The sequence below is a fragment of the Salvelinus fontinalis genome, chromosome 22 (assembly GCF_029448725.1).
Source record: "Salvelinus fontinalis isolate EN_2023a chromosome 22, ASM2944872v1, whole genome shotgun sequence".
NCBI classification, from domain to species: Eukaryota; Metazoa; Chordata; class Actinopteri; order Salmoniformes; family Salmonidae; genus Salvelinus; species Salvelinus fontinalis.
The window spans coordinates 9606194-9722638 of record NC_074686.1 but is presented as its reverse complement, the minus strand read 5'-3'; the positions used below and the strand labels follow the sequence as shown (position 1 = coordinate 9722638).

The 116445-nt window shown below is 44.0% G+C and overlaps 9 protein-coding genes across 16 annotated transcripts; 6 read left to right on the top strand and 3 right to left on the bottom strand.

The window, feature by feature from the left end:
* Positions 1 to 6577: 6577 nt before the first annotated feature.
* On the top strand, positions 6578 to 11368 carry LOC129819740 (tapasin-like). Its single transcript, XM_055876283.1, has 8 exons — positions 6578 to 7000; positions 7512 to 7697; positions 7870 to 8118; positions 8595 to 8954; positions 9220 to 9543; positions 10109 to 10207; positions 10345 to 10373; positions 10682 to 11368. The coding sequence occupies exons 1-8, from the start codon at positions 6940 to 6942 to the stop codon at positions 10691 to 10693; spliced, it is 1320 nt and encodes a 439-aa protein (XP_055732258.1). The 5' UTR covers positions 6578 to 6939; the 3' UTR covers positions 10694 to 11368.
* A 1348-nt stretch (positions 11369 to 12716) lies between these two features.
* LOC129819738 (death domain-associated protein 6-like) lies at positions 12717 to 27205 on the top strand. Of its 2 annotated transcripts, XR_008754114.1 has the most exons (12): positions 12717 to 12819; positions 13565 to 13812; positions 14224 to 14592; positions 14802 to 14933; positions 15100 to 15216; positions 15525 to 15756; positions 21270 to 21439; positions 21648 to 21822; positions 21927 to 22500; positions 22610 to 22742; positions 26039 to 26153; positions 26527 to 27205. XR_008754114.1 is itself a non-coding variant. In XM_055876282.1 (11 exons), the coding sequence occupies exons 1-11, from the start codon at positions 12732 to 12734 to the stop codon at positions 26096 to 26098; spliced, it is 2298 nt and encodes a 765-aa protein (XP_055732257.1). In that variant the 5' UTR covers positions 12717 to 12731; the 3' UTR covers positions 26099 to 27205. The 2 variants fall into 2 exon arrangements, 1 of the variants encoding a protein (XP_055732257.1); XM_055876282.1 differs by having other exon boundaries at positions 26039 to 27205.
* Positions 27206 to 27484: 279 nt separating this feature from the next.
* Positions 27485 to 34786, bottom strand: LOC129819737 (zinc finger and BTB domain-containing protein 22-like). The gene is made up of 4 exons (XM_055876281.1): positions 34339 to 34786; positions 33346 to 33567; positions 32260 to 33141; positions 27485 to 32129 (listed from the first exon to the last, which is right to left on the bottom strand). The coding sequence occupies exons 2-4, from the start codon at positions 33565 to 33567 to the stop codon at positions 31173 to 31175; spliced, it is 2061 nt and encodes a 686-aa protein (XP_055732256.1). The 5' UTR covers positions 34339 to 34786; the 3' UTR covers positions 27485 to 31172.
* A 3156-nt stretch (positions 34787 to 37942) lies between these two features.
* Positions 37943 to 43507, bottom strand: kifc1 (kinesin family member C1). Its single transcript, XM_055876280.1, has 17 exons — positions 43429 to 43507; positions 42977 to 43005; positions 42655 to 42747; positions 42404 to 42497; positions 42210 to 42266; positions 42040 to 42078; positions 41712 to 41919; positions 41229 to 41394; positions 40781 to 40948; positions 40434 to 40547; positions 39996 to 40280; positions 39557 to 39721; positions 38942 to 39080; positions 38667 to 38806; positions 38475 to 38548; positions 38268 to 38343; positions 37943 to 38133 (listed from the first exon to the last, which is right to left on the bottom strand). Exons 2-17 carry the CDS (start codon positions 42986 to 42988, stop codon positions 38089 to 38091), a joined length of 1875 nt encoding a protein of 624 aa, XP_055732255.1. The 5' UTR covers positions 42989 to 43005; positions 43429 to 43507; the 3' UTR covers positions 37943 to 38088.
* Positions 43508 to 45933: 2426 nt separating this feature from the next.
* Positions 45934 to 58273, top strand: LOC129819734 (zinc finger protein 384-like). 6 transcript variants are annotated; one of them, XM_055876272.1, is made up of 12 exons: positions 45934 to 46101; positions 47400 to 47467; positions 47794 to 48049; positions 48280 to 48402; positions 48872 to 48910; positions 50592 to 50743; positions 51451 to 51527; positions 51701 to 51925; positions 53720 to 53887; positions 55206 to 55284; positions 55507 to 55665; positions 56534 to 58273. In XM_055876272.1, the coding sequence occupies exons 2-12, from the start codon at positions 47405 to 47407 to the stop codon at positions 56882 to 56884; spliced, it is 1692 nt and encodes a 563-aa protein (XP_055732247.1). In that variant the 5' UTR covers positions 45934 to 46101; positions 47400 to 47404; the 3' UTR covers positions 56885 to 58273. The 6 variants fall into 6 exon arrangements, with proteins under 6 accessions (XP_055732247.1, XP_055732250.1, XP_055732251.1 ...); XM_055876275.1 differs by lacking the exon at positions 47400 to 47467; XM_055876276.1 differs by lacking the exon at positions 48280 to 48402.
* A 709-nt stretch (positions 58274 to 58982) lies between these two features.
* Positions 58983 to 74972, bottom strand: LOC129819735 (flotillin-1-like). Its single transcript, XM_055876279.1, has 13 exons — positions 74774 to 74972; positions 74064 to 74157; positions 73305 to 73359; positions 73074 to 73164; positions 72473 to 72616; positions 66547 to 66666; positions 66329 to 66424; positions 65939 to 66091; positions 65553 to 65734; positions 63338 to 63383; positions 62882 to 63019; positions 62457 to 62621; positions 58983 to 61769 (listed from the first exon to the last, which is right to left on the bottom strand). Exons 2-13 carry the CDS (start codon positions 74137 to 74139, stop codon positions 61749 to 61751), a joined length of 1287 nt encoding a protein of 428 aa, XP_055732254.1. The 5' UTR covers positions 74140 to 74157; positions 74774 to 74972; the 3' UTR covers positions 58983 to 61748.
* A 1735-nt stretch (positions 74973 to 76707) lies between these two features.
* Positions 76708 to 84012, top strand: LOC129819733 (tubulin beta chain). Its single transcript, XM_055876271.1, has 4 exons — positions 76708 to 76875; positions 79221 to 79329; positions 81241 to 81351; positions 81561 to 84012. Exons 1-4 carry the CDS (start codon positions 76819 to 76821, stop codon positions 82616 to 82618), a joined length of 1335 nt encoding a protein of 444 aa, XP_055732246.1. The 5' UTR covers positions 76708 to 76818; the 3' UTR covers positions 82619 to 84012.
* Positions 84013 to 91505: 7493 nt separating this feature from the next.
* LOC129819732 (uncharacterized) lies at positions 91506 to 104536 on the top strand. Its single transcript, XM_055876270.1, has 9 exons — positions 91506 to 91737; positions 93456 to 93514; positions 93868 to 93888; positions 94050 to 94322; positions 94643 to 94942; positions 95151 to 95438; positions 95686 to 95864; positions 98926 to 99024; positions 99312 to 104536. The coding sequence occupies exons 2-9, from the start codon at positions 93469 to 93471 to the stop codon at positions 99753 to 99755; spliced, it is 1650 nt and encodes a 549-aa protein (XP_055732245.1). The 5' UTR covers positions 91506 to 91737; positions 93456 to 93468; the 3' UTR covers positions 99756 to 104536.
* Positions 104537 to 105640: 1104 nt separating this feature from the next.
* On the top strand, positions 105641 to 110166 carry LOC129819730 (transcription factor 19-like). Of its 2 annotated transcripts, XM_055876268.1 has the most exons (5): positions 105641 to 105861; positions 106319 to 106486; positions 107110 to 107724; positions 107980 to 108955; positions 109157 to 110166. In XM_055876268.1, exons 3-5 carry the CDS (start codon positions 107466 to 107468, stop codon positions 109467 to 109469), a joined length of 1548 nt encoding a protein of 515 aa, XP_055732243.1. In that variant the 5' UTR covers positions 105641 to 105861; positions 106319 to 106486; positions 107110 to 107465; the 3' UTR covers positions 109470 to 110166. The 2 variants fall into 2 exon arrangements, with proteins under 2 accessions (XP_055732243.1, XP_055732244.1); XM_055876269.1 differs by lacking the exon at positions 106319 to 106486.
* Positions 110167 to 116445: the final 6279 nt, after the last annotated feature.

The window sequence follows — 116445 nt, the reverse complement described above, 5'->3', positions numbered from 1 at the left end:
GGCTGGTTATCCGCTTGAGTAGTGAGCAGACAACTTCAGTCTGAGGCTGGTGGGGTGTGCAAGGCCAAAGCATGCACCTGACCAATGACACTGCTTCTGGCTCACACTTGCAGAGCTCTACCCGCACATCATGCACTCAGCCTGAAAAATAGTTAGTCATTAAAAGTTCCATTAGAAAGACACAAATAAACTGTTAACAGAATGGAGCAAAAACTACACATTTTCCATTGCAATTATCAATTGTTTTCTTTGACTTATCTGTGATGCGTAACGGCACAATCCGCAGTCGGGATTTCAGTTTCACAATAAGTCGGGGTCAACAACATAGAAAGCTTTGCGTTTCACATACAGTAGTAAACATAATCTCCTGTTTCAGTAGCAAGAGGCAACTTGATATACAAGTATAACACCTGGACAGGACACTAGTCTATCGCAATGTGTTACCCCAAATCTATCTGTTTAATGCAGAGTGCCAAGTAGAGACGCATTGAGTCCTGCTTTTTATAGTCTCTGGCGGTGCTTCATTTGAGCCGGATACTGCCGGAACCTCTCTCGGCATTATTTATTAATTGTTTCACTGCTCGCTCTTAGACATTCTAATAAAAGCGATCAACATTAAATAAAGTTGCCTCGTTATCTCTCCGGCCTGTGTGGTAATCCTTCTGTGTAATCATCCTATCATGCCACACTGATTTCAGAGCACCCCTTGATTGACCTGGGCAGTCTACAGTATGTCATGGTAAGAGCATGTTTTGTATACTCAGTGAATATCATTCGAAAATGAAAACAAAATTGCCTTGAACTTGTCACGTAAGAACAACATTTTGAAAAACACCAAAAATGTTATGTAGAGAAAGGTTTTTGTTTACTGTTAGATATTATTAAACAAATGTCATCAAATACACTCAGAAGTCTACTGTGGTAGAGTGATCACTTATGGCCAACTCTCCGCCCTCAGTGCCATTAGAAAGCAAACGGAAGGGTCCTTTTAAATTGACCATCCTTAAGCGGAAGAGTATTGGTTAAGAGGTTTCAATGATTTAGCCATGGCTAAAAAGCATGACCTGGGGAAAATAAGTAAGTTGTGGGTGAAAATATGTATCAGATAGACAGAGACAGATAGAGACAGAGATAGAGAGCAAATACAATTAGTTGATCAGTTTAAGTGTAACTGCAAATAGTACAAATGCTTGGTTTTAAGGTGATGACAGTGATCCTTTGTGGGAGAAACCTCTGCGAAGGCCTCTGACAATGACCATTTAACTAAACTTATGTTTGAGAAATTAGTTTATTTGTTAATTGAGCACATGATCAAACATTGCAAATGATAATTACACGCCAGATCTCCATGTAGTGGACAATGTTTTTGTTTTTATGGGTAGCCACCACACATTCAAGAGCAAAATATTGTCTCAGCCCCACAGTCAGTGAACCGCCATATTATCTCTGTCTTGATCCCACACACAGAGCAGATGGATTTTACTGGGGGGGCCATGTTCTCCACAAGGATTTTGTGCAGCTTTTCCCTCATCTCTCTCCATGCAGCCACTGTTTCCCCTTTTCTCCTCGGAGCACTGGTAGTCTGGGTATCACTCGTAGCCGGACGTAGTCCTCTCTTTGGGCCTGAGGAGGTTCAAAGCTGGAGGTACAGCATTGAGGGACAATGGGCCTCTTTTGCCTCAGAGTCTTGCCTCTCAATGGAATTTCCTTTCCCACAATACATTTGGGCGTTGTTGCATAATTCTGAAACAAAGACAGTTATGAAGAATCAGATAAAATACGTATAGTTGGTCACAAACTCAAGGAAAGCAAGAAGCCAGCAAATGTCCACTTTAAAATAATACTTTCAAAAGGTATTCACCATATGTCTCTGATGTTTCACAAATCATTTGATAAGGATTATGCAACATTTAGGGCAGGGATCATCAACTAGATTCAGCCACGGGCTAATTTTTTCTGAAGCGAATGTTCATGGGGCTGGAACAAAATAAAACGTTAAAACGGGTGGCCTGACTCTCTGTGGTCATTCATAATAAAACGTTAAAACGGGTGGCCTGACTCTCTGTGATCATTCATAATGAAACGTTAAAACGGGTGGCCTGACTCTCTGTGGTCATTCAATATAAAACGTTAAAACGGGTGGCCTGACTCTCTGTGGTCATTCATAATAAAATGTTAAAATGGGTGGCCTCACTCTCTGTGGTCATTCATAATAAAACGTTAAAATTGGTGGCCTCAGTGCTAGCTGTGCCACCAGAGACTCTGGGTTCGAGCCCAGGCTCTGTCGCAGCCGGCCGCGACCGGGAGGTCCATGGGGCGACGCACAATTGGCCCAGCGTCGTCCGGGTTAGGGAGGGTTTGGCCGGCAGGGATATCCTTGTCTCATCGCACACTAGCGACTCCTGTGGCGGGCCGGGCGCAGTGCATGCTGACATGATCGCCAGGTGTACAGTGTTTCCTCCGACACATTGGTGCGGCTGGCTTCCGGGTTGGATGTGCATTGTGTCAAGAAGCAGTGGTTGGGTTGTGTTTCGGAGGACGCATGGCTCTCGACCTTCGCCTCTCCTGAGTCCGTACGGGAGTTGCAGTGATGAGACAAGACTGTAACTACTACCAATTGGATACCACGAAATTGGGGTGAACAAAATGGGTGGCCTGACTCTCTGTGTTCATTCAAAATCCCTAAATTCCCAACCTGACCACATTCCATCATGGGCACCTAATCATCCCCCTCATTCCTAATTGGCAGATATCACTCCTCACCTCTCCACCTGATAGTGTGGTAAGCGTTCTGGTCAGGTGATACACATTGATGGTGGATGAGGTGAGTTTCCCCCGACTATGTAAAGCGCTTTGAGGACCTCAGTTGGTAGAAAAGCGCTACTTAAATCCAATCAATTATTATTTATTATTATTATTTGTATATGATCACATACAGTATGTCTCTGTATTATGAATGGGAATATTTGTGAACAGATTTCCAAAATTAACATCACTTGGAGCTGATTTCCTGGTGTTTTAACACTCTTTTATGTCCGAAAATGAAAATTCAACTGGTGTTTTAACACTCGTTCGTATATGTCCGACAATGAAAATTCAACAACAACAAACAACGTCTTGGTCCCATGTTTCATGAGCTGAAATAAAATATCCCATACGCACAAAAAGCATATTTCTCAACAACAAAAAATGGCACCATTTTTTTTACATACCTGTTAGTGAGCATTTCTCATTTGCCAAGATAATCCATCCACATGACAGTTTTGAGGGAGCTTGCAATTGGAATGCTGACCGCAGGAATGTTCACCAGAGCTATTGCCAGAGAATTTACGTTGTTTTAGAGAATTTGGCAGTACGTCCAACAAGCCTCATAACAGCAGACCACGTGTAACCACGCCAACTCAGGACCTCCACATCCGGCTTCTTCATTTTTGTTCAGAATATACAGTTTTGTATTTTTTATTTATTTTTGCTCAGAAAACTTGGGGGGCCAAATAAAACCACCTTGGATTCAGCGCATCCAGTAGGTGGCAGTAACACATCTGTTTGGGTTGTAGTCCGCTATAAAACCTCACTGGAAGAAGAAGAAAAACCAAGCGAAAGCAAAAAGGGACTTACTAGTAAGTGAATCTGTGCAATAGAAACTCTTGTTTTCGTTGCAAAACCCCCCAATAATAAACACATCCCAACCCCCCTTACCCCATGTAGCCAAGACAGCAAATGGAAGCCTAGTAATGCCAGTTGTTGGGGGGGAGCTAACACAAGCTTGCTCTATGCTGCTAATAGTGAGAAAGGACAACTTCCCGAAAAACCCACAAATTTGAACTTTGGCCTTCTATGACGAACATACGCACTCAGTCTCAGTTGAAATGGTAAAAAATCATAATTGAAAGGGTCGCGTATAACACAGTACACAGTGTGGTTCTGAATCACCATTCAAAGGTAACACATACCTTTTTTAATTTTACCCCCTTTTTTTCTCCCCAATTTCGTGGTATTCAATTGGTAGTTACAGTCTTGTCTCATCGCTGCAACTCCCCTATGGGTTCGAGAGCCGTGTGTCCTCCGAAACACAACCCAACCAAGCCGCACTGCCTCTTGACACAATAGCCACTTAACCCGGAAGCCAGCCGCACCAATGTGTCGGAGGAAACACCGTACACCTGGCAACCGTGTCAGCGTGCACTGCACCCGGCCCGCCACAGGAGTCGCTAGTGTGTGATGGGACAAGGATATCCCTGACAATTCCTGACATTTAATCCAAGTAAAAATTCCCTATCTTACGTTTTTCACCCGTTTACGTTTTTCACATTTTGTTACATTAATCCCTTATCATAAAATGTATTTTTTTTAAAATCCCCTCATCAATCTACCCATAATACCCCATAATGACAAAGCAAAAACAGGTTTTTAGATTTTTTTTGGCAAAAAAACAAACATTTCCATTAGTATTTAGACCCTTTACTCAGTACTTTGTTGAAGCACCATTGGCAGCGATTACAGACTCGACTCTTCTTGGGTATGACGCTACAAGCGTGGCACTCCTGTATTTGGGGAGTTTCTCTCATTCTTCTCTGCAAATCCTCTCAAACTCTGTCAGGTTGGATGGGGAGCGTCGCTGCACAGCTATTTTCAGGTCTCTCCAGAGATGTTCGTTCGGGTTCAAGTCTGGGCTCTGGCTGTGCCACACAAAGACATTCAGAGACTTGTCCCGAAGCCACTCCTGCGTTATCTTGGCTGTGTGCTAAGGGGTCTTTGTCCTGTTAGAAGGTGAACCTTCGCCCCAGTCTGAGGTCCTGAGCGCTCTGGAGCAGGTTTTCATCAAGGATCTGTCTGTACTCCGTTCATCTTTCCCTCGATCCTGACTAGTGTCCCAGTCCCTGCCGCTGAAAAACATCCCCACGGCATGATGCTGCTACTACCATGCTTCCCTGTAGGGATGGTGCCAGGTTTCCTCCAGACGTGACGCTTGGCATTCAGGCCAAAGAGTTCAATATTTAATCAGACCAGAGATGTGTGTCATGTGCCTTTTACTGAGGAGTGGCCATAAAAGCTTGATTGGTGGAGTGCTGTAGAGATGGTTGTCCTTCTGGAAGGTTCTCTAATCTCCACAGATGAACTCTGGAGCTCTGTCAGAGTGACCATCGGGTTCTTGGTCACCTCCTTGACCAAAGTCCTTCTCCCCATATTGCTCAGTTTGGCAGGGCGCCCAGCTCTAGGAAGAGTCTTGGTGGTTCCAAACTTCTTCCATTTAAGAATGATGGAGGCCAAGGTGTTCTTGGGAACCTTCAATGCTGCAGAAATGTTGTGGTACCTTTCACCAGACCTGTGCCTCGACACAATCCTGTCTCAGAGCTCTACGGACAATTCCTTTGACCTCATGGCTTGGTTTTTGCTCTGACATACACTGTCAACTGTGGGACCTTATATAGACAGGAGTGTGACTTTCCAAATCATGTCCAATCAATTGAATTTGGACTCCAATCAAGTTGTAGAAACATCTCAAGGATGATCAATGGAAACAGGATGCACCTGAGCTCAATTTCGAGTCTCATAGCAAATGACCCTAATACTTATGTAAATAAGGTATTTCTGTTTATTTAGTTTGAATAGATTTGCTAAAATGTAAAAAAATCAGTTTTTCCTTTGTCATTATGGGGTATTGTGTGTAGATTGATGAGGATTTTTTATTTTATTTAATCCATTTTAAAATAAGGCTGTAACGTAACAACATTTGGAAAAAGTCAAGGGTAATCTTTGATCATATTTTCACATTTTCTCTCCCCAATGAAAATGTGTTCTGGAATTCTTGCCCACTCTCAGTGTGTTCTGGTATGTGCGTGACGGGAATAACCAAAGCGAGTTCAGTTTGTGAATGGAAAGTCCCTGAAAAGAGTCAAAAACCAGCCGCCGCATAGGCTACAGTGAAGGATAAACGATGCCACAGTGCCATCTATATGTAGACTGTAACTCTCCTCACTACTGTTTCAAAGAAATCACATGATCACTTTTGGGTATCTGTCGGTCTGGGGTAAAGATTCCTCTAGGAACAGATATGGGATCAGCTTCCCCTCGTCCATTCCAATACTTAACCATTAGTAGGAAAAATGCAAATCTGACCCAAGATCAGCGTTTTAGGGCAACTTCACCCTACTCCGTCTCGACATCAAAGTAAAAGTTGCCTCACCACAAATCTTGGATCAGATTACCTTATTCCTTCTTGCCATCTTGTTTCTCTGCATTCTGCAAACAATCATGCAACTCTGTGACATTCTAATTCAGGAAGAATGAAAAACAAGCTATTTAATTTTATATTTAAAAGGTAGCAGATTTCACCTGTTGACTGGAATAGAAGACAGGTAGGGGCTAACTCTTTCATAAAATAATGACCCATCATGTATTAATTCATGCCACTGTACCGAAATCCATGTGACGTTCGTAATTTCGAACAGAAGCAGCCAGCCAGGTATAAACTCTAATGGTGTGCATGTCCCCTGATTCCAGTTTCAAAGAAATCGAGTGATCTTGACAACTCTGGGGCACGTTTGAAATTAACGTCAGTGTTGGTGCACCATCTAGTGTTGAGTGTGCATTTTGCAATGCGTTGACGTCGTCGTATTTCTTTGCGCGGCAAATCATGTTGTGCACGAAGCTCTCTGAGTTTGTAAAACAGTATATTTTTCACAACATGTTTATGCAATTTGTGCCTCATAAAATCAGTGTATTGACTTAACCTAATATTGGACACCGTGATGGTATATCATTATCTATGCCTCGTCTAGCTATGCAAATGTCGGTCTGAAAAATGAAAGTGAAAGCAGTTTCTGCAGGCCACAGGGGAAGGCCGAAGAAAACATAATATTTCTCCATGCGTTAACAACTCCAAACTACACCAAAACAGTCGATAACAAACAGTCGATAACACTGTCGAAGACAACCATGGACAATATTTCAACAATTTACAAGCTATCGTTTCTCGCCTTTACTTGCTTCATACACGGTAAAATGGTCGACTTTTTCTTACTGTATTTCCTTTCAACTCTCCGGCATTTGTGCTGTAGTTTAAAAAATATATATATATTGAAGAATATTGAACATGACTTAATATATGATACAATTTGAAACAACTGCTGCTACCGTATCTACTTAATCTGTATTGATCTGTGATACTTTGTTACTTTGTAGCTTGTATATGCATTGCACTTGGTTGATTAATTTAGATCATTGTGTGAAATGACAAGCACACATAAACAGCCTTACAGCAAATATGTATTCATACGAATGCAATTGTTTTTTTAAATTGATTACAGTTCAATAATAGAGATTTACAGTAATAGGGACTTACAATATTTTGGTTTTCACTGTCTGAATACTAAGCATCTCCATTTGCTCTTTTGATTGCCTTTTCATATCTATTCTTACCAAGCTAATCTACAGTAGTTTATCTTCTCACCTATCCACATTGATGGTCTCACATATTCACACAACTTTCTCATCCTTCTCTCTTCCAGTCTATGGGACAAGCTGTCCAGTTCTGGAGTGCTGGTTTGTCCAGGAGAAACCAGGTCGAGGTGGTGGATTCCCTGCTGCAATGATTCAGGAGAAGTCACTACTGTATATCAATACAGACTCAGAAACCAAGTCACAGCAGGGACCATCTGCAGACATCAACCATGATAGAGTCTACTACATCACTGGTCAGTACTTATTATTATACATTATATAGGACAATCTCTTTAGAAATGATGTAGGATTTGAATGACAAACCAGTCGCTGTTAAAGGTGCACTCAGTCAGTTTGGTAAAAAAAAAAAAAGTTATTTCATTGAAAGGATAACTTCTATAGACAAATCTCCCTCTCTCTCATCAGACCCAGCAGCCATCCTCTGCAGTTCCTCTCTGCACCCACCAGAGGGCTCAGTCCATAAACCACAGTGTGAGATAAACCCCTTCATGCCCCAGCCCTCCACCGTTCAATGGGCAGTCCCGCTCACTGACTCTGCCCACAGTCCTATCTACCTGCAAGCTGACTGGTACTCTGCAGCCTTGCAGGGCCTTGACGGACAGCTGGGCCTGTCCAGTGTCATGCGTGCTCCCACGGCAACCAAGGAACCCACTGGTAAAGAGCCCTATGATTGAAAAACAATTACATTCTTCTTGAGCAAGGGTTGTTAAAGTCAGATTGTTGTATTTAACCATTACAAGTGTTAAAGATGGACTTCTAATCAAAATTGTATACAGTTACCAACACAACAGTGATAATGACTTATTATTAACCGGGGCTCCCGAGTGGCGCAGCGGTCTAAGTCACTGCATCACTAGTGCTAGAGGTGTCACTACAGACACCCTGGTTCGAATCCAGGCCGTGATTGGGAGTCCCATAGGGCGGCGCTCAATTGGCCCTGTTGTAGGCCGTCATTGTACATAAGAATTTTAGGCCGTCATTGTACATAAGAATTTGTTCTTAACTAATTGAAATGAATTTGTCATATGCCATGAAGAAGTATATAATCCGGTGATGTTTATTACTACGCAATGTCACAGATAAAGTAGTGTGAAAGTTTAATGTCTCTCTCCTACCCCTCTCTCTCCCAGTGGTGCTCAGTGTGTCCAGTCGAACCCCCTTGGTCCGTTCCAGACTCGGGGAACCGGTGGTTCTAGACTGTGGGTTCTGGATGGAGGCCACTTCTCCTCTCTCTGGCTCTGGCTTCGCCGTGGAGTGGCGCTACCAGTTCAGGGGCGATGGACGTCTGGTCCTGGCCTACGACGGAAAGACTGACCGATTTGCCGAGACCAAGGAAAAGGGAGCGGGGCTAGACTTCACGGCTCTGCACGAGACAGGAAATGCATCACTGATCCTGCAGGAAGCTGAAGTGCGCCACACAGGAACCTACATCTGCACGGTGTACTTGCCATATCTCCTGGCTCAGGTGGCAGTGGAGCTGGAGATTGTAGGTGAGGAGAGATGAATACGCTTGATTAGTCTGCCAATACTAAAGCGTTGCAATGTGTAGAATCTCAACCACTATGTATTTACATGTATAGTATAGTCACTGTAATAACTACTGTAACTTTATATACAGTACATTCTTATAATGGTATGTCATGGTCAACTAAATAGCATTAGAAAACATGCCATATATGTGTATCTTACCTCATTCTCTCACTCCTATTTCTTACCTCATTCTCTCACTCCTATTTCTCCCTCTATCTCTCCCAGAGCCTCCGTCCCTCTCCATCTTCCCCTCCCCGCTCCCTCTCTCCGTGCCCGGCCAGGTGGTGAAGGTGCAATGCGAGGCGTCAGGATTCTTCCCCCTCTCCCTGGAGTTCCACTGGGAGTTAACAGGGCCTGACGGTAAGGTCAGGCCCCTGGGTCAAGGCAGCGTGACAGGCCACAGGCAGGGCCCAGACAACACCTACAGCCAGACCACCCGTCTGGAGTTAGACTCAGCCAAGCTGGACCTTGGCCGTGGAGGGGAGGTCACCTGTGTGGCCGTCCATCCTGGAGGCACCCGGCGGGCCAGCGTCACCCTCAATGTCATCGGTGAGAGATAATTTAATAGAGCTGCATTGAGTTGATGGATGTTGCCCCTGGGTTCACTGATTCAGAGCCTGATATTTGTATCCCTGTAAAGGTAAAGGTTAGAATTGGGGTAAGGGAATCTGTGGTTAGGGGCAATTTCTACCTCAAACAATGTTCTTTACATTCCATACATGGGTCCATAAAGCAATAAGGCCCTATGGGGTGTGGTATATGGCCAATATACCACGGCTAAGGGCTGTTCTTAAGCACGACACAATGCAGAGTGCCTGGACACTGCCCTTAGCCGTGGTACATTGGCCATATACCATAAACCCCAGAGGTGCCATATTGCTAATATAAACTGGTTACCAACGCAATAAAAATAAATGTTTTGTCATACCCGTGGTATACGGTACTGATATACCACGGCTGTCAGCCAATCAGCATTCAGGGCTTGAACAGCCCAGGTTATAATTTCTGATATGCAGTTACTTTGATCTGAAAAGTCAAATACATTTGACTTGACACAACACAACTTATCCTGAGTATGTCTTAAATTTACTCTCTATCTCTTCATCCCAATCAGGTGTTAATGGTCCCTCCATTGAAGACTCCATGGCGATGGTTGCCGTGGCCCTGGGGCTCTATGGTTTGATCAAGATCGTCTCCTGGACATTTAGCTCTGGTAACTACAATCAGTTTGAACTAAGATACACAAAAAACAATGTTGAAGCCGTGAAGCTACAGTGTGAATTTGGATCTTGCGAATTCATTTGGATCTTGTGTGTCAATCTAATGCTTGACCTTTTCTTGCCTTTATAGGGTCCGATGATACTAACTCACAAGAGAAGGTAATTTCGCTTTCGTAAATGTCATCAGACATATTTTGTAGTTAAGTGTAACTACTATGTGTCTATGTATATTTCCCAGCTAACACTGTCTTGCCCAAATTTGTTTTATCTCAAGCTGTATCCCTCTAGTTAAAACTCCAGCCCCTGGATTATCAATCAATCAAATGTATTTACTATGGATTACTATGTAATATGATGACATTATCTGTTATGTATTAGTGAGTTTTGAATTAGGCCCTTGGATTTCTCCCATTGTCTGTTTTGTTAGTTTACACACGTTGGGCTCATCCTTATCCTCTCAATTACAGAAAGTGAAGTAAATGTGGAAACACCTGGGATTCCCAGGTGAGTGTGTAATGGAACCAACAAAGCTGGAATTTCAGGAATAAAAGTGCACCGTTTGTGGAAGGTTGTGGAAGGTGGTACATGGAAAGAAGATATTGAGTTTCTGACAGCAGTTGACAATGAATGATCTAACAAGTGGTCGGGGAATAAAAATATTTGAATAGGTAACCGATTTAAATATTGACATATTTAAATACGGTTACACAACTGTGAATTCCTCTCTAGAAGAACTCAAGAGACTTGTGCACATGAGCGTATGTACATATGGATATAGATAATTGTGTGTTGTGTTATTAGTGGTTCTATTGGGTTAATTGACCCAGGAATTAAAGATTGAACCCTGTCATTATTTGCTTTTCTATTGATTCTGAAGGTGAATATAAGACAAAATCCTTTCAATTGGAATTAGTAATTCCCTGGAAGTGTGTTTATATATTGTTTTCATTTTGTTTGTTTTGGGTTATATTTAATTTTATCTTGCCTTCTATAGACGGTATATAGGCTATAGTGATTTTTTGTTTTTTGCTATTGATGTTCCTACCACCACATCAGAATTGTTAGATTAGTGTATTTGCCACCAATGAGCAACAGCTTTGAGCAAATGAGGACTATTTGTGATGGGATGTAATAAATTCTTAATCTTCAAAGCAGTTTCCCCGTTGTTGAATGTGTGTTATTTGTCATGTGATAAGTAGATAAGAAGTATTTATCATAAGAAAATCCTAGGATCTTTTGATTAGGGGTGCTTCTACTTCCACACAACTTGACTCAAGGATGTGAATACTTGATGTTTTCCTTGGTCATAACCTAGCTGACTAAACTCAACTCCACGATTTAGAATGGAGTTGAGCGGCGACGAGTGTGTGCATCAAGTTTCAGTCAGTGGATTCTTGTAAAAATGTACATTCTTTAATGCCTACCCTGTACATGTTTGTCCTGTGTCACTGTGTTCTTTTTTGTGTGTGCTGTAATCCATCGTTTTTAATAAAAGTACCGTTTTATGTGATGTCTGTCAAACTGCACCCGTATCCACTGTTTTTCAATGGAGTAGGAAGTTACTTTATGCACTACCACTCCATACTCTTATATATATATATTATTTACTGCTTACTGTGTTTCTGTGCTTTTCATGATTGTAATAGATTGTAAAAATGCATTATAGCCTATGCCTCCCCAGCCAAAACAAAATAATCTAGTTCAATGACTGGTTGCTCCTTCTCTGTTAAAACAATGGCACCCTTGGCAGAGGTCGCGTAAAACACTAATTTTTTTCATCACCAAAAAAAAAAAAAAGCTGATACACAGAACGAACACAGTCACAAGGTAGGCATTAAAGAATGGACATTTTTTACAAGTATAGACTGACAAGTGTAGTCAGCCCAAACTCGTCGCTGCTGGAGTTGAGTTATTGGCCTAGTTTTAACCATATGGTTGTACTCTCAGTTGCAAGGAGCGCAACTGTATTCGCCTAATCACTTACTCCAAATGAAAGACACATATTTTTTATGTTAATGCTATCAATATTTATCGTATGAGCCTCAGAAACACAAAATAACGAATTGGTTTAGGTAAATGCACTATGCAGAAATCGCTCCGCCATTTCATGGTTGCTAAAAATTCTAATAGTTTCAGTTTATGTGATTAAACAAGCAAGTATAATGTAGAAAATCATTTTACCATCTATTCTTAAACCGTTGTGAAATATATTTACCATAACAAAAAATATTGTATTTTCAGCTGTTTGAAGCTGGTGTACAAAACCGAAAGTAAAACACAAAAAAACTTAAGAACGAGAAGCATAGAAATAGCGCACATAGAACAGATCTAGCACTTCTTAAACTTGCTTTCAATGAAGAATGACAGATCCATAACACACATTTATATGTGAATTTGGTCGGGTCGACCAAAAAGTGACATATACAGCTTTAAACAAGCTGACGGGCAAATGTAGACAATTTGGACAAAACACCTGACATGTGAAACTAGAGTAAAGTGAATAGCCAATGATCGACGATGTTACTGAGCGACAACCAACCAACAACCAATGGTAGGCTTGAATGTTCCCGAGCTCTTCGGGGCGAGACATTTCGGTATCAAGCGGGTAAGTTGACTATCATTGTTTTGTCCATAGCTAACTGTCTAACCACGGTCTTAAAATAGTAGCTATATTATATACATCTGCATTTCATACATAAAGCTAGTAAAAGTATTTGTTTACAAGTTGTCTTTGTCATACCCCTACCATTTTACCCGGAGAGATTGGCGCTTTCCTGAGCAGCCAGCTAACATTAGCTTGTTGCTAACTGAGGTTAGCTAGCTAGCCAGCCAACAAGGAAACAACAAACACAACAGTGGTGTTTGGAGTGTTTTTGCAGTAAACAATCTAGTAAATGTGTTGTTTTTTACCTGACAGAAGTTTCGACCAGCTCAAATCTTGTTTAATCAAAAAAATACTTAGTAAATGAACTAGTTAGCAAGAGTCCCAGACGTTAGCCTAGCATGCTAGCTCACGTTACTGTCTGAACTGGCGGGCAGTGTCTGTTTTCGTTGTAGATAAGCCTACAAAATATAAACAATGTTTGTTGTTATAACATTTGTTTTAAATCGTGCTGGTGAAAAGGGACAGGGTGGAGTTTACAATGGATAATAGGTAGCAGTGGTGTTTGTACCTGATACTGTGTAATTTTCGTATTGTAAAAATGGTTGACCATAAATATGATAAAACTTTGAAAGGCATAATCATTGTATTGGATAGACTCACTAAACCAGATGGCATGACAGTGGTATGTTACTTTTGAATCTGCCCAAGGCATCATTTTGACACTGTTGTTTTTGCCTTCCCTCAGCAAAGAATAGTCCCTATCTGATGGCGGTTGCCTCAGCAGCAGTGATGGACAGCATTGTAATCCTTGATGATGATGAAGAGGAGAGGCCTCAACCCTCTTCCTCCACCTCCTCTAAACCCTCAGCCAATCATCGTACTCCCCCCAAAATCCAACAGCCCGCTCCTACTCACATCACCCAATCTCCTTTTGCCACAGTGAAGAAAGAAAGCCATGTTCTTAAAGCAGAGAACCAGAAGCTATTTACTGAGGTAAGAGGGTACATGGATGGATGGTGGAGATGTTTGGTGCAGTCACATTACAAATATGTCAGTGGAGCTGCAACACTGGAAAGCACAACTACGGCTGTGGCTTTGAGTCTTTGCAGGCTATTAGTCCATCGCGATGATGTCAGATCATGGAAATCATAACGAATTTGTGCGTGACCCTTTCGAATTTGGGCCATCCCACATCACTCTTAATCAGTGTTTTTCAAATCCCATAGTTTTGCAGGCTTTGCTCCATCCCAGCACTAACACACCTGATTATAACTAACCTTTAAGCCCATGTATTGAGCAGGTACAAAAGTCTGCACCAACCCTCTGTCCCCCCCAGTGGAAAGATTGAAGAACATTCTTCTAAACCCTTCTCCCTCGTTCACTCCCCTCCTTCGCTTTGTTCAGTTTGTAGAGTACTGCTCGGCCCACACACAGGACTGCCCCGAAGTCATGACCTTCCTGCACGCCAAGCACTCCAAGGCCTCGCCGAGCTTCCTGGCCTCGGTGGAGTTCCGCAACACGCTGGGCCGCTGCCTGACGCGCGCCCAGGCCCGCCGCACCAAGACCTTTGTCTACATCAACGAGCTGTGCACCGTCCTCAAACAGCACTCGGACAAGAGGAGGCAGACTGTCGTGAAGGTGGAGCCTACCGCCGGGGAGAAGAAGGAGATGAAAGAGGAGAGGGAAGAGGAGGCACAGACAGAGGAGCTACCGTCTACCTCGGGGCAGCAGGAAGAGGAGGAGAAGAAGACGAAGAAGGCTTCCCGGAGACAGGTCAGCAGCACCAAGAATGGACAGAGTCCATGACTTCTCTATAGCTTTATTCCTCTTCTGCCCAAAGTGTGCACTTGGTCAACCCTCAAGGGTTTAAAAGCATTGATTTGGTGTAGATTACCGTAATGTTTTGCATCTGATAGTTCATCATAAGGAGCAATGTGCCAGGCATATCTTCATATCTCGCTCTCTCTCTCTCGCTCTCTCAGATTGCGTACCTGGAGAACCTGCTGAAGATGTACAATGATGAGATCCGGCGGCTGCAGGAGAGGGAGCTGAGTGTCAACGAGCTAGAAGAGGAGGACTCCAGCTACATCCAGGAGCACAAGCTCAAACGCAAGGTCAGATCACCGAGGCCTATTGGTTCCAATGGCTCAGTTGGTTTGAGTGTGACGCTTGTAACGCCAGAGCTGTGGGTTTGATTCCTGCTTGAGCCACATACTAAATGTGTTAACTGTACATGACTTTGATAGATAGAAGCCACTGAAGTCCTCTCTCTCCTCTCAGATGATGAAGATCTATGATAAGCTCTGTGAGCTGAAGGGCTGCAGCAGTCTGACAGGCAGAGTGATCGAGCAGAGGATCCAATACAAAGGGACACGCTACCCTGAGGTCAACAGAAAGGTAACCAACACATTGTTTATTGACAACCCAATGCTTTTTGACCACTGCTTATTTATGTTATATAGACTATGGATGAAAATGAGATTTAAAACTAACCCCAGTATGAGATAAAATCGAGGAATAAGAATAAATGGGTAATAAATGCATGAAAACAATAACCATTCAAATGTTATTGGTCGCATGCAGATGTTATTGCGGGTGTAGCGAAATGCTTGTGTTCCTAGCAATTGATTTGGCTGTCCTTAGTGTTTGCTCATGGCGATACAGTACACTCTGACCCCTCCTCCTCCTGCTCTCCCCACCCGCAGATTGAGCGTTTCATCAACAGTCCCGAGGCCCAGCTGAATCCCCCCGACTACACAGACATCCTGCAACATATCCGCCGGGCCAACGAGCGCCACGGCCTCAACCTCAGCAAGAAGCAGCTGACCCAGATCGCCCAGGACGCCTTCCGCGAGACCGGCAACCGCCTGCAGGAGAGGCGCCACCTCGACATGGTCTACAACTTCGGCTCGCACCTCACAGACCTCTACAAGCCCGGTAAGAGAGCGTAATACACACACCTGTACAAGCCTGGTAAGAGAGCGTAATACACACACCTCTACAAGCCCGGTAAGAGAGCGTAATACACACACCTCTATAAGCCTGGTAAGAGAGCGTAATACACACACCTCTACAAGCCCGGTAAGAGAGCGTAATACACACACCTCTACAAGCCTGGTAAGAGAGCGTAATACACACACCTCTACAAGCCCGGTAAGAGAGCGTAATACACACACCTCTACAAGCCTGGTAAGAGAGCGTAATACACAGACCTCTACAAGCCCGGTAAGAGAGCGTAATACACACACCTCTACAAGCCTGGTAAGAGAGCGTAATACACAGACCTCTACAAGCCCGGTAAGAGAGCGTAATACACACACCTCTACAAGCCTGGTAAGAGAGCGTAATACACAGACCTCTACAAGCCCGGTAAGAGAGCGTAATACACACACCTCTACAAGCCTGGTAAGAGAGCGTAATACACAGACCTCTACAAGCCCGGTAAGAGAGCGTTATACACACACCTCTACAAGCCTGGTAAGAGAGCGTAATACACACACCTCTACAAGCCTGGTAAGAGAGCGTAATACACACACCTCTACAAGCCTGGTAAGAGAGCGTAATACACAGACCTCTACAAGCCCGGTAAGAGAGCGTAATACACACACCTCTACAAGCCCGGTAAGAGAGCGTAATACACAGACCTCTACAAGCCCGGTAAGAGAGCGTAATACACACACCTCTACAAGCCTGGTAAGAGAGCGTAATACACAGACCTCTACAAGCCTGGTAAGAGAGCGTAATACACACACCTCTACAAGCCTGGTAAGAGAGCGTAATACACACACCTCTACATTCCTGGTAAGAGAGCGTAATACACACACCTCTACAAGCCTGGTAAGAGAGCGTAATACACACACCTCTACAAGCCCGGTAAGAGAGCGTAATACACACACCTCTACAAGCCCGGTAAGAGAGCGTAATACACACACCTCTACATTCCTGGTAAGAGAGCGTAATACACACACCTCTACATTCCTGGTAAGAGAGCGTAATACACAGACCTCTACAAGCCTGGTAAGAGAGCGTAATACACACACCTCTACATTCCTGGTAAGAGAGCGTAATACACAGACCTCTACAAGCCTGGTAAGAGAGCGTAATACACAGACCTCTACAAGCCTGGTAAGAGAGCGTAATACACACACCTCTACATTCCTGGTAAGAGAGCATAATACACAGACCTCTACAAGCCTGGTAAGAGAGCGTAATACACACACCTCTACATTCCTGGTAAGAGAGCGTAATATACAGACCTCTACAAGCCTGGTAAGAGAGCGTAATACACACACCTCTACAAGCCCGGTAAGAGAGCGTAATACACACACCTCTACAAGCCCGGTAAGAGAGCGTAATACACAGACCTCTACATTCCTGGTAAGAGAGCGTAATACACACACCTCTACATTCCTGGTAAGAGAGCGTAATACACAGACCTCTACAAGCCTGGTAAGAGAGCGTAATACACACACCTCTACATTCCTGGTAAGAGAGCGTAATACACAGACCTCTACAAGCCTGGTAAGAGAGCGTAATACACACACCTCTACAAGCCTGGTAAGAGAGCGTAATACACAGACCTCTACAAGCCCGGTAAGAGAGCGTAATACACACACCTCTACAAGCCTGGTAAGAGAGCGTAATACACAGACCTCTACAAGCCCGGTAAGAGAGCGTAATACACACACCTCTACAAGCCTGGTAAGAGAGCGTAATACACAGACCTCTACAAGCCCGGTAAGAGAGCGTAATACACACACCTCTACAAGCCTGGTAAGAGAGCGTAATACACACACCTCTACAAGCCCGGTAAGAGAGCGTAATACACACACCTCTACAAGCCCGGTAAGAGAGCGTAATACACACACCTCTACAAGCCTGGTAAGAGAGCGTAATACACACACCTCTACATTCCTGGTAAGAGAGCGTAATACACACACCTCTACATTCCTGGTAAGAGAGCGTAATACACACACCTCTACATTCCTGGTAAGAGAGCGTAATACACAGACCTCTACAAGCCCGGTAAGAGAGCGTAATACACACACCTCTACAAGCCTGGTAAGAGAGCGTAATACACACACCTCTACAAGCCCGGTAAGAGAGCGTAATACACACACCTCTACAAGCCTGGTAAGAGAGCGTAATACACACACCTCTACAAGCCTGGTAAGAGAGCGTAATACACAGACCTCTACAAGCCCGGTAAGAGAGCGTAATACACACACCTCTACAAGCCTGGTAAGAGAGCGTAATACACAGACCTCTACAAGCCCGGTAAGAGAGCGTAATACACACACCTCTACAAGCCTGGTAAGAGAGCGTAATACACACACCTCTACAAGCCCGGTAAGAGAGCGTAATACACACACCTCTACAAGCCCGGTAAGAGAGCGTAATACACACACCTCTACAAGCCTGGTAAGAGAGCGTAATACACAGACCTCTACAAGCCTGGTAAGAGAGCGTAATACACACACCTCTACATTCCTGGTAAGAGAGCGTAATACACACACCTCTACATTCCTGGTAAGAGAGCGTAATACACACACCTCTACAAGCCCGGTAAGAGAGCGTAATACACACACCTCTACATTCCTGGTAAGAGAGCGTAATACACACACCTCTACATTCCTGGTAAGAGAGCGTAATACACAGACCTATACAAGCCTGGTAAGAGAGCGTAATACACACACCTCTACATTCCTGGTAAGAGAGCGTAATACACAGACCTCTACAAGCCTGGTAAGAGAGCGTAATACACACACCTCTACAAGCCCGGTAAGAGAGCGTAATACACACACCTCTACAAGCCCGGTAAGAGAGCGTAATACACACACCTCTACATTCCTGGTAAGAGAGCGTAATACACACACCTCTACATTCCTGGTAAGAGAGCGTAATACACAGACCTCTACAAGCCTGGTAAGAGAGCGTAATACACACACCTCTACATTCCTGGTAAGAGAGCGTAATACACAGACCTCTACAAGCCTGGTAAGAGAGCGTAATACACACACCTCTACAAGCCTGGTAAGAGAGCGTAATACACAGACCTCTACAAGCCTGGTAAGAGAGCGTAATACACACACCTCTACAAGCCTGGTAAGAGAGCGTAATACACAGACCTCTACAAGCCCGGTAAGAGAGCGTAATACACACACCTCTACAAGCCTGGTAAGAGAGCGTAATACACACACCTCTACAAGCCTGGTAAGAGAGCGTAATACACACACCTCTACAAGCCCGGTAAGAGAGCGTAATACACACACCTCTACAAGCCCGGTAAGAGAGCGTAATACACACACATCTACATTCCTGGTAAGAGAGCGTAATACACACACCTCTACAAGCCCGGTAAGAGAGCGTAATACACACACCTCTACAAGCCCGGTAAGAGAGCGTAATACACACACCTCTACAAGCCTGGTAAGAGAGCGTAATACACACACCTCTACAAGCCTGGTAAGAGAGCGTAATACACACACCTCTACAAGCCTGGTAAGAGAGCGTAATACACACACCTCTACAAGCCCGGTAAGAGAGCGTAATACACACACCTCTACAAGCCTGGTAAGAGAGCGTAATACACAGACCTCTACAAGCCTGGTAAGAGAGCGTAATACACACACCTCTACAAGCCTGGTAAGAGAGCGTAATACACACACCTCTACATTCCTGGTAAGAGAGCGTAATACACACACCTCTACAAGCCCGGTAAGAGAGCGTAATACACACACCTCTACATTCCTGGTAAGAGAGCGTAATACACACACCTCTACATTCCTGGTAAGAGAGCGTAATACACAGACCTCTACAAGCCTGGTAAGAGAGCGTAATACACACACCTCTACATTCCTGGTAAGAGAGCGTAATACACAGACCTCTACAAGCCTGGTAAGAGAGCGTAATACACACACCTCTACAAGCCTGGTAAGAGAGCGTAATACACACACCTCTACATTCCTGGTAAGAGAGCGTAATACACACACCTCTACAAGCCTGGTAAGAGAGCGTAATACACACACCTCTACATTCCTGGTAAGAGAGCGTAATACACAGACCTCTACAAGCCTGGTAAGAGAGCGTAATACACACACCTCTACATTCCTGGTAAGAGAGCGTAATACACACACCTCTACAAGCCTGGTAAGAGAGCGTAATACACACACCTCTACAAGCCTGGTAAGAGAGCGTAATACACACACCTCTACATTCCTGGTAAGAGAGCGTAATACACACACCTCTACAAGCCTGGTAAGAGAGCGTAATACACACACCTCTACATTCCTGGTAAGAGAGCGTAATACACAGACCTCTACATTCCTGGTAAGAGAGCGTAATACACACACCTCTACATTCCTGGTTGGAGCTGTGTGTATACTTAGGTGCCGATTTAAAATATGTATTGGGATTCTCATGATTCTAAATGTATAGCAATTTGATACTGTGATTTATTGCGATTCGATGTTTCCAAACATATTGCTCACCATGGGTGTGTTTGTAAATTCGCTCTGGCTATCTACTCAGATTTCTGAGCACTCTCATCTGAGAGTGCCAGAGCGCAGAATAACTGATGAATTCACGAACGTGGGCAAAAACGCGTAATTATATTGTTGCCAGCAGCACAGTTACAGTCACCAACACTCTGGATAACATGAAAACAGCCTGACCAGCTCTGCTAGGGGGATTAAAATGGTCAGTGAGCTGTTCCCACATTTGTGTCTGGAAGTAGCTAGCCAACGTTAGCCAGTTAACGTGGGTTCTTGACTGTCGTTGTGAGGTCAGAACGCTCAGATCAACCCTACTCCTCGGCCAGAGTGTCCAGTGTGCGCTCTGAACGCTCCGAGAGCGAAACGCTCTGAATTTACGAACGCCCTGAGGGCACTCTGGCACTCAAGATTGAATTGACGAACACACCCCCATACACACTAGGGCGGCAGGTAGCCTAGTGGTTAGAGCATTGGGCCAGTAACCGAAAGGTTGCTAGATCGAATCCCAGAGCTGACAAGGTAAAAATCTGTTCTGCCCCTGAACTAGGCAGTTAACCCACTGTTCCTAGGCCGTCATTGTAAATAAGAATTTGTTCTTAACTGACTTGCCTAGTTAATTAAAGGTTAAAAAAAAATATATATATATATAATGTGTGTATGTGTACTCTCGTATCAACCCTACTCCTATCTATATATGTATGTGTGTGTGTGTACACACCCCATATATATGTCTGCTGCAGAGAGACAAGAGCCATAAATTAGAAAAATTGTGTGTGAAGCTGTGAGAACCTGGTAGTTGACACACAATTACAGAAAGAGTGACACCAGTATGCTGCTTTGTGGATATCAGGTTGGATGTGTGGGAATTATTTAGGAAGATGGACTAAAAAGTCACTAACTCTCTCCCCCCCCCCCCCCCCCCCTTTTTTTCTTTTTCATTTTGTCCACCCATACCAGCCACTGACCCTGCCCTGTTGGACCCCACGTTGGCCCGTAAGCTGCGCTCTAACCGGGAGGTGGCTCTCTCCAGCCTGGAGCAGGTCATCTCCAAATACGCCCTGCAGCAGGACGACACCGAGGAGGAGGAGAGGGCTAAACGGATAGAGAGAGAGAGGCAGAAGAAAGAGGTAGGAGGAGGAGAAAGGTGTTGGAGACCAATTTACATTTTAGAAATGACTGGAGATGACATTTAAAAAATAAATGTTCTGTAATTCTGACCTGTTATAGTCAGCCAATGCTTTTCCACGTCTGCTTTTAAAATACATGGTATTTATTTACATAAATGACTATCTGTCACCACTCACTGACTGTTTTTTCTGTGTGTGTCAACGGAAGGGTCAGTCATCGGCGCTGGAGGCCACCACAGCCGATGACAATCCCCTGAAGAAGGGAGAGGATGGTGAGGGTGTGGAGCAAGCTGAGGAGGAGGAGGAGGATGATGAAGACGACGAGTCGTCTGATCCAGACATCGAGGAGGAGATCCAGGCCAGCAAATCACAAGCAGGGCCAGGTGATGAGGATGATAATTTGCATTTACACAGCAGCGTTCTCAAATTCAGTGTTTTAACCCGGTTTATCCTGGTTTCAACTGATTTGGGTTTTCTTTTTTTTCAGAGGATGATGAGGAGGAGGAGGAGGACAACGAGGTAGAGGCAGCAAACGAGAGTGAGAACGAGGTGGATGGTGGGAGTGACGGAAACCAGGATGGAGGAGAGGAAGAAGAGAACGCTGAGGTGGACAAAGACTCCGTGATAAGCGGAATCAGCCTCATTTCCCGGGGTGACATCCCACGGATCTCCTCCTTAGTCGACGAGTCCCCCACAGACAGCCCCAGCCAATCAGAGGCGATGGAGGTAGACAAGGGGAACGACTCACCCAATACCAACCTGACAAATGAGGACATTGTTTCCTCCAATCACATTTCAGCTGTGTCCATAAGCACTAGTGTGGAAACGAAGGACTCCTCAGCCTCCCCCATGGCGGCGAATCAGGTCTCTTTGCCACCGTCACCGGTGCTGATTTCGACCAATGAGGACTCCTGCACGGTCATCACTGAGACGAGGTCAGCGAATTGCAGCCCCAGGCCACCCAGTCCCAGAGACACCTCCAGAGGCAGGAAGAGAAAGAGGAAAGAAGAGATGAAATCCAGGAAGTCTTACAACGGGGTTCTAAGGCACCACAATGGGAGGTAAGGCTGTAGCACCTAAATTAATGACGGGGGAAAAAATCTGTGGAGATGCCTATCCATTTTCAAATGTTGAGACTTGAATGAATGAATTCTCTCTCTCCGTATGCAGTGACCGTGACCTCCCTCTGGACATGGACGTGGTGACCAGTAGCCCCCTGCAGGCGGACTCCACCAGGGCAGACACTCCCACCCAGGAGATGGTCACCAGCTCCCAGTCCACCCCGCCTCCCAAGAAAAACAAGGTGAGGGTAATTGTGGTCCCGTGTGGCTCAGTTGGTAGAGCATGGCGCTTGCAACGCCAGGGTTGTGGGTTCAATTCCCACGGGGGGACCAGGATGAATATGTATGAACTTTCCAATTTTTGTAAGTCGCTCTGGATAAGAGCGTCTGCTAAATGACTTAAATGTAAATGTAATGTAAAAAATGTAAATGACGATTGCTGATGTTTAAGTATCATGACACTATACCTTTTTTCCCACGTATACGCAGCATATCAAACATACAGTGCATTCGGAAAGTATTCAGACCCCTTGACTATTTCCACATTTTGTTACGTTACAGCCTTATTCTAAAACAGATTCATGTATTTTTTTTACCCCATCAATCTACACACAATATACTCCATAATGACCAAGCGAAAACAGGTTAATTTAAATAGAAATACCTTATTTACATAAGTATTCAGACACTTTGCTATGAGACTCGAAATTGAGCTCAGGTGCATCCTGTTTCCATTGATCATCCATGAGATGTTTCTACAACTTGATTGGAGTCCACCTGTGGTAAATTAAATTGATTGGACATGATTTGGAAAGGCAGACACCTGTCTATATAAGGTCCCACAGTGGACAGTGCATGTCCAGTGTTTCCGCTGCACTCATTTTAAATCATTGCAGCAACAACAACATGGAACATGAACAAATATTTCTGCTGGGGTGCATTTTGAGGATGCTAGAACATTCCACATGTCCTTTTCCTCTGCAAATAAAACAACCCCATAGTAGAACAGCTTATATATAATATGTTCTACTATATATAACTGTTCCTGGATGGTTGATTTAGATTGCACCTAAATCAACCATTTATCGGATAATCAAGAACTTCAAGGAGAGCGGTTCAATTGTTGTGAAGAAGGCTTCAGGGCGCCCAAGAAAGTCCAGCAAGCGCCAGACCGTCTCCTAAAGTTGATTCAGCTGTGGGATCGGGGCACCACCAGTACAGAGCTTGCTCAGGAATGGCAGCAGGCAGGTGTGAGTGCATCTGCACGCACAGTGAGGCGAAGACTTTTGGAGGATGGCCTGGTGTCAAGAAGGGCAGCAAAGAAGCCACTTCTCTCCAGGAAAAACATCAGGGACAGACTGATATTCTGCAAAAGGTACAGGGATTGGACTGCTGAGGACTGGGGTAAAGTCATTTTCTCTGAATCCCCTTTCCGATTGTTTGGGGCATCTGGAAAAAAGCTTGTCTGGAGAAGACAAGGTGAGCGCTACCATCTGTCCTGTGTCATGCCAACAGTAAACAATCCTGAGACCATTCATGTGTGGGGTTGCTTCTCAGCCAAGGGAGTGGGCTCACTCACAATTTTGCCTAAGAACACAGCCATGAATAAAGAATGGTACCAACACATCCTCCGAGAACAACTTCTCCCAACCATCCAGGAACAGTTTGGTGACGAACAATGCCCTTTACAGCATGATGGAGAACCTTGCCATAAGGCAAAAGTGATAACGAAGTGGCTCGGGGAACAAAACATCAATATTTTGGGTCCATGGCCAGGAAACTCCCCAGACCTTAATCCCATTGAGAACTTGTGGTCAACCCTCAAGAGGCGGGTGGACAAACAAAAACCCACAAATTCTGACAAACTCCAAGCATTGATTATGCAAGAATGGGCTGCCATCAGTCAGGATGTGGCCCAGAAGTTAATTGACAGCATGCCAGGGCGGATTGCAGAGGTCTTGAAACAGAAGGGTTAACACTGCAAATATTGACTCTTTGCATCAACTTCATGTAATTGTCAATAAAAGACTTTGACACTTATGAAATGCTTGTAATTATACTTCAGTATTCCATAGTAACATCTGACAGAATTATCTAAAGACACTGAAGCAGCAAACTTTGTGAAAATTAATATTTGTCATTCTCAAAACTTTTGGCCACGACTGTACAACTCTCTGCAGCACTCCAACAATCAGTCCTTTATGGCAGAGTGGCCAGACAGAAGCCACTCCTCAGTAAAAGAAGCCACTCCTCCTCAGCCCGCTTGGAGTTAGCCAAAATGCACCTAAAGGACTCTCAGAAACAAGATTTTCTGGATGGCACTAAAAATTGTCAAAGACTCCAGCCACCCTAGTCATAGACTGTTTTCTCTGCTACCGCACGGTAAGCGGTACTGGAGTGCCAAGTCTATGTCCAAGAGGCTTCTAAACAGCTTCTACCCCCAAGCCATAAGACTCCTAAACAGCTAATCAGATGGCAACCCAGACTATTTGCATTGCCCCCCCCCCCCGTCCTCTATGCTGCTGCTACTCTGTTATTATCTATACATAGTCACTTTAACTCTACATGTACATATTACCTCGACACCGGTGCCCCTGGACATTGACTCTGTACCGGTACCCCTTGTATATAGCCCCGCTATTATTTACTGCTGCTGTTTAATTATTTGTTGTTCTAATCTTACTTTTTTTAAAGGTATTTTCTTAACTCCATTGTTGGTTAAGGGCTTGTAAGCATTTCACTGTTGAATTCGGCGCTTGTGACATACAATTTGATGAAACCAAGATTGAACTCTTTGGCATGAATGCCAAGCCTCACGTCTGGAGGAAACCTGGCACCATCCCTACGGTGAAGCATGGTGGTGGTAGCATCATACTGTGGGGATGTTTTTCAGCTGCAGGGACTGGGAGACTAGTCAGGATTGAGGGAAAGATGAACGGAGCAAAGTACATAGAGATCCTTGATGAAAACCTGCTCCAGACCTCTCAGAACCTCAGACTGGGGTGAAGGTTCACCTTCCAACAGGACAATGACCCTAAGCACACAGCCAAGACAAAGCAGGAGTGGTTTCGGGACAAGTCTCTGAATGTCCTTGAGTGGCCCAGCCAGAGCCCGGACTTGAACCCTATCTAACATCTCTGGAGAGACCTGAAAATAGCTGTGCACCAACCTAACAGAGCTTGAAAGGCTCTGCAGAGAAGAATGGGAGAAACTCCCCAAATACAGGTGTGCCAAGGTTGTAGCATCATGCCCAAGAAGACTCGAGGCTGTAATCGCTGCCAAAGGTTTTTCAACAAAATCCTGAGGAAAGTTTAGAAATTTTGTTTTTCTTTGTCATTATGGGGTATTGAGGGGGGGGGGGGATTTAATCAATTTTAGAACAAGGCTGTAATGTAACAAAATGTGGAAAAAGTCAATGGATCATGTGTGTCATGCTCTTGCTCCACTGCCGTGACATATCACAAAACATTTTTGTGGCGAAGTCACTTGTGTACACTATACAAACCTCTTACCAATCTCCACTTTGTGTCATTTTCAGGTCAACGTGGCAACTCAATGTGACCCGGACGAAGTGATCGTCCTATCGGACTCGGAATGACCTTTGCCCCAACCCTACTGGGTGTTCAGGCTTCTCATTGCTAGCCTGGAACCAGGTCTGTTTATGCTGCACAAACAGATCTGGGACCAGGCCATCCCATTACTGCCTCTTGACTTCCAAACCAGTGCCTGCTAATGTGAACTCTTGAAAATGCACACATTTTCAGACGGGAGAGAGCAAACTTTTCATTACAAATTGAAACTGGCAATGGACGTGGTAGTTTACCACCAGTGTTTACATTTTGTATTTATATGCCAATTTTTGCCCAGCGTCTGGATTGTGTGAGGGAGCAGTATCACGTCAGGTTATTTTTGTATTTTAGCTGTAAAAATGAGTTCAATTAGATATTATTTTAGCTGTTTTTATATATTTTTTTTGTCAATCCTTTTAGGTGGGTGAATGAATGGGTGTCTGTGTTTGTATTCTAGAATGCCGGCAATAGAAGATGAACCAGCGGAACACCGGAGTACTGTATCTTAGATTTTATACAGAGCCGAACCACAACCTACACGTCCAACTGTCAGTGTAATCATGGATCATTTGCTGTGTGGTTGCTGTGTCCACATAGTGCAACTTACTGGCCTGAACAACGCTATTTCTCCCAAGTAGTTACAAGAGCAACTAAGTGGCAGATTGGCCGATTGTGTTCAAGATGCCAAATGAACACAATTGAGCAGATGCATTGACGTAAACGGCCAGGTACAGCTTGGCGTTAATGTGAAATGTAGTGCAGTGTCCTACTTTATGCAGGCATAACCCCCCTGAAAAAATGTTCACATTGACTTTGCAGAAATAGCTGGGTTCATGCTGATGGGTGTTGTTGTAGGGGAAGTCCATCTCGGCATGTAGTAAGCAGGTAGGTGTTTAGGTTGATTTGCATCAAAGGAACGTACATAACGCCTCTTGCTTGAGACTGCAAACGGTGGTAATGATTTAATCAGACTCATTCTTTTTCAAACCTCCCTAAGATACTTTGATTGGATTCTGTTGTTTTGACCAATTCAAGGTTACGGGGAAGGTCACTTAATTGTTATCTAATTTTCCTTTTAGTACACTGAGAAGCAAAGATCACATTTCCTTTTAAATAAACTTTGATAATAAATGAAAGTGCTTTGTGGTAAGTCATTTAAAGCAATTAGGTAAGTTGTCCTTGCAAGCAGCACCACATTCAGTTGCCCAACGTTGAACATGGCAGATAGATATGCCATGAATAAAGCCGACGTGATTACTAATTCTACATGTCAGAGATGCATGTTTGTTCTACATACCATATTTCTATCTGAACGTTCCAAAACGTCCCACTGAACACTCCACAGGTGTTTTGTGGGTAAAGGCATAGAAAAACACGAATTGTATATTTGGAAATGCAAAAACAGATTACAGAAATGAACTTTACTTTTTATTTAATTTAACTTGGCAAGTCAATTAAGAACAAATTCTTATTTACAATGATGGCCGACCAAGAGGCAGAAGGCCTCCTGTGGGGATGGTGAATAAAAAAAAATGTAGGATGAAACACCACAACGCTACATAGAGACCTAAGATGACAACACAACGCGGTAGCAAAATGACAACACTTGGTACAAACACATCACGCAAAGCAGCCACAAGAGTCAGTAAGTGTCCATGACTGAGTCTGAATGTAGAGATTGAGATAAAACTGTCCAGTTTGGGGTTTTTGCATCTCGTTGCAGTCACTAGCTGCAGCGAACTGAAAAGAGGAGCGACCCTGGGATGTGTGCTTTGGGGACCTAGATCCAACCCTTTTTTCCCCTTCCATTTTTGCCAAAAATGACATACCCAAATTTAACAGAATGTGACTGGCAGAACGGGTGCTGTATGTGGAGGATGAGGGTTGCAGTAGGTATCTGAGGGGAGTGAGACTTAAGAGGGTTTTATAAATAAGCATCAGTGATGTGTCCTATAAGGAGCCTTAGTGGCAAATCGGATGGCCAAATGGTAAACAACATCTAGCCTCGGGAGCACCTTTACCTGACGATTTATAAATTACGTCTTCCTAATCTAGCATGGGTAGGATGGTCATCTGAATCAGGGTTAGTTTGGCAGCTGGGGTGAAAGAGGAGCAATTACGATAGAGATTGCACCTTAGCCTGCAGCTTGGACATGTGCTGGGAGAAGGATAGTGTACTGTCTAGCCATACTCCAAAGTACTTGTATGAGGTGACTACCTCAAGCTCTAAACCCTCAGAGGTAGTAATCACACCTGTGGGGAGAGTGGCATTCTTCTTACCGAACCACATGACCTTTGTTTTGGAGGTGTTCAGAACAAAGTTAAGGGCAGAGTAAGCTTGCTGGACACAAAGCTTTGTTGTAGAGCGTTCAACATAAAATCTGTGGCGGGGCCAGTTTAGTACAAGACTGTATAAAGACAAATGAAGGCCTTTAAGAAAAGTTGTGATGTTTTTTTTGTAACATAGATCACACATTGGAACCAGGTATTTTATTTAGCCTTTTGATAAAGATCACATTGATGTACTTGGCCTATAGTAACAATGTCTAAGAAAGACTTGCGCCTCGCTCACACCGACTGCGTCATTGTGTTTTGGTACACCAGAAGTACATTAATTTCCAATGGAACACTGCGTTTGCCTTGCAACATGGCAGTTGCAGTGCGTTCTGTGGTGGATACGTTGGATTTATCAAACGTACGCATAAAATGGTATGCGTAGAAGGCTTGACAGACATAGAAGGTGAATGTGAACTTTTGTTGCACACATCCAGAAGATCCTGCGCAATGACGCTGTAGGTGTGATCGAAGCATTAGGCACAACTCCGGTTCCACACGCATGTGCAACAACAATCGTGTTTAATATAAAATAATATGTAACCCAAAATATGGACTATTCAGAAGTTAAACAGTATATTTCAGACCTAGTGTACAGTAGCAACAAGCTTTCTACATTTTTCTTCACAATTTTCCCTTTATGAAAAAAAGGTATTTATCCTGCCATAAAGATGACAAATGGATACTGTCAAGTGTCATACAATAATACAGACTTTAAGATCAACTGATGAAAAGATGTTACATGAAGTTGAATCCTTTGATTATGTGATGTAAATGCTATGAAATGCAGCCAGGCAAGTTATTGAACAGTCCTCTATTGAAACCAAAGTGTAAAGTCTTGAAACAGTCCATGGAATTCCTTTTCAATCTCACAAACAGCAGCCAACTTGAGTATTAAGAGGGAGTCAATACGAAACTCACTATTGACCAAAAGCACTTTATCTCTATAAACAGTGGGGTTTGAAATTGACACCCTTGATAATGATGAGCAAAAATGACTGTATAAAATATTTCAAATACTGAGCTATATTATATGCTAAAACAATGCTAAGAGAAATACATTTTGTTTAGTAATATTTTTTTCCCCTCAAAAGGTAGGGGTAAAAATGGACACCCCTGTTTTTGATACCTCACCTTGTGAGGATAATAACATTGAGCCATTTTAAACATGTTTTATGAGATTGGAGAACACATTGGGAGGGATCTTAGACCATTCCTTCATACAGAATCTTTCCAGATCCTTAGTCTGCGCTTATGGACTTCCCTTTTCTGTCTGGAGACAGATGTCCATTGCAAAATGTTGAATGGCCTATTAACCATTTCTTTGTGGATTTTGATGTGTGCTTGGGGTTATTGTCTCACTCGAAGATCCAGTCGCGGCAAAGTTTCCTCCTCCTGGCCAAAATGTCCTGGTACTGGGTCAAGCTCAATTCTCAGTCTCCGGACTTGAAACCCAATTGAAGGGAGCAGTCCATTAGCGCAGACAAAGGATATCAAGGATGTGGAATAGTTTTGTATGGAGGAATGTTCTAAAAATCCCTCCCAAAGTGTTCAACAACTAATAAAACATTTTAGAAAAAGTCTCCGTGCTGTTATCCTCACAAGGTGAGGTATTGAAAAAAGGGCTGTCAATCATTTTACCTCTGTTTCTGAGAAGAAAAACTTCTAAGACAAAATCTTTCTCTGAGAAATTGTATTTGTATAAAATAATATTTCCAATTTTCTTTTGCATACAATATAGCTCAGTATTTACATTTATACAGTCATTTTTTTAATCAAGGGTGTCTAGTTTCAGATCCTACACCCACTATGTTCTAGTAAGGCAGTCAAATGAAGTATATAAATGAGTGTTAAATAGTTCAATATTCCCTATTTGATAAATCTAAACATAAATATCTTTCATTATATACACTTAGTTTAAGCTCACTTCAAATGCAATTTCATCAACTGCTGCAATCATGACATTCTACCACATGATTTAACAGATAAGCACACAGATAAGCACACAAAGACTAAGTCTTTCTCCTGAATAAAAACATCATAGCCACAACCTTCATAGAAGGTAAAACCCTGGTAAAAACATACAGAATCCTGGTGGATACAGCTTTGTTGAGCCAGTCTACTGTTAATAGTACTCAATGTCTCTCAAGGCATGCATTGGAATTTGGCAGTTTGAGTAAGGAATGATCCGTAAGTAACCCAAGTGTCAGACTGATGCTTTGTTGTCTACGATCAATATTAATGAGGATGACTTGTAAACACACTATACACTGTATAGTTTTGCACCTATCATAATGGTAGCAATTAGTAAGTGATATAATAGGATAAATTTACAGTAATACTGTACTATAGCACTGGAATTGGACAGTGAACACATCACCCGTGTGGAAGGGCATCCTGTGAAACAAGACCACAGTACTGCAAGGCTCTTCTTCACAGACACTTACTTGAAATGCACTCATTCCCTGGCAGAACAAAGCTTAGAATATTGTAGAACACATCACTTACAACAGCAACTTTCCTCTATTTCTAGTTTAGATTTTGCCAAAAGTGTTGTTGCGGAGTCATTGTCTCTTGATTTTTGGTTTTCTTAGACACAGCATGTGCCACAAAACAGTCATACAGAGAATAACCTTGACATGTAAGAGAACACTGAACTGTACAATGGTCCCTAGCCATTTTCCAAGAGGGTCACTTTCCAGAGGTCATTGGAATACCTCTCCAAAGCCCCCTTGTCTTAAAACACTCACATGGTGTTCACCCGTTTGGTCAAGTGACACTAGTATCATTATCACCAACCTCACACACTTCCTCCTCACACCCACCTTGGCTGACCCCCAGACCAAACACAGAACCTTGACCCTGCAACACGCTTGGAGAGTTGACCCCTAAGCGCGCTCCTGCACCGACCATGGTCAGGCACGAGACGGCATTGCTGCTGCTACCTGTACTGGAATGATGTGGCGACAAGACAGAGATCCCAGTCCTGCCACCAACGGCATCTTGACCGGCCTCGCTGGCCGAGAGGGGGAGATGCTGAGGGGAGACGCCATCAGTGCGGTCGGACACTCCCCCATCCTCGCTCCTGCCAGCCGCCCCGCTCCGTCCCTCGCAGTGGGAGCGGTGCCGCATGTAGCTGTCGCGCCACATGAACTTCTTGCCGCAGCCGTGGCAGTCGTAGGGCTTGAGCCCCGTGTGGGTCTTCATGTGCTCCGTCAGGTGGTGCTTCATCTTGAACTTCTTGGCGCAGACGGGGCAGTTGAAAGGCCGCAGGTCCAGGTGCATGTTGATGTGGCGGTCACGCATGCTCTTGTGGGTGAAGGTCTTTCCACAGTGACACATGAACACCTTCCCTGAACCCCCGCCACCACCACCCCCGTCCAGTCCATCTATGCCACCGCCCAAACCTCCCTGTGCTGACAAATGGACCGCTCCATGCTCTAAGTTTGTCCCTTTAAATGGTGCCCCAGCCATACCACCTCCTATTCCTATGGGTTGAGAGGAGTCTAAAGAGGATTGGCTGTACATGAGGATCTGGTTGCCTTGCATGTCTATGGGAAAGAGCTGAGCTCTAGCAGCAGCAGCAGACTGGACTTGGCCGAGTAGGGCAGAAACGGCTCTGCCACCACTCTGACCAGCGCTGTCATGAAGGTGCTGTGGGGGAGTCTGGTCCATCAAACCACTGTCAAACTTGAGGTAGTCTTCAGAAGACTGGCAGTAATCCATCTATGAGAAAAAGGGATTCAGTTTGGTAACGATCCAAAAATACAGAAACTGACAGTTGTCCTCCTGATAAGTTAGAATGGTAAGTAGCCACATACACAGACAAACATTTCGCATCAAGGGTTTGACTAACCTGTGTCTCCATCTCATGGTCCGCTCTGCTCCTCAACTCTCCAGACAGAGTCCTGACGTTGGATATGTTGAACGTCCTCTCCCTCTCCCTCAACATTTCCAACTCTCTCTCCTCTTCCTCATCTGGCCCTTCCTCCCCTGACACCACAATCAGGTCATCGTCCTGGGGTCCCTCCGTCTTCACCACCACCCACTGCTTCCGGGGCATGATGCTGGGCTGGCTGTAGGTGGGTCGCTTCTGGAGAGGGGAGGCGTCCCCGTCTTGGTAGGACGACACTCCGAAGCGGTCGCTGACTCCAACCTCTTGGTCCGAGACAGAGGTTGTCCGTTTCCTCCTGCTGCTCCCTTGCTTCCTATGGTACATGAGCTCTTCTTCCTCTTCTTCATCCTCCTCTTCGATCAGGAAGGCCTCCTCGGCCCCAGAAGGGGTGCAGTAGCTGGGAGTGGCATTCACGCCTTCCTGCCCTGCAGCTCCAGCTGCCGCTGCTCCCCCTCCGGAGTTGACATCTCTGGGGCTGAAGTAGTTGGTGCTGCTGGGAGACTGGCTCTCACTCAGGGACGGACGGCTGGGAGGGTGAGGGGCTGCCTGGGTGTTGCTTCCACCTGCTAGGGAGCTTTCACTGCTACTGCATCTAGGGTTCCCCTGCACTCCTCCAATGACCCCCTGGGATGCGCTACCCACCACCCGCCCCTCTTTGAGGAGCTCTGTGCACTTGTCCACGATGTGCCACATCTGCAGCACGCTGCCCACGGTGAGGTAGTTGACGATGTCTTCGCGGAGCATGCGCAGCTGGCCCGTGTAGGCGCAGCTCAGGACACTCTCGAACGCCAGCAGGTCCATGACGGCAGGGATGGAGACAGTGGACATGTTCTTCAAGAGCACCTGGGGGGGGGAACGACGACAGTTAATGATGGCTGGCGACATTCCAATGCACAGAATCAAGGTTATCGATGTAAGCTCTCACTTCAGTGCAGCAAGTTGCATAGTGCCATAGGCCTTGGATGAAAACTATCAGAGACCGTTACAGAGTTAAACTAAGTTCAGTCTGGCTCTGCAACGCGCCAGCAAGCAGAACAAGTCACACACCTGGTCGTGAAAGTAGGGTGAGGATGCAGCTAGCACGCAGCGGTGGGCTTTGAACACCTTCCCCTGGACCTGGATGGAGAGGTCACAGAGCTGGCCCTCCTCGCGCTGGCGATTCAGGCTGTCCAGTACAGACGCCTGGGAGCTGGGGAAGCACACCTGAACCACCGAGCCAGAGGGGACACCTGAGCTGCTACAGCCCTGCCCCATTGACAGAGAATGCATCTAGGCATTTGAAGAGATGGAAAGTTAAGTTTGTGACAGAATAATTCAAAGGACACGTTATATCAAGTGGTGGATGAATGTTGTATGTCCTTTCATTTACCTACAAGTAGGCAACAGTTTTCCTGAGATTGACCCTTTATTAGTGCTTATTAATGCCTACCACAAAACATTGTTCAACCACATTCCCAAAACAGTAATATGAAATTGCCCTAGGTGGTCAATCAACCAATCAAAACACATTTTTAATGTAAGTTAAGCTTTACAAATCACAACCATTCTTTCTTATAATGCATTGACTCAAATTTCTCTGAATGACAGACAGACACTACCTTGAGATTCAAAAACATTTATTAACATTTTGTCGGGGAAATGTTACAGCCTACAGATTGGTTCAATAAATCAAAGAAAGAAACTGTCAGTTGCCAATTAATAAACGTGATGAGTAGTAGTCTTTATTTTGTCACATGTATAGCAAAATAACAGATAGCAATGCAATTAGTTAGCACGGGCTTGCAGTCAGTCAATTATTCTAACCAGCTAGCATTTGTTGCCAATCTAGTTAGCTAGTAGCAAAGCAAGCTGGTGTGTAAACAGTCTGCGCCGGTGGACATGCGTTGAAAATGCAGTGTTGGGAGTTTCTCTCATTACAAAGCATAGTACTTTTCAAGCTCTTAATCATGAGAGCATCATTTAGCTACAACTAAAAACTGCCTTCAATGTCTATCTACGGGTAGCTAGCTAACATTAGCTTGCAAGCTAAACACAACTTACCGTTTTAGAATGTGCACCTTTGAAACAATTATGTCAAGCCAGACTCTATACCGACAAGCTACCCTCTCTCCGTTGTTTACATATACATTTCCAATTGTATGATTTGTTTTCCATCATGTTTTGCATACAACCCATCATGCGCCGCCTTTGAAGAAATGCCAGACGACTAAAAAAGTAGTAGGGTTGTTTCGACTACCGACTAGACACTGGAGGTAGCATAGCAACCAAGCTAATTCGACCTCTTGTGGCGTTTAGTGAAAGTGGTAAAACAAAGAGGTTAGTTAATTAAACCAGATGCATACTGGACAAAAATATAAACGCAACAATTTCAAAGACTTTACTGAGTTACAGTTCAAGGAAATCAGTCAAATAAATTCGTTAGGCCCTAATCTATAAAATTTCACATGACTGGGAATACAGATACGCATCTGTTGGTCACAGATACTTTAAAAAAAACTGTAGAGGCGTGGATCAGAAAACCAGTCAGTATCTGGTGTGACCATTTGCCTCACATCTCCTTGATTTGACCAGGCTGTTGCTTGTGGAACGTTATCCCATTCCTCTTGAATGGCTATGCGAAATTGCTGGATATTGGCGGGAATTGGAACACACTGTCGTACATGTCAATCCAGAGAATCCCAAACATGCTCTATGGGTGACATGTCTGGTGACTATGCAGGACATGGAAGAACTGGGACATTTTTAGCGTCCAGGAATTGTGTACAGATCCTTGCGACATGGGGCCGTGCATTATCATGCTGAAACATGAGGTGATGGCGGCAGATGAATGGCACGAAAATGGGCCTCCGGATCTCTTCACGGTATCTCTGTGCATTAAAATTGCCATCAATAAAATGCAATTATGTTTGTTGTCCATAGTTTATGCCTGCCCATACCATAACCCCACCACCATGGGGCACTCTGTTCACAACGTTGACATCAGCAAACCAACAGCTCTGGTGGACATTCCTACAGTCAACATGCCAATTGCACGCTCCCTCAACTTGAGACATCTGTAGCATTGTGTTGTTTCAAAACTGCACATTTTAGATTGATCTTTTATTGTACCCAGTACAAGGTGCACCTGTGTAATGACAATGCTGTTTAGTCAGTTTATTGAGATGCCAAACCCGTCAAGTGGATGGATTATCTTGGCAAAGAAGAAATGTTCATTAACAGGGATGTAAACAAATTTGTGCCCAACATTTGAGAGAAATCAGCTTTTTGTGCAAATGGAACATTTCTATGATCTTTATTTCAGCTCCTGAAACATGGGACCAACACTTTACATGTTGCGTTTATATTTTTGTTGTGTATATAATGAGATGCTCATATCTCTGCCCTAGGCGGGAAGGCATGCGGCAAATTTAGGTCTGCATATTAAGCCCATAGAAACGCATTGGGCTTGTTCTGAACATACTTAGCGGAGAGTGAGCGCTCTCACTTCGCCTCTTCCTCTCTGATTAAATTGTATTTCAGTTTAACCTCTGCAACAGATCTGAAGGTAACATTATCAGACCAAATAACCATTCTCCTTAACAGGGGAGAATTTAGCATGTAAATCTTGGTGGGGCAAACAATAAATGTTATGCATGCCAGCAAAGCCACAACACAACACTAAACAATACATTAATTGCCGTGACAAACAGTGCCCACAAACTGTTAGGGCCTACATAAAGCTGTCCCAACAGCAGAGCTTTCTTTTCAGCACCATGGAGTGAATCCTTACACCTGGCTATCAGCGGAGCCTTGTCTGGCAGCGAAACCGTTCATTCAGCCTCATTTACTGCCTTTTTGAAAAACATAGCTGATATGGCTGATTGATTAAACAAATGTGGTTTCTACTAACAATTGAGATGTACAAACTTTGGCATAAGGGAACGACGAGCTGATAAGAGGCAATCCGTAATTCCGATTAAGACATTAATGAGCGCGCTAGGACTGACGTAGTCAATATAACTATTTGTTCAGCTTTTGAAATCTACAGCGACAGAATTCAGAACATGGCCCATCCTTACAGTATTCTCCCTGTACACCAAGTCAGAACCGTAGGATAAATAAATGGGGGCATATAAGCAGACTATGAAAGCTCTTACAATATTCAATGATTACATTTCTCTTAAACTGGCTATAGGCTACATGTGCAACATCAAGTCAGAACAGTAGGCTAAATTATTAAGGTGATGCACATGGACTACTAACAGCTTACTACACAACATACACTAAGTATTACTTTCTTGGCTACAGTATACATATCGCCCTGACATATTACATAATTTATGCAGCAGTATACACAACATTTTTGGAATCACCTTGTGCTGTGCTCACTTGAACAGGTGGTGCTGCAGTCCTTCTTGTGGGCTCTAGAAAGAGGCCCGAAATCCCGAGTTGGAATTTCGACTTGGATGACCATTAAATTATTTCCCGTATTTTCCCAGTCAGAGCTAGTTTTATCCGAGGTCCCAGTAGTCTTGAACTCACTGAAGTCTGTGATTTCCCAGTTCTGGAGGTTCCAGTTGTTTTGAACAAGGCAGAAATCATGCTGGATTGACAGCTTGGCCAATGTATTCAAACTTTTATGGCCCATGTCGTTACCCCCTTTTTCGTGATATCGAATTGGTAGTTCCGATCTTGTCTCATCGCTGCTACTCCCTATGGAGGAGCTGATAAGAGGCAATCCGTAATTCCGATTAAGACATTAATGATTAAGACAGTCCATATAACGTAGTCCTGTGGACTGGGCAATGGTCGAGAGCCAAGCCGCACTGCTTGCTTAACCCGGAAGCATGTCAGAGGAAACACTGTCAAACTGACAATTAAAGTCAGCCTGCAGGTGCCCGACCCGCCACAAGGAGTCGCTAGAGCACAATGAGACAAGGAAATTCCTGCCAGACAAATCCTCCCCTAACCCAATTGTGCGCTTCACAGCATGGGATCAAACCTCGGGCTGCAGTGGTGCCTTAGCACTCATTGTTGAATTTGCGATTTCCAACTTGTTGTAATGTTCACGTCCAATGGCCGATACGTTTTATCTATAATTTATCTTATGACAAGGTTTTGGCAGTAGATTGCTGACTCGATACATGACTGCTTATCTAGCTTACTAAGATTTTGAAAGTATGATGTTGACATCAGTCCAATCAAAGCTACTGTAGATATAAAACTTGTTTTGACCTGTGGCGAATGACTGAGACTTTTTGGATGGTCAACTCTAATGTAAGTCTACAGCAGCACCCAAGAGCTCTACATGTAGATGTTTTACACCAACGTAGTGGTGTTCCCATGAGTGACAGAACACTGAGCCAATCACGGCGCAACTAACATTACCAACCCCTACATCGAGTATTTTCCAATGGCTGCCCCACCACCACAGAAAGCACTCAAATAGGCTAAAACACCTGCATTTTGAAGCTGCCTTACCCAAGAAAGCAAAAGAGATACCATGTTTGTATGCAGATTTATTAAAAATGTTTTTATTTTATTTTTTATACTTAGAACAGAATTTTTCAGCAAACTGTGGGCAAACAAAAAAAAGGTGGGTAAACTGTTTATCCCTACACTACTGACAACATCCATCTATGATTAAGTACAAGACAAACAAGACTTAAAAAATGAGCTTTTATTGATCATTGTATATCTGATCCAATTGATTAAAAATGAATAATATAAAATGAAACCACCAATACAAGGGCATATGTCTAAAAACCACAATGTACAGACACCACATTAATTTCTCTCCACAGGATGCATTTACTTCCGGTTAGCTGATGCTGTGCCAATAACACAATCATTCACCTGCAACAGAATTTAAAAAAAATGGCATTGTTATTCAGATATTTAAACAAAATATGCACAGCACTAATATGAACAAGTACCAGAGTGAACTGTATGTTGTTTAAAAAAATGTAATAATGTGTGAGGTCACTGACCTTGCTGGCAAACCGCAGAGAGTTCAGCGTCTCCGGGAAGCTGTCTGCCTCTGGGGAAATGTTGACAAACATCAAGCTAGAAGAGCAGAGACAGAAGGTTACATACTTTGATCTGCTCATAATCACAACCATACAACTAAAAGTCAAATAAAAAAAGACTAATCTGCGCACAAATCCCATTCAAACTTCGCTCATAACCCAATTTACGTCTTGCTGTTTCCTCCGAGGCAGCTTTGGAGAAGGTACGTCAGCTTTGAGTTTCTGTACGGGATAAAGCTCTCCTGGAATAGAGACAAAGAGTGGGAGGGTAAGCGAACGCAATCAAGCTATAACTTACAAAGCACCCGTGGCTCCATAAGCAAGCCACCAGTCTAGAGGCATTGGACTGCAAACATATACCTTATTAGCCAAGGCAGCAATAACAATCCCAAGGTTGGTCAAGGAGCCGTTGATGGCTGTCATCTCCTTGAAGCGGTCCCCTTGGGATTGGCTCTTCTGCACCCGCTCACTGCCAGCCAGGTCCACCAAACACAGAGAGGCTGCAGACAGACACAGAAACACAGGTCAGAATTCTCATACCAGAACGGAATCAGACAACAGGATTATCATTTGATCTAATTTAACATCTCAGCCTGTGTGGTTGCAGATGTACAAAACGCAGACAACACAATTACATTTGCACTTGACATCTCTCCCGGAGTTCTCGCCCTCAATGTCAAGCTGGAACACCGAGTGCGAGCGGGAGGAGTGGTCGTTCATGTTGGTCCGGGCTGTGGATCGGTTCTGGTTGGCCAGTGCGATCAGGTTGCAGACCTGGATGGACATTTGGTCAAAATGGACACATTATATTATTTTATAGGATAGGGGATACTTTATTGCAGAGGGATTTGAACCACCCATACAGGTTTATCAGACAACTGCTCTCCTCCCTGTGTTTGACATGTAGGACAATTCAGGTCCTAAATGGGCAATTTTTTAAACAAGAGGCTACTTCGCATCATTCCTTTACTGTAGCACTATTGAGGTAATTATTATGCACTAACTGGTATGCATTTGTACACACCTATACTTTAATTCTACACAATTCGCTGTCTCTATGGATGAGTGCCATCTAAATGACTTAAAGGTCAACATAGCGAAATGATGTTGCCTCAAGCAGCAAGATGCACAACTTTACTTTCTACATCTAGGTCATAATGCTGAGTCTACCTTTAAATCTAAAACATACAAATAAAATGAAAATCGAACATTAGTTAAATTTAGGATAATATGAATGTTGAAATGCCCACCTCATCCTCAGAGTTGACCTTCTGGTAGGTCAGATTGGTGACAGTGACCTCGTTGTTGGCGCTTTTGCGAATCTCATGCTCCGGTCTCTTGTTGGCCTTGCCAGTGTAGAGGAGATCACGCAGAGTTTCATTGTAGATCTCAACGAAACTGGCAGTAAATGTAAACTGGGAGGGGGGGGGGTGTACCGGAATCCGGTCAAAAAAATGTTTTTTTTTTTTTTTTTTTTGCAAGTATCATGCATTTACACAAGCTTTAACTAATTCCACTTAAATACCAAATGGGAAATATACAGTATCATCTGATCTGAAAACCAGAAACACATCAATACAGCAAATGTCAAATCAACATGTTCAAATTCCCTGTTCACTATACTAGAAATGTCCAGCTGTAGGGACAGTTACCACTCATTCAGATGAAAACCAATGGCGTCATCGGTACCTTCCATCCCTGCTCCCGCAGTTTCTTGGAGGCCTGGAAGATCTGCTGCACGGCCCGGGGGATGACCCCACGCATGTCCTCCATCTCACCACCCTCCATGGTGTAGGTTTTGCCACTGCCCGTCTGGCCGTAAGCGAAGCAGCAGACGTTGTAGCCATCCAGGGCTGACTGCACCAGGAGGGAAATCTCCTCAAACACATCCTTCTGAGGGATGGAGGGCCCAAACACCCGGTCAAAGCTGAAGTTGTAGCTCTTTTGGGTGTCTCCGGAGCGCCCTATGTGAGACTACGTGGGAATGGGGAAGTGATGATTTGTTTGCAATCTTTGACATTTAAGAATAGAGTAAGATTAGAGGTTCACACTGAAAAACATACAATTACCTAAACAATGATTATAGTGACCCATTTCATGACTGTGCTTCAGGTGTGTGATTGTTACCTCTTCAGTCTTGGCCAGTGTGAGAGCCTTGTTGTCGTGGGCAGGGAGCTGAATATGGTCACTCTGCCCGCCGGCCTGCAGGGGGCGCACTCTGCAGAAAACTCTGATGTTTCCCTATAGAAATAAGACAGCGGTCAGTCTTGTTAGTGTGAGATGATCAATGCAACTTTATGCTCCTCCGCCATGAGCTACAAATGGACAGGGGCCTAGCTAACGAGAGCATACAGTTTGTTTGAAGCAGAAAAATAAAAATAAAACTAATTCAATAGGCTCCAGAGAATAAAATTATGCAATACAATCATATCTTCAGGGAATTGAGCATTCCCCCTACTGAAAGACCCCCTTGCCTTGAGCTCTTGGATTGTGTTGTGGAGCCCCCTGCGCTCCATCTCTCCACAGTGAATCTCGTCTGTCTGGCGGGCCACAGTCTCCTCCAAGTTGCGGACAGTGTCCTGGGTCTCCCTCAGGGTGGTCTGGCAACGGGAGAGAGTGGAGGCCTGCACAGAGAGCTGGGTCTGGTAGAAAGAGAGAAGTCAGACACCGATGCACTAAAAACAAAAAAATCTTGGACTGCAACAGGGGCTGGTGACAAGCTGTAATGGCAGTGGGTTTGAGTGAGGCTGGGCCAAAGGGCTATGCCAGACCTCCTTAGATATTACTGACCAAGGAGCAGAGGCACGTTAGAAAACCAGCTATACTCCATTCATCTCATGTCACAGCAGTCAAGGTGATCCGTTGTCACAATGAGTAGGCCTGCATGCCATTTCACTTCTTGTGTGGGAGAACATGTCCTACCTGCACACTGTGAAGCTCAGCCTCCAGACTCTCCCTCAAGCCCAGAAGGACTTTGTGCTCCTCAGTGAGGTTGCATAAGATCTTCTCCTGGGAGGCCTTCTCACTGGACACAATGGTCAGCTGCTCTTTGACACCAGACAAGGCAGCCAGCTCCAGTTCATACTGGCTGCAACACAGTAAAAATGGGTACAAATGACAAACACCAGAAGGACAAAAAGAGTAACATGTAGTGATACCATCAAGTTACTATTACACCACTACTGGCTAAATGTATGCATAAAGTTGACTAGTATTGGACTCAAGGCAGGCAAGAAATCATGTCAGCTTTAGGCCCACTTGTTTTGCTAACGCAACACTCTCCTTTGATGTTCCTTATGCAAAATAAATCACTCTTTCCTATGTGGTTACAATGCCCTTTCCCATGCCACTACACCCATTTTCACATAGTAGTCGACCCTATGCATGTTCCTTGGTACTCTGTACCTGAGCTGTGTGTGGAGCTCTTGTAGGTCTGAAGTCATCTGTGCTTCCTTCTGCCTGCTTTTAGCTACAGACTCCTTCAGGCTCTCGTTCTCCTGGGCCACCGTTTTGACTTTGCTCTGGTAATTGGAAATCTTGCCCTCCATGTCCGTAACTTTTCCCTTCAGGTCCCATGCAGGCCGCCGTGAACCCCCAACAGCTGCTATTGGTGCTAGGGAAACACATTCAACACTCATGTTTTAAGATATGGAAGAGAATGTTTGTGGATACAACATACAGAAAATGTGATTAAGGAAGGACCATGTGATTGAAAAGGGACTTGGGTACCTACCTGCTTTAGCAACAGAGGCAATGGGCGGCTTCTGAAACCCTATTCGGGGTTAAATATATATATATTTAAAAAAAGACAACAATGTGAAGAACTATTACCAAACAACAAACTTACAAGGCTAGCTATTAATATCACATGTATACATATTTCTCAGCATCACAGCATCTCACCTCTAGAGGGACCAGCAGCTATAGTGGCTGCTCCTGTATGCCGAATCAATTTGGCTGCTAAGAAAGAGGGAAGGAGAGAGAGGGTTATAAAATACAAATAAATACTGGTAATACAGAAAGACAGAGCTAAAACTATTAAAAACAAGAGGATGACATTGGCCAATCCAGTCGTCGAAGTGTTTGAGGACACTCACCAACAGCTCGCTTTGGTGGAAGGGGCCTCTTTGTTCCCATTGCACTTGCGGTCTGTCTCATCTTTGGGTCTGAATCAATTCTTCTCATCTTTTTCTAAAGGAAAAAAAAAAAAAAACATTTACTCCTGGCAATTAAGGATAGATTGGAAACAAAAGGACACGTCTAACGTGTGTTTGTGGTGCATTTCTAAAGGAATTGAACATGTCCGTCATCACTGTCTGTATTAGTTTTGCAAAAGGTTTTTACACACCTGAGCAGGTTGTTGGTCTGAGCAGTTTATACTCTCACTGCTGCTAGCGGAGAGAACCCTTTTACCAGACATGACTGGTAGTCGGGAGGTGTTCTGCAGAGGTTAGTGAAAGAAAAATCATCTAACTTTACAAAGTGACAACAGATTGTGGCAGGCAGTCCATTTAGTTGCATGTTATTTTTCTGCACCTGTCAATAGAGAAAGAGACTAAACTAACTAGTTCCTGGTTTACGCTTGTTAATATCCAAAACCACCCTATTCAGATTGGTAGCTTACGTTAGGTTGATAGTTAGCTAGCTAGTTATATCAGAGTCCCACTCACCTCTTTATTCATATGGCTTGAATGTGTACCTGAAACAGAGGGAGCAACATGTAAGGCTAACCATAAATACATCAATGGCATGACATAGGCTAGCTAAAAAGAAAATAACATTGGCCAGTTTGCAAGTGGAATGGTGGGTAGAATTAAACTTAACTTAGTAAAGGTTGTAGCTAGAAAGCCATGCTTTAGTTGTGTGAATAAACCAATAGCAAGTTAGTAGGAGTGTAGCTAAAATTAACTGGCTTAGCTAACTACTGTACTGTTAACTATCCAACCAACCTAACGTTAGCTAGGTAACGTTAAAACGTTAACACACCCAGCAAGTTGGGGTAACAGCAAAGCCATAGCAGGAAAAACAAAATTCAAACAGCCGTTCATTTGAACCACTCTTCGTAATTACAAACATATAAACAAAACATTTCACACATTTTAGTTTATTATTATTTACTTACCAATACGCGCATTCACACTTGTTTCGCTGCAGACACAACAGCCGTTTGAATTTCAAATTGAAATGTTTTGGTGGCGCTTTACACCGTCCAACGTAATTGGCTGACCATAGACCAATCACGTTATAGGAAACAACATCCCGCCTTCTTTTTTGCCTTACTACCCAATCAAATTTAAATTAGTAATTTGGGGGATGTACAATTTTCCGTAATTCCATCCTTGGAACCCTGATACAGAAAATCCATTGATCAGTCGTGGTGGGATCATCGAAATTAAATATCGAATGAGCAGATTTAATATGAATCTTGAGTCAGATACAGTCACGATGGAATATCTGGAATTGAGAGATAAGAAAAACAAACACATTTAATTGTTATGTAAACCAGTTTTTTTATTCTTTGTTTGAATTCATTAAAATCTAGCTTTTCCCCCGAGAAATATTTCCACAACACATTGGCAAATTATATATTTTTTATGAATTATGATGATTATCAAATAAATGTTGTATTTGTCAAATGCGCTGAATACAACAGTGAAATGCTTACTTACAAGGCCTTAACCAACAATGCTTTAAGAAGTTAAGAAAAAAAACGTGTTAAGTAAAAAATAGATGAGTAAAAAAAATAAAAGTAACAAATAATTAAACAGCAGCAGTAAAATAACAATAGCAATAGCGAGGCTATATACAGGGGTTACCAGTACAGAGTCAATGTGCAGGGGCACCCGGTTAGTCGAGGGATTATGATGATGATGATTACTATTATTATTATGTTATAGATTAAATACATAAATTCTAAACATTTTCACATTCATCAAAACCTACTGTTCCTAAAATACACTGTTCTCTCATCATATACTGTTCCCTGTCAAATACTGTTCACCCGTGATGTTACCCCATCCAATACTATGGGTTGAGGTCTTTTGGCGAAGGTGGTTTTGCATTTAGATGGGTTTAGTGATATTTTGCTGGCTTGGACCCATGTATCCCAGGCTATTTCAAGCAAATGTATTTATATAGCCCTTCGTACATCAGCTAATATCTTGAAGTGCTGTACAGAAACCCAGCCTAAAACCCCAAACAGCAAGCAATGCAGGCGTAGAAGCACGGTGGCTAGGAAAAACTACCTAGAAAGGCCAAAACCTAGGAAGAAACCTAGAGAGGAACTAGGCTATGAGGGGTGGCCAGTCCTCTTCTGGCTGTGCCGGGTGGAGATTATAACAGAACATGGCCAAGATGTTCAAATGTTCATAAATGACCAGCATGGTCAAATAATAATAATCACAGAAGTTATCGAGGGTGTAGCAAGTCAGCACCTCAGGAGTAAATTTCAGTTGGCTTTTCATAGCCGATCATTAAGAGTATCTCTACCGCTCCTGCTATTCAGGGTTGTCTGGTGCGTGGTAATGTCTGAGCAGGAATGAAGTAGGTTTAAGGCCATCATGTCCAGCTGTTGTTCACGTCACATGTAGCAATGTCAATGATGGCCATGATGGGGGAAAAACAGTAGGCCTATGTGATGGGAAAGCAATATCTGATAGGGAACAGTATATTGTTGCGATGGTGGTTTAAAGTTGTTTAACCCAATAGCACGATGAGTAGGGTGTTTTCCTTTCACACCAGAGACCAGGGTTTGCTTCCTGATGTTTCCGTTCACTACACTGGTGTCAGAAGGAACACACAGCTCGGGATGTAAGGGGGCTGAGGTTAGGGAAAGCAAGGGGATGTAGCTTCCCGTTTAGAGAGGGCAGTGTAGCGTTCTGTGCTACATTACAATTCCTACCAAATGGAAGACCAGGGTATTCATGCCAGAGACCAGGGTGCACCTCCTGCTCCCTCCGTTCGCTACAATATGAGGGAACAATATATCAATCAAATTCAATCAAATGTATTTATAAAGCCCTTTTTACATCAGCCGATGTCACAAAGTGCTGTACCCAGCCTAAGACCCCAAACAGCAAGCAATGCAGATGTAGAAGCACAGTGGCTAGGAAAAACTCTCTAGAAAGGCCAGAACCTAGGAAGAAACCTAGAGAGGAACCAGGCTCTGAGGGGTTGCCTGTCCTCTTCTGGCTGTGCCGGGCGGAGATTATAACAGAACATGGCCAAACGTTCCTAGATGACCAGCAGGGTCAGATAATAATAATCACAGTGGTTGTAGAGGGTGCAACAGGTCAGGACCTCAGGAGTAAATGTCAGTTGGCTTTTCATAGACGATCATTCACAGATAGAGACAGCAGGTGCGGTAGAGAGAGAGTCCAAAACGTATATGATGGGGGAGCATCATTTATAAATAAAAAAATATTGCACTTTTCTGTAAATAAGACCAGGGAAACCAGTTTGGAAACCCCTTTCTTTGCCTGTACTGTGGTATACCTTTATCAGCCATCATCGATAGTGGAAGGCTACCAGCAATAACAAGTATATTCCATATTATCATCAATTCATCTAAATATATGATCACATTAATTTAAATAGTTCTATACGTTCCCAAAGACCGGAAATCAATTTCTCGGCACCGGAAGTGTAGAGCGGAGCAGACCCACAAGAGGGAAAAAGAAAAAAAATCGAGGGGAAAAAAATCGGAGAATCTGAGGGTTTGGGCGGATTTGGACTGAGTTTCCGAACTGTCCCAACCCGAGGGAGCCCCGGGGTTGAGAGGGAATCGCCAACACCGGTAATTAACATCGAGTTATTACTCAATCGTTAATTATTTCTGTTTGACAGAGCAACTCATATGAGCTGCTACTCCCCTCTGTCTGGATAGCCGGAAGTCTACATGAAATTGCGTCTCGCACAGGGGCATTGGCGTCGACGTTTTTTTCTCGTTTTTTTTTTATTCGCACAGTGTGACGAACAGGGAGAGGGATGGAGGCGTAGGGGTTGTGACATTGTTGTTTTCAAGCGGAAGTTTATTTGTTTATTGTCGACTTAAAAATAGGCCGCATAGTAGCCAGCTAGCTAACAATACTGAAATTAATGGAGGCAAGTTAGCTACTGTAGCTAGCTAACCTCAATGAGCTAGGTAGCTTCTACGTTAGCTAACTAGCTCAGATTTCACTCATCTGTTGTTGCTAACTAACATCAATAGTAGTCTATCACGCTTGCCACCATCCAGTTAGCTAAAATAAAGGGTAGACGAGTGTTTATTGTAGGTAGTGGTGGCTATCCCGTTGGCTGGCAAGCTGTCTTATGTGTGCCCTGGCCTGGGATAGGAAATACTAGAACTTAACATAACTCTATTCCCCATCAGAATTGTTAGCAGACACGTCTATGTTTCTGGTGTATTAAGTTACAAAGCTCCAATAAATAACTTCCCCGTTATACACCTAACGTTAGCGGGATGGTTTTCAATGACAGACTTGCCATTGTTCCTTGCTATTTATAGTGCCCACTCCTGCCATGTAACTCAGTGAGAGAAGCTAGCCAATAGGTTTCAGGGAGTTGCATTGCATTTTAAAATATTTCAGCTAAATATTCTATTATGCATTCAATACAATGTATCCATATTTTTTTGTTATGATCTCATCTGTAGACTGCTAGAGGTTATAAGTAGCCATTGATGAAACATTCTTTCTGTACACCCCCGCTACTGCGCTCTGCATGCATTTATTTGTATGTAAACACTAATGTGCCATTTACAATCCTGACCAACAACGACACTCTGTCCGGGGGCAATGGAGACTTGCAATCAATATGGCTCACACTTTTCTATCTTTAGTTAAATCTATTGGCAGTGGACAAAATGCATGCCCGTGAAGAAAACAGTGTTAGCTCAGCATTTGTATCGTTCAATGTCCCCCATTCCCTTGAGCAAAACTCTTAATTTCTTTTTCTCAACTTCTTGGATATGCTTAGCAGTTGCGAGAGATCAAGAACTTTGGCCAGACATCAGTTGAGATGGGCATGGTCTCGTTTCGACTGACGACGCAGAGCGAGCAGGTGTTTATAAGCTATGTTGCTTTTCAATTACAGAAATAATGGAAGATTCCCATTTCAACTCATCATACTTTTGGTCTCCCGTTCCCACAGTACAAGGACAGGTAGAAACCTTATTACTGGACCTTATCTTGAAATGTACATGGTGGTGTCGCAAATAAAGAAATAATACATGTTAGTTAACGCTAACAAATAATGAGTTTGCACTTTAGGTGAGGATGGCAAAACATCAAATTCACTGTAATACATATGTAAGTAACAAAACAACGGGCCTCCCCAAATGATCACTTCTGCCCCTCCTCTCTTCCACTTCCCTTATCAACCTCTACCACCGCTACTCATTTCCTTTTGGCATCTCACCCCATTCTCTCTATTGCCTGTCTTTCTCTTTTCCACCCCTCCTTTACGATCCACTACCCCTCCACTATAGATTGAAAACGCCATGTTCCTGAACAAGATGAAGGAGCAGTTGGGTCCGGACAATAAGGGTTCTCCGTCTTTCTCTCACTCCTCGCACTATCCCGCCGCCGTGCTCACCATGGACACGGGAGGCCGGGTGGTGCCCAAACAGGAAGGTGGAGTCGGTGGCGTCCAACTGAACGCCTTAGGCGGTCACCTGCACCAGCCGCACACCTCACAGAATATCACGGTGGTGCCCGTCCAGTCCACGGGCATCATGACGGCAGGTGAGTAAACAAGACACGCTGCCAGTGTCAGTTTGTCTGGCTGTCCGCTGTGGTTGTTCTATGCGTGCCTCCTCCCTGTTTCTGTCTGGTCTAATCATGTTATATATTCAAAGATACAGAAAGAACCAACGTAAACGTCCTCAGTATTTCGTTGTGTGTGTAATGTGTGCCTCGGCTCTCCCAGGGAGGGGTGTGGTGCAGTCAGGTCACCGTCTCTCTCTCCCTCTCAGCGGGGCTAGTGATAACCACTCCCCAAGGCACCCTGGTCTCTCAACCCACCTCCACACAATCTTTCGTGCCCGGACCCCCTGCCAACACCATGATAGTGTCCGCACTACACCCCACAAACACAGGTAAAACCTCCACCGCATTCCCCCGTTCCCCAAAACCCGTTCCCCAAAACCCGCACTGTGATAGGTTGTGTGCCTGAGTGGCTTGCAAACCTTTCCTGGCTTATCAACAAGCAAAGCAGACTCACTGGCACACACTCACATACAGACATACATTCATTTGAGCATTTGTTTGTATTTTATTTCATCCCGTTGTTGATATGGGCTGACCACCTTCTAGTCTTTTTTTTTTTTATATCACAAACTTCAACCCTCAACACTCACAGACATGCATTACACGCACACACACAAACACACAGTAACACACACATTGCTGCGTGAGCTAACCCCGGCAACGCGCTGCCAGCAGCCAGCCACTAACCCTTGACCTGATCCAGCCACCCCAACCTCTGCGGTGAGAGAGAGAGGGAGCGAGCCGGGTAGTGAGCTCCGTGTGTTGAGTGTGTTCTCCTCTTCTCTCGGTTTCTGTCAGAGAGCAGCCAGCACTCCTCTCTCTACTTCTACAGCCACAGTGAGTACCCAGCTCCATCTCCCCTCCACCCTGCCTCACCTAGCCTACTACTTCCTCCCCATATGCCATCATCCATCCCTACTGCTTAGCAGTAAAGCATCTGCAGCCTTAGCCTATGGCCAGTCCTGTGGTTGTGTTTACCTGCACTCTGGACTGTTTGACGCCTGGTTTGGATGTGCAGTTGAGTTGCTTTTTAAATGGCTTTTCTGTGCTGAGATAATGTAAGGCAGAGGTTCCCAAACCGTTTTGGCCCCCCATTTTGATCTCTTTTTTTGTTGTTGTATAATATTTTAATTGGGGCTATGACAAATCAGTCAGACAGTAAGGAAGTATGGTTTGAAGTGACTGACATGTATCAGAAAGGTATTGGGAAGTTCAGAGGACCATCAGGCAATAATTGTATGTATATATATATATATATTTTTTTTTGTACCTTTATTTAACTAGGCAAGTCAGTTAAGAACAAATTCTTATTTTCAATGACGTGGGTTGTTCAGGGGCAGAACGACCGATTTGTACCTTGTCAGCTCGGGGATTCGATCTTGCAACCTTTCGGTTACTAGTCCAACGCTCTAACCACTAGACTACGCTGCCGCCCCACTATGATCCTCTGTGTAGAAAGGATTTAGTGTCTGGTCCCGTCCTCTCTATTCTAATGACTCCTGCGCGGCATGTGGGCATTATAGAGGGAAACGTCAGACACATCCACACGTGGAGTCTTATCTTTCAGTGACGGGGTCATAATATGTTGCAGCTAAAACCGTTCAAAAGATAAAGCCATATGTGTAGGAAGAAAACAGAAACCTCTCCTGTTTATTACAACCACATCTAGCGGCTACCAGAGGTCACTGACGTAACCCCGGGTTCTATGAACCAAGCGCACCTCTGAACCAAGCGCGACCCCATTTTCAAATCAGGCAACCCCTAGTTTGGGAAACGCTGCAGTAAGCCCTGTCATAAGCTACAAAGAAAATGTATAAAATCTCTTCAAATGTGTAGGATGCATGGATGTAGTGTTTTACTGAAGACTGTATTTAAGCTCACACTATAAATTGCACAACATATGAAGATGATCAAATCTGGGACCTGTGGATGGTCCAATAGTTATATGAGTTATATTGACTCCAAAAACCCAATCTGAATGTCGAAGGATATGATCTGATGCCCTCCCACTAATGGTCCAAGGAAGTTATCTGGAGGACCAAAGGAATGTTCTGGAGTACGCTGCTATGTTCTCTGGTGGTGCAGTTCTATCCATGAATGTGATTATCCAAAAGTTGATGAAAATCTTTGTCTTGGAATAACATCCAAAACATACAAACTACAGTATCTGGCCCATTCAAAAAAGCGAAATCAATTTTGTTTAGTTATGTAGCTGTGCAACACTGTCCAAATAGGCAGTTGAGTTTAACCAATTCTTTTTTTGCAGCGATGAAGTCTGTCAGGTGTTCCAGTATATGAAGAGATTAAAATGCCTCTGTGTTGTGGGGTGATTTACCACTGACGTGTTGTTGCTTTCACCATTGCATACCAGGAGAGACCGCTTTGGATGTTACTCACCAAGCAGAGAGGCCCATGGGATATGTTGTGTGCTTTTTGGTCTCTTTTAATCAGAGCTCTATTCCTCTCCCCTTCCCTCCATCCTTCCTTTCCCCATCCCGTTTTTATGTCCCTGTTTCAGACAAGAAAGAGGATTTGGTCATCCCTCCTGTTGTCATGCCAACGCCCGGGAAGCGGGGTAGGAAGAAGAAGTCGATGATGCAGAGGGCTGGCGCCAACCTCCCCCCAGGAAGTGATGCGCTGATTCTGGCACACCTGGCTGCTGGGGGGCAGGTGATTTGAGATTTTAAGTGATGTCACATAAGAACTAACATGCTGACTACCCGGGCACGCGCCATCGCGTACATGTTGATTTTGTCCATCCACACCAGACACGGTCAGGACACGCAGGTTGAAATATCAAAACGAACAAAACTCATTTGAGGACAGGTCGAAACACATTAACATTCATGGACATTTAGCTAGCTAGCTTGCTGTTGCTGCTATTTTGTCCTGGGATATAAACACTGGGTTGTTATTCTACATTAAATGTACATGGTCCTTTTTTTTTGCTGGATCTTTGTAGAATTTTGACTCATTTTGATTCACACAAAATCGTTTGTTCTCTACTCCAACAAATCATCCACAGATTAAAGGGGAAACCTAGTTAGTTTCTAGTCATTTCTGTGGATTTTATATGGCGGTTGGCAACCAACTTTAAGGTGCCTTACTGCAACCAACTGGACTGGAGTGTGGACCTCGTTCATCTTTCAATCACCTATATGCTCCTAAGAACCAATGACGAGATGGGGGAGGCAGGACTTACAGCCTCTATAGAAGTTATCTTCAGTATTACGTGGGGGTTAGATCACTGCATCTCCCCAGTCAATCCATAGTGATCAAGTGTGTTAAGGCTACATTTTGCAGTGTCATTACTTCAGGATTAGTGAAGCAAAGCGTTGTTTATTAAACAAACAACATTGTTTTGTGTTTGTTTATAGCACCACACTGCCGACCATTATGACTTATCAAATGATGAGGATGAGCATGGGAACAAAGATGGGACCAAATCATACAGGTAGATTACAGCCTTTGTGTTTACATACTTTTTAGTCCTTAACACTCATCATTTGTTATCCAAGTTGACCCTAGATTTTTCTTCCCCATTCAACATTATCCTCATCTCTGAACAGTATATCTCTGTTTCGCTCGTTTTCCATCACTTACCATTCTCTCTTACCCATCCTCCAGGTGCCGGATGTGTGCGGTGACGTTCTTCAGCAAGTCGGACATGCAGATCCACGCCAAGTCTCACACGGAGGCCAAGCCGCACAAGTGCCCCCACTGCTCCAAGTCGTTTGCCAACTCCAGCTACCTGTCCCAGCACATCCGCATCCACAGCGGGGCCAAGCCCTACACCTGCTCCTTCTGCCAGAAAACATTCAGGCAGCTCAGTCACTTACAGCAGCACACACGGTACTGCTGCCTCCCTGGCGTGTATGTGTGTGAGTGTGTGTGTGTGGTGGTTGATTTCAGGGAATAGGTGACTGCAGAATATAGACTATCACTCAAGATTGAAGGATTGTTAGTAAAGACAATCACTATCGCTACAAATTCAGTGCTAGTGATACCAATGTACTTATCTATATTTGGCTTTGAATTTGACCATTACAATATGAATAACCACTCTGCATTAGATACATAGGGTTTTATTGCGACAAATCAAATGAGACAGTATTGCTCCCAATAATACTGATTACAAAACCTCTTATTGTACTACATCTATGACCGCAGTTTTAGAGTAAACAAGCCCAATAACTACATCTATGACCGCAGGTTTAGAATAAACAAGCCCAATAACTACATCTATGACCGCAGGTTTAGAATAAACAAGCCCAATAACTACATCTATGACCGCAGGTTTAGAATAAACAAGCCCAATAACTACATCTATGACCGCAGGTTTAGAACAAACAAGCCCAATAACTACATCTATGACCGCAGGTTTAGAATAAACAAGCCCAATAACTACATCTATGACCGCAGGTTTAGAATAAACAAGCCCAATAACTACATCTATGACCGCAGGTTTAGAATAAACAAGCCCAATAACTACATCTATGACCGCAGGTTTAGAATAAACAAGCCCAATAACTACATCTATGACCGCAGGTTTAGAAAAAACAAACCCAATATTTATATTTCTGGTGATGTTTGACAAAGCAGCACCACCTTTTTTCTCTGTCGAAATGTCACAGTTAGTGACCCTTTTATAAGGAGAGTGTGCTGTTTTTCTGTTGCCAAGTGTTGTATCTGCGCTGTTTGCTGTCTTGGAGGCTATGTTTTTTATGTGTGGTTTGCAGAATCCTTTGGGAATTCAAGTCGCTTATGTTATTGGCAAACAGAATCTGAGAAAGTTGTTTTGATGCGTTTGGTAAACTAGACATAGTACAGGTCCAAGAATCGATCCCTGTGGAACACCACATTTGATCTGAAGGGGGTGAGTTAACTCTTTTTAAAGTGACAGATTGCATTCTAACCTTTTAGATACCCGGACAACCACAGCAAAGACTAATAAGTTACGTTCATCCTTGGGGAAAGGATGCAATTTTGGGTAAACTATACCAGAAACAGCTTCATAATGTAAAACAATTCTGTCAGACAAGTGATCTGTACATTTAGCTATCCTACGACCACAACTTTCCATACTGATTTCTTCATTTTCTTTCCCTGACACTTTCAGTTCTATCTGTTCTGCCATCTCTTCAATCAGTCTTTGGTTTCTTGAACATTTATGAGGAATTAAATTAATGGCTTTTCCCTTACTCCCACCCTCACCATGCTGTTAGAGTGAAGTGCACCCTTTGCTTTCTCTATTAGGCTACATATCCTCCCTCACACGCCCCTCTCGATGTTTCGCCTTAGGTTTCAAGATAAAGACACAAGAGCTTGCCTTCACTCAAATTCCTTAGCACTAGGCCTCTGTAGAATGACCCCAGAACATCAGTAGCACACCAAAGGTGGAGAGACAGAGAGAGAAAGAGAGAGAAAGGAAAGGGGGGCTGTGCCTGCTGTCTGTATTCCTACTGTGTGTCGCAACTCAGACACAGCAACAACCAAAAAGTGCACACTGTCAATCAAACTGCGCTAAAACTTGATTTGGGGGGATTTGATTATGATTTGATCTCTGGATCATTCGTCGCTGATTTGATACATTATCAATCTCTCTCTCTCTTTTTCTCTCTCTCCATCTCCCCATCCCCTTGTTAGAAACCACACTGAGGGCAAACCGCACAAGTGTCCCCACTGCTCCAAATCGTTCGCCAACTCCAGCTACCTGGCCCAGCACATCCGCATCCACAGCGGGGCCAAGCCCTACACCTGCTCCTTCTGCCAGAAAACATTCAGGCAGCTCAGTCACTTACAGCAGCACCACAGGTAAACACTACTAAACAGGGACAGTGGGCAGTCACGTCAGCGCACACCCTCTCTAGTTCCATCTACTCCTCTTTTCTTCTAATTGGTTCCCTCTCACTCATTGTGTCTCACATCCTCTTATTTTCTCATTCAAGTTCAAAACTCCCCTAATCCCCACAGACTTCTTTAATAAAAGCGTTCACCCTATATTTGTGTAATTAAAAGTCTCAATACATGTTCTGGGGCCTCCCTCATGTCAGCATGGGTTTGGACATGAGGCTGTAGACAATGTGCATATCACCTACACTTTGACCTGTAGGCTTTTTATTTATGTAGCCTACATGAAAAATAGATATGAATATTATTCCAATGTTGACCTCTCCCATCCAATTCTGATCAGAGTAATTGTTTGATATTGGGATTTCAAATATATATATATATTTTTAATACTTTGTTTTTATTGAGGAACACAAATAAATTACAAAATAAAGTAAAATATAAGAACAAAAAAAAAAATCTGTCAGTTACAGTGCACATCACACCATCATATTAGTATCTTTGAATATCTTTGAATTAGACCATTTTCAAGTACGAAACACGTTTTTCCCAGTGTTCCTGACCTCTCTCCTCTTGTGTTCTTAAAGCAAAGGTCATACGCTCCATGTGGTGTATTTCTTCTACAATGTCTATCCATTTTGTCACTGTGGGAGAGTCTTTTTGTAGCCATTTCCTGGTGAAAGCCTTTTACTGGATCTTTTATTTTATTTTTTTACCTTTAATTAACAAGGCAAGTCAGTTAAGAACAAATTCTTATTTTCAATGAAGGCCTAGGAACAGTGGGTTAACTGCCTTGTTCAGGGGCAGAACGACAGATTTGTACCTTGTCAGCTCGGGGATTCGATCTTGCAACCTTTTGGTTACTAGTCCAACACTCTAACCACTAGGCTACGCTGACGCCCCCTTCAAGAGATATTGGGATTTTTGTATTAATTATTTTATTTATTTGTCCATTCGGGCAGTTTAAATATATATTCTTCGTGTCCGACAACTTGTCCCGGACAAGAGGACAAGCATTAATGTCGAACCCTGTTTTTGCTCATTCAATCATAGATCTGAAAGGACTGGTTGGATGTACCAGGAAGCAATATGGTGGAAATTCTTATCTATGAAGGGCCATCAAGAAATCTCTATGGATAGTTTGTTTGATTTGGGATTGGATGTCTCTCTTTCCATCGTTCCTGTCAGTTCCTTGGAGTGAGTGACGCTGTAACGGAAGTAGTCAGGCTACTGGGGTTTGTGGGAGCTGTAGTTCATTACAGACTGTGTTTCACTTCCATAGGATCCACACTGGGGACCGACCTTACAAGTGCATCCATCCTGGCTGCGAGAAAGCGTTCACTCAGCTGTCCAACTTGCAGGTAGGCCTACTACATCTCAACATCCAATTCACAAGTCCAACGGATCTTACATCTGGACACTAATCATCTCAATTTCCATTTATTTGGTTGTACGTTTCTCATCGCAAAACGTCGCTTAGCTCTAAAATCGTTACGTACAGTTAATAACAGAAGCGTAATGATGTGATGACATCGTAGTCAAAAATAATCCTAATGTATTAACTCTTTCATGGCTTCCCCCAGTCTCACCGCCGGCAGCACAACAAAGACAAGCCGTACAAGTGCCACAACTGCAACCGCGGTTACACAGACGCGGCCAGTCTGGAGGTGCACCTGTCCACTCACACGGTCAAACACGCCAAGCTCTACTCCTGTGGCCTGTGCAACCGCGCCTACACCTCGGTACGCCTGCCAATCACCCTAGAACTCCTCCCTCTACCCTCCTCCTCAAACGACATATAGTCCCCACCCCTTAAAGTGTCACACCCACTTTTGCTTTCTAGGTGCAAGGCCTCCACTTGTGAGAGGGGCCTGTTGCATGGAAGGGATGCTCAGCAATGTTATCATTTAGGGGAGGGGCTAGGGAACTGTGAGGGTGGAGACTAATTCATTGTATGTACTTCTTTCAGTAACTGCAGTATTAGATTACTTGAATGACTACTTCAGGTAACTAACTGTAAGTTGGTTGGTAGTGAAAACAGTTGAACAACAAGTACAAGCAGTAGTCTGGCTTGATGGTAACCTATAGGGTTGTATAGGAATGTACAGGTAGGCTTTGGCTGTGTAGTTAAAAACAGTTCCCCCCCCTCCACTAGTTTATATACACTCCGCCTATATTTCCTCCCAGTCATTTGCATAGACTACATATTACTGAGTTTGTATATACACTACCGTTCAAAAGTTTGGGGTCACTTAGAAATGTCCTTGTTTTTGAAAGAAAAGCACATTTTTTTGTCCATTAAAATAGCATCAAATTGATCAGAAATACAGTGTAGACATTGCTAATGTTGTAAATGACTATTGTAGCTGGAAACGGCTGATATTTAATGGAATAGCTACATAGGCGTACAGAGGCCCATTATCAGCAACCATCACTCCGGGATGCTGGCCCTTTTCTTTCAAAAACAAGGACATTTCTAAGTGACCCCAAACGTTTGAACGGTAGTGTATGTGCTGCCGAGCCCTTGCATTTTGTTCCCAAGACCCACTGCATGGTAAATGTTCACTGCACTGTCCACCTCGCTCACCCTCTTTCTCTCCTCTCCTCCAGGAGACCTACCTGATGAAACACATGCGGAAGCACAACCCGGACCCCCTCACAGTGGCGGCTGCCGTCGCCGCCCAGCAGGCCCAGGGTCACACTCCTGGAGGAGCGGGTAGGGGGAGGGGCCGTGGCAGAGGAGGCGGTGGTCCCGGAGGGGCGGGTCAGAATCCAGGGCAGAACCAGCCCCAGAACCCCAACAACCCTCAGCAAGGCAGCTACCCGCAGACGGAGGGCGTGCCGTGCCCCTTCGACCTGCACCAGTACAAGACGGTCAGTGTCACCGACCTGTCGGCCCATAAGGACCTCTGCCTGACCGTGTCCACCTCAGCCATTCAGGTGGAGCACATGAACTCATAGAGCGAGAGGATGGACAGAGAGGGAGGATGGAGAGGGAGGGAAGGAGCGGAGGCTGGTGTCACTTTTTAAATGGGAGGATGGGCTCATTGTAATGGCTGGAATGGGACGTGTGTCAAGCACATTAAATGTGTTTGAAACCAGCTATTTCAATGAGGCAGTCCACTGATTTCTTCTCCCACCAGCCTCCACTGGGAGGGAGAAAGTACTAAGTAAAAACTACACTGCCTTGGGGTTGGCGAAGGAATGAATGGAAGAATGAGGTTTGGCGATGCAAGATCCAATCAGAGAATAAGGAAAGGAGGGCGTGAAGGGACTACCTGAGATGAAGAGGAAGCATGGGATATGTAGTCCAGTATTGAATGAAGAGATGATATATGAATGGTTCAAAGAATGCACTTAGAGGAGAAGACATCGAAAAGGGAGAGAGAGAACAAAAAATGGGGGGGGGGGTCTGATATAAAGAAGGCACTTGGTCAATCTCGTATTTTTTTGGTTTCTCATCGTTTCATTTATTTGTTGTATGTATATTATCATATGTATGTATTTTTCTACCAACAGTGGAATGTGTTAACGAACGGCGTGGGAAAGCAAAAAGATTGTGCAAGGAATGTGAGTGAAAAGAAACATCTAGAAACAGCAGATTTTGTATTTAAGAAGGATAATTTTCTATATTCCCCAACTCATTTTTGCAAAGCAAGGGGTGATGGGGAGAAAGGCGCATCGTGTTGAAACATTAAAATGGCTGTCAGGTACTGTTAACAAGTTTTTTTTAAGTTTAGTTTTTTAAACCTTTCATACTGAATATTACATTATTCTTATTGTATCAATGTTATCCTCATTATTATCAATTGGAAGATACTGTAATCTATGTAGATATATATAGAAATGATTTTTTTCATTCAAAAAAAGGGAATGATGTACTTCTACTCTCTGCCTCTGTAAAGTAAACCAGAAAACAAAATAACTCCAAAAGTAATGAATCGTTGACATGTATTTCTAACCCGTCCAATCACAGAGCTCTATTCTGCTCCCTCTATTTATTGAGCAGGCTCGTGATTGGCCGGTTATCTTATGTATACTCCTTGTACTTCGTTATGTGTCTTTTGAAATAACACAGTTCTCAATATTCTTATTAGTGTCGTTATTATTGCTCCTAATACTGTTATTAACTACCCTTATGCTACACTCGCTGTATCTGCATAGTACACATTCATCTGAAGAGACTGTTTCTCTTTGTAAGGACAATAAAGTGAGACAGTCGGAGATGACAAGCTTGCTGTCAAATTCTCCTTTTACTGCATGCAGACATGCTGTGGGAAGTCAGTTTGGAGGTATTGTATCAATGTACAGTACATAGGTCAATTATACATTAAAATAATTTAAATATTATGTTGTATGTTGGAATGGTTCGCTAGGTGATTGTGTTTGGGACATTAATTTGCCATAACCTATGCCATGCCCATTTCACGACCTTCACACACACACACCAAAGAAGACGAGGGTAGTGGTTTTGGAATCAAAGGAATGATGTATTTGATATCATTTAAGGGTATACGTTTCCTACAAACTACAAGGTTCTTCATGACACCAGTGCACAGCAATTTGAAAACAATAGAGACACATTTACATTTTGGCAAGTCCTCAAAAACAAAGTAAACAACACACTATTCTAATATAACTAGTAAAATGAAATCAGTCCTGGATACAATCTACTCGCCATGGAATTCATCCCATTCTGTTCATTAAATGTACATTAAGTAACTTTTTCCCAAGCTTTATTTGGTTTTCACTGAAATAAGCTCAATATAGACTATTATAAGCATATATAAGCAACTATTGGTATATATAAGCAACTATTGGTATTATTTCTTGGTAAAAAAAAGGGACAACCATGAAAATAGATGATATCCTGGTTAAAGTAAGATACATCACAGGTTTCTGTTAGTAAGGATAAGGATGTTTGATTACTCTGGTCTTCTGATACAACTGAATGGAACCCCAGGCCAACACGCTGAGCTCAGAAGGCCCTTCATAAATGAAGATAAATGTCACAACTTGACATAACAAAATCATATGTTTTAAATCATTAAAAAAAAAAATCTTTGTGTGCAGTATAAAATGTTTCAAGCTAAATTGAACAAAACATTGTATAATACTTCACTAAAATGGGTACAGTAGTAGTATTTCAACAATAATTACATCTAAAATATTCCCATACTTTGCCCCTTTGGCCATATTTGGAACCTCTGGTTCAGTTCCTGGTTTGTTTACTGAGCTATAACAGTAGTACCTGTTCAGTATCATCATACTGAAAAACACACTTAAATATAACAAATGTCTCGTGTTTCACATAAATAAATAAAATGAAGGGAGAAAATGATAAAAATCGGACATCATCAGTTGATAAGAGGGAGCTTGTGTGGCGACGGTGAGGTAGAGGGTGACAGTGTGTGGAGATAAGGCAAGTTAGTTGTCAACCTCACTTCCTATACTGAGTCAGTCGTTTCATTAGACCCTACAATACCATGAGACACACAGGGCTTGCAAGCTATGCTATCTGACTTATTTCCCTTGAACATTCTGATCTGAGGCATTGATTGAACGATAAGATAAGATAGTACTTTATAATCCCCCAGAGGGGAAATTTGATTGCACCAGTCAATACATACAGTGATGAGGAATGACCGCTTGCCTTTCCTCTGGTGAAATGCAATGTCATGACATATGTGCCATGTACTCATTACTTGTATATCATACTATTATGTACTAGCAGTTACGTCTATTAGTAGTACAATACAACACAGCTAGCTTTAGTTAAGGCTACGGAAGGTTCTCAAATAGATAACCTGCTTTCAGAAGTCCTTTTTACATATGACACCTCCTCTCTTTTTACTTCTGATGACAATCACTTTTTTCTAACTTAAAATTCCTCCCTTTATCATTCATTACCACAGCTACTATTTCTGTTGATCTGAGGACCACCTTAATAACAACGTAGCTTCACTGCTAACAATACATCTCAATGAGCATCAATAGTACAACTTCACATTATGTAGTGTCAGGCAGAAGTGCAATAGTTCCATGATTATAACGTCAAATTACCGTTTTGACAGCTATAACAGAGCAGTAAACCAGTCCCCTAGCACTCTGGACAAAATGAATACAAGTCACATCTGTGAGAGCTGCTACATAATCTGCTTGACCTTTCAAAAGACTAGCGATTAAATAGGATCCTTCAGTATGCGAGACACAGGCAATACATTTAAAACATCAAAAGCACGTAAGTTACGCATTGTAACAGTGAATGTAGACACACATCAATGGGAAAACACACATTTCGCAGATAGAAATACATAGAAAATAATAATACATAGAAAAACAGCTAAATTGACTGTCTTATTTCACACTACTTCTCCCAAGAGCCTTTGCAGGTATAGATTAGAATAATGGATACTTTGAATGGTTCATATTTTGCACATTCATTGTTACTCAAACTTAGTACAAACAGAGCCATGACATTTCTCTCTTAACCAATTACATTTCGTCAGACTAAAACGACAACCAGTAACATTAAAAACAATGAAAGACAAACATAGATTTGGTCAGGTCACCTTTGCTTCTGATAAGTAAGACTGAGCGCTGAGAATAAGAATAATGGGTGGAGGATTTGACTGCGTTTACATTGAACTCGCCAGTTAAGATGCACTTAGGGTTTGGCAGCAAGGCAGTGGACACAGCCAGTTATGAAGGAGGGAATCAAGGGACAAATATACACGCAAAGAGGTGAAAGGTGAGCTAGGCAGAGACAGGGGTATTAAGGCACATGGAAAGAAGAGGGGCTTGATAGAAGGGTAGATACTAGATACAGCACAGTGCCCTCTGTAACTATTGGGGCAGTGAATAATTGTTTCTTATTTTGACTATACTTCAAAAGTAGTAAAACGTTTAGTATTGGTTTCCATATTCATAGCATGCAATGACTACATCAAGCTTGTGACCCTACGAATTTGTTGGATGAATTTGTTGTTTGTTTTGGTTTCAGATTATTTTGTGCCCAATAGAAAGGAACGGTAAATAATGTATTGTGTCATTTTGGAGTCACTTTTATTGTAAATAAGAATAGAATATGTTTCTAAACACTTGTACAATAATGTGGATGCTACCATGATTAGGGATAATCCTGAATGAATCGTGAATAATGATGAGTGAGAAAGTTACAGAAACACAAATATAATAACCCCCCAAAATGCTAACCTCCCTTGTTATTGTAAAGGTGAGAGGTTGTCATGTCTTGGGGATATGACATTTGTGCGTCTGTAACTCTCTCAGGATTATCCCTAATCATGGTAGCATCCACATCAATGTAGAAGTGTTTAGAAACATATTCTATTCTAATTTACAATAAAAGTGACTCCAAAATGACACAACACATAATTTACCATTCATTTCTATTGGGAACAAAATAATCTGAAACACAACCAAAACAAAATAACAAATACATCCAACAAATGTGTATAGTCAGCTTGATCTAGTCATATGGGACCAAATACTAAACCTTATAGTACTTTAATACATATATAAGTGAATTTGTCCCATGAGGGGACTATGTACAAAGGTTCTGCAGTTTCTAAACGGTTCACCCGATATGGACGAAAATCTGACAGTTTGCACATTAACCTCAGTCACTGTTTGATTTCAAATCCAAACTTTTGGAGAATAGAGCCAAAAGAAGATAAAATGCTTCACTGTCCCAATAATTACGTAGGGCACCATATGTTTTTTGGCATAACATACTTGAGGAGAGAGTTAAAGGCTGTGGTAGTAGGCAGGGTTGTGAAATAGGTCTGCCTGATCACCGGAGTCCTCAGCCCATATGAGTTGTCACCTAGAGAATGGAAGGACAGGTTGAGAGAGAGGGAGATGGAGAGAGAGACAGTGAGCGAGAGGGTGTGGGGGGGGGGGGGGGGGATGGAGAAAGAGAGAAAATTAAGTCTTAGCATAGAACACCAACAGGAGCAGCGATTCACAAAGGTGGATCAGTGAATTAGCCAACTAGGTTTACTAACATTACGAACAATACTAACAGGAAATTTGCATGATATACTATCTTGTATTTGATGCTTATGGTGACCATATTAACCTTTAGCATTCTTTATCAACCGTAGAATGAAGAGTTATACATGTAGATCTGTATTTGTCACAGATATCTGGCAAGTTATTTATATATCCTATTCTGTAAAATATAACTCTGGATCAGGGGCAGCAGGTTCCCTAGTGGTTAGAGCGCTGGGCCAGTAACCGAAAGGTCGCTGGTTGGAATACCTGAGCTGACAAAGGGAAAAATCTGCCCATGTGCCGGTGAGTAAGGCATTTAGCCCCAATTTACCCCACGGGCACCGTACTACTATGGCTGACTCTGTAAAACAACCCATTTCACTGCACCTATAACTATATTATGTGAGGGTAACCACTGGTTCATTAATTGGAGACCTACTGAGAAAACTGTTGTTCGGACAGATAACAGTCCTCTTGTTATATAATACGTCACACATCGTTGGTTAGGCTGTCTCACCTGTGAGATGTTGACTCCCGTCAGTTTCTCCACCGTCGCTGGAAGGCGGGTCATGATGTCTAGCACCTCTCCTGTGAGCTTGGCCGCACCCACCTCCGCACCCCCGCTGGAAATCAGGGTGATCTTCTGAGCCTGCGCCAGAGGCCTGCTGATCTCTTCCGCCATCTAGGGGAGGGCAGAGAACATTCAGTTATTCGCCCAGTTTCTCTGCCCAAAAGCTCACCCCAGTGGTGAGTGATCAGATGTTGGACTCCATAACGATGTGTAATTTTGTATTCAAACTAACTTTATACGAGTTTTATGACTTTTTCATGCAAATTTTCAATTCAATGCATGATTTACACAATATTTAAATGCGCACATCTCAAATGATGATTCCACCCTAAGTGTGTATTTGAGCTCTATGTCTTGAAAGGTTTCCTCACTAGTGGTAGTTGCTCCAGCAGCATGTCCACCATGGCTCCCTCCTTGTACTGCTGGAAGGCTTCGGCCTTCTTGGCCATCTGCTCCGCCTCGGCTCTCCCCTTCGCCTCCACGGCAAAGGCCTCCGCATCTCCCTTAATCTGAGAGAGAGAACATTTTTGAAGGTTATATTTTATTATTATGACACACTATGTTGTTACGGCTTCTTTAGGTGTGACTTATCATAAGTTAACTGCAGGATTTAGTAGTATTGATTGAACAAGCTCAAAGACTTGAGTGTGGTAAACATGGCCTTCTCTTACTGTTAAAGTGCTCTCTGCTTATACGAGTCCCAGACACAAGAATGAACTGCTTTTAGGGTTATAACAAGCTTGGAACAGTAACAGTCTGATAGTAACAATGTACTTTTGCTTTTCAGAATCTGTCTGGAACAATGTGATACTTATAGACACACTCACCCTAATGGACTCTGCCTCAGCCTCAGCCTCCATAATGAGCTGTGCACTGTGGGGGGGAAAAACAAACATTTATTTACACCTTGTTTGGCCTGTTAGGTGTACAGTATAAAGTACATAGTACATATTGAGTATAGTTTGTATATTTGTTTGTCTGTTTCGTACTCCATGGAACGCATTAATATCTAGTATATTTTCATTGTCTATGCAGTAAATTGTTCACAAAATGCTATATATAATTTGTGAAAGGTCATTTTGAGACCTGTGGCTGGTACGAGGGTTGGGGCGATATTTGGGGAGAGCTCTTCTACGATATGCTACTTCAAATATCGCAATATCCGATATAACTGTTTTGCGCCATTAATGACTAGATATTTCCAGACGAGGCAATTAAAAAAAACGTATTTACGATATTATAGTCACATTCTAATGAAATAACCTTAGTAAGGCGAAACAATAAGGCTTTGTTAATTCATTTAGACTTCATTTTTAACATATTGATACAGCCTAACTGATAAAACTGCACCATTTTGATTAGAAAAGTTCAAATAGAGTATAGGAGGGGCGGGGTGCGTCACTTGTCACTGAGAATGTTGCATCACTTGGAATGGTGCATCACTTGGAGGGGTGCGTCACTTGGAAGGATATGTCACTTGGAGAGGTGCGTCACTTGGAGAGGTGCGTCACTTGGAGGGGTGCGTCACTTGGAGGGGTACGTCACTTGGAGGGGTGCGTCACTTGGAGGGGTGCGTCACTTGGAATGTTGCATCACTTGGAAGGGTGTGTCACTTGGAGGGGTGCGTCACTTGGAGGGGTGCGTCACTTGGAGGGGTACGTCACTTGGAGGGGTGCGTCACTTGGAGTGGTGCGTCACTGGGAATGTTGCATCACTTGGAATGGTGCATCACTTGGAAGGGTGTGTCACTTGTAGGGGTGCGTCACTTGGAGGGGTGCGTCACTTGGAAGGGTGTGTCACTTGGAGGGGTGCGTCACTTGGAGGGGTGCGTCACTTGGAAGGATATGTCACTTGGAGGGGTGCGTCACTTGGAGGGGTGCGTCACTTGGAGGGGTGCTTCACTTGGAGAGGTGCGTCACTTGGAGGGGTGCGTCACTTGGAAGGATGCATCACTTGGAGGGGTGCGTCACTTGAGTGGGTTGAGTCACAGACGTGATCTTCCTGTCCGGTTTTGCGTCCCCCTCGGGCTTGTGCGGTGGAGGAGATCTCTGTGGTCTATACTCAGCCTTGTCTCAGGGTAGTAAGTTAGTGGCCTGTTGATATCCCTCTAGTGGTGTGGGGGCTATGCTTTGGAAAAGTGGGTGGGGTTATATCCTGCCTGGTTGGTCCTGTCCGGGGGTATCATCTGACGGGGCCACAGTGTCCCCAGACCCCCCCTGTTTCAGCATCCAGTGTCTATGATGCAATAGTCTATGTTGCGGGGGCTAGGGTCAGTCTTATTTGTTATATCTGGTGTAATTCTCCTGTCTTATCTGGTGTCCTGCGTGAATTTAAGTATGCTCCCTTTAATTCTCTCTCTCCCTCCCCTCCCGAGGACCTGAGCCCTAGGATCATGCCTCAGGACTACCTGGTCTGATGACTCCTGGCTGTCCCCAGTCCACCCGGTCATGCTGCTGCTCCAGTTTCAACTGTTCTGCCTGCGGCTATGGAATCCTGACCTGTTCACCGGACGTGCTACCTTGTCCCAGACCTGCTGTTTCCCTCTCTCTCTCTCTCTCTCGAACCTGCTGTCTCGACCTCTGAATGCTCGACTATGAAAAGCCAAATGACATTTACTCCTGAGATACAGACCTGTTGCACCCTCTACAACCACTGTTTGACCCTGCTGGTCATTTATGAACGTTCAAACATCTTGACAAACAATCTGGCCTTAATGGCCATATATTGTTATAATGTCCCCCGGCATAGCCAGAAGAGGACTGGCCAGACCCTCAGAGCCTTGTTTCCTCTCTAGGTTTCTTCCTAAGCTCCTGACTTTCCAGGGAGTTTTTCCTAGCCACCGTGCTTCTACATCTGCATTGCTTGCCATTTGGGGTTTTAGGCTGGGTTTCTATATAAGCACTTTGTGACATCTGCGGATGTAAAAAGGGCTTTATAAATACATTTGATTTGATATAGTCTTGCACATCACGATATATATCGTCTTGCATACCACGACGTTCGATTTAATCATATATCGGCCCAACCCTATCTGGTACTCACCGCCGGGCCTCGGCCAGCTTCTCCATTTGGTATCTCGTTGCCTCAGCAGGCTTCTTCACCTTGGCCTCCAGCTCCTTCTCCTTGCGGGTGATCTCCTGCTGCTGGAGCATGATCTGCTGAGAGCGCTCCACCACCTGGACCTGCATCTTCTCCTCCTCGATGCGCTGCTTGGTCTTGGCCACCTGACGGGGAGGGTTCAAATGGTAAGCCCAAGATCTCAGTAGTACTCTCTATGACTATTTCTTTGTGTTTTACTTTTTCGTTGCTTTGTTTCAATTGGTTTAGTGAGCTGCTTTCTGTACGTTGTGATTTTGACAACAATCAAACAACAAGATTGGGCGTGCTATACAATACATCCAAGTATTAGTGCAATATTATGGACATACCTGTAGCTGGTAGGCCATCTCAGACTCTGCCTTCTTGGTGTTGACCTCGATGTCGTAGGAGGCTTTCTTCAGCTCATAGTCCCTCTGAGCCATGGCCATCTGGATCTCATTGACGTGCTGGGCTGAGATCTTCTCCTGCTTGGCATGGGCCTCCTACAGAGAGAGAGAGAGAACCCCAGGGAGTATAAAAAAGGAACAAGGAGAGATTGGAGAAGGAAAGGTTCAGGTGGAGTACGAGAAAAGAGAAAAGCAAGAACGGATAGGGAAAACCAAGCGAAGGAACGTGATGGAGAACTCAGAAATAAACAAGCGAAAGGGACAGGATAAAGGGCGCAAGAAGAGAAGAAGGTAGAAAGAAGAGAGAGCAGAGAGAAGGGACAGGTGGCTCACCCTGATCACAGCATCCCTCTTGAACTGGGCCTCTCCGATGCGGGCGTCTTTCTGCACCTGGGCGGTCCTGGACTTCCCCAGGGAGTGGAGGTAGTCCTGAACCACAGAGAAGAAGAGAACAACATTGGTTACTATTTATTTTATGGTCCATTATTTATCCAGCGTTGGAGTAGTTGCAAGAATGTAGTCTCCATTGAAAGAAGAGCGAGAAAGCACACCTGGTCGTCGTGAACGTCTTTGAGCGTGTAGCTGACCACGCTGATGCCCATGTTGAACAGGTCGGACGAGGCCACCTTGAACACCTCCTCTGAGAACTTCTTACGTTCCCTATAGATCTCCTGGAGGGGGTGAAATAACTGAGTTCGTACCGATGTTGATATGCTTGTGTTTAGTGTAATTGTCATGACAGTAAAAAGTTGCCGTGTTCCCGCTCCATCGTGTTACTATGTACAAGTTGTTGAACACATAGCCAGACAGAGATATCCATATGACTATGGTTCTGATGTATATACAACTGTTGCATGTGTTGTTTGTTATCGTCTGTTTGTTGTGGTTATGTAACAAGACAGTTCTACTGTGTGATGTGCTGACTATGGTACATACAAAAATACCCTCAAATAAAAGGTGACATTCTGTACTGTCGCCTCATATGAATTATTTGATCTCAAATCCAAAATGCTGGAGTATAGAGCCAAATCAAAAGTTTTAGCTTCACTGTCCAAATAAATACGTGTGGGAGTGTGTCTCTGGCCATAGCTCTTGGCTTTGGTCATGGCTTTACTGCATTGAAATGAGTGAGCAGCTATAATGTGCTTGTAATGCCCAGGGTGTCGTGGATGAAAGGAGTCAAACGCAGGAGACAGAGAGTTCAGAGTAGCGTTCCAAATTTAATTCCCCACACGGGTGAAAACACGACGCTACTCTAAAACAAATGCTTCACCACAAACAAAGTGAGAAACACGAATAAACACAAACCAACGAACACGTACCCTGACACACAAGAATGTACAGACTGTACACACAAGAATCCCGCACACCCAGCAGGACGGGCTGCTGGGTAATAAAGCTCCACAAATCACCCTAACCACAAACAGGTGTCAATAATCAACAAAAAGGGAGGGGGAGGAAAAGTCAGTAGCAGCTAGTAGGCCGGTGACGACGACCGCAGAGCGCCACCCGAACAGGAAGGGGAGCCACCTTCGGTGGGAGTCGTTACAGTACCCCCCCCCCTGACGCGCGGCTCCCGCAGCGCGCCGACACCGGCCTCGAGGACAACCCGGAGGGCGAGGCGCAGGGCGATCCGGATGGAGGCGATGGAAATCCCTCAACATCGATGGATCCAGAATGTCCCCCACCGGTACCCAGCACCTCTCCTCCGGAACGTACCCCTCCCAGTCCACGAGGTACTGCAGGCCCCTCACCCGGCGTCTTGAGTCCAGAATGGCTCGTATCCTATACGCCGGGGACCCCTCGATGTCGAGAGGGGGAGGGACCTCCGGTACCTCACCGTCCTGCAGGGGACCAGCTACCACCGGCCTGAGGAGAGACACATGAAACGAGGGGTTAATACGATAATAGGAAGGGAGTTGTAATCGATAACACACCTCGTTTATTCTCCTCAGGACTTTGAAGGGCCCTACACACTGCGGACCCAGCTTCCGGCAGGGCAAGCGGAGGGGCAGGTTTCGGGTCGAGAAACCGCCTCACTGCGGTGGCGGTCAGCACTCCTCTTCTGCCGTCCACTAGCTTGTTGAAGTGATTCCTGGATGGCCCTCCATGTCTCCTTGGAGCGCTGCACCCATTCCTCCACTGCAGGAGCCTCGGTCTGGCTCGGATGCCATGGTGCCAGGACCGGCTGGTACCCCAATACACACCGAAAGGGGGACATGTTAGTAGAGGAGTGGCGTAGAGAGTTCTGGGCCATTTCGGCCCAAGGGATGTATCTCGCCCACTCCCCTGGCCGGTCCTGGCAATACGACCGCAGAAACCTACCCACCTCCTGGTTCACTCTCTCCACCTGCCCATTACTCTCAGGGTGATAACCGGAGGTAAGGCTGACCGAGACCCCCAAACGCTCCATAAACGCCCTCCATACTCTGGACGTGAACTGGGGGCCTCGATCAGAAACGACGCACCCCGTAGTGCCGGAAGACGTGGGTGAATAATGCCTCCGCAGTCTGCAGGGCTGTAGGGATACCGGGCAACGGGAGGAGACGGCAGGACTTAGAAAACCGATCCACAATCACCAGCACCGTAGTATTCCCTTGAGACGGGGGAAGGTCGGTCAGGAAATCTACGGATAGATGTGACCAAGGCGGTTGTGGAACGGGGAGGGGTTGTAACTTCCCTCTAGGAAGGTGCCTAGGAGCCTTACTCTGAGCGCATACCGAACAGGAGGAGACATAAAACCCAACGTCCTTAGCCAAAGTAGGCCACCAATACCTCCCCCGAAGGCTCCCCACTGTCCTCTTCACCCCAGGGTGACCCGAGGAGGGTAGGACGTGAGCCCACCGAATCAATTTGTCCCGAACACCAAGCGGCACGTACTTCCGCCCCGCCGGACACTGAGGAGGAGCGGGTTCCGCCCTTAATGCCCGCTCGATGTCCGAGTCCACCTCCCACACCACTGGTGCTATAAGCCTTGAGGCGGGAAGGATGTGGGTAGGTTCGGTGGGCCGATCCTCCGTGTCAAAACAACGGGACAGTGCATCCGCCTTTATGTTTTGGGAGCCCGGTCTGTACGATAGAGTAAACTGGAATCGGGTGAAGAACATGGCCCACCTTGCCTGACGTGGGTTCAGTCTCCTAGCTGCCCGAATATACTTCAGATTCTGGTGGTCGGTCCAGATAAGAAAAGGGTGCTTAGCCTCCTCAAGCCAGTGTCTCCACACCTTCAGAGCACTGACCACCGCTAACAACTCCCGGTCCCCCACATCATAGTTACGCTCCGCTGGGCTGAGCTTCTTAGAGAAAAAAGCGCAGGGGTGGAGTTTTGGTGGCGTACCCGAGCGCTGTGATAGCACGGCACCTACCCCAGCCTCGGACGCGTCCACCTCCACTATGAATGCTAGCGAGGGATCCGGATGCGCCAACACGGGCGCATCCGCGAACAGCGCCTTCAACCTGTTGAAAGCTCCGTCCGCTTTTGCTGACCACTGCAAACGCACCGGACCCCCTTCAGCAGTGAGGTAATGGGAGCTGCTACCTGGCCAAAACCCTGGATAAACCTCCGGTAGTAGTTGGCAAAACCCAAAAACCGCTGCACCTCTTTTACCGTGGTCGGAGTCGGCCAATTACGCACGGCCTTAATGCGTTCATCCTCCATCACCACCCCCAAGGTGGAAATGCGATAACCCAGAAAGGAGACGGCTCGTTTGGAGAACACACACTTCTCAGCCTTGACATATAGGTCATGCTCCAGCAGTCTACCAAGCACTTTGCGTACTAGAGACACATGCGCGGCGTGAGTGGCTGAGTAGATCAGAATGTCATCGATATAAACAACCACTCCCTGCCCGTGCAGGTCCCTGAGAATATCGTCTACAAAGGATTGGAAAACGGCGGGAGCATTCTTTAACCCATATGGCATGACGCAGTACTCATAATGGCCCGATGTGGTACTAAATGCGGTTTTCCACTCGTCTCCCTTCCGAATACGCACCAGACTGTACGCGCTCCTGAGATCCAGTTTTGTGAAGAACTGCGCTCCGTGAAATGATTCCATTGCCGTAGCAATTAGAGGTAGTGGGTAACTAAACCCCACTGTGACGGCATTTAGACCTCTATAATCAATACACGGACGCAAACCTCCCTCCTTTTTCTTCACAAAAAAGAAACTTGAGGAGACGGGTGAGATGGAGGACCAAATGTACCCCTGTCCCAGAGACTCAGTGACATATGTCTCCATAGCCACCGTTTCCTCTTGGGACAAAGGGTACACGTGACTCTTGGGAAGCGCAGCGTCTACCTGGAGATCTATCGCACAATCCCTACCCGGTCGATAAGGTGGTAATTTAGTCGCTTTCTTTTTACTAAAAGCGATTGCCAAATCGGCATACTCGGGGGGAATGCAAACCGTGGACACCTGGTCTGGACTCTCCACCGACGTGGCACCGATGGAAACTCCCAGACACCTTCCAGAACACTCCTCTGACCACCCCTGGAGAACCCCCTGTTTCCACGAAATAGTAGGATTGTGACTAGCCAGCCAGGGAATCCCCAGTACCACTGGAAACGCAGGCGAATCGATAATGTAAAAACGTATACGTTCCTTATGATCTCCTTGCGTCACCATGTCCAGTGGAACCATGGCCTCCCGGACCAAACCTGACCCTAATGGCCGGCTATCTAGGGAGTGCACGGGAAAAGGAGAATCTATCGGCACAAGCGGAACACCTAGCTTGATGGCGAGTCCACGATCCATAAAGTTCCCAGCTGCACCTGAATCGACTAGTGCCTTATGCTGGGAAGAGGGAAAAAAATTAAGAAAAAAAATTAAGACAAACATATGACAAACAGGGGGTTCTGGGTGAGTCTGGTGCTTACTCACCTGAGGTGACCGAGAAATGTTCCGCCTGCCAGCTCGACCCCCAGATGGACCCCCCCAGCACCGATCGGCCGTGTGTCCTCTCCGACCACAGCTGGTGCAGGGGGAGCCTCCTCCTCCGGTACCCCTCGGCACGGCTCCTCCCAACTCCATGGGAATGGGTGCAGGGGTGCTGGGTGGTGGAACGCACAGGACCCTCTCCGAACGGCCGCGGGAAGCCAGCAGATTGTCCAGCCGGATGGGCATATCAATAAGCTCATCCAGGGAGAGAGCTTCGTCCCGGCACGCTAGCTCCCTGCGGACATCCTCCCGGAGACTACATCTGTAGTGATCTATAAGGGCCCTGTCGTTCCACCCAGACCCCGCGGCCAAGGTCCGAAACTCCAACGCGTAATCCTGGGCGCTCCTCTTCTCCTGCCTGAAATGAACCAGTCGCTCTCCCGGGGTTCGGGGTAGTGCTCCTTCGCTGAATCTGGGCCATTCCAGACAGCGTTAGATCACTCCAGAGCACGATCCGTTAGGCAGGAGATGAGGACACTCACCCTCTCCGCTCCCGAGGGAGTGGGTCTCACGGTTGCCAGGTACAGTTCTAGTTGTAACAAGAACCCCTGACATCCTACTGCCGCTCCATCATACTCCCTCGGGAGCGCAAGACGGAGAGCGCTGGAGCCGGAGGATGGTGTGAGAGGAGAGGAGGAATCCTGAGCTGGAGAGACTGCAGGTGGAGAGAGGAGACCACTCCTCTCCCATCGGTCCATTCTCTCCATCATTTGATCCATGGCGGAACCGATGCGATGGAGTACGGTAGTGTGATGTAGCACCCGTTCCTCCATAGATGGGAGTGGGTTTGCCGCTGCTCCTGCTGACTCCATTCCGATAACAGGTGCGGGATTCTGTAATGCCCGGGGTGTCGTGGATGAAAGGAGTCAAACGCAGGAGACAGAGAGTTCAGAGTAGCGTTCCAAATTTAATTCCCCACACGGGTGAAAACACGACGCTACTCTAAAACAAATGCTTCACCACAAACAAAGTGAGAAACACGTACCCTGACACACAAGAATGTACAGACTGTACACACAACAATCCCGCACACCCAGCAGGCCGGGCTGCTGGGTAATAAAGCCCCACAAATCACCCTAACCACAAACAGGTGTCAATAATCAACAAAAAGGGAGGGGGAGGAAAAGTCAGTAGCAGCTAGTAGGCCGGTGACGACGACCACCGAGCGCCACCCGAACAGGAAGGGGAGCCACCTTCGGTGGGAGTCGTTACAGTGCTGTTTATTTATCTACAACTCTGTCTGTAACTGTGGATGTGGCCAGTAAGGGTGCTGTCCAGTTTACCTCATGTAACCATGAAGAAGGCAAATAGTGCCGAAATGTTTCTATGTTGCACTAAAACGAGTGAACTGCTATAATGTAGCCTGGTCCCTGATCTGTTTGTGACATCTTGCAAAACTGTTGTTTTACAACGGGTTGGTCAAAACAAGCGTTGTGATTGGGTAGTCGGCCGTACTCGGCTTCATCTTGTACCTACGACCGCAGCACAGCTGTGCTAAAAAGGTCAAAACCCACGGCCCCTCGTGTTGTCAAGTTTACCTCCACAGTCAGGTGGGCGATGATGGCCCTCTGGTGGCCCTCCAGCGTCTCCAGGGCGATTTGGGCGATCTCGCCCTCCGACTTCCCCATGAACATCTGACAGGCTGCGGCCAGCATCTCCTTGTTCTGCCCCTGGATCTTCATCTGGAAAAAGGAGGGAACACATAATAGCATATTAACATTTAAAAATGTTTTTAAACAGAAAACGAAAATGGGCATTTCTGAGCAAGTCCAGGTAGTTTTAGTCTGTTTTGGGGTGATTCATGAACACAACTCAGGTGTGCACAGTGCTAAACAAACAGAAGCATCTGCTGTACACTACCCAGCTATACAGCCGTAGTAGCTGTATTAACACTCCAACAGGCAAGGTTACTCTGTCCTGTCCATAGCACAAGAGAATTTAATGCCAGTGCATAAATTAATGATATAAGCAAGTTTTAATGATCTACTTAATACCTACTTAATCAAAGCGAGCCCTTACACTTGTGTTCAAAACTAGGGTGTCTAAACATGTTTAAATGACTTTGATTTGATTTGACAGAATAGTGTACTTACATTGGATCAGGAAGAAATGCAGACGGAGAAAGACGGAGAGACTAACCTGGGCAATACCAGTGACCGAGATGGGAACCCCATGGTGGGTGTAAACTTTCTCACTCTTCACGTTCAGCGTCAGAGTGTTCAGGGAGATCCTGGGCGAGAGGAAAGGAGGGAGAGATATAGTCATTCCACAATGTCGTAGTATGATATCCCAAAACAATGGCAGATGGCTATACATGGCCAGATTATTACCGTGTGTGTTTGCAGACATGACCAGGAGGAGAGACATTACCTCTGGATCTTCTGAAAACAGGGAAGCACAAACACTCTGCCTCCAGCAATCATTACTGGAGGAGAATAGAGAGAGAGAGAGAGAGAGAGAGAGAGAGAGAGCGAGGAGAGAGAGAGAGAGAGAGGAGAGAGAGAGAGAGAGAGAGAGAGAGAGAGAGGGAGAGAGAGAGAGAGAGAGAGAGAGAGAGAGGAGAGAGAGAGAGAGAGAGAGAGGAGGAGAGAGAGAGAGAGAGAGAGAGAGAGAGAGAGAGAGAGAGAGAGAGAGAGAGAGAGAGAGAGAGAGAGAGAGAGAGAGAGAGAGAGAGAGAGAGAGAGAGAGGGAGGGAGGAGGGAGGGGGGAGGGAGGGAGGGAGGGAGGGAGGGAGGGAGGGAGGGAGGAGGGAGGGAGGGAGGGAGGGAGGGAGGAGGAGGGAGAGAGAGAGAGAGAGAGAGAGAGAGAGAGAGAGAGAGAGAGAGAGAGAGAGAGAGAGAGAGAGAGAGAGAGAGAGAGAGAGAGAGAGAGAGAGAGAGAGAGAGAGAGAGAGAGAGAGAGAGAGAGAGAGTGAGTGGGGGATGGTGAGATACACATGAGAGTATTATTACATTCCTACTGCTCTTTAATTTGACATGTTTACACTGTTTCCCAACAATGGACCTCGAGTAACCCCGGACAAGCACACTTGATTCAACTTGTCAACTAATCACCAAGCCCTCAATGAGTTGAACAAGGTGTGTTTGTCAAGGGCTACAACTGAACTGTGCACTAGGGGTACTGGAGGACCAGGGTTGGGAAACAATGGGTTAGAGAATGGACCTGACACCACCATAGCCTCATTTGGACCACACGTGTAGAACATGTTTTTCTTCCTCAGATGCTGTAAAGACAAACAAAAACAACACACACACACAATTTAATTCAACAATTTCATATACCAAGCTCTAATCCTAGGCAGTGGGCCTGACAGTAGGTTACTTGAGAGCCTTACATTGGCCTATTGCTTAAGCATTTGTAATTCATCAGTCATGCATGACAGCATGAAATCTATACAGTTGGCCTAATAATAACAATTTGATACAGCTGCTGTAAGTAACTAAATGTTACTACATGTTTAATATATTCTATTAAGATTTCATCTGAATCTGAGCAGATAGCCAGTATTACAACTATTGTAACATTCCCCATGAAAATCCAAGGGGTCAGGAGACATCACTTGCAGTTAATTGAATCTGCGTAAATGTTGCGCAGCATCTGTATCACGATCACACCCAGGACATTTTGCTGATTAAGCGCATAGAACGACACGCCCATGTACTGTATCAACAAATGTATCAACACACATGCAAATAAGATTTAAATAAAACATGCAGGGGTGTGTTAACAATGATACAAATGTATCATTTTTGCCAGACCCCACTGATGTTTATTTATGTTGCAAACCGAGATGCATCAAATCAGTCTAAAGATTAGTCAAAATATGTCCGATCACTTACCAATTTGACAGAATGAACTAATGCAGAATGCAAATGTATAGATGCGTTGCAACAATACTGTTTTTGGCTCTCAAAATACAGCAGTGTTATTTTTGCTATCGTCTGTCCAATATATGTATGTATATATGAAGCTTATGTCCGTTATAGCTCTTCCCGTCAAAAGCGTCTATCCATCGTCTCACGCCCATTGCTAAATGTGCTGTCGCCATCTTGTGGTGGGGTGTTGAATTGGATTTCATTCAATGATCAGTGTGAAATACTTTTGCATTTAGGATACACAATCGAATTACTTAGCTATATCAACAAAGTTATTGACTTTATGCAATTTAGTTGCCTTTTGTTCTTTGTTGTGTCAGTACCTCATTAGATGGATGTGGAGGCATCATGCCTATTTGAAAGAGAGGATGTGTGTGTGTGTGTGTGTGTGTGTGTGTGTGTGTGTCCTCAAATTGTCTACCCATAGCCTCTCATTCTGATGGCAACCCAACTTCTTTCAAGTGAGGCCAGTCTGCTGTGATCTGAGTCATGGCACCAATGTGACAGGTTGTACTTGAATGTTTTGCTTCATGCAACCACCCCATTGAATGATTGGCTTAAGGATCGGACCCTTTTTTTAAATGTTCGCCTAAAATGACATACCCAAATCTAACTGCCTGTAGCTCAGGACCTGAAGCAAGGATATGCATATTCTTGACACCATTTGAAAGGAAGTACTTTGAAGTTTGTGGAAATGTGAAATTAATGTAGGAGAATATAACACATTAGATCTGGTAAAAGATAATACAAATGTTCCATCATCTTTGAAATGCAGTAGAAAGGCCATAATATAATATTGCAGTTTAGGCGCAATTTAGATTTTGGCCACTAGATGGCAGCAGTGTGTGTGCAAAGTTTCAGATTGATCCAGTGGAGCATTGCAATACTGCACAATGTGCCGAATTGGTCAATTAATACATTTTAAAGTACATTTTAGAGAACATACAGAAATTATATGGTACTACAAAATTTAAGTTTACACACTCCCAGGAATGTCTTATATGATGGATCATTAGCTTATACACTAACTTTCACACATCTAGATGGCCGGGCAAGGTGGGTGTGGAGCCAAAGACAGCAGGGGTTCAAACTGTAGAACCCAGTTACTACATTTGAATATAAAAATTGATTTTATCAAGCTATGCAACATTTTATCTCTTGGACCCTCGGGATGACAAATCAGAGTAAGATTACTGAATGTAAGTACATTATTTACCTTCAGATGTGAATGTATCAAACCAGTTGCCATGATAAAGGTTTTTGTTGTCGTGCACTCTCCTCAAACAATAGCATGGTATTTTTTCACTGTCATAGCTACTGTAAATTTGACACTGCAGTTAGATTAACAATAATTTAAGCTTTCTGCCCATATAAGACATGTCCATGTCCTGGAAAGTTTGCTGTTACTTACAGCATCATTAAAACCTATTTGTTTTAAACTCATATTTTGGATGATGAACATATTTGCATTTATTGTAGTAAGGTTATCAATATGTCAGTGATTTGTCTTGGCTGATCTGATTTCAAGTAATATTACTGTACATAATATCCCCTTTTAGTTTTTTATTATAGGGACTGTTTTCACATCTAATAGGGGGAGAATTATTATCCAACAAAATATTTTTGCATTAATAGCCAATTCTATAGGAGTCTTACAGGACGCATGGCAGGAAAGTCATACATTAGATGCTGATTCCATGGCCTGCTCCAACAGGACAGTGATGACAGGACGGGACGCGGCACTCCCTCTCTACTTCCGGCCCCTTTCATTACGGCAGAGAAACCCCTTAGATTTTCTTTCCTCAGCCAATCAAGATTGGGTTTCCGAAGACCGTGACCAATCATTAGGGCAAGCCTCGGTTTGGGCACGGTCCAGACTTATAAATTCTTTGTCCCGCCTTGCGCAAAGGTGGCATCCACATACTTCACAGTGGTCAGTGTGTTAACTGTGTGGCCATAACAGCACGCCACTTCTTCGCTTGTATTTTCTATTATAACTATCATACAGAATGAGGGAAATCGTGCACATTCAGGCCGGCCAGTGTGGTAACCAGATTGGGGCCAAGGTAAGAATCGTGAAAACTGAAATGAACAAGGCTTACATTTAGGAATTAATCAATAATGCATTGTACCATTTGTTGCTTCTCGAGACAAAAAGTTGTATTCTAGGCTATGCGTATTTTAAGTCGAAATGTTCCACTTAGCGGAAATGATAAACATTCAATGCAGAATGTTCCGTTATGGTTTCTTTTCTAACATGAGGTGGCCATTTAAAGTTATCTCAATGGAAAAAGAGTACCGGAAAGAATATCCATTTTGTTGTCCCCTTTTCTGTCCTGTTGTAAAACTTCTACTTCGTTTTGTTCTTTATGGGATATAAATGTATAATTTGTCAATGTGAACTAGTCGTAGAAGAAAGCTAAACTGGAAGAACGATGACAGTTATTTTATTATAGTGAGATAACGGGTCTATCGAGACATGCATTCGCTGGGCGTGTGGCTGTGTCCCTCTGCCTGGCCTCTCTCTGCCACGCTCATTGTTTTGTGTCTGGAATAGCCTTCTCTTCAACGGATGACAAAAAACAGATGTCTAAAATGAAGACTTTAAAACACAAATGATAAAACAACTAAAAAGACACTTAGTCCTACAGTTATGACACTGGCAAAAACTATAGCTTCATATAGTTCACATCAACCCCCGCGTTTACAGATGTTGATGCACAAATTTAGCATTTTTGAGACAATTTATTTAGTTTTTTTTGTGGTTTGCCGAGTCAACGTTTCCTATAATTTTAGTCTCAGTATTCCCTTGCATTACACATTTACATACGGAACGTTACTTACGTTAAAGTCAAACTTTAAAAGAGTAATGGGCTTTTTACGACAGAAACGCATGCCCTGTTGCGCATTTATACACCGGCTCTTTGCTGAGTGCGCATAATAGACCAGTAAAATAAACCATTATTAACGCTATGATAGTCATTTCACAATGGCGATTTAAGTTGAAAAGCGGGGACACTATAACCGTTGTCTTGTTGGAGCTGAATAAACGTCCTTTATGAAAAAAAGGGGAAAGTTGCTGAAGCAGGCAGGAGAGGAACGAATGCCAACAACTGTGATTCTGGGCGAGGGGGAGGGATATGAACAAGCCGTAGACTATCAGAGTTGATGACGTCATTTAAATGACTAACTCTTATGATAAAGAGCCGAGCTAACACTTTAGAGTATCCTATATGTTTCTATCCTCGACTTAATTATTTTACACAACACCATTTGGGAACACCACCATGGAGGGTCGAGTGGGCCAGTGAAAGGTAATCAACGTAATTTAATATCCGCAAAGCCTCAATTACTCTCTTTAAATATGCTGCCTATACCGGTTCGCTAGATAAGTCTATTCAGCCCTACCGTTTGTGGTGGATGGAAACGGAGTGTGTCACTAGCCGAATTTGGTAGCCCTAACTTGTTGATGTGTTAAATGAGAATTTGTCTTAGCACAGTGAACAAGAATTGTCCGTTTCACTAATCTTTCTTGTTATTGAGAGGGGCTAAAGAATGGATTTCAAAGTGGAGTGAAAGATCAAGAGGTGTATGATATCAGTGTCCTCTCTCCATTTCAGAATGGGGTCAGTCGAGTTCGTGTGACAGTCTGTGCCACTTCCTTAACGAGGTTTCGCCTTAACGTCTCACCCCATCAATCTGTCCCAGTAGTCTAATTCCTCTGGGATGGTTATACTTTGCCTGCTTATGTGGTAGCCTACAGAGTGCTGCTTCTCTCTTAGCCACTTATAATGAATCTTCATGGATGGTCCTTATTCTAGTATAATGTCTTGTGACTGCGAAGGTAATTATTTATTGGATTTGCCTCAGGAGGGATGTTTCTGAGCCAATGCCGACATCTGCTTTCTACACTCCCTGAGAGAATTCGACAGCAATTTTTCACCCATGTGATACCTGGGAAGTCAAGAGCACACATCTGTGCGAGGATAGACAATGCCACTGGGAGACATTTCGAATAGTTTTGGAATTATGTAACGTATTGAATATCCATATGGTTCAACTTAACATAATAGTTTGTCTTGCATGATATTTTGTAAGTGATGTGTTGTAGATGATACCTTATATGGTATGGTATATGGCCATGTTCATCTTTACAGCAATAGCCATTTTTTTCATTACATTTCTAATGTAATAATAATAATATAATAATAATAATAATAATATAGTAACAACAATCAAATATACATTACTAGCTCAGCTTCCCAACCACTTGACCTCACACCACCCCACAAGTGAATGGGCTATTACATTACGTTGGTAGTTCAGCCACTTAGTGCAACCTGCACTTTAGGAGTGCTGGCCTGTGTCAATTCAAGCATCTTGTTGACTTTTATCGATCTGACCTCTTTAGTTCTGGGAGGTGATCAGCGATGAACATGGCATCGACCCAACAGGCTCCTACCATGGAGACAGCGACCTGCAGCTGGACAGGATCAGTGTCTACTACAACGAGGCTTCAGGTAGCACATCTCCACCCTCTACAGTTACAAAGAACCTTTCAACAGAAGAATGTTTTTGGTGCTTACACAGACATGTACATACAGTACCAGTCAAACGTTTTGGACAACACCTACTCATTCAGGGGTCCTTCTTTATTTTGACCTGTTTTCGAAATTGTGGAATAATTGTGAAGACATCAAAACTATGAAATAACACATATGTAGTAACCAAAAGAGTGAAACAAATCAAAATATATTTTATATTTGAGATTCTTCAAAGTAGCCACCCTTTGCCTTGACGACAGCTTTGCACACTCTTGGCATTCTCTCAACCAGCTTCATGAGGTAGCCACCTGGAATGCATTTCAATTAACAGGTGTGCCTTGTTAAAAGTTAATTTGTGGAATTTATTTCCCTCTTAATGTGTTTGAGCCAATCAGTTGTGTTGTGACAAGGTAGGGGTGGTATACAGATAGCCCTATTTGGTAAAAGACCAAGTCCATATTATTGCAATAAACAGCTCAAATAAGCAAAGAGAAACGACGGTCCATCATTACTTTAAGACATGAAGGTCAGTCAATCAGGAACTTTTCAAGTTTCTTTAAGTGCAGTCGCAAAAACCATCAATCGCTATGATGAAACTGGCTCTCACGAGGACCGCCACAGGAAAGGAAGACCCAGCGTTACCTCTGCTGCAGAGGATAAGTTCATTAGAGTTAACTGCACCTAAGATTGCAGTCCAAATAAATGCTTCACAGAGTTCAAGTAACAGACACATCTCAACATCAACTGTTCAGAGGAGACTGCGTGAATCAGGCCTTCATGGTCAAATTGCTGCAAAGAAACCATTACTAATGGACACCAATTAGAAGAAGAGACTTGCTTTTGCCAAGAAACACGAGTAATGAACATTAGACCGGTGGAAATCTTTCCTTTGGTCTGATGGGTCCAAATTTTAGATTTTTGTTTCCAACCGCCGTGTCTTTGTGAGACGCAGAGTAGGTGAACGGATGATCTCCGCATGTGTGGTTCCAACTGTGAAGCATGGAGAAGGAGGTGTGGGGGTGCTTTGCTGGTGGCACTGTCAGTTATTTATTTAGAATTCAAGGCACACTTAACCAGCATGGCTACCACAGCATTCTGCAGCGATTCTGCATCCCATCTGGTTTGCCCTTAGTGGGACTATCATTTGTTTTTCAACAGAACAATGACCCAACACCCCTCCAGGCTGTGTAAGGGCTATTTGACCAAGAAGGAGAGTGATGGAGTGCTGCATCAGATGACCTGGCCTCCACACTCACCTGACTTCAACCCAATTGAGATGGTTTGGGATGAGTTGAACCGCAGAGTGAAAGAAAAGCAGCCAACATGTGCTCAACGTATGTGGGAACTGCTTCAAGACTGTTGGAAAAGCATTCCAGGTGAAGCTGGTTGAGAGAATGCCAAGAGTGTGCAAAGCTGTCATCAAGGCAAAGGGTGGCTACTTTGAAGAATGTAAAATATATTTTGATTTGTTTAACACTTTTTTTGGTTACTACATGATCCGTATGTGTTATTTAATAGTTTTGATGTCTTCACTATTATTCTACAATGTAGAAAATAGTAAAAATAAAGATAAAACCCTTGAATGAGTAGATGTGTCAAACTTTTTGACTGGTACTGTATATGCAAACATACATATATACATTTATTCTATTGAAATTGAGATTCATTTAAATTATATCCATAACGTAATGGGTGAAAATGTCAACATGGCAAGGGATACTGAATAGGATCACTCAATTCGTGGACTAATGGAGGTGTACAGGACGTGATATATTTTGTCCTCCCCCTGGTGGACAGACAGGAGCTCTACTCCCCTTGACATCATATATCCCATTGTTCCCTGCAGTATTGAGCTGGTGTGTGTCTCTATCTTTGTCTCTCCTGGAGGTGGCAAGTATGTACCCAGAGCGGTCCTAGTGGACCTGGAGCCCGGCACCATGGATTCTGTCAGATCCGGACCGTTCGGGCAGATCTTCAGACCAGACAACTTTGTGTTTGGTAAGGAATGAGATGGGTTTGAGTTTAGCACTGCTTGGAAACGTATGGGACATATCACTTTTAGTTAGCACATAGAGAAATGAAACTGAGTGAAAAAACACATATTATGAAACAGTCCTGTCATTTTTTAAGTAAAATAGGGTTTGAGGTGTTCTCCTCTCTTGACCCTTTCTCCTTCAAATGACCCTCCTTTCCTCCTATTTTTCTAGGTCAAAGCGGTGCAGGAAACAACTGGGCCAAGGGCCACTACACTGAGGGAGCAGAGTTGGTGGACTCGGTCCTGGATGTGGTGAGGAAAGAGGCTGAGAGCTGCGACTGCCTCCAGGGCTTCCAGCTCACCCACTCCCTGGGTGGGGGCACTGGCTCTGGCATGGGCACCCTGCTCATCAGCAAGATCCGTGAAGAGTACCCCGACCGCATCATGAACACCTTCAGCGTAGTGCCCTCCCCTAAAGTATCAGACACTGTGGTGGAGCCCTACAACGCCACCCTCTCGGTTCACCAACTTGTAGAGAACACAGACGAGACCTTCTGCATTGACAATGAGGCTCTCTACGACATCTGCTTCCGGACCCTCAAACTCACCACGCCGACTTACGGAGACCTCAACCACCTGGTGTCGGCCACCATGAGCGGAGTGACCACCTGCCTGCGTTTCCCCGGCCAGCTCAACGCCGACCTCCGTAAATTGGCTGTCAACATGGTGCCTTTCCCCCGTCTCCACTTCTTCATCCCGGGCTTCGCCCCCCTCACCAGCAGGGGGAGCCAGCAGTACCGTGCCCTCACCGTTCCGGAGCTCACCCAGCAAGTGTTCGACGCCAAGAACATGATGGCCGCATGTGACCCGCGTCACGGTCGCTACCTCACTGTCGCCGCTGTCTTCCGTGGCCGAATGTCCATGAAGGAGGTGGACGAGCAGATGCTCAACGTACAGAACAAGAACAGCAGCTACTTTGTGGAATGGATCCCCAACAACGTCAAGACCGCTGTCTGTGACATCCCACCCCGCGGCCTCAAAATGGCCGTCACCTTCATCGGCAACAGCACGGCCATCCAGGAGCTGTTCAAGCGCATCTCTGAGCAGTTCACCGCCATGTTCCGCCGCAAGGCCTTCCTCCATTGGTACACCGGAGAGGGCATGGACGAGATGGAGTTCACTGAGGCGGAGAGCAACATGAACGACCTGGTGTCTGAGTACCAGCAGTACCAGGACGCCACCGCTGAGGAGGAAGGTGAGTTTGAGGAGGAGGCTGAGGAGGATGCTTAAAGACGGAGTGAAGCAACACGAGCGAGGTGGAAGAATGAAAAAGAGTCCTACGGAAAGCCGTAAAAGTGCCAAAAGAAAACCGGAGAAATACTATAGAACGTAGCTGAGAAGAGGAGGGGCCCAATTGCACACCCAGAAATGGAGGATCAAATCTGAAAATGGCTGAAATGGCTCGAGTAGAATAGAATGACAGAAGAATGTGACTGGACAAGGGAGAATGAATGTAAGTAAGAGGAGGAGAGGAGTGACAAGCAGCATTATGAACAAATAAACCGGACACAGTCTGCATTCCATTTACTGTAACACCATTTAATAAATAAGTACGTTAAGAAACAAAATTGTTGAAAGAAAGTTAAAGAAGAAGCCTGTGCCTATGACAAGATTGTTCCTGTTATTTTCAGTCTTTTGTTGTTGCCGTGATTTTGCATTTAATCATGTCACAAATAAATGTGAATGTGACCACATAAGCACTACAGGACCTCTCACCCCACAGTTCTGATTTTGAGACTATGGTTGTTAAACAAAAATTTGAGACTATGGTTGTAAAACAAAAATCAAGTTATAACACTAACACAGGTTTGAGCGGACTGGGAGGAATGAGTCAAGTGACAACACTAACAGGTTGGAGCGGACTGGGAGGAGTGAGGCTATCTGCACCCTGTTGGTATAGTCACCTTGGTGATAGCCTGGTCCCAGATCTGTTTGTGTTGTCTTGCCACCAACTTCTATGGTCATTGCATCATCATTGGCAAACAGATCTGGGATCAGACTAATTAACTTCTGAACGGGGACTTGATTCTGACCTGACTTTAATGAAGGTGTCTGTGCCACCTGGAGCCGCCCTCCCCCGGATGCCAACCAACCGTCTGTGAATACAGGAAGACATAGACAAAGATGGGATGAAATGAATCAATGGATTTAGTTTGATAGTGCCAATGGAGCTTTATAACAGACAACAATATCATGCCAATGACCAGTGAACATGTGTTGAGTTCTACCATTATTATCAATCTCAATGATGGTGGAACTGGAACATAATGGGGATAGGTCCATGAATTTTATTCCATTTGACCATAGCAAGGTTTTGAAACAAGATTATCTGAAGGAACCTCTGCAAATGTGTGTGTACAGAACATTTTAGTAAACGTTTACATTTTTAACCACTATTCACATAGATGTCATTGTTATTTTAGGCCCAAGCCAGGTTATATGTCCAAACCCGGCTATAGTGTTAGGTAGTGTTGACATCTGTACTGCACTATGAAGGGATGAAACTGCAACTCTCTTGTATGTGTTTTCTTTGTTTTTTCTATTCTGATTATTATAAAAATGATCTCTGAGAAAGTGAAAGGCAAGGTGCCCCTGGGGAGAAATAAAAAGGCCTTTTTAGAAAACCTCTCTGGTGTTATTATTGGAAAATAATATTGTGGTATAATGAAGCAATAATACATTCACAATGAAACTATTGCAAACTTTTACTGTAACACCCTTGCATTGAACATTTAGAAAATCGGTAGAATAGAAACAAATATTAAATCAATAAACTGTTGGGCAAAGGCAAAAACATATCCTTTGGTGTTTAGGCTATTTGTAAAACGAGATTATAAAAGAATATGAATAAGCACTTGAAAACAGCAAATAAACCCAAATGATCTTCCAAAATATTGCTACCTTGTCTAATGCACTAGAATATGTAGATTCCTCTGCCTGGGTCTGTGATGAATTCCAAAAGGGCATAAGCAGTGACAGACACATCAAATTCGATCTGTCAGATCATGCTCCGTAAACAACAGGTTTGGAATTGGAGAATCCCTTGGCTCTTCTTATGTTAGTACAAACTCAGAGAAGGGGAGGAGGGAAAAAAGAGTAAAAACAGATAAATGAAAAACGAATTAGGTCATGAATGTAGGGCCATTTTGAATTTGTTTAAATCATCAGCCACCACTGTAACTAACCTGCCTATAAGTGTGATATTGCAGCCTACAGGATATCTAAAGCTGTAAAACAATATATTTTTAAACATTTGTTGGTATAAAACAGTTATATTTGTTCTTTTTTTAATCAAACATCAAGGCAAACAAGATGTGGAGTCATAATAAGCAAGGGACAATCAACGATGGGGTATGCGTTCTCTGGAAAATAATGTGTGGAACACGTACCATGGCGAAATTTTAACAAACGTAATCTAGAAATCTGTTATTTTGCAGGTAGAAATGTGTTCAACATTCACTGAAGTAGCTAGCAAGTTGACTAAATAGCAACAGTAGTAGTTCCCTTGGTAACCAAACAAATAGACTTGCTAGTTTAGCTAACCAAACCATCAATCCTAGCTTGCTATTTATGAAAATCGAATTCAACAAAGCCAATAATGTTTTCAATTCAACTATTGTTTTCAAAAGCAGCTCAAACATAGAACATGTAAGACCTATAGCCATTGAATTCTACCGTGTAAAGATAGGCCTATTATTTAAGCAAAAAGTCCCGAGAGGGTGTGGTATATATACCACGGATAATAAGGACTGTTCTTAAGCGACACACAACCCTGAGGGCCTGGATACAGGTGTAACTGACAGTTAGACTTACAGATTATGTCGTTGTTTTGTGTTTGAATTGTGTAACTGACAGTTAGACTTACAGGTTATGTCGTTGTTTTGTGTTTGAATTGTTTACGTGTCCGCTGTGCGGGGAATTGACAAGACAAGCGGAACTACTTAGCTAATAACTGTTGTAACGGGGATTCTTATTGTAGAAATACACTTTTGGAGGGAAGGCAATCCCGCGCTGTGTTAGCTAAGTTTTCATGTCATCGGGTGCAGTTCATAAAGTTTGAAGCGTATATGTTAGTGTAACAGTATAACTTTAAACCGTCCCCTCGCCCCGACACGGGCGCGAACCAGGGACCCTCTGCACACATCAACAACAGTCACCCACGAAGCAGCGTTACCCATCGCTCCACAAAGGCCGCGGAGCAAGGGGCAACCCTACAGAGCAACCTCTCAGAGCAAGTGACGTAACTGATTGAAATGCTACTAGCGCGTACCCGCTAACTAGCTAGCCATTTCACATCCGTTACATTAGGATGGTAACGTTATAATAATTAAGGATGAAGCGTGAATTCATGCCAGGAATAATAATTGTGAAGTTTGATTTCCTCCCTTCTGTAATAGGCAGCCAATGAGGTATTTTTCCTTTATTCATGTGTTTAATCTAATACTGTTATAGCGCCGGCTAAACTGTTTATGTATGTAAGCACTTCAGAGTTATACCAAGCTAATAAGTCACTCGTAAGATAAGGTTGTAAGAGTGTGCTTAACTGTATTTTTCATTTACTTTATAGTTCTCACGGAAGGTGATAATTCTGACTAAATCTACAGAATAAAGCCGCCAGTTAAAATCAAGGAACGGTTGTGCGCGTGGTTACTGGAGGGAGCTACAACAGGCCTTAGCCGTGGTATATTGGCCAATTACCACAAACCCCCGAGTTGCCTTATTGCTATTATAAACTGGTTACCAACGTAATTAGAGAAGTTAAAATAAATATTTTGTCACATCCCTGGTATATTTTTATTTGATTTATTTAACCTTTATTTAACTAGGCAAGTCAATTAAGAACAAATTCTTATTTACAATGACGGCCTACAAAAAGGCAAAAGACCTCCTGCGGCAAGAGAGACAACACAACACTACATAAGACAACAACATAGCAAGGCAGCAACACATGACAACACTTAACATCCTCCAAAATGGCGTAGCAGTCAGACGTGTGTTTTGTATTGTCCCGTCCTGTGTAAATATCGTTTTCCTCGTATTTTTCGTATATATTTTAATCTCACTTTCCATCTACGGACTGAATATAGTCTCCTGCAACCCGCCTCACCCAATGTGGTACGGATTTGCTATTTTTATACTTTTTAACCGGAACCCTAGTTAGTAGTCAGTTAGCCACTGCTAGCGTCTTCACCGTTAACTCGGACACCAGCCAGCCTCAGCTCGGTCAATACCTTGCAAGTCTGCACAGCGCGATATCAACCCAGAGCATATCAGACTGCTTTTTCTCTACCACATCTCCGGATTCCTACCGCAAGCTCTGAACCTTTACACCGGATCATCGCAGCTAGCTAGCTGCAATCCGAGTGGCTACTCCTGGCTAACGTCTCTGTCCCGAAGCAAGTGTAACGGATGTGAAATAGCTAGCTAGTTAGCGGTGGTGTGCGCAAAAAGCGTTTCAATCCGTTACGTCACTCGCTTTGAGACCTTGAAGTAGTGGTTCCCCTTGCAGGCTTTTGTGGAGCGATGGGTAACGATGCTTCATGGGTGACTGTTGTTGTCTGTGTGCAGAGGGTCCCTGGTTCGAGCCCGGCTATGGGCGAGGGGACGGACTAAAGTTATACTGTTAGATTGATGCTGTTGACCCGGATCACTGGTTGCTGTGGAAGAGGAGGAGGTTGAAAGGGGTGAGTGTAACGGATGTGAAATGGCTAGCTAGTTAGCGGTGGTGCGCGCTAAAAGCATTTCAATCTGTTACGTCACTCGCTTTGAGACCTTGAAGTAGTGGTTCCCCTTTGCTCTGCAAGGGCTGTGGCCTTTGTGGAGCGATGGGTAACGATGCTTCGTGGGTGTCAGTTGTTGATGTGTGCAGAGGGTCCCTAGTTCGCGCCCGGGTATGGGCGAGGGAACGGACGTAAAGTTATACTGTTACACAAGCACCAGTTAGCATTGAGCTAGGCCCATCTCCCGGCTAGCCAAAGAGGTCCACCAGCTAATTCTTAGGCTACAATAACTCTTTTGCCAATTGACCTGGACCTTTTACTGCCGACACGGAGCCCTGCCGATCCATCACTACTGGTCTGCCGGCGTAATCGCCCGAGGTGGTTTCAACAGGCTCGTCCATTGCATAGTCGCCGAAGGTCCATCTGCTAGCCCCGGTCCTTTAGCTGTCTGAATCGCCGTGTCTCCAGCTCGACTAGCGTAGTAGCGACTACTGAACGGCTCCCTGACTCACCTATTGCTATTCATTGGACCCTATGATCACTCGGCTACACATGCCTTTCCCTAATGTCAATATGCCTTGTTTATTGCTGTTTTGGTTAGTTATTATTGTCCTATTTCACTGTAGAGCCCTTTCACTGTAGATAGACCTTTTGTCCCACTCCCCACGCGTGCGGTGACCTCACCTGGCTTAACTGGTGCCTCTAGAGACAAAACCTCTCTCATCATCACTCAATGCCTAGGTTTACCTCCACTGTACTCACATCCTACCCTACCCTTGTCTGTACATTATGCCTTGAATCTATTCTTCCACGCCCAGAAATCTGCTCCTTTTCCTCTCTGTTCCGAACGCACTAGACGACCAGTTCTTATAGCCTTTAGCCGTACTCTTATCCTACTCCTCCTCTGGTCCCCCTATTCCCCAGGCACTCTCATTTGTTGACTTCTGTAACCGTAAAAGTCTTGGTTTCATGCATGTTAACATCAGAAGCCTCCAACCTAAGTTTGTTTTATTCACTGCTTTAGCACACTCCGCCAACTCTGATGTCCTAGCCATGTCTGAATCCTGGCTTAGGAAGGCCACCAACAATTCTGAAATGTCCATCCCTAACTACAACATTTCCCGCCAAGATAGAACTGCCAAAGGGGGCGGAGTTGCAATCTACTGCAGAGATAGCCTGCAGAGTTCTGTCATACTATCCAGGTCTGTGCCCAAACAATTCCAGCTTCTACTTTTAAAGATCCACCTTTCCAGAAACAAGTCTCTCAAAGTTGCCGCTTGTTATAGACCCCCCTCAGCCCCCAGCTGTGCACTGGACACCATGTGTGAATTGATTGCCCCCCATCTATCTTCAGAGTTCGTACTGTTAGGTCACCTAAACTGGGATATGCGTAACACTCCAGCCATCCTATAATCTAAGCTAGATGCCCTCAATCTCACACAAATGATCAAGGAACCTACCAGGTACAACCCTAAATCCATAACCATGGGTACCTCTTAGATATCATACTGACCTCTAAATACAACTCTGCTGTCTTCAATCAGGATCCCAGCGATCACTGCCTCATTGCCTACGTCCGTAATGGGTCACTGTCAAACGCTCCCTAAAACACTTCAGTGAGCAGGCCTTTCTAATCGACCTGGCCCGGGTATCCTGGAAGAAAATTGACCTCATCCCGTCAGTAGAGGATGCCTGGTTGCTCTTTAAAAGTGCTTTCCTCACCATCTTAAATAAGCATGCCCCATTCAAAAAATGTAGAACTAAGAACAGATATAGCCCTTGATTCACCCCAGACTTGACTGCCCTTGACCAGCACAAAAACATCCTGTGGAGTTATGCATTAGCATCGAATAGCCCACTGCACTGAGGCTAGGAAACACTGTCACCACAGATAAATCTACAATAATCGATCATTTCAATAAGCATTTTTCTACGGCTGGCCAGGCTTTCCACCTGGCTACCCCTACCTGGCCAACAGCTCTGCACCCCCTGCAGCAACTTGCCCAAGCCCCCCCGCTTCTCCTTCACCCAAATTCAGACAGCTGATGTTCTGAAAGAGCTGCAAAATCTGTATCCCTACAAATCAGCTGGGCTAGACAATCTGGACCCTCTCTTTCTAAAATGATCTGCCGAAATTGTTGACAACCCCTATTACTAGCCTGTTCAACCTCTCTTTCGTATCGTCTGAGTTCCCCTAAGATTGGAAAGCTGCCATGGTCATCCCCCTCTTCAAAGGGGGAGACACTCTAGACCCAAACTGTTATAGACCTGTATCCACCCTGCCCTGCCTTTCTAAAATCTTCGAAAGCCAAGTTAACAAACAGATCACCGACCATTTTGAATCCCACCATACCTTCTCCACTATGCAATCTGGTTTCCGAGCTAGTCATGGGTGCACCTCAGCCACGCTCAAGGTCCTAAACGATATCATAACCGGCATCGATAAAAGACAGTACTGTGCAGCCGTCTTCATTGACCTGGCCAAGGCTTTCAACTCTGTCAATCACCGCATTCTTATCGGCAGACTCAATAGCCTTGGTTTCTCAAATGACTGCCTCACCAGGTTCATCAACTACTTCTCAGATAGAGTTCAGTGTGTCAAATCGGAGGGCCTGTTGTCCGGACCTCTGGCACTCTATGGGGGTGCCACAGGGTTCAATTCTCTGGCTGACTCTTTCCTCTGTATATATCATTGATGTCGCTCCTGCTGCTGGTGATTCTCTGATCCACCTTTACGCAGACGACATCATTCTGTATACATCTGGCCTTTCTTTGGACACTGTGTTAACAAACCTCCAAACGAGCTTCAATGCCATACAACACTCCTTCCGTGGCCTCCAACTGCTTTTAAATGGTAGTAAAACTAAATGCATGCTCTTCAAACGATTGCTGCCCGCACCGGCCTGCACGACTAGCATCATTACTCTGGACGGTTCTGACTTAGAATATGTGGACAACTACAAATACCTAGGTGTCTGGTCTGGACGGTTCTGACTTAGAATATGTGGACAACTACAAATACCTAGGTGTCTGGTTAGACTGTAAACTTTCCTTCCAGACTCACATTAAGCATCTCCAATCCAAAATGTAATCTAGAATCGGCTTCCTATTTCGCAACAAAGCATCCTTCACTCATGCTGCCAAACATACCCTCGTAAAACTGACTATCCTACCGATCCATGACTTTGGCGATGTCATTTACAAAATAGCCTCCAACACTCTACTCAGCAAATTGGATGTAGTCTATCACAGTGCCATCCGTTTTGTCACCAAATCCCCATATACTACCCACCACTGCAACCTGTATGCTCTTGTTGGCTGGCCTTCACTACATATTCGTCGCCAAACCCACTGGATCCAGGTCATCTATAAGTCTTTGCTTGGTAAAGCCCTGCCTTATCTCAGCTCACTGGTCACCATAGCAACACCCACCCGTAGCACGCGCTCCAGCAGGTGTATTTTACTGGTCATCCCCAAAGAAAAACACCTACTCTGGCCGCCTTTCCTTCCAGTTCTCTGCTGCCAATGACTGGAATGAATTGCAAAAATCACTGAAGCTGGAGACTTATATCTCCCTCTCTAACTTTAAGCATCAGCTGTCAGAACAGCTTACCGATCACTGTACCTGTACACAGCCAATCTGTAAATAGCACACCCAACTACCTCGTCCCCATATTGTTATTTATCTTTTTGCTCTTTTGCACCCCAGTATCTCTACTTGCACATCTATAACTCCAGTGTTAATGCTAAATTGTAATTATTTTGCCTCTATGGCCTATTTATTGCCTTACCTCCCTAATCTTCTACATTTGCACACACTGTACATATATTTTTCTATTGTGTTATTGACTGTACGTTTGTTTATGTGTAACTCTGGGTTGTTGTTTTTGTCGCACTGCTTTGCATTATCTTGGCCAGGTCGCAGTTGTAAATGAAAACTTGTTCTCAACTGGCCTACCTGGTTAAATAAAAGTGAAATAAAAAATTAAATAAATAAAAACCACAGCATGGTGGCAACACACCATAACAACAACATGGTAGCAACACAACATGGTACAAACATTATTGGGCACAGACAACAGCACAAATGGCAAGAAGGTAGAGACAATACATCACACAAAGCAGCCACAACTGTCAATAAGAGTGTCCATGATTGAGTCTTTGAATGAAGAGATTGAGATAAAACTGTCCAGTTTGAATGTTTGTTGCCGCTTGTTCCAGTCGCTAGTTGCAGCGAACTGAAAAGAGGAGCGATCCAGGGATGTGTGTGCTTTGGGGACCTTTAACAGTATATGGTCTGATATACCATGGCTGTCAGCCAATCAGCATTCAGGGCTCGAACCACCTAGTTTATAACGGGAAATAATGCAGAGCCGAACCTCCGGAGTCCGGATTCTAACGAAATTGCACGAGCTCCACCGATCATTAATAGACCACAAACCGACACCTACCGGAGCTCTCCAGATAATCCCGATTCGTAACACCATTGAAGTCCCTTTATTTGACGGGTTGGGGGTGAGGGAGAGGGGGACGATATTAAGAAGAAAAACAACTAATTTAGCAGAAAACCCTACTTCCTATACCCCGCCCGTTCCATCTGCTGCTTTCGGATCCAAGCCTGTCTGAAAGGTATTTACCAGCATCGAATCATGATTCATTGGTATCTGCTCAATTCTAGCGGTTTTTTATTTTACCGGGAAATGTATGGGTTAAATTTGGCCGTTTTTTCGTTTGCTGGCTGGTAATTTGGCTGTTTGTTTTATGCATGTCTAACAGCTATATCTAATATGCGTGATTTAGGGCGTGTTACCGGTAATAACGCAGCAGAATCGGGTAGGATGACAGTAATTACCTTCATATTCACCTAGAACACATACAAAAAAATCATTATTATTTTACATGTAGAGTATAGCACTTCCTATAAACAAAGGCTAATAATAGAAAATAGAAACGGGAACAATGACTATTGTTGGGCACCAGGCAGCATTTCATAGGCTACTTATGCTATTTGGGAAGGTTGAATTCCCTCTCTGCATCTTCAGATTGTAGCCTATATCCTTACAATGAACACCAGAACAAACACTATGAGGGTTCGTCCCCCCTCCCGCTCCCCCCCTCAATCGTTTATGTAATTGATGAACGAATGGTAGTTCAATGTGAAATTGGTGATTCTTCATTATTCGTTTGATGTCCTGCCCAATGCGTTAATACGTGGACACCCTGACAGGACACCCAATCGTTAGGCTTCGTAATTAATGGGAACGACAGATGGCAAATTTAGCGTAGTCGCTGAGTAAGTGTTTGGTATGGTCACATATTCACTGTACTGAAGACAGAATACAAATCCACACGCGTGACAGAAATCCTAACTGGAGTGAGGAGGAGTCTCCTCTATGTCTTTCAGATTCCTCAGGGCAGTATAGTCATCATCATTACCACAGCTGTGTATTATCTTGTTGGGACAGCCCATGCAGTGGAGCGTGACACACCCCTGTCGCACCACGGGCGTATAGACTGCACACTGTTTTACTGAGAGATAGAACAAGAAAGAGGATGCTGCTCGCGCGAGAGTGTATATTGGAGGAAGAGCGACACGGGGATGTCATACTGATGATATATGTGCGAGAAATTGGGGTGAACAATTTCAGCTCTGCATTTGTTAAATAGACTCCTGACCTTTCAGAGTTCGGATTGATGTACATTGTTATTGCATGCGACAGGCTCAAGGCAAGCTTCACTCGAACGTAGATTAGCATCCTTCTTCTCAGATACTAAACACAACCCATTGGAAATCAATTGCTTTCAAAACTCTGGCTACACTTTGATTGTCCTGAATATGAGATGCAAATAGGGAAGAGCTAGTGCTGTAATTTCTTAATTTATGCCGCTGAAAGAGAGAATGCTTATTAAACAGCACTCTGTGTTCATTCATGGTTGTATGCTAGATCTTTGGAGCCACTTAACTCCTTCTCCTTCCCATCTCCTGCCACTGTAAGCAGAATGGTGGTCTGAGCCTGGGCTCATGTCCACTCTACTCTAATGGTGGTCAGCCTCATCATCATACAAAAGAGCTGACTAATGCCCTGGGGAACTACAAGCCAGTCCGGTTAACCTCAGGAAATGATGTCAATACCACTGCAGACATCTTGGCTTTTTTCCTTCAGTTATAGTAGAATTTCCTGGGAGTAGATTATTGAATATTAGCTCTTCATGTCCAGATTTAAACTATACCCTATTATGTTTAGTGAATCTTCATATCTCTACATGCATGTACAATAATTAAATCCATATTTAGATAAGCAATATCCTGCTGTAAAAAAAAAACACTTTTTATTTGGTGTTTTCAGAGATTCAATCAAGATGAAAATAGTTGGTGTTGCCGTGTTTGGAGCCGTGTTCTGCACTGGTAAGCATATTGGAGAATTAGTCACCAGGGATTTAGGTTGAGAGGTTGAAAGAGCATAAAGCAAAGTTTGACACAGTCACATGATTACATCAGATTTTATTCACATGAGTACACAATTCATTTATTATCTGTTCTTTTTTCCCCCTCGTTAATTTATGGAGGGTTTGATGTTGTTGACAGCAGTTCTATTTTTGGCGGTGAGAATGTAGGGCATTTACATTGCAAACGCTTTGAGATATTTGCCAAGTTCTGTGGTTTCTCATCCAGCAGAACAAAGAATTTCTAACTTCTTGAAGGATCTTTGACAAAGAACATAAAGTAATGCTAAAATAAACCTCTCTTTTACTCTACAGTTCTGATTGCATCCCTGAAAGGTAAAGTCACGCATGATCTACAGTTTATTCTGTCTGTGACTGTCAAAACCTGAAGATTGAGTATGAATACCATCACTAACGTTTCCCTGATTCGGACATACTATTCCTTATACTCTTGAGTCCCCTTCAATCTCCACCTCTTTTCCATTCTCTGTCTTCAGTCAAAGAAGAACACAAGATAGCTTTTTTCGGCGAAGATGTGCACATCCCACTCCCATCCCTAGACAGCACTGAGGTTCTCTTCAAGCCCGCCTCCAATCCAACCGCCGAGGTGGCCCTGATGAGGGACGGGCGGGTGGTGGGCCACCGGGCCCAGCTTAACTCCCTCAAGCACCTCATCCTGGAGGATGTGGGGGAGGAGGACGAGGGCATGTACATGATCAAGAACACCGAGGCGCCTGCCGATGTCAAACACATCCTCCTCCTTGTCAGGGGTACTGTTCTTCTAATTACTGTACAGTTAAATCATCTTCTGTCCGTTTAATTCTTCAAACTTTTCTTCTAACGTTGCAATCGATTTGTTTGTATCCTCCTTATCGGTGTTTATCCAATACATTCACTGTCTAAGATTGTATCCTAACTCTGCACAAACAATGTAACTTAGACGCAGATATCGATCTAAATGAGAGTTTCTTGCATTTTTGCCTGCAATCGATTACGATCACTGTTCTGATGCAAGTGCAACTGTATAGGAATAAAATACTCCCCCTGAGCCCAGAGTGATAGAACTGTGCTGTTGTGTGCTCCCTGGTAGATTGCGCGCTGGAGCAGGTGGTCAAGTACGGTGAGAAATACCACATCCCACTCAGCGACATCTTGGGCCCTATCACCCTGGAGTTCAGGCCCAGTCAAGCCCCGGCCAATCAGACCACGGAGCCACCGGCGGTGGTGCTTCTCAACCAGACTTCCATCCCCGCGGAAGAGTACAAGGGCCGTCTGAGTGTGTCAGAGAAAAGGGTGACTCTAAGCATGGTGCAGGGGACAGACGAAGGTAGCTTCACCGTACTGGACCGCGACGGGAAAGTCAGGAGGAGGTCATGCCTTAACGTTAAAGGTGAGATGAGGAAGACCAAAGTCAGAGAGGGAGTGGTTCATGTCAGAGATGGAAGGGAGATTATACTTTATCCAGGGGTTTTGAAATTGTGGTTAGTGGTGTGCCCAAAATATGGTTGACAAAGCTTGAAAGACACAGGCCAAGGTAAGCGCAAACAGAACTATTTGACAACTTTGATCCTTTTTTATCTCGCCTCTTTGTTCCAAAGAGCACCAGAACTTCGTCCACCTATCATATGGCAGTACTTTGAAGATCAACCTGTTTGTGGACCACACCAAAGTCAACCTCCTGTACACTCCAGACTGGGACCGGAAGGACCGGGTCATACTGGAGCAAGGAGAGCTAGTGGTGCCGGTGGACCCATCACTGGACGGCAGGCTGACTGTAGAAGGCTCCATGTGCATTCTGGAGAGGGTCCGGTTCAGTGACATGGGGCTCTTCAGAGTGACAGACCTGTTGGGGTTTCCTGTGACCAACATCTACCTGGAGGTAGAAGGTAAACCGTGGGTTGTCAGGGAGGAGACTAGGCCTTTAACATATGGATCCATGTATCACCCCTTTTAATGGGTCTTTCCTTTCTCTTTCTTCTTATTGTCATCGATGGGACTGTCTATTTCACTCTATTGTTTTCATGCTGGAACTCTCCACATTCACCTCCCCCGTCATCCATCTCTCCTCTTTTCTTGGTGTTCCTTTCCTCCTTGTCTTCCCTTTCCTTCCTCCATCCTCCCTCTCTCTTTTAGCTTATAAGTTACCCACGCTGTATGTTGCAATCCTCTCCTTACTGGGCTTCCTGGTCCTCCTCTTGCTCGTGTGCCTGTTCTCCTGCCTGACCAATGTGCGCCGTCGGGCGGAGAAGGCGAGGCAAATTGCCCTCATCGCCCAGCAGGCGGACAAGGGGGATGGAGACGCATTCGTCAAGGTAACTCAGCCTAACGCTTCCTCAACAGGGGTGAACACTTTAAGACACCACGATACAACCCTTTTACTATAGTTAGGCAGCATCTGCTTTATCACACCTGTGTGCTATCCTCATGTCGAAACACTTACATTTATTAACAATTATCGGCCATTGTCTCTTCAAGAGCGCGGTTTTCACGTTTTGGTTATTCATGAATATTCTGGAACCATGTTACTATGATTGTAAGCCTAATATACTCGTAGAGCAGATTGCAAAGTGATTGTTAAGAGAAATATTGGTGATGGTAACCCCTCTTAGAGGGATAGTGAGACATATTGGATTCCTTACCCTGTAAGCAGTCCATGTACAAGGTATGACAGCAACCCATGCTTTGGTTTTGTTTACCTTGCCGCTGTTTCAACTGCTAACCGTTTAGCATTAGTGGCACGAATCCAATCAAAGTCAACGCGAACAACATTAGTATATGTCCAAATCATCCTAAAGTATTTTAAAATTGGTTTTGTAACTCAATGTAGTTACTTAGAGATGATTTGGATATGAAGCATGACTTGCATTGGATTTGTCCCACAAATGCTAAAAAGTTGAACAAAACTAAAGCACGGGTTGCTGTCATACCTTGTCCATAGACTCCTTACAGGGTAAGGAAAACAACATGTCATTCTGTAAAATGATCACTTTAAGTATGGTCAAAGAAAGATGTCAGTGGACATCTAACTGTATTTGTGAGTGTTCGTGTGCACCTTTGTCTGTCCCGCTCTCTTTTCCTTAGAGTGCATTCCAGTGTTCGTCTTTTAGTCTCAGATATATAGCTTTAATTACACTTAAGGTCCTAATTTACTTTTGTTAATTCGCTGGAATTCACCATGGAACAAAACCTGCCTGCCCAATGTCGGATTCCTGGATGTGTGGCGCTTTGAATCACACAAAATGAGATCATCCACAAATCATTAGTCATCACTCTCTCCACATGGCAGATTCCATCACAGTGGCCATTTCAAGTGTTTTGTCTGCAGCCCACAATGTTGCCGTTGTCACACAATGGGATCACACATATATCATCGCTCACTCCATATCGCAGAATCCATCAGTGGCAATTTGAAGTGTTTTGTACATTTGCAGCCCACAATGTTGCCATTGTCCACCCATCATCTTTATCTCAATCCTTATGTATTTGGTCCACCCAATAGATGTCAGCCTAATTACAAGCTTGGGGAAAATCTAGTTAACGATTTGCCTTTGGTTACATTTCTCCCTCTTAAAGGAGCCTCAGACGGAGCCTCTGCTTGGTGAGAGAACTGTGTTCTGGCTTCATTCCGTAGTGTTAAGTGGATGAATCTGTATTGGTGTTTGTACTAACGCTCTGGGGATGGTCATAGAGTCACTATGCTGTGTGGGCCTCCTACCACCGTCAGTGATTATTTGTCTGTGCCATCCATTCCTCACCCCTCCCTCCTTTCGCCAAATCTCCAAGCTGACAAATAACTGCAGTTACTCATTCATGATAATTCATGATAACTGCAGGCATAGCCTCAGTGCAAATAAGCATACAGATGCAGCCGTCCAATACGATTCAGCTATTCTCAAGCACACATGCACATATGTTGTTGTTGGGGGGCGGCGCTACAAGGTAAACATGTATTTATGTGTATGTGTGAGTATGTGCTGATTTGTGTGTGTGTGTGTGAGTCTACTGTGCGTTTGTTTAAGATCGGGGCAGTAGCGATTAACATATCAGTTGGCTTGGTGATACTGGAATAGATCTAACACTTGTTTTCTTGATTATATGCAGTGGTACATTGGGAATTGCACATTGGGAACCAGGACATGTCCACCTAGTTAGTGGCACACTTACAGTAGCCTACATGCAGAGTATACAGACATAATGTGGGTTTAGGCTGTATAATACACTGGATTAAGTTGCCACCCGGATTTAGATTATCACAGCCGTACAGTATGGTATTATAGCAATTAGTGTTCTCTAGTAAGGGAATACTGTGGAGATGAGTTCATAGACATTAATTAGTGCATCAAATAACTACTGTACTGTACATCGACCAAGAGCATTATGCATTATGACATGATGTAGTTTAAGAGTACACACTGGGTGGGTTCTCTGGACACAGATTACTCCTGGACTAAAACACATGCTCAATGGTGAATCTCTGTTGAGGATGCTTTTAAATCCAGTTACAGGCTTAATCTGGGTTCGGGAAGCCGGGCCAATTCAAGTACTGTAGTAATTATTGAAAGTTTTCGACACTGTACGTCCAAGTAAGATTGTATTCTTGATTACCAAAAATTTAGGGGAACTCTATTGCTTAATCAGCTACTAGCCCAACAGACGTTTGTGTCAAAGGTGTGCCATTTCTGTTTGTTTCTTTGTCTGTGTCTACGTGTGTGTCTGTGTAATTTCTGTACACCTGATGCTATACATTTGTGTGTTTGAAAGTGGTGTACCGTAGATAATTTACATGTATATATTGTGACATGATGTGAGGGGCCTCTACTGTTCTAATCCCCCTGTAAGGTGTTTGCTCTGGAGGCTTAGACGACACTATCAATATGCAGCGAGGCTTCATGTCCCACTTCATTATGGATTTCTGGAGACTAGGTCGACAAACCTGGACAGCCTGTCTGATTGCCTTTGCGCTCCCCACAGCAGTTTCCGGAGCGCTCCGACATAAAAATCGATTGATCTACCTCATCTCTCGCTCTCTCCTGACATACACACTAGAATGCGAATCCCTGTCCCTCAAGAACGATGGCTCCCCGAAGCCTGCTCCTCTAAACTTCCAGTGTGTTCTTTTCACGCCAAACAACTCCAGTCGCTCAACTTGTCACTCTATATATACACACCTTACGATCTTATACATCGATATAAGAGCTTAATGTGCAGTACATGTACAGTTTTTCCCGCCAACTCCTATTTACCCGTATGTGTTTTTTATGACGCATATATATACATGATGTGTACATGATGAAGTGAACCTGTGATTGCTACTGTGATGTGCTTGCCGTGGGCTCCTGCTAAAATACGACCCTCTTGTGCTGTTGTTGGTAGGTTGTTCAAGAGGCCTATACGCGGTTCGCTGAGGAGTCCACTTTGACGTCTACGTGGGACAACAGCAATGCTACAGAAAGCACTGAGGTCACTATTAAGGTAAGCAGGAAAACATTAATGGGTGGGAAGTGGCCTACCGGTGCGCATGTTAAGTTGCAAGGGGAAAACAGATTCCACTATTATAATTGCAAATGTTTTAAATAAAGACAGACATAAACAGAAATACGGGGGTAATGTTTCCATTAAAGGCCGAAAATAACCAGTCTACACGCCAAGCAGTACCTAAACTACATTTGCAGAAACATCCGAAATGAATCATTCATGTTCTTTTTTTGCTGACCCTTTCTTTCCACACCCCTCCACCCCACATGACTTTCCTTCCACAGGGTCTGGAGGTATCCAAAGCAGGCCGCTACCACACTCTCTCCTCGGACAAGAACTTGCTGGAGATGAGCGACTCGGGGGTAGAGTTCAACTCCTCCGGCCTCCCGTTAGACAGCGAATACGAGACGGACATGCCCCAGACCTTTACCTCGCACAAGTTGGTCCTCAACAACTCTGACAGCGTGGCAGCCACTGTCATCCCAGAGGGAGATCAAAGCGCCAACCGGAACCCCGACTTGGCCATGAGCCCCAGCCCCGTGACCCAGGCCCGCTCTGAGGCCGACGCCCCTGAAGAAGACCTGATGGGTGACAGCACGCCAGAAATGACATCCAGGGGCACCGAGCTGGCTGGAGGACTTAAGGCAGCCGACAGTGTTGCTGAGCCTGCCGATAAAGCAAGAAGCCCATTGATTCCCAGTGCCACCGCAGAGAACACCATCACCTGAGAGCTCCTGCATTGTATTCCTAAAAGTCAGACACAAACCACCGGACCCCCTAACAATCTTTACTCTTCCGCCTCAATTACACCCCCACTCACACAGACACTACCCAAATCCTGATCACTGCTTTTTTAACCTAAAGCTACAAAAAAATACATGGTGTAAAAATTGCCACTCTAAATGCACTAGACTTTCTAAAGAAAAAAAATACAAGAACTTAGCTCATTAGAACACATGAATTATGTGCATACGGGAAATGCGTGTGTAACAGAGTTAAGAACATACCGTAAGCTCACTCCACAGCTAGGTTGAAATGTCGCGGATGGAGCCATCCAATTGGTACCTTTTGGGTGGCTCAACCCGTTGGAATGTTGTCAAGGAGGGCGGTCACGTGTGTTGTGAAGCAGAGGATCACTGGGTCGAGCCCAGTATGTGGCAGTTGGACTGTGGAGGAAGCTAAGCTGTTAACAGCACACTGACCCCCGTTACACATGTTTTTAAATTAGACTTAAAGCCAGAATGTATCCTTAGCTGGCCCAAGAGGGAATTGACAGTATTAATTACTGCGTACTGCATGCATTCCTAAGAACCACAGACTCAGAGATCATATCTAAGATAATGCCAGATTAAAATGTCCAAAAGGAATGAGTGCACATTGATATCAAAGCATTTTTTTTATTTTATTTTAATAATCCTGTAAAAATGTATCCCAGATTTCCTATAATGACAAAAATGATAACATTTCTGACAGAGTTACAATATATTTAATCCATCTTTCTTATTAGCATTGAATGTTCCTACCACTGATACTGTATGTGGGGCCATAGACATAGCAGCAAAATGTATGACATAGGCCCAGGGTAATAGACCAACTTAATTTTACAAATAAAATTGTAATACTAGACTAACAAAACCAATAAATACAACTTTATTTTCTAACAAAATCTTGGTAAATAACGCTTCTGACAACCATAAGCCCATAGTTTCTGACATAGGCCTATACCGCTACAATTTCATTACATAACAGAAATTACAGGCAAGGCTTTGGCACCAACTCAGAGAAAGCGCTTGTCTCAGCATATAGCCTCTATAGAATACCAGAGTTGGAGAGCTAATTCTTTATAACTGATACAAGCCTCGTAGATTGAATAACACCATGCTATGCAAGAAAGCTTGTAGTGTCCCTGGGCATGTAACAAGGTGTCCAATCTCTGCCACTTTTGATGACATCATCCAGTAAAACACATGTTTACTACATCCCTTATCTTGCAACACAAATGACCCGGAACTAATACAACGGCAACTTCACATCACGCCATTTTGAACCCATCTACATAAGAGCATGTTTCTCATTACAACCCTAGCCACTGCAGAAAAAGCCTTGGAATAGGGACTTCTGGTTGGAAGGGACCTGAACATTTGGATCGTTGCCCTTTAATAAAGACAGACTCAGGAGTGATTGTGGAGGAATAAGATGACATTCAGACCTATGACATCCAATGCTAATGCATGATGTCACCCTTCCTTCCTTTTTTTTTTTTTTTTTCCCAATTGGTAGCTACAGTCTTGTCTCATCGCTGCAACTCCCATATGGACTTGGGAGAGGCGAAGGTCGAGAACACGTCCTCCGAAACACAACACTACCAAGCCGCACTGCTTCTTGATACAATGCCCACTTAACCCATAAGCCAGCCGCACCAATGTGTCGGAGGAAACACCATACACCTGGCGATCGTGTCAGAGTGCACTGCGCCCGGCCTGCCCCTGGGGTTGCTAGTGCGCGATGGGACAAGGACATCCCTGCCGGCCAAACCCTCCCCTAACCCGGACGACGCTGGGCCAATTGTGCGCCGCCCCATGGGTCTCCTGGTCACGGCCAGCTGCGACGGAGCCTGGACTCGAACCCAGAATCTCTAGTGGCACAGCTAGCACTGCGATGCAGTACCTTAGACCACTGCACCACTCGGGAAGCCCCCTTTTTTCATTCCTATTTTGCCTGACTCCACGGCCCAAAATGAACAGATTGCTGAATTGATAAATGCTAACGATTAAGCCAACTTTCCTGACAGACTGAAAACACATCGCTTCCTGAGATTGGCGCGCCAACAAAGCCAGCAAGTTATTAAGATTCAATGCACTTGCTGCTGCATTCATCACGGTCTTTATTCATCACGGTCTTTATTCATCACGGTCTTTATTCATCACGGTCTCTACTGTCAGATTCATTTATTTGAACCAAACATCCCACCCAGAATCTCTAAACGAATAACAGTCGCTACTTCATCTCAATTCAGCACAACATTTTTTCAAACGCATTGTATTTCAGATAGGTGAGGATACATGACTAGATTATAATAACGCGGTAAAGTCCCAATGCAAAACAAAACATGAATCTTTATCCAACATCGTGATTGCTAAACTGTTGACATTTCATGATTATTGTATTGTCTAAATTCTATGAGAATTGTACTGTCAAATAGGCCTAATATCCTGGATCTATTCAGTCTGAACAGGAAAAACGCAGAGCCGTTCGTCAAACGTTCAGATAACATCAGTGAGAGATGTCTGTCTGTCCATTTGCTGCAAAAATATATTGCAAAGTCATCCACCATCAGTCCATTTGCTTCAGTAACACTATATTAATACACCCATTACAACATCTGACAAACCATTCCACTAAGGCTTCCCACTGGTTTCAACTCTAGTCCAATCAGGTTCTGCATATTATTAACGAGGGCATTCTGTATGTCGATAATTGGTGTGTGTACACATGATCATGTTAAAAAGGTCAAAACAAAGGGAATGAAGGGGTGTAACAGTCCCAGGGACGCGGCATAGTTGTTGTTGGGGACAGCGTCTGCTAGCAATATCGCTACCTCGTGTTGTGACCGATATAGGATGTCCGTGAGTGGAACTCAATTGAGTAAGACAGACATGATTGGTGTCTGAAAGAAAAAGCACAAATATAACATGAGAAACAGTTAAAAGTATAACAAAAATTTAAAAAATGAATTTAATTGCAGCTGTTGTAAATAACACTACCTACAAAATAAAAAGTATGATTCTACATTCCTTTTTTTGTTGAAAATTAAGGTTAAATTGTTTTTAATACAACATGAGAATGCTGGACAGCGTAAATAAATATCTTATGTGTAAATTCATCATATATGATGTAGCTACTTCATTGTTGATATTCTATCGGCTATTATATTAGTTTTGTAGAATATAATTTATTTATAGATTTGTGTTCAATTGGTGTTGAATTTCCACTAATTATTTAGAATTGATGACAACTTTGACTAAAGACAATGTAAAAGCCACCTTTAAAGCTATCCCTTTCATATCAGGTAACAAGCTACTGAATCCATGGTCTGGTGAGGTACATTTGACCCATTCCTATTTGAACTAATTGAAGGGGGATTGATTTTTCATTGAATCTTGAGCAATATCTGCGCTTTAGCACTGAAAAAAAAGATATATCTAAAAATATTACCTTACAAATATTACCCAAAGCTCACTTTCAAGCACTCTTGTATATAGCCGAGATATATTGCATGTGTATACAGCCAATACTGTTTCTTACTGCAAAGTTATGCAAGATTTTATATCCCTGAGTTGTGTAATTTATCCTTTCACTATGTTCATAGTAGTTATACTGATACACGTAATGTAGGAGATGCCTTAGACTGAGTGATCGAGGAGACATAATAGCAGTAAAATGCCTATTTTTCTGTCTCTCATTCTCTTCTCTCTTTTGCATCACACATCATCTACCTAGAGTATCACACGATAGTATCCGCACCTCAGAATGTTTCTTGGAAAATGCTAGACGTGATTGAACATTTCATAAGAACTCTTAGTATCACGACTACTTTAACTAATATTACACTTTTTTCTTCTTATGCAGATAACTGCTGTCAGCTATAGTGTACCCAAAATATACTGCTGCATGTTGAGCCGTAGGTCGCCTGTGAGACAGCAGGAATACTGTCATATTTAAATTGCAACGTAAATACTATCTTTTTGGTGTCTGTTCATGCAGTCAAAGAGGTATTCTCATTGTCAATATTACTATGGCTCAGACTGGAATAATGTACACGTCGCCCGCAAAAGCCATTACAAAATCACCTCTGCAATTTTCACAATGATTCTATTTCCTTAATATTGATGCCAGCCAACATGGTATGTAAACAAATGGTCACCCAGAGTTGAGAGTAAGTCTTGGGGTGACTTTATGCTCTATACAGGTAAAAAAAAAGTGGGATTTAGGCAACAAAGTACGACCATTCATTACAAAGTACGACCATTCATTAATAGTAGTATTTAGTATTCAGCAATATATGTCCATTTTATCTACTTCAGGGTTGAGTTCACAAGGCCGAAGTCCATAGCTGAATTCAGCTGAATGGTATACCTACCCGGCAGGTTTATTTCAGGTACCTTGGTGGGAAAAGATGTCAGATGTATTCAGGAAAACTACTTCTGCAAATGAAATGATGCATGCTAACCTTGGTTGTTATGATTGCATTTGATTGTTTTGTTTCATTTAAAATGAATTACTTTCCAAACTTGCCTGTTAGGTTTAAGTCCAGAATTCATACTGTTGGCTCTCTAGCTATATTATCGTTGACTTTTATAATACTTCGCTATCACGTACGAACAACTATGCCCTTGTATGCTAGAATTAACCATTTTGAAAATGTTATACTTTTGGCATCATGCACAGATTATTATTACTTTTTTTTCTGTAATGAATGAGCAATGTCCATTAAAGGATTTTGTAGAGACTGATGGAAAGGGATGCCATAATTGTGTCTCGTGTCAGTGCCATGTCTGCAATAATATTCTTCCAATATAATGAAAATACTGAGCTGAGTTAAACTCACTAGGGAACATTCTTAGTGTAGGAGGGTTGGGAAAGTAATTTCCATAATGAAGTCAAATTCTGGAAGTGAATCGAGATTCCTCCTGTAACGTGTAGACCTAGGGCCTACTGCAGGTGTATCTACAGATTGTTACACAAGATGATGTGATATAACCAAAGATTGTTGGTGTCCATTACTGAATGTTATAAGTTTGCCTATACAAAACTTCACCAACAATTTTTCTACTAACCTGCATTTGGTGATACTCTCTTTGTTCTCGATTCAGGAAAACAGTTATCTTTATAAAATGTCTGTATCGACTTGCAGGTGGTTCTGCAAACACCATATAAAACTCAGGAAGACAGTAAATACATGTTTTGTATCGAGTGAGATATGCTTACTGCATGCATCTGTTTTAGTCGCCCTGTCACCAATTTCTACATGTGGCCATGTCTCATAGAAAGGACTTGTTCTGACAAAGATGCTGGGTAATTCTAGATGTGCGGCGGCTAAGATGGCAAGGAACCTTCGTTTTTGCTGCTTTTTCTGTAGAACCACCTGCAACTGGATACGTCATGTATAAGAAACTGTTTTCCAGAATCAAGAACAAAGGGAGTTGCAGATTAGATGCTAAATCTATGGCGCTGTTTGGTATAGGCAAACCTGTAACGTTCAGTAATGGACACCAACAATCTTTAGTTATATCACATTATCTGGTGTAGTAGGCCTACAATATGTTGCTACTGCACGTGCTGCAGTGCACTGTTCTAAGGTGGAAGCCACATGGTATGAAACGCTCTAAAAACCTTACCGTATCAATTTATTTTTCTGTAATAATTTCCTGTCTTAATTACAGGAAACTCTGAAATCAACAGGCACCATAGCCTATCAACTGACTAACCACCTACACCTTACCTGCGAGTTTCATATGTAATAGCTGGCCAAGGTAGCTACAGTACCACTGTTTCAATTAAAACTATGCCATAGCTGTGAGTGACAGAACAGAGGCGGGCGGAAATGGCGTGAATCAAGCGCAAGGAAGCCTGGATGGCGCGCCAAATTTCAAAGGACTTCCTGGGGAAAAGAACGCGAAAATCTCCGTTCAGCAAACAACGACGTTTAAATTGGACATAAGTTATCAAAAGACTAAAGTATATAGACAGTTTTAAACAATCGGCAGCGTTAGCATCATATTTAGATAGTGGATAAGAATTCAAGTGCAGCAGATTCGAGCCACTTTTGTGGAGGTATGACTTTCAATGTGGATTACAGGAACTATCCGGCTGTCTACGCCTTGATTGTGAAATGCTTTTTCCGAGTAGTGTATTTTGACATCTTAATATGATGCACCTCTTAATCGGTGTAACGATGGTTTAGTTTGTTGACATTTGCATAGTCATCTTGGCAAAACTATTCGTTGTAATTTAGCTAGTTACCTAACAAAAGTGATACACTTGTTGCCCACTGCTTTGTCCCTGTGCAATTTCATCGCACGAGCCTTGTGCTACACTAGCAAATCAGCAGCACTGTCAGGCATACAGTAACGTTAGCTATTAGCTACATGCAGTTTGTTCGTTTTTCATAGAACAATGTGCATCATATTGGTGAATGCTCACAACGGCAAGGTAGTACCTACAATTCAACTACATGTAAAAGTCTATTTTGATGCGTATTTTTAATTTATGCAACTTTTCTGAGATACAGAGTGCAGCTATGGGAAACTTTGATGGGGGCCACAATCTGAACTCATCATGAGAGGACACGGTGATCAGGGCCTGTCTGAAGCCTTTCTGCAATTCTGACTGACATAACAAGAGAAACTGCTGATGCTCAACCACATTTCGAATTGCATCCGTTTTCTAACTCTCAACAGTAAGCTGAGATCCCGATTTGAGTTCCTAAAATATATTTTTGGAAGTGTGTGTGTGTGTTCGTTTTTGGAAATTGATCTACTGGCCTACAAAAGGGCCAGATAGGGCAATAGAGCTGGGAATTGCCAGGGACCTCACGACACAATACTTAGGTGCCAATACGATATGTATTGTGATTCGATGTTCCAAACATATTGCTCACTATATGTCTTCTGCAGAGAGCATGAGACAATTGGTTTTGATCAGTCGTGGCAATAAGTTTTGAAAATCGGCTCAATTTATAAAGATGGAGAACAAGCTATAGGATAAAAAAATGCTCTACCAGAGTTTTGGCACAAGTACAGCCGACTAGCGCTAGCTAACACTACCTAGCAAAGGGTAGATTTCTAAATCGATACTTGGAGTCAGTCCAAAGTAGTAACGATATACTTTTTTCTCCCCATCACTAGGCAATAGGATGCTAAATTGCCATCAATCCATAGATTGATCACTTGTGTCAAATATGAAATTGTCATAATTGATTATATTAGCAATATAAATGAGTTAACAATCTATGGTGTAGACCGGCTGAGTGAGCCATATGAGCATTCTGTCTTACAAACGTTCCCTCTTCTGTCTTTTCAGGTTGAACCCACCTCAAGCTGCCAGCTCTAGCTCCCAGCCTTTACGTGTCAATTTATGAATTAGTTAGCTTAGTCAAATGTACACGGTATTACAACTGATATTTAGGTGACATTACTCAGCAAAATAACCGTGCAGGTTATAGATTGTATACAATACGTTTTACTATTAAAACAATAGTTTGAATGTTAAATCTGTTCAAATTCATTCTACGCAACATACAAAGAACAAAGCTTTTACCGGCATTAGACGGCTTTTTGTTATCACATTCACTGACTTAAGTGCTATTTAAGCAATGGAAGGCTCTATGTAAGAAAGTATCTGTCACTGACTGGGGTGGGCATCGGTGAGTCGTGGCCATGCTGTCCGGAGTCCAGCCGTGTTTCCAGCTGCTGAGAATCGTCTCGTCCTCTACGGATTCAGCCCGGGACCTGTACACGTTCCGGCCTGCGCTGACCCACTCGGTGTTCCGGCTGGGCCGTGCGGCAGAGCTGTGTGATGTCACACTGGACTCAACGTCTGTGTCTCGTATCCATGCTGAGCTGCATGCTGAGAGGGAGGCGGAGGGAGCAGCTGAGGGGGGCTGGAAAGTGCAGATAAAAGACCGGAGCAGCCATGGTGAGTTCCACACCATCCCACATGATTACAGTACACCGTTCTTTGAAGAATCACCATCAGAGACATATAACTGTGATGTAGTCTGATATGATGTGTCTGTCATTCTATCTTTGGGAGGGAATTAACATTTATTTTGTTAATTTCTTGTAACATATTCTACAACTACACACACTTGTGTTTAGTTTCCTTAGGTCTCATTAAATTCTATTCTACTAGCCTTTCATCTGAGCATTCTCCTCCACCTTCCCATGCCAGGTACCTGGGTGAATGAGGTCCGGCTGCAGCCAGGTGTCCAATGGGTGCTCTCAGATGGTGACACGCTCACCTTCGGTGGCCAATCAGAGAGAGGGAGCCCAGAGTTCTACTTCCTCTTCCAGAAGGTTAGCGTGCGGCCGTTGGACTTTGACGCCATCACCATCCCAAAGGCCGGCACCTTCTCCTCCGACCTGAAGAACCGAATCAGAACGAGCCTGGACCGCAAGGCGGTGGCCAACTTGGATTTCAACAGGGCGACTGTCATTCTGAATTCCATCGGAAGCCTGAGCAAGATGACTGGGACTCCTTGGACATTTAAGAGGTGTGATGGTAATATCACAGACACAAGCTCCACCTCCTTGCCCTTTACATCCTTGGTCCCGCCCTCCACCCCTCCTCCCTTTCCACCCACTACCTCTGTGGCCTCATCCAAGTCACTCCCGCCCTCATCCAAGAGCAGGCGCAAGTCAGCCCACACTGTCCTTCTGGAGGATGACAGCTCGGACGATCCCGGGAACCACCGAAAAGTGAAGGACGGGCCGAGTGGGACGAAGAGAAGGCGCCTCTACAAGTCAGAATCTGAGGGTTTCCATGCTCATTTACCCAAAACGGACCAGGATGTACGACGCCAGTTTGAACTGAAACACGTGCCTGTGCCCAAACCGATCGCAAACTGTCACACCATCGTCGCTAACGGCAAACTCAACCATGTTTCCTTCAACATCAGTCAGAGGCGGGAGATCAACCCAAACAATCAAAGGACTGGCCCAAATGTGAACGTCTCTGTGTTTCGCCAGCAGAATATTTTTTCGCCGCCATCCTCTGGGCGGGGAAGGCAACGGGCTCACAGCTCCCCAGTTTACTCCCCTATGGTGGTGGGAGGAACGAGTTACACCCTGGGGTCTCCATCCTTGAGGATCTGCAAAGAGGATCGAGGACGGGCAGGGCAGTTTGCTAGATTTCACATCACCTCTGGGTAAGAATGCCCTCGTGACAGCATCCAAACTACAGTGACATTGCTCTATCATATATTTGTATTTCTCATTGTACATTTTCCTTCTCTGGAAACGAATATGCTCTGTTCTCTCTTCACATTCTCAAATATGTATTTTTTGTGATATATAGTGAATACGTTGAAAGTCGAATGTGACACTTTGCTCTTCTCCCTCCCTCCCAGCAAGCGGCGGGGCAGACCAAGGAAGCACCCTCCTCCGCGGCCCTCCCTTCCCCCTCCTTCCTCTTCGTCTTCCTCCTCCTCGTCGTCGTCGTCTTCGAGCTCCTCCTCGTCGTCCTCAGAAGACGAAGTGGAGGGAGTGTCCCAGGGGGTGGAGCCGTGTGCCGCGCCTCGCTGCCGCCTGCCCCAGCAGGACACGGTGCAGTGGGTCCAGTGTGACGACTGCGACGCCTGGTACCACCTGGACTGCCTGCACTGCGACCGCAAGAACCTCCTGCTGGACCCCAACGCAGACTTCCACTGTGGCTGCTGCTGATACAGCAGGAGTGGGTCACAGACCCCTACACTAGAGTACATTTAATGCCTTAATCATACCACAATGAATTATGGGGGGAAAAATACATTTTATTGTATGATGAAGATAGATGTTGTACAGTGTTCGTGGAGGTTTTTTAAAGTTGCGACTGAGGCTCTTATGAACAGTAGGATGGGTCTCATGTACCTAATGGTTGGAGGCTGCCCTTTCCTGACATTTTTCTAAGTGTTCATCCAAGCTCTGATGTTGAGCAACGGTTTGAGGACTACAATGAAAGCTAGAACTTGGGTTAGCGGTGGTAACCCCGGGGACTGATATGACTTGAACTATTATAGCCGCACAGAGGCTACTCTGGTGAACAGTACAAGTCTCGAAACGAGTAGGCTTACAGTGACAGACTGTAGGTCTTTAGGTCTTTGTGAATCAAGTCCTTCCATATTGGGTTGTGAATAACCCTGCTGTTGATGGGGCTAAATGAAGGTGGTATTGGAGAATTCGCCAAATTCATATCTGCCGTAACACAATATGCATCGCAATGCTCTCATCACACAATACGAATAATCGAGCAAGGATCTGCTTAGCTTGATTCTATCCCGTTCGGTAAAGATGTCTACTCAAAAAGATGAGCGTGGGTTTTCTGCGTTCACACTCTGTCGTTGTGTTGATATTGATCTATAACATGCCGGCTTAATTTGTTCTTCTGTCTGATGACTTTGATTTATATATCTAACTATGTATGCATATCTGTCCAAAACACGACTAGATTTCAGCTGTAGAGCAGGGACGGCCAACCCCCTGCAGGGTTTTGTTCCAGCCCTACTATAACTCACCAGTTGCTCCTCGGGATCTTGATTGGCTGAACCAGGTGTGACACAGTACGGCTGGAGTAAAAGCCGGCTCTCCAGGAAGGAGGGTTTACTACACCTGATGTATGGTCGCAAAAGATTTCACACCGTCTTCACTTAAATGATTATAAGATCAGCTCGTGAGAGCACGTTACCGTTTGGATGTTTCTCTTCAAAGTTAATAGGGAAGAAATAAAATGTGTTGATGGAGTATATTTTACAACCTGTAGTTCACAAGTCCGTCTGTTCACCGTGAGTCGTATTGAGAAAGTGTTACACACACACACACACCTATTGGCTATTGAATTACCAGGTGCGCGGTTAAAAACGGTGCTAAATTGCAAAGAAACTTCAGCACACTGGTGATCTTGACGCAGCAGCTTCACAGATTTAATTGATCTTCTGCGGAGCATCAAGATCACCAGTGTGAGCTTCTTTTCAATTCACCATGATATTACCAATGACTCATACTCCGGCCCTCTGGGGTACATATCCATCTAGTTATGGCTCTGGGTTGTGAGTCGTGATAACATTCTCTGGCCTTTCTAATAGCTTTTCATCCAGATGTTCTTTCTCCAATTGGAGTACGTCTTCTCTCAGGTTAGTGAGGTGTGCCCTAAAGCCCTGGTTAAGGTGATACCAAGTCAGATCTTTGCAGACAGCCTCAGACGGCCAGGGGAATAGATTATCGAGCAGAAAAAAGCTGCCCGACTCTCAAGAGAGAGTATTGCATTGTCTGTTTCCATGGCAACACTTTTTCGGCCAGCCACAGCAACAGGCAGTGTTAATTCTGGGAACCTTGGAGGCGATTGGAGATGAGATGGTAGGGAGGGGAAAATCTATTTGACTCAGATAATTGTAGTCTGAGGGAAAATGCAGTACTGTTATCGGGAGGGTGGTAATGAGAACATGGAGCTAAAAAGCTATTTCACATTGTTATTGTTTGTTACCAGCAGAGGGCTGTCTTGTTCTTTTAAGTGAACTCTGGCTTTTGACTTCACTTAAAAGTGTCTGGTATAAAACTACCTGTCTGGATATATTTATGCAGCCATTCCCAATTATTTTCAATGAAAATCATATGTTTTCATTACACAATTCAAAGAGAATTCAATATCTTTTGAACGCATGCGGGTAAGATAAGTTACTGCGAGGGCCAAAATAGGCTTGGAATGGATGGATTACAGTGCATTTATTGGCACAGCAAATTGTCCGACACCCCAGCTAAACTGAGTTTGGCCCATATGTGCTCTGGTTCCTGGGAGGTGTGGTGTGACTGGCACACAGGCTTAACTGAAGCCTAATGGGATCACTCTGGAGCAGCTGCCACTTCCCCCAAGAACCTGTTTCTGCCCTCAGCGCAGGATATGAGACGCTTACCATTTCCTCCCGACCCCATCCTGACCCTGGTTTGGTGGGCTTCCAGCACCAGTCAGGAGAGGAGGGAAAACCCTTTTACTCACTAGTACAGCCTGAGAGGTAAGTGCCTGGAACACAATGAGCGTACTGTTCATAAGCCTTGTGTTCAATTTAATGAGTATCAATTACACTCAAACAATATTAATGGGCCATGGAAATGAATGTCTGATAGCATTATTACACTAGCTGGGCTATAATGCTTGCGGTTCAAAGTTGCAACTCTTTCTCAATAATGAATAAAACATGGCCTGTAACAACAGGTTATAAAAGTATGATTCTAAAGGATTTAAATAAATCACATTTAGCAGAACCGAGGGGAGAATGTATGCATTACTTATCACCACAGGCGGGCAATGGGAGAGATAGTCCATTCATACATTCATGGCCCTGTTTCGAGCTGACCAAAATTGTAGTCAGATACTTAATTTTGGATCGAATCAGCCTGGAACACATATTAAACATTTTATAAATCTGAGGGGTTGGGTTAAATGCAGAAGACACAGAAGACACATTTCAGTTGAATGCATTCAATTGTACAACTGACTAGGTATCCCCCTTTTTTCCTTTTCCTTAATATGCCAGTTGTAGGGGGATGGTCATCGCACATGACCAGGCTTTATGTCGCATAAAGCCTGGTCATTGATGGTCTGGTCTTTGATGGATGGCCCTGGTGTCAGAGGGAGGGGAGAGTAAGTGTAGCGGTAATTGGACATGCCACTTTAATGGCAGCCTATCTGTCATTAGGCTCATCAGAGAGGGTTTAACACGTTGCCCAAGCATACAACACATCCTGTTATCACAGCATTTAATGAAATGACCAGTCATGCCACCCATAAGAACACATATGCTTCAGCTCAAACACACACAAATTCTGTTTCACAAACATGCGTGCGTACACACACACACACACACACACACACACACACACACACACACACACACACACACACACACACACACACACACACACACACACAGGCCATCACTCACACAGCAGCATCTCACAGTGGGTGGCATGCTTCATTCTCTGAACAGTCCACAGGTGGGGAACAGAACAACCATCAGTCTCCAGTCTATCTTAATCTCTAAACAAATGGGGCTATATCTGCACTGTAATGTCTGTGTGTTTGAGTGATCTGGGGTTATGAGGTTAGCATCACAAGAGCAGTTGATTATTATTCTAATCAATTTGGCTATATCAACCCTCCAGCGTCTTGGTATTTGAGTGATCTGGGGTGGTGGGGTTAACATCACAAGAGCAGTTCATTATTATTGTGAATCTCTAAACAAGATTGTATTTAACTGCACCTACGAGGTTCTGTGTTGGGGAATGCAAAACAATTCCTTTTTTTCTTACATTCCACGGCTCCCACCTCACCTTCCCACAGGTAGCACAGCTATTTCTCAGTGGAGGAAAGTAAATGGTAGCAATGGCAGGTGGCTTTATTGTAGGATGTGAAGCAGTGCCCACTTAGTCTTCCACAAGGGCAAACTGCTGTTGAACTACCAATTACGTGGTACACTTTCTCTAAATCCACTGCTTGTAATAAAGAAAGAGAAAGCATCCTCCCAGTAGGCTGTATCGGTTCGCTCTCTGTAATTGATTTAAGTCTTTTACGTGATTGAGTGAAGTCTGTTGAACTGCCAATTATGTGATACACTTGCTCTGCATCTGCGCTGCTGCTTACAGTAAATTAGCGTTCTTGTCTCAATCCATTCTCAGTAATTGGTTTTGCTAAGTCTATATGTGATGGGAGTAAAAGGCCTACTCTTTCACATGGCAGAGGGGCCAAGCAGCGGACATGAGTCAAGCATAAGGGATGTAAAACCCACAGGCCCTCTCACACAGGACTATTGAAACAGGACTATTTATCTCACCAGTCTCACCCATCTAGCCTGTCAGCCCCTCACTCAATGAGCTTTCCACCCTTTAATCTGTCCACCAAACATTGTCTTCACCCCTGGGGAGCCGGTTTTCTATTTATGGAGCAGTGTTGAGCGGATGTGAGACAATCAGAAAGCGCCTTCCTGACGTTGTGTTTGTGTGTGAGCTGTGCATTGTGGATGAGGAGTGGATGAGCGGACACACAAACAGGAGCCAGTGACGGCATACAGGGAACAGAACAGATGCACAAGTATTATGTGTAAAATGGCAAAATATGGAGAAACAAGACGGACCAGCTGCAACAACACCTTCTAGGAGAGGCTCTCTCAGCATGAGGACAAAAGCCTACACTTTAGGTGAGACAAATGCCAACTCACAGAAGCTGTAAACACACACACACACCCATATGGGCCTCAGTATATATTCACAAACACACAGCTACCACCATTGTGCCTGAAACTCAAACCCACACAGTTTCTTAAATCCAGCAACAAGCGTACTGGAAATAAATGAGCAGGGAAAACACTCATTAACTGTAAACAAAGTCCACGGTACTAAACTAATGAAGATATTCACGAGTCGGAGAACACCAAGGAGAAGGTGGCGGAGACACCGAGAGAGAAGCAGATAGAGGAAGAGAAACGAGTGGGAGAGAGATGGAGAGAATGGAAGATAGAATGAGAGCGGGAGGGGAAGAAATTAAGAATATTTCAGGAGGTGTGAGAACACTTCCTCCCTGGGGCTCCATGTCTCTCTAGCCCTTTAATGTCTTTAATTAAAGCGAACAGTATTATCTGCTGCTCCCTTGGAGTGCGTTTACCAAACCGACACTTAGCTACAGCTCAGCTAATAGGGGAGGGAAAAGGGAGAGGGGTAAACTCTAATTATTTTATTATTTATTTATTTATTCACCTTTATTTAACCAGGTAGGCAAGTTGAGAACACATTCTCATTTACAATTGCGACCTGGCCAAGATAAAGCAAAGCAGTTCGACACATACAACAACACAGAGTTACACATGGTGTAAAACAAACATACTGTCAATAATACAGTAGAAAAACACGTCTATATACAATGTGAGCAAGTGAGGTGAGATAAGGGAGGTAAAGGCAAAAAAAAGGCCATGGTGGCGAAGTAAATACAATATGGCAAGTAAAACACTGGAATGGTTGATTTGCAGTGGAGGAATGTGCAAAGTAGAGATAGAAATAATGGGGTGCAAAGGAGCTAAATAAATAAATACAGTAGGGAAAGAGGTAGTTGTTTGGGCTAAATTATAGATGGGCTATGTACAGGTGCAGTAATGACAGAAGGAAAAGAAAGGGGGAAGAAGGAAGTCATCGAGGGGGAGGGAAAAGATGGAGGGAGGAGGAGAGAGGAGGAAGATGGGAGATCAACGCTTCAAAAAATGAAGGAGGCTGCCACCAGCTAAGATGTACAGCGCTTAAATGTGTTGCTTCGGCTGATACACGATCACATTAAGCGACAGCTTGTTAAATCATTCTCATTCCTCTGAGCCGATCTTTGGCCACAGGGGCAATTTCTCAAATGGCACGGAAAAGGTCTGACAGAGAGGGGGAGATGGAAGAGGCTAGTAAACGTTAGATGCATTTACTGTAGTCATCTTTTTTGATTCCATGGTTTTACCAAATGAACTTTTTGTTTTTTTAGTTTCCCAGAGATACTGTAGGTAGGGTGTTTCTGTTGCTCTGTATGTCACAGTGGAAGGACTAGTCTTTCATTGAAGCCTCCTTGCAGAATGTTGGGTCGAGCCATCAGTAGTGGCAGTCAGACAATTGGCAGAGCTTTGGGACAGATAAACACATTATTTTATTAGTTGAAAAAGATTACCCATTGAACAGTGCAATATTTCAGTGTTTAAAGTTCACAAGCAGAACTAATTTCCAGTGGTAGTTGGAGGTATTAACTTTGTTGTTTATGGCCCCCTTGGTCTCCATGGAGATAACCCCAGCACAAACCCTAATAAACCCCCAATAAACCCCAGGGCTGAAGTTAAGCATTAAGACCCTTTTGACCTACATCTGTACTGGCTAGATGTTGCAGATGATATGGCCAACCCAATCTACCCTCGGTTGAGTGATGGTGAACATTGCCTCCATTTTGCCCAGGCACAGCTCTGGCCCCCTGCCGTTTGCTGTTTGTGACCCCCAATCACAGCCATGTCAGCAGGCTCCTTATCGTGATGGACAGCCACCTCTTACCCACCGCTCCATGTGTTTGCAGATTGAAAGATTATCTGGCAACCTACGGGTCCCCTTCCCTCAAAGAAAAACATACGAATCTATATCCACACAAATCACATGGAAACCATATGGGCCTTGTGGCTTCTTGGAATGGGAGTGAAAACAGAGGGCCACATATACAATTCATGGGCTCCTGTATAAAGAAAACAATAAGGAAGAGAGCACTTTGTTAGCTTGCCTGGCTCCAGCGGTAGACCAAAGCATCTTGGGTAAATAACACAATAGGGGTCCAAGCTGTCAGGGGGTGGGAGTTGATTTATATTCCCTCCTGGAAGGAGAATGAGGAGCAAAGGCCAGGATGACCTGAACACGAGGTGATATATGTGGCCGCAATTGCATCAAACTGACAACAGATGGCACACTGTAGTTGGTGATTTGTATGCTGTGTACACTCACAGGGGGGGGGGGGGTCACTAGTTTAGAGGACAGAAGGTTTTCGATGCTCCACCAGTATTGAGTGTTTGATTGAGAGTATTGCCAAGACAAAGAGTCAGCTGGTGACCACTGTGATAATGAACTGCTGATAGAGAAGTATCTCACAGCTTATGGCCATACCACCAATCAC

What these genes read in the sequence shown, in the direction of transcription:
- LOC129819740 (XM_055876283.1), top strand. Translation starts at nt 6,940, where the DNA reads ATGGACAATATTTCAACAATTTACAAGCTATCGTTTCTCGCCTTTACT. An exon ending in CTTTACTTGCTTCATACACG is followed by an intron (nt 7,001 to 7,511) that starts GTAAAATGGTCG and finishes TCTCTCTTCCAG; the next exon opens with TCTATGGGACAAGCTGTCCA. An exon ending in TAGAGTCTACTACATCACTG is followed by an intron (nt 7,698 to 7,869) that starts GTCAGTACTTAT and finishes CTCTCTCATCAG; the next exon opens with ACCCAGCAGCCATCCTCTGC.
- LOC129819738 (XM_055876282.1), top strand. Translation starts at nt 12,732, where the DNA reads ATGTTACTGAGCGACAACCAACCAACAACCAATGGTAGGCTTGAATGT. An exon ending in CAAATCACAAGCAGGGCCAG is followed by an intron (nt 21,823 to 21,926) that starts GTGATGAGGATG and finishes CTTTTTTTTCAG; the next exon opens with AGGATGATGAGGAGGAGGAG. An exon ending in CGCCTCCCAAGAAAAACAAG is followed by an intron (nt 22,743 to 26,038) that starts GTGAGGGTAATT and finishes TGTCATTTTCAG; the next exon opens with GTCAACGTGGCAACTCAATG.
- LOC129819737 (XM_055876281.1), bottom strand. Translation starts at nt 33,567, where the DNA reads ATGCATTCTCTGTCAATGGGGCAGGGCTGTAGCAGCTCAGGTGTCCCC. An exon ending in CACCCTACTTTCACGACCAG is followed by an intron (nt 33,142 to 33,345) that starts GTGTGTGACTTG and finishes TCCCCCCCCCAG; the next exon opens with GTGCTCTTGAAGAACATGTC. An exon ending in ACCATGAGATGGAGACACAG is followed by an intron (nt 32,130 to 32,259) that starts GTTAGTCAAACC and finishes TTTTTCTCATAG; the next exon opens with ATGGATTACTGCCAGTCTTC.
- kifc1 (XM_055876280.1), bottom strand. An exon ending in GAGAGATGTCAAGTGCAAAT is followed by an intron (nt 38,807 to 38,941) that starts GTAATTGTGTTG and finishes GTCTGTCTGCAG; the next exon opens with CCTCTCTGTGTTTGGTGGAC. An exon ending in CTCGGAGGAAACAGCAAGAC is followed by an intron (nt 38,344 to 38,474) that starts GTAAATTGGGTT and finishes CTGCTCTTCTAG; the next exon opens with CTTGATGTTTGTCAACATTT.
- LOC129819734 (XM_055876272.1), top strand. Translation starts at nt 47,405, where the DNA reads ATGGAAGATTCCCATTTCAACTCATCATACTTTTGGTCTCCCGTTCCC. An exon ending in TTCCCACAGTACAAGGACAG is followed by an intron (nt 47,468 to 47,793) that starts GTAGAAACCTTA and finishes CCTCCACTATAG; the next exon opens with ATTGAAAACGCCATGTTCCT. An exon ending in CTCAGCTGTCCAACTTGCAG is followed by an intron (nt 55,285 to 55,506) that starts GTAGGCCTACTA and finishes GGCTTCCCCCAG; the next exon opens with TCTCACCGCCGGCAGCACAA.
- LOC129819735 (XM_055876279.1), bottom strand. Translation starts at nt 74,139, where the DNA reads ATGTTCTACACGTGTGGTCCAAATGAGGCTATGGTGGTGTCAGGTCCA. An exon ending in TGCTGGAGCAACTACCACTA is followed by an intron (nt 62,622 to 62,881) that starts GTGAGGAAACCT and finishes GCCCTCCCCTAG; the next exon opens with ATGGCGGAAGAGATCAGCAG. An exon ending in CGGGAGTCAACATCTCACAG is followed by an intron (nt 61,770 to 62,456) that starts GTGAGACAGCCT and finishes TCCATTCTCTAG; the next exon opens with GTGACAACTCATATGGGCTG.
- LOC129819733 (XM_055876271.1), top strand. Translation starts at nt 76,819, where the DNA reads ATGAGGGAAATCGTGCACATTCAGGCCGGCCAGTGTGGTAACCAGATT. An exon ending in CTACTACAACGAGGCTTCAG is followed by an intron (nt 79,330 to 81,240) that starts GTAGCACATCTC and finishes TCTCTCCTGGAG; the next exon opens with GTGGCAAGTATGTACCCAGA. An exon ending in ACCAGACAACTTTGTGTTTG is followed by an intron (nt 81,352 to 81,560) that starts GTAAGGAATGAG and finishes CTATTTTTCTAG; the next exon opens with GTCAAAGCGGTGCAGGAAAC.
- LOC129819732 (XM_055876270.1), top strand. Translation starts at nt 93,469, where the DNA reads ATGAAAATAGTTGGTGTTGCCGTGTTTGGAGCCGTGTTCTGCACTG. An exon ending in GTCATGCCTTAACGTTAAAG is followed by an intron (nt 94,943 to 95,150) that starts GTGAGATGAGGA and finishes TTTGTTCCAAAG; the next exon opens with AGCACCAGAACTTCGTCCAC. An exon ending in ATGGAGACGCATTCGTCAAG is followed by an intron (nt 95,865 to 98,925) that starts GTAACTCAGCCT and finishes TGTTGTTGGTAG; the next exon opens with GTTGTTCAAGAGGCCTATAC.
- LOC129819730 (XM_055876269.1), top strand. Translation starts at nt 107,466, where the DNA reads ATGCTGTCCGGAGTCCAGCCGTGTTTCCAGCTGCTGAGAATCGTCTCG. An exon ending in AAAAGACCGGAGCAGCCATG is followed by an intron (nt 107,725 to 107,979) that starts GTGAGTTCCACA and finishes TTCCCATGCCAG; the next exon opens with GTACCTGGGTGAATGAGGTC. An exon ending in AGATTTCACATCACCTCTGG is followed by an intron (nt 108,956 to 109,156) that starts GTAAGAATGCCC and finishes CCTCCCTCCCAG; the next exon opens with CAAGCGGCGGGGCAGACCAA.